The 119,251-nt window shown below is 35.7% G+C and overlaps 1 protein-coding gene across 12 annotated transcripts; it reads right to left on the reverse strand.

The window, feature by feature from the left end:
- Positions 1–23,565: 23,565 nt before the first annotated feature.
- LOC141462790 (sodium channel protein type 2 subunit alpha-like) lies at positions 23,566–82,942 on the reverse strand. Of its 12 annotated transcripts, none has more exons than XM_074144814.1 (26): positions 82,676–82,942; positions 78,456–78,574; positions 77,471–77,560; positions 75,815–75,943; positions 75,027–75,118; positions 73,816–74,088; positions 73,447–73,510; positions 72,418–72,559; positions 72,065–72,265; positions 68,932–69,231; positions 64,445–64,741; positions 62,441–62,573; positions 61,193–61,431; positions 58,083–58,256; positions 56,470–56,826; positions 53,952–54,437; positions 43,775–43,895; positions 43,058–43,212; positions 41,862–42,035; positions 35,629–35,751; positions 33,402–33,683; positions 30,180–30,233; positions 28,781–28,918; positions 27,063–27,167; positions 25,673–25,943; positions 23,566–24,758 (listed from the first exon to the last, which is right to left on the reverse strand). In XM_074144814.1, exons 1-26 carry the CDS (start codon positions 82,940–82,942, stop codon positions 23,566–23,568), a joined length of 5,979 nt encoding a protein of 1,992 aa, XP_074000915.1. The 12 variants fall into 12 exon arrangements, with proteins under 12 accessions (XP_074000915.1, XP_074000911.1, XP_074000917.1 ...); XM_074144810.1 differs by having other exon boundaries at positions 64,394–64,741; XM_074144816.1 differs by having other exon boundaries at positions 28,781–28,914; positions 30,176–30,233; positions 64,526–64,741; positions 72,059–72,265.
- Between the last annotated feature and the right edge of the window lie 36,309 nt (positions 82,943–119,251).

Consider the following 119,251-nt stretch of genomic DNA (forward strand, 5'->3'; position numbering starts at 1 on the left):
TCATTTCTCTAGGAAGAGGCTGTGGGGGACCATGCCAAAAGCCTTGGAGAAATCCAGGTAGACAACGTCCACCACACACCCCTCATCAACCGAGCAGGTTACTATGTCATAGAAAGTGATCAGTGTTGTCAAGCATGATTTACCCTTTGTGAATCCATGCTGGCTTTTCCCAGTTATATGCTTCATCTGACTTGTGATAGCCCCCAGGAGGATTCATTCCATAACTTTCCCAGGGATTGAAGTAAGACTGATGGATGTATAATTTCATGGATCGTCCTTTAAGCCCTTCTTGTAGATGGGGGTGACATTAGTCTTCTTCCAGTCTTCTGGGGTGTCCCCTGATCTTTTTTTTTGTCTAACACTAATTTCTATGTTTATAAATCTGAAGCATCCTTCCCATTTTAGGTAATTCCTGTCCTACAGACTTGGAAAAGAAATGCTTAATCACATTCCCTTTTAAATGTTCCCCATCTATATAGTGACTTCTACATTATTGTCCAGGAAACTGGGTGAAAGAGAGGCAGATTTTCAGCATCACTCTTACTATCACTGAAAACATGCTGATAAGAGTTATTTCCATTCTCTGTTATGATTATCTGAAGATATTTTTTTTCTTGCCTCTTAGACATTTCAGAAGATAATAGGTGATTTAAATCATTAATAGTGAATAGGAAAAGGGTATTTGAAATGGGTCATATTTGAATTGTTTCTTTTGCAACTACAGGTTCTTGAATTAGGAAAAAAAAGTCTGCTTAAAGTATCATTTAAAGGCACAAGAAATGTTTGATCAATGTTGATACAATAATTATTTGTATAGTCTAATTTCTTATTTATAAGCTAAAAATAAAATACTTGGAGATTTGGACTCCAGTGAAAGTATATTTTGTTTCTGCTTCTTAGGGTATTTTTCTTCTTTATCAGGATTGATTACAGGTACCACTCAAATCCAAAATACAGGCATTAGAATTAGTTTCTATGTACTTTGAAGCAATTCAGCAAAAATGTTACAGCATTAAGCACCCTGGATGCCGGGGAATGTGACCAAATAGTTATTCAGCCTCAGAGGTACTTAGTGTTTATTTCTACATGTAAATATTCCAGTTTGGCATTTTTAAAGAAGCACACCACATCAACATTAAAAAAAAAAAAAAGTGCAACATGTTTCTGCAAGAGAGGCAACAGCAAAAAAGCAGTGGGCAGAGCTCAAAGATAAAAGTATAGCTGGTGGTGGCAAAGGGCAAAGAGGGAAGAATCCAGAGCTAAATATCCTGTCAGCTTTTACCTTTCTAATGTGCCCTAATAATTTAGAAATAATAAAACTTAAGGGTTTTTTTCTTTAATATTAAAACACAATCACAATTTAGTGAGTTTTTAGTAAACAAAGACTAAACAAATGGCTTTCCATGTTTTTGTGGGCCATATTAAGAAGTCTAGTGGCATTGGAAGTTTATAGGTCCATGTTTTAGAGTGGTTAGTGATTGATTTCCCTGCTTGTTAGAGCACTAGTGGTCCATTTTTATTCTGCTAACCCTGTATCTAAGCCTGTCCTCCCTCTCCCCATATCCTGTAGGACTTGTAACCTTCCAATCTAGGAAGATTTATTAGTGTAATGCTCTATATAAGTAAGTTTTTTGTATTGTACAGTTGAGAAGCCTCAAGATTAACTTGCTTAAAATTTATGGATATGCCAAGCATCATTAAGATTTGTAATATATCCTTTCTTAGAACTTTTCGATCTGACTCTTACAGTCCTGAAGTTACTTAAGACAGTTGTTTGCTTTAAAAAAGTGCATTTCCTTTTGGAAATTCTGAATTTAAAATTCTTTAGCTTTCTTTAATTCTTTGACTGCTTGTCACTTAAATTTAAAAAGAGGTCTGATTTAATTTTTTTATGGAGCAAGATCTGTTCATAAGTGTTTTTTCAGTGCCTTGAGAAATCTTTGCAACATCTTTTGCTTTCCTTGATAAATAACATCTGTGTGTGAAGTTAATATGTATCATATGACTTGCAATACCTTTTTTTTTCTCAGGACCTTCTAATTTTTTGTAAAACTGAGTTTTGCAGTATAGGTTTTTAATACCCATGCTTAACTTCTATACTCTGAAAATGAAACTACTAGTAATGTGGTGTCTCCAGACTGTAGCAGAAAGTGAGTGTTCGCCTGCTAAAGTTCCCGGCTCTTGTAAAGAGAATAGGAAGAAAATTAAAGGATCGTGTCGACAATCTGTCAGCTAACCCAGTAAACAGAGATGGAAATGTCAGCAGCTTATCTGCCAGGAGGGATGAATCGCTTGTCTCCCTGTCTGGGGAGAATCAGGATGGAGTGAACTGGCCTGCCAGACTGCCTGCCCAGAGGTGCTGTCCTAGAAGGGAAACAGTCTGCTGGCTAATAAGTTCCAGGATGCTAACCTGTAATCTTTTCTTCGATGGTACAGAAAGCAAATTAATTTACCTAAGAGAATGAGGGAATGGTAGAAAGAAGAAATCCAAACATAAGTCACACTAAGGCAGAATTCTTAATAACAAGATATATATGATTTAAAAAAAAAAATCTTTTTAAGATATAAAACTGTACTAATGGTGAAAATGATACTGGAATTGGGCAGTTTGAATTCCAATGTGTGTAATCTCAGGTGCGTGATAATATAGCGAATACAAGGGGAAGTTTGTAGGTTTTCTTTTTTAACTTCTAATTCTTAGTTTTTCCTATTTCTTGAAGGGGGTTTGATTGTAGTATTTTATCTAATATTCTAGTACTAATTATAATAACTCCTTGTGAGAGTAAAACAAGTTATTTAAAAAATACTTAAAGGAAAGGGGTGATTTTTGCAGAGCTGTAGCTGAAACTTTTTGTATGCAAGTATTCTACAAGAATTCCAAGATTCTGTATTAGGCTTTGCATCTATTACTAGATTATGATATTGAAGAGAAGAGTGTGCAAATCATATGATCACATAACACTTTACATCTTAAAAATGTAAAAGGAATCTCTTCTGCATGTAAGAATATGTTGATGATAATCACATTGCTTCAGTATTCAGTTGGATAAAGTAATTAGTATGTGAAGTACAGTTTTCACTTGTCATGATTTAAGGTCTAAAATTGTTCCTTGACTCTTTTTTTTTTTTTCTGATAACTTTCAGTTTGTCAACTTTTTTTCTTTTCTTCTCAAGCGAGTATGCTAGAATGTGATGCAAGACCATGTTCCAGTCTACGATAAAAATGCCTGTGTTACTGTTGGTCAAAACCAGCCACATAGGAGCTATATGGGAATGCTCCTTGTATTAGTAGTATCTTATTTACATTTACCTATGGATACCTGTAACTTAAGTAGATATAATCGGTTTCAGACCCTATACAGTTTTTTTTCATAGTACTGATTTTTTTTTTTCTCAGAATGTCATATAACCCTACAAACAGGCTTCTGCAAGGCATTTGATGTCAATACAGTTACTTTGATCAAATAAGCCTGTATTCAGAAAAAAACAGTGTTTGGCAAGACTTAGTTCTCCTAAAGATGTTCTGGTGCTCATCAGTTATTGTGGCATCTCTAATTCTAAATTGATTGCAATCTTTATTTTCCATTCTATTTTACCCAGGACCAGTGTTGAAGTAACCAGCATATATTTACATGGCTTTTCTCTTTTATCCTTTGAAAATACTTTATATTAGTAAGAGAAAAAGGCCAAAGAGGTTTGTAATTAAAAATAAAGAAATCGGGACAATTCAAAGTGAATTTAAGACAAATATAAGGATCGGAATGTACATAAATGTACAATGTGGAAATACTAATATTGACATTTCTGCATTAATGGCAACCTCAGCCTCTATTCTTCTATGTTCCTTTAATGCACCTGAGATCAGATGTTTATATAGTCAGATAATTTATTTATATGTTGAATAGTATTTGAGCTTTTAAATGTAAGTTCACAAAGAATGGCAACGTATACTTAATTTTAGAGGAGAATTAATTTCCTGTGATTACTCTATTTCCCATCCTTCATCTTTAATTTATCAATTATTTCTTTTATGAATTCCATAGTCTGTGGAAGCAGAAATCTTAAGCATTCATATTATTGTGCATTTGTCTGTAGGATGCCAGATTTTGTCATCAAAATAGTTTGTATGTCTTGCCTAAAGTAGTTTCATGGGAGAAGTCTAGAACGCTTGTTTAGGTAGATGTTAAAGTGCATTTGTGTAAGTGGTGGCATTTGGACTCTTCGTGTAGAATGAAGTAAAGAAAATATGTAACAGTCTTGGCCAAAAGTTCTGCGGAGGAGCTGGTAACAGAATATAGTTCTTTTGACATCAGCATTTGTGCTTCAACTAAAAAGCCATCCTTTGGAGCAGTGACAGGGATGGAGCTGAATTTACTCAGAATAGTTTGTTAGTATAACTAACATACAATAAGTTTTGGCACCTCTGTCTTCCAGAATGTTTTTCAGGACACCAAAGAGCTATAAATGACTTTGATTCTTTAGGTTCCTTGAAAATGGGTGCTGTAATGCCCCTTGGTCCTTTGACAGGTTTTCCTTTGTTTCCCTGTGTTTATCTGGTTTAAAAGCTCTTTGGAAGAGAAATTGTTTTGATTTGTGTAATCACTTTTCAGCTTGTAATAAGTAACGTGTTTAATAGATAACAGTAAATCCATCCTGAAATGCATAGTTAAATAATAACAGCTGCAAGCGCAATGAAAAAAAATTACAAATAGAAGAAAACAGGAAAATGTTTGCCTATGTAAGTACTTACTGATGTTTAAAAGTCACCTTTCATATGAAGCATTTGTCTGTTCCAAGTTGAGTGCCTGGATTTTTAAGGAATTCCATACAAAATTTCATACAGGTCACTTTGTTCATCAGCTCAGAGCTTATTTCTTACTTGAAGAATGTTCTGAGGAATTAAACTTCCTTTATGTGGTTTATGATTTGAAAGGAATTACTCAACCAAGTCTCCTGAAATGTTTACCTCAACTGTTCTTGTGTATTTCTGCATACATTTTAGTATCTGTCTGTGATTTGTTTTATTCTCAAAGAATACGACTGTTAATTATCCTCTGTTATTTTGAATTCTGATGTGACTTACTGCATGTTAGTTAATGCATAACTGTTTTTTTCACAGAAATTCACAGAAAAGAGAGTTTGTTCTTTCACACTTGTTTAAATTTTAATTGCCTTTTCAAGTAACAAACAAGCTTCAAGCTAAGACTTGCAGATGTTGAAAACTAGGTCATCTTGTTTATGCACAAACTCTGCTTGCTGTAGTGCAGAGTGATTGCCTATAAAAATAAATTAGAAGGATTTTCCTAGGATTAGGCAAGTCAATAACAATGTTAGAGTATCCTTATTTCATCCTGTCATGAACTAACCATTATTTTTTATTAATGGTAATTCTGTTTTTTACACACTTGGATTTACTTTAACTATCAGACTCTGGATGACTAATTTTTAAGGAGATTCTTAACTGAAAATGTAACCCATGGAATCAAGGTAAAACTGTTATTTAAACAGTATTGATCCAGTGCTTTCCATAATTTGGTTGCCTTTGTAGGGTAACTTTACACAGGACTGGTCACCATGAAGAGAACAGGATCATGCCAGATTACCTAGTCATACCATCTTTTTAACCATGAAATTCATTTGAAGTGCGGTGACATAAAGCTTTTTCCTTCATCTCATGTTAGTCATATCGTATCCCCAGTAAGCCATTCAGTTCACTGAAGTGATGCATAAATCGGCTAATACTACTTGTCTTCACTGCAAAAACTTATTATTTAACCATTAGTCAGAAGTATGAGGGTAAGTGGTAAAATGCTGACATCACAACTGGTCATATGGAGACTACATGTGAGAATGATGTTTAGCGTCATGGCAGCATTTTATATTTAGCTTGTACTGTTTTTTAATTTTGAGCTGCCATTTGTTGAGAGAGAGTAAAAATTCAGGCTCACGTGGTAAACACTCCAAAGGCATGGTGAGATTTTTGGAAATTTTGCTCCACCTGATCTATGCTGCCTGTTCACAGCCAGTATTGACAGTGAATTGATTCTAGTGAGATGCAGTTATAGTGATTCTAGTGAACTTGCAGTTCAGTTTTGTTTTCTTTTTCTGAATCTCTTGTCTCTTCATGGCAGTAATTAGAAAGATATTAAAAAATTTTATCAGATATCAGTGCTTTTTATGTCAGCTTGGTAAACAGCACAAGGATGGTGATTCATTTACCCCTGCTAGTTTCCAGTCTTGTTCAGAACAAAACTGGAACTGGAAGAGAAAAAATTGTTAATACTTTATTAATAGTCCCAAGTTTTCCATATTATTTATCTCAGATTGCAAATGAGTAGAGTGCTCATGCTAAAATCCATATTAATGCCAAGCAAGACTGGCAAACTGGTAACAATGGATGAGGAGAAGGCTGAGGTACTCAACAAGCGTTCCGTTTTTTCACTGGATGACTGAGTTTTTAGCAAAACTTTTTCTTTATGGCAAATGACTAGCTCCTTTAAAATGGAATAACTAAAAATTAAAAGGGTCCTGTTTTCATCTGAAATGTTCAATGTTTCAATGTGAGTAATACTCTAGTGAGTAAACAATTATCATTTTTGATGCAACTGCTTTCAATTTTCTTTATACACTGGGTTCTTTGATTTCGCTACATAGTCTGCTATGCATACTGAATCTTACTCTCTCTTCTTTCCCTCACTTCAGCATGAGGAAAGAAATATTTCCTAGCTATTTTGTTCTTCGCTCCTTTACAGATCAAGACACATTACAAAGGAAAGCTTAAGGCTTGAGGCAAAGAGCACATTCAATAGCAGCCATGTGACTCAACTGTCCAAGGAATGTTAAATGGAGTTTAACCCTTGCTAGCATTTTATCGAAGTCTTAACCTGTAATGTCTTTTATTTTATGCACAAATCTGAGTTGCATCCCTGGAGTAACTATGCAATGATTAAAAGACCTACACAGAAGTTTTTATAATACTGGCTGCATATGTCTTACCTACCAGATGCTAGATTGGAATTGTAGGTCCAGGTGATATGTTTGCCTGGAATATTTATTACAGTTGTCAAAGTGGCATTTGATCACAGAAGCCCCATTTTGGATCTGAAATAGAAACAACAAACTTCAAAACTAAATATAATTGGTCTCAGGTTATATGAGGAAGGAGGTAGCTGGTTCCTATGGAGTGAAGCGGGGAGGGAGCATATAAGCAGGGAAGAGAGGTGCCAAGATGATCGTTTTCTGGGGCAGAGTGATAAGTAAATGATAGCCTGTGGGACAAGAACATGTTTCAATCAGAGTCAGTAGAAAAGCCAGAATTAACTTAGCTTGACCTTCAAATTCTCTTTCTGGAATTTGAACTTGGAAGGAAAGGGAAACAAACAGAACACCACAATGTAGTGAATGATTTACTTCAATTTACTCGATTTGCAATCTGAGTAAATGTAATATAGGTGAGAAGCGCTGAAGCAACAATACTATTTTAGTGCAATGTTAAAGACATTTTCTTCAGAGGAGGTTTGCAGTTCAAGTTGATCTGCAACATCTTTTCATGTATTGGGTGTTTTTTGCAAATAAAATATAAGACTTGGCTAGGTTGGAATTTTTTGGTGTGTGGGTTTTTTTTAATTTGCAGTTCTGGCAGAGATATTCTTGATGGCATTTGTCCTCTTATCATACAGCTGACTTGCTTTAGAGACTGTGTCTTGAGTGTGTATATCACACATGGACCCTCTGAAGTCCTTTGAAATCAAAGTAGTTAATAGTTAATGATAGTGTATTAATATATTGTAGTGTAGTTCTTACTTCTGGTTCTGTTTGCAGAATATCTGATTTTTGGGCTAAAACTAGCTAACTGCATGAACCATCTTAGTTTTTCCTTTCCAGTTGTAGTGGTATTATTTATTCCTTTTCTCAGATGTTCATGATGTATTGTAAAATGCATTAAATTAGAAAGTAATTGATAGCATTCTATTTTGATACTGCTGTTCACATTCTACTAGTGTTGTTACACTGGCTTGTTCATGGTTATTTGGTTTCAAATTTTTTTTTGGCATCAGTTTCATACCTTTTTCTCCTTTAAAAAAAAATAATAATTTTTTGTCTAAATAGATTGCCAATTCTGTGTGCCAGATGTTGTCAAGCATATTGTATCTAGAATATGTCTACAATGCTTAAGAAATGTGTTTGAGAAGAGGGATCTGGTGTTTTGGTAGCTCATCAGTATTAGAACTGAAACTGAAGTATCACTTGATGAAAACGCATCCATGAAGTATATGGTATGACTCGGTGATTTGTATAGCACTGGCTCTATAATATTTGCAGAAGAAAGAAACCACATAGCATACTGAAGGTAGTGCCTAACTATTTTGGTGGTTATTTCTCTTCTTTTGATTCATACAAAACTGAACTCACTACCTGTTTGCTACGGCAACTATCTCTCAATAAACCTGTTGCCTTATCTATATGAGTCACATTTGACAGGTGTGATCTGACTTGTCCTAAATGGTGTAGAAACATCCTTATGCTCTCTGATGGGTTGGCATGAAGCATGCTCACATGTAGGTGGCAAGAACAGAATCCCTATATTGAGGTTACAGATTCAGATTTAATGTCTGTTTTGACATAATCCCTAGCACCCATAAATGAGACATTGCTGTCACCTTTGTCTGTGTAACACTGTTGAATCCTTGTATAGTAAATTCTCTGAACTGCATTTTGTGTGTGTATATATAATATATGCACATAACAAGGAAAGACAAAGTTATAGATAACTGAAGAAATTGATTTCATTTGATATTCAGTGTCATTGTGTGAAGCATTTTTAGAATATATTTATATTCAGATATCACACCAAAATCAGTGTAGGATGTCATGACTGGTACAGAGATATGGTAAGAACTTTTATTCAAAATCACATCCCATATCTAGAATTTGGATTTGCAAACAATACTTAATTTTAAAGTAAACTGAACCTAAGTCTTGGCAGTAATTCCACTGAAAGGTTAGTAGCTCAAAATCCATGTCTTAGTTTTGTGGCAGACTTCCATTTCTGATGATATTTAACTGAAATTAAGCAATACCCCAACCGATACTCATAAAGTGTAGCAGAAACAAACCAGGTGGATTGTACAATAAATTTCAAAATTATACATTTTCTGCTGTATCTGTGTCATATCTGAATTTGGATCTCTTATAGTTCTTTCTTTTTAAAAGTAGAAAAAGACATTTTGTCTTTGGCCTGATGGGTATAATAATTTTTTGCATGGGTAAGGCAGAATTTTGACTCGAGAGGCTACCAAGCTAGTCTGCCATGAAAATATTTAATGTCATCATTAAATCAAGCATATTATTATATTGGTCTATCCCACGCCCTCCTCCAAATCAGCTACACTGGAGATGAGAAGTGACCTAAAAGAGGTCTTCTGCTAACCTTATTTTACCTGTGACATAGTTTTTATACCCAGATTCATTCAATGACTCAAAACCAGCAGTGTATCTGCCATGTCTTCTTGTCTATCTACTGCTAGGATTGTTATCTTTATCTAGGTAAACAGCCAAAAGCTCTGTAGGCCTTTCTTCTGAGTCTAAAAATACATCCCAAGTGTTCATTACAAAATGATTTTTTTTTTCTTTTGAATAGCATTTTTTGTTTGAAGGGATATAATTTTGTTTGGAGGGATATCAGGCAAGACGTTCTATTGCTGTTTCTGCTGCATTTTTCTTGCTTTCCTGAGTGAAGCTGACTATTTTGCTTTAGCTAGCCCATAAAGATTCCAGGTTTCTAACCCAAGAATGAAGCTAGTTCCTCAATCCTGCTTAAGAAAAAAGTTGTTCTCTTCCGCAATACTTATACAAGTGACACACGGCATGGTTCTAACAGTGATGGTTTAAAAAGCTGTTTGCCTGTACTTTGAGCCCATTTCATTCTTTCTGTTAAAGCACTCTAACTACTCTTTGCCAAGATGTAACCATAGTTTGACTTCTAAGTGTTCAAAAAGTGAACATCTCCACACACGTGACATCTCCATACTAGAACATTACTCCTATCTAGTAGAAATACTCCCATGAATGCACCACAGACTTTGCAAACAGTCATTATGATCAGAGATGAGGAAAAGTGTCTTAATTAAGGATTATATTGAAATAAATTATCTCTATGTAAAGTAGAATTGATATTTTCCTGTTAATTTTATAAAGAGTTTCCACAAGTCATGACTAGAGAGAGATTTTCATTAGACTGAGAACAAATAATAATGCATGTGAAGTGTGATAGCAGTTTGGGAGTTCCTGCCAGGGACCAAGATTTCATGACACTATTGAAATTAGCCACCAATTAAACTAATAAAACTTCATGACATTGTTTTGAACAAATGTAACTATTCCACATAGGAAGGAAAAAAGAGCTGTTTGCATTTTAGGGCAGTATTTAAGCACAATTGCGAGTTTTTTAAATTTTTTGATGGCCATGATTTGCTGACAGTTATATATATATATATGGGCAAACCTTTGGTGTTCTTACCATTGTGGATGCCATCTGGACTTTACCTTTGCATTGATGCTTGCTCTATCCCACATCCAATTTAACTGGTAGCCAAAGCAGTAATGAAGTCGTTACTCATCAACTCATGAAAGTGTACTTTACAGCTTGTGTTCAGATTGAATGCAGTAGTGCTTCCAGGTGGATTTAATTTATTAATAATTAGTTTATTAGCAAAAAATAAAACCTGAGTCATCTTGTACAGCTATATAAAATTCACTGCTAGGTTCTGATTCCATCTTACATTGAAGAGATGACAAGTTTTCTTGACTGATCTTTCTTCCTGTGTTTGGCAGAAAGAGTCTGACTCATTTTTTCTGTTTTGAATTACACTGATTTACGATGTTGTTAAATCATTGATTATAACTGTATTGTTAATTTTTGAGTGACCAAGAGTGTAGCCTAGAGTATCTGCCCAACTACAATTAGTTCTATATCTTGGGTAATACTGCTCTGTGGTTACTTCTTTAGTACGTACAATACTCATTGTGTATGTCTTACCTACCAGATAGTAATTGTATTTGTATCTCCCACTTCTCAGAAATCTTTCACTGTCTACTCTTGGGCAGCTAATATACAAATACAAGATACTAACTTGTCTGTAATAAATTTTATAGTAGATATTAAAAACCAGTGTATTGTGGTATATACCCACAAGATGGCAGATTAACTTTAGTGTGTGTGACCTTCAGCATCTGCTGAATTTTGGTTTTAGACATGAAGCCTTAATGTTTTATTGATGCCAGGAAAGCCTCTGCCTGCCTGTAAAATGGGTATATGTTGGGGAGAGAGTGACTATAGGCAGAATGCATAAGCACTTCTACTGTGTGCAGTGGCAAAAAGTCAAAATTGAATCAATAACATATCTGACAGCACTGAACCACTCTTTTCGTTCTTCATAACTTCATCAAAACTCTGTCTTCTCTGCTAGCCATTTCAAAGATAAAATGTTTACTGTTTACAAATGATGTAGTAAAGGATGGAAGAACAGCTAACCTGATCTCCTTCTATGACAAGGTGACCCGCTTAATGGATGAGGAAAAGGCTGTGGATGTTGTCTACCTAGACTTTAGTAAAGCCTTTGACATGGTTTCCCACAGCATTCTCCTGGAGAAACTGCCTGCTCATGACTTAAACAAGTGTACGCTTTGCTGGGTAAAAAAACTGGCTGGGTGGCCAGACCTAAACAGCGGTGGTAAATGGAATTCAATCCAGTTGGCAGCTGATCACAAGTGGTGTTTCTCCAGGACTCAGCCATTTCTTTTTAATACCTTTGTCAATCTGGAGTAATGTGTTCAGTTCTGGGCTCCCCAGTTCAAGAAGGACAGGAAACTGCTGGAGAGGGTACAGCAGAGAACTACAAAGATGATTAGGGGCCTGGAGCATCTCTCTTGCAAGGGAAGGCTGAGGGACTTGGGTCTTTTTAGTCTGGAGAAGAGAAGACAGGGGATCTGATCAATGCCTACAAATACTTAAAGGGTGGGTGTCAAGAGGATGGGGCCAGTCTTTTTTCACTGGAGCCCAGTGACAGGACAAGAGGAAATGGGCACGAACTTGAACATAAGTTCCATCTGAACATGAGGAAGAACTTCTTTACTTTGAGGGTGGCAGAGCACTGGAATCAGCTGCCCAGAGAGGTGGTGGAGTCTCTGTCTCTGGAGACATTCAAAACCTGCCTGGACATGTTCCTCTGCAACCTGCTCTAGGTGGACCTGCTTTGGCAGGGTGTTGGACTAGATGATCTCTAGAGGTCCCTTCCAACCCTGTATCATTCTGTGATTCTGTGATGATCTGGACGAGGGAATTGAGTGCTCCCTCAGTAAATTTGCAGATGACGCCAAGTTGGGCGGGAGTGTCAATCTGCCTGGGGGTAGGAAGGCTCTACAGAGTGATCTGGACAGGCTGGATCGATGGGCCAAGGCCAGCTGTATCAGGTTCAACAAGGCCAAGAGCTGGGTGAGGCCACACCTCAAATACTGTGTTCAGTTTTGGGGCCCTCACTACAAGAAAGACCTTGAGGTGCTGGAGCATGTCCAAAGAGGGGCAACAAAGCTGGTGAAGGGTCTAGAGCACAAGTCTTATGAGGAGGGGCTAAGGGAACTGGAATTGTTTAGTCTCAAGAAAAGGATGGCGATCATATCACTCTCTACAACTATTTGAAAGGAGGTTGTAGCAAGATGGATGTTGGTCTCTTCTCCCAAGTAACAGGCGGTAGGACAAGAGGAAACAGCCTCAGGTCGCACCAGGGGAGGTTTAGATTGGATATTAGGAAAAAATTATTTACCGAAAGTGTTGTCAAGCATTGAAACAGGCTGCCCAGGGAAGTCATTGAATCACCATTCCTGGTGGTCTTTAAAAGACGTGTAGATAGGGTGCTTAGGGACATGGTATAGTTGTGGAGTTGGCAGTGTTAGGTTAATGGTTGGACTCAATTATCTTAAAGGTGCTTTCAAACCTAAATGGTTCTATGATCGTCCTTTCCGCCTGCCACACTGAAAGAAGCTGTCCACAGTATTGGGAAAGCCAGTGCATATGAATGGATCCACAGGAACTCTAGGTGTCCAGTAGCTCTTGCCCATTTAGGGAAATAGAGGTCCAACTCAATTCAGCAGTGCAACCTCTGGATGATCTAGGTATGGTCTCTGATGGTAAATCTAATCCACAAGATGGAGAATTCTGCAGCTTGCCTTTTAGTCCTGGCCCTCCAGTCACCCATTTCAGGGAACTTGTTGAATACTGAAAATCCCTACCAGCCTGCATTTCTTTCCTGGGGAAACCCAGTGTGCTGGGAAGAGAAGAGAAAAAGAGATACTGTGTCAGTGTAAGATCAAGCTAAGGTAGGGGCATGCACCCATATCTGAGAGCTGAGGTGCTGCCTAATTCCACAATGTATGCATAACCTGAGGGATAGACTAGATACATGGGATGAGAAGGAGGAGTTCCTCTGCTTCCATTCTGTTTAGGATGTCTCCTGTCTGTGCTGGGATGCATTTCACCTGCTTACTTCATTATTTATGCTGTTTACTTCTTCCTTTCGCTGGGTACCATGATAGTAGATTAGCCAGTTTCTCTGTGACTTTTGGTCAGCTGATGTTAGAGTCTCATGAACCGGCAAAATGCTGCAAGCTGGACACTGTTAACTGCAGGCAAACATGATATAATAATCTGTGTGCATTTCCCCTGGAATAAAAGCACAGTATATAATCTGCGTGCATTCCCCGTGGAATAAAAGCACAGTATATAATCTGCGTGCATTCCCCCTGGAATAAAAGCAATGTGTTGTAACAATTGCAGCCCATTGTAAAATCAGTTTCTGTAATGCCTGCATTTTAGACTTTTGGACATAAAGCATCCCTTTTATAATTTTATGTTCAAAATTGCATTTTGAAGAGTATGAAACGTCCATTCTTGTAAATTTTCAAGCCACTGTTTTATTGATTCATTTTCATAATCCTTTATTAATAAATCTGGAGCTTCAGATTTTATACTTGAAAACTGTTTTCATTTTCTTTGGTTTCTGCTAGGATCAGGCTATTTGGAAATGTGCTGTATGCATTTAGCAGCAGCAAAACAAAGCTTTGTGTTCTGGCTCATCGCCTCCATTGCAGGGGCAGACAGGTGGTGATGTCCTGTCACCATGACTACATACAGCCCTTAGGGAGGGCTCTTGTAAGATGATAGTAATTCCTGAATGGGGGGAAGGGCATCAAGATATACTTCTTCTAGCTGTGGGTTCTTTTGTATGGGTTGCGCTTGATTACGCGCCTACCCTGTCGCATACGTGTGTGCTTGCTGAAATGCAGGAATCTGGAAGAATACATCACTGCAGACAGCACGACAACAGCTGCTCACATTTACCATTTAAAGTCTTTACATGGATTAGAAAAGCAAAAGGATGATTACAGCCAGACTGCCTGAGTTTCTGCATTATATTGACCATAGATTTTCCCAGAGTTAGGCACTTCAGAAGGAAGGGTATACCTGTGCTGAGGTGAAAGCTGGTTAATATGGCAGTGGTTTAGGGCATTAGTGGTTTAGGGCATTAGTGGTTTAGGGCATTAGTGGTTTAGGGCATTAGTGGTTTAGGGCATTAGTGGTTTAGGGCATTAGTGGTTTAGGGCATTAGTGGTTTAGGGCATTAGTGGTTTAGGTCTGAAGGGGAAGGGAGGGCTCTGTGGGTGTGACCACATCTAGTGGCAGAAAGTAGGCATGCTGTGGTGGGAAATGTTAATGAGAGTAAATGAAAAAGTCCTTCAGCTCTGTCTTCCCTCAATAAATCCCAGCAATTTAGGTAAGTAGAATTAAGAAGCTGGACTGTGCTTAACACACACAGGCCACCAGCTTTCGCTGTGAAAGAGGTCTAATAGCATTTTCAGTGATTAAATGTGGTTTGACCTTGCTGGTGCAATAGCTGAAAAATGGGATTGCATCATCTTTGGCTTCGGATTTGAGTGGCTCAAAAAGTGCCACCTAGTGAATCGCCAGTACTTTCCCTTTATACGCTTTTCTTTGGCTTGACCTGGCATGGCCTTGTTTAAACTTCTGAGGTCTGCTGAGACCGCAGCTGGAGTTGGTGTTGCTGCAGGATATTTGTCGTTTCAATTCCATTCCTCCTTTGCAGCAGCACAGGTAAACCCTTCTGCTCCTGGAGGGAGTAGTGTGTTTGAGTAAGGAGAGAAAAACTTGAGGGGTGTAAGAGGGATGTATATTTAAATAATATAAACTGAAAAAATGGTACAGGACTGTCAGACTTCGGGGGGCAGAACAGGCTAAATCAAAGCTGGCCTTGTGGTTCAGAAGGGATTTTTTTTTGTTGTTGTTTACATGACTGAAATTTTACTTTAAGGACCACGCAGCTGTCACTCTGTATGTCTACATATAATACCTGGTGATGATAAGTTGTGGGAAACAGTTTGTAATCTGTGATGTTACTAATACTATTCAGTGTTGGAATTTTCAGCCTAAAGTTCAGCCAGGAATACTGTACACACACAACAGGAAGGTCTCCCTGACTCAAACTTAATGTGAGCTGACAGAAAGGAGGAGAGGATAGTGCATGAGGAGACTAAAGATGGGAAGAAACCCTGCCTTTTTAATGGGGAATTAATTAGAGACAACTGGATAAATGGAAGAGAAGTCTCCAGCTAGTACTTCCTCAAAGTGTAAGTCCCCATGCTGAGTGAATGAGAGTTACCGCCTGGATCTTAGTTTCCCAAGGGAAGAGGTTCTGTATATTTTCAGTGCTGTGGAGGAGTGCGAGAGCAGTGGTGAGCTGCAGAGAATGATTGGTCTCCTTTGTATCTGTCTTCAGATGCAGCAGTTCCTCAGTCTGCTGTTTGCTCCTAATGATTCAGGAACAGAAAGAAGCAGTGACCTAGAAAATATAGAAATATCATTTTACTGTAAAATATTTACAATCTCTAGCTTCAGCTTGACAAATTCTGCAGAACGATGAATTGGGAGCAGCCATACTAGTAAACTGCACTGTCTTCCAAAATTGTCAGTTACGTACTTTAATCTGAAGTACAACAAGGAGCATTCTTGTATATACATACAATCTGTAAAATAGAAGTAGAATGGTTAGTACCAGAAATACAGGCTTGCAAAATCACTTTGAAAATTTACTAGCCAGCTATCGAATTGCCCTGCCTGCTTGATTGACAATTAAATAGCATAAATCACCTGGCTAAGAAAGTGTTACTTGTTCTGGGTAAGTATTCTGAGACTAATAAAACAATGGGTAGCTTTGTATTTCAGTTACCTACTAAGTTTTAGGACTTGTTCTTGCATGTCAATCATGAAGACATACAAGGTGTCAACATCAGAGTTCTGATGAACTCAGATCACAGTATTCAAAAGGCTGTAATCATGCTGGGTCTGGGAACTGAGAATTTCCCTATAGGGCTGTCCACTGGAGGCTGAGTACTCTTTAGGGCACTTTGCACTCAGTATATGTTTCTATTTATGTGGCCAGCAAGTGGGATGTTGCTTCATGTCTCCATTTGGAACTCTTGAAATTCTTCTGCTGTGTATCAGAAACCTGGAGGGCATGGGCAGAGGATGCAGGTAATTTTAATATCGCTGCTGCCTTTCTTCATTTCCTATTGCACAACTTGGATGAACCAGATAATTTGTTCTCATTTTTTGGAAGAAAAGAAAAAAAGTGTGCTAAATGGAGCAGATAGTTTTTTATATCTAAAACATATAATTGAAAATATACATGTAAATTAAGCATTTAAAAATATAGACTCTAGGTTAGAATGCTGCATTATGAAACAGAGATAACGGTAAAATAAAAATCATTGCTTGTCCTCATTTCTGCACAGACTCTGCAACACATGAATTAAGGATGTGCCTGGTGCAGATGGGAGATGTTAGTAACATCCTTTCGACACAGCGCACATTCATGGAAGTAGCATATGCTCTGCCAGTTTTGTCCCTTGTCACTTTCAGAGTTTGAAAAGAATGTGCCGTTCCCTGGTGCCTGGAGTTGCAGTAGCAAAATCCCATCCAAAGAATAAATGATACCTATGATGTGTCCCACATGTTAGGATCTGACTATGCCAATTAAAGCTACTGTCTCTTTTTTCTTCTGTATCTTTTTGTGCTTATATACTTCATTTAATGTCTCTTAGTTGAGAGAGAGAATTTATACAGCTTTCCCATTGAATACCTTCACATGCTTCTCAGATCTTTCTCTGCTTATTTACATGAAGAGGTAGGATAAGGCCTTTGGTGTTCAGCAGAGACAAAAAGCTGTTATTTTTTCTGGGTCAATCAATTTCCTTCCTTAGATCAGAGCTGGGATCTCTGAAGTGTATACCAGAACTGAGCTTCCTGTAGAGTCGTAAAATTAGACCCATCACTGTCATCCCCTGTAATAGCAACAAGAGAAAAAATGTGAAGAAGTGTAAATTTTCGTGGCTGTTGAACTCAGTCAATCAGTTCTAGTTCTCTGGGAAAGCGACTCATAATACAACTACTTACAGTGTTTGTATGACATAATTAAAAAAACTGTGTACATTATCTTTGAATATAGCTGCTATTCTATGGCATGTTGTTAAACTGCTTCTTTTGGTTTGCTGGTATCACTGCATTAGACTGAAGGGAAAAATGGCATGACCCACTTTGATTTAGGATGGCCGATTTCACTCATTAGGACTGTACTTCGCTTGTACTTTGCTGAAGGCATGTACCTGGGGCTATGCCTTCTGAAAGCAAAAGCGACATTTCTACATTAGGAGGCTGGTACAGAGCGTTCGTGATTACTTACAGGCTATAAGGGTTTTAGAATAAAGAGTAAATAACCCTCAGATACTGAAATTCTCATGAGAGGCTTATAGTTTTTAAAAAAAAACAATGCCATGTAAGGTCTGGTAAATGCTTTTTGTATTTTTTATATGTGTTTCCTATAAGAACAACGAATACCTTTTAGGGCTGATACCATTTTTTCCCTTACCCCTTAATGTAGGTTATGAGAAAAAACATTAAATGGATCTTACTATACAGGAAATCTACTTGAAGTGTAGAATGCTTGGGAACGGATGCCTGCTTTACTGCTATAAATTGTTCATGATACGTCTTTTCTTATATGCATCAAACATAGCACTTGCTGCAGAGACGCTTGTGATTTGTCTTCTCTCCTGAGAGATGGTAATTGGCTTCAGTTTACTTAGGCTACTGCAGTACAATTTATTTTCTTAGCTTAGCTGAGGCTCATGTTGCAGCATGTTTTCTTCTATGGGGGTGAAGTATTTAATTTGTAAAGTGGTGGAGAGTATGCATTGCATTACAGAGACAAAGCGTGTCCCTGCTCTGTGGTGTTTAGTGGAAACAGATCAAAGCATTCCATCATCCCCCTTTACCTTATCCTGTCTTGTTATTAAATTGTACATGAACTAATAATGATCTTTTAGAAAACATCCGTTGTAAATAACTCAGTAATTTGAACACATGACTAATGGACTGTGGTTACAATTTGCTTTGTCTATTTATAATGAATTATTTCTGTGGTTTTCACCTCAGTCACATGGTGTTATTTCTCTTTTCTGAGTCTTATCTCTGTCTGGATAATCAAACATTCTTCAAAAAGGCAACAAATAGAAAATAATGGAAACTTATTTTAGGTATTAGGTTTTTTTGTTAGTTCGGTGATCCTTTTTCCTGCTCAGATTTCTTTATTTTTTTTCAAATTTATCTATCTAGATGAGGAACTGGCGAGATGAACATGAAAATCAAAACAAATGGCACTTCAAGAGAGTTAAGCTCTTCAATGTAAAAATATTCACACAATTGTAACAATTCATGAAGCAATAATAATGATGTAACATGTAAATCATATACTGGAGATGAGCCCTCTGGGTGAGGGCTTTCTTGATTTATTAATTCCCATCAAAATTTCACCTTCCAAATGACTGATTTTTTTTTTTTCCAATAAAGTACAAAATGCAATTCATAATGGACTAAGAAGTGCTGAGTAGTCACAACTTCCTTTAATGGATTAATGAATTTCATAGTAAATACATTTGACTGCTGGGGACCCTAACTTGCCATAATGGCAGTCCCACTTACAGTCATTGTGGGCAGTCTGCTCCTTCTTGGAGGAAATGGGATCTTTTTTTGCCACCACACACTGAGCTTTCCTCTTTTGGTAATATTACTTCAGTGCTGAATTAGCTTCAGTTAATTCTGCAAGCTCATTACTCTTTTATGACTGCGCACATGTTAGTACTGCTGCATTAGCTCATGTGAGGCACTAGGACTTCTGGGAGCACTTGCTTGGGAACAGCATTAAGCTATGCTGCCCTATGAATTAATTTGCAATGTACTGAATATGTCTCCTTTCTGGGCATCCATGTGGAAATTTTTTAATCTAAAAACTCATTAAATAAAAGCAGCGAGTAATGAACTTATAGTATGAGAGTGACCTAGCTCTATAGTCAGCATTACTAATACTCTCGTTTGGGCAATATTTGACAGATAAGAGGTTTAATATGTAGTGGAAAGCATTTTATGTGTGGTTGGGCACATTGAAAATTCACCTGTTCACGGCTGTGGATCGGTATAGTCATACAACAAGGATTTTAGTAGCTAATAAGGGATCCTTTTTTGCTGACTGGAAACTGTGGAAAGGGACAACAAGCACAGTGTGGTAGGAATATAAAACCATACTTGACTGGGATAACCATCACTACTGGTTTGCCTAGTGCCATGTAGGATGTTTTTTCAAGTGGCATTTCTGTTCGAATGATCTGGAAGCACGGGAAAGAAGTGTATGATGTGAGATTTAAACTATACAAATTCTATTGATTTCTGTGGAAAAAGAAGGTAGAAGGGAAGGTGAAGTTCACAGAAGCAGCAAAGGGTAATTAGGAGGACATACGTGCCCTCAAAGCAGTGAGCCTATTTCTAGTCCAGGTTAAACTGAGACTCTCAGCCATTCCTGCTGGTCCAGGCCGAAAGCATTGTCAATGGTTTCCCACATACAGTGCTTGGTAATGAAGCTGGGTATGGTAATCTTACTTTTACACAGTATTGTAAGAGATTCCAGGTTTCTCAAAATGAACAATGAACTGTCATTCCTCATGAGAACACTTGCCAGCCTGTTCACAGAGCAGAAGTTCTGCAGATTTTAGGTGCTGTTTTGAACAGGTAATGTGAATAGGTATGAGTAAAACACAATTGTTAGATGTGAAGTCAAGGACCAAAGAAGGAGAAGAGCTCAAAAAGTCTCTGAAAGTAAATTGAATCATTTATGAGGTTAGATAAGGTACTCAGAGGAGTGGCGGAATAAATAATGTACGTAACTTTGACTTCAAGGATTTACATACTGACATTAACACAATGTGATTAGAGGATTCTCTAATTTGGGCCTGGAGGCCAGGTACTTGTAAGGATGCCCAGGCAGCTGTGGAAGGCCATGTTTTGAGCTTTAACCCTGTATTCTAAGAGGGCCAGGGACCAGCTCCAGGAATGAATAGTACGAGCAGGCTAGACAATTCTGTGTGGTCTTGGTCAGGCATTTTTTCTGATGTAGGTACAGTCATTCCTGTAAGCAAATATGATGGCTTCCCTATTGCATGGTATACCAACTCAGAGACTCTGCTGCAACGATTGCTGATGCTCATCACATTAGAGATTGTAATAGATGAAGAAAATACTGAAAGCATGCTGGTGAGCAAACTCCAGAAATATTCTTCTTACTGCTATTTTTGAAATATAAAATTTTAAATACAGTACAATTATACTGTGTTTCAATGGACTGTATCTTTCTGCCCTTGAACAGCATGAAGGCATACATTAAAAGTCAAAACCTTTATTGTGTAACATCTGGATACTATGACTATGAACACTACACAACACAGCTGAGTTTCAGTATGGTCCCTGTCTTGTGAGATCAAGTGAAATGGTGTTTATTACTTTTGAGAATTACTGGAATAAAAAGAATCACTGTACAATTAAAACAACTTCTGTTTGCGATGAGCCCTTGGGCTGGATGTTATACAGGATCAACTTTGTTGCAGAGTTTGTTTGCACATTTAAGACTCATAAAGCGTGGGCAGCTTTGGTAGCAGCAATGTGCCAAACTAAAACAATACCTTAGAATACTGAGCAGTGTCTTTATGTTTCAGAAGGACCCTTAAGTGTTCTTAAGACAGAAAGGCTGTTGGGGCAGAATGTGTAGATGTCCTGTGTTATCCCTAGACAGTATGCTGGTGACAAAGAAGTAGAAATCACTGGGGTGTGGTCAAAGTTCTCAGATTTTTTTAAAAATTGTTTTACATACAAAAAGTTCAAATGTGAAAATAAGGTATTTAGCTATCGTGATAAAGAAAACATTCTTTATTTGTACCAAAGCCAGTTTTTTTTTTCTTGCTTTAACCATCAAAAGGACAGAGACAAAGAAAAATAAATACAATAAAAAATGAAATCTTTATTTTTTGGCTCATTTGTAATATTGTTTACGTTGTTTATGATAATAACAATTTCCTGCATGCATTTCACCAACACATTACAAGTCAAAAGCATTTGTAAAAGAAAAAAATCTACATTTAATGTTAGCTTGTGTATGAAACACAAAATGTCCTCATGTTCTTGATTTTACAAATGTGCCATTTTGTTCTTGGGAAATATTGTGGATCCTATTTGTACAAGTCTAGTGCAGCGTGATCCAAAAAGAATAGGCTATGTAAACAGACACTGCAAGATAGCAAGGATTTCATGAACAATGAGACTATCTTGGAACTTCTGATGCAAACAGTGCTAGAAACTCATACATTCCCCTAATACTTTCCTTGCTATGTCCCATTACCAGATATAACTATTTGGAAACAAGCCGGGTTCCAGATTTACACAATTTACTTCACATTGAAATATATGCAAATATAATATTAAAACAAGATAGTCTACAAATACTCACTTTTTTCCTCATAGTGTGATGATGCCAGTTTGAAATTACCGTGGTTAGAAAGTAAGCCAAGTGAATGAGGAAAGAAATATAAGAAACAGTGATCTAAACTTGAAGACACTTTTCTTATATACAAAACTGTTGCCAAATGGTATTTCTTTACATAATTTATATATGCTAACCACATTTTCAACAGGTTAAACAGTTTGCAATATGGCCTGTACAGTCTGATTCTACACCATATAATAGCCACTTCAAACTTAAAATGTAAAACTAAAGAAGTTCATAAATAGCTGTGAACTATTGCTTAATGATTTGAAAGAATGAGGTCTGGTTGGACAATTTGATTCACTTCACCACTGACACTTGACTTCCTATAGTGGAGACTGTGGGCAGTGGAAGGAGCAAGATAGAGCAGCAAAAGTATTGACATGCATCAGTGATACTCGCCAAACTATCTATAATGACATAGAATATAACATGTCCTGTTGAGCTCTCGCGAATTGCCCGTACTGTGGTACATATCTGATGCAGTTCAATGTGGCAAAGCCATTTAATTCTGTACTCAAATATGCACGATGGTATATTGTTAATATTTACATGGAAAAGGGTATTTTATTGATTCATTAGATGTTGGCCACATTGAGAGAAAACAGTAACTAAAGAACAGTCTAGGAAAAAATTGAGCTGTTTAAAGAAAACCAACAAAACAAAACAAAAAAACCAACCCCCGGGTATATTTTGGTTAAGCTATTTTTTCAGTGCAGAAATTGCACAGTGTTTTTTAAGCTGTGAATATTTTAACAAAAACAAGATCTTGTTCATGTTTAATGATTTGCATAAAAATAAGTCATTGCAGATTCCTGTAAATTAGAGGAGACTTTCCAGGGACATTAATCTGGATGCAGCCATACATGTAGTTAGAACACCTCAAATTTTAGAGCAACCCCGAACATGGAAATTCTTAAAATCTTTAGCTTTGTGCAATGTCATATTTTTATTTACGCATGATGACAAGTGCAGCATGCCTATGCAAGTCACTTCTAGCTGTACATTATAGAGAATCTGAGAGTAGAACACCTGGTCCTCATACCTCTTTCCCCAACATAAAACCTATTACAAAAATAGTCACATATAAGAGTAAACAACTTGTGAATTAAAAAATGATAAATACACTAATACTAATTTTGTAAAAATATGACAAATGTAGCAGTTGCATTACAAACAGTGAAGATAATTACTGTTCTATGTGTTTTGCAGTATATGAAACACAAAAAAGTATCGCTTTGCACGCATTTCATGCTCCGTTTTCTCTGTGGAGCCACTTTTTCCCTCATTCTTAGCAGTGTCAGCTGCAGTGAAAACAGTAACCTCTTGTCAAGTTTGTTACCCTGATTCACAGAGTCACAGTTTGATGATGAAGGTTCACTGTTTTGTTATAGGCACTGACCTTAAGTATATATATAATGTATATATACGCACACACACACGCGCGCACACACACACACATATATATGTGTAAAAACTGTCAGTTTGGCATAAACCTCCTGCAGGAGTCCAGTTGATGCTTCATTCTCAAAGACTGTAAACAAGTTGTCCCACAAGCAGAATTCTTAGATCTTTATTTTTTATTTTCCCTGACATCTTTACCTTTGTAGTTCTTTTCTGCTTTATCTTTTTCATATTTTTCTTTGTCTGGCTTTGTTACACTATCATAAGAAGGTGGGGAAGTTGTAGAGGAACTCTCATCCGTTTTTTCTGGAGTGGAGTTCCCATTTAGTTTATCAATTATTATCTCTTTTATAACTGGTCCATCTTCTTCTTTGTTTTTATTTCTATTATATATACTAGACACCTTTTTAACTTTTTGCTTTAAAAGGTAACACCTGTAAGCACGCTGAATAATGACAGCAGATACTTCCTCCTGTTTTCGTTTTAATGTGGTTGTAATTGGTTCATAGGAGACTTTAGAAGGATTGGCTGCCATAAACCGATCTTCCATCTGTATTCTGAGGGCGTCCATCTCCCCGCTTTCCCCCAAAACACGCTTTGTGAAAGCAAACAAGATGTCAAGGCAGTGAATTCTGTCGCCGCTTACCATGGGCAGATCCATTGCAATAAGCTGGACTTTGTTTGGTTTTGCTATAAGAAGAGGAGGATCTAAAGATGCTGCAAAATCTGATAGTTTACTGTATTCTATGAATTGTGTTGCATCGGGATCAAACTTCTCCCAGACTTCGTAGAACATCTCAAAGTCATCCTCGCTCAAGGGTTCAGCGCTTTCTTCAGTAGCAACACTGAAGTTCTCCAAAATCACAGCAATGTACATGTTCACCACTACCAGAAATGATATGATAATGTAGCTGACAAAGAAGAATATCCCAACAGAAGGGTTGCCGCAGTCGCCTTTCACAGAGCTCCCCGGATGATCTTTATGGGGGTCACAGTCTGGCTCCCCACTGTTAAGAATCGGGGCTAGCAAACCATCCCAGCCAGCAGATGTGGTAATTTGAAAGAGGCAGATCATGCTGTTGCCAAACGTTTCAAAGTTGAACATGTCGTCAATCCCTACTTCCCTCTTAACATAGGCAAAGTTGGACATGCCAAAGATGGCGTAGATAAACATGACCAGGAACAGCAGCAGACCAATGTTGAACAAAGCAGGAAGAGACATCATCAAAGCAAAAAGCAGAGTGCGGATTCCCTTGGCGCCTTTAATGAGACGCAGGATTCGACCGATTCTGGCAAGTCGGATCACTCTGAATAGTGTGGGGGATACAAAATATTTCTCAATCATCTCCGCTAAGAACATACCTGTTGAAAAAAAAAAAGTGAATATTTAAAATATATTTTTAATTTTTTTCATTCATTACCTGTAGAAAGATTGATTTATTGCTATCGCCAAAACAATCAGTATAGGGAGTCTTCATCACAGCAAAAATTCATACAAATTACTACGTTCTATTGAAAGCTGTTATTAAGGTGAAAGCATCTTCCTTATGTTGAAATGCTATCTAGGACAAGGGAAATAAGGAAAAGAAAGAAGACTGCTTGTGGCAAGGTAGCTAGTGTCTAAGCTTTCAGTTATTCCTAAAGCAGTCTGGAAAGAGAAGTTCCTGTCTTAGATTTAATTAGTTCTTGAAGGTGAGCCTATTACCTATTACCGTCTTTTATGAAGGACTATATTGGCTTAATTTCTGCCAATTAGTTATTTTTTTTTACCTGATGATCTACACTTTATCAGCACAGCCCCTCTCAGGTGTATGACTCTTTAAGACTTAAGTTTTGTCACACAACTAATTTGCACCTTGGAGAGTCATGAGCTTTTAGTTGACAGATACCTAAATTTTCAGCAAGACCTTGGTTAGCAAAAGCAATTAAACATTTCACCCCCTTCACATACTTTTAAGTTTTAGTACTGAAAGCAAATTTATGGTTAGTTCGCATATACTACTAAACATTCTACTTTCTATTTCTACATGTTAATCTAATGTGCCAAATAGTTCATTTATGTCTTTTGATGTGGACAAAGACAGTGAATCTAATGGGAGAGATAAAAATTTTATATGCAACATTTCATACATCGTATACTATAAAGTGTGAAGATCTGAATCAACATGTAAGTCATATAGGAAATAGAAAAATTCATATTCAATATCATAACATTCTTGAAACAAATGTTCCCTTTTCCTTCCACTAGTTCTTTCTTGAAGGGGAATTGCTCTTACCTACTATGGAGAGAATCACAACCACAAAATCAAAAATATTCCAGCCTATAGTGAAATAGTAATGGCGAAGAGAAATCAATTTCAGGACACATTCTCCAGTGAAAAGGATAATGAACACAAGGTTAATCCGGGATAAAATTGTTTCCATCTCTTTACTCTGGTCATCTGTTTCTACCATCATTGTGACCATGTTAAGGCAGATGAGTATCATGATGCTGATGTCAAATGCTTGTTTGGTTACAAAATCAAAGACCATGCCTTGGAATTTGTTCTGCAAAAACAAAGATGGAATACAGTTTATACTCTGAAAATATTTGCCTTTAAAAATTCCAAATAGGAAAGCAATTCCCTGCAAGATTAGGAGTGCAGAGTAAGACCCATTCACAATACATCTGTTAGTATACACCAAACCCATGCTGGTTTGTCTCATCCTGTTAGAGCAGATCAAGAAGTCTACTGCTGTTGACTGAAGGGACGGGAAGGGAAACAGTGCAATAACAATAGTAATAACATTGTCAATTTATATTATTGGTGTTGCAGAGGTATTATAACTTGATACCCAGCAAGAGTACCAGCCAAATTGAAATTCATTTTCTGATCTTTATTCTTAGATGGTTTTAGAATACTAACTCCCAGAGATGTCTCTCTCTCCCTTAAACAAATTGTGCTTGGTGAGATCATTGGACCGTTGAAGTTGCATGTCTCAAAAACACCATGACTGCAATATCCTAGTTTTCCTTTAGTACTTAGCTAAATGTTTATTGCCATATGTCTCTCCTTAGAAAGACTATTTTTAACCCCTCAGTGCATAAGGTGCAACAAGTTTTTTTATTTTTTCCATACAGTGTAGGAGTTCAGTAAATAACAGAGTAGTTTCTTATCTTAGAGACAAATTTATCCTAGTTTGTGCTTTGCTCAGTGGAGCATTCTTTTATTCTGTAAGATTATCTACATCTGTCTTTTTTTTTCACATTAGGTGACCACTGCCCCTTCTGTCTTCAGCAGCAAGGGTCACTGCATCCCCATTTCCTACAAATTGTCTGGGAGGAGAAAAAACAGAAAATGAAGTTTATCTGTGGTTAATAAGAACCAATAAATGATCCAATCAACTTCACTTTTTCTAGGACTTAGGGAATTATGAAATTTATTACATTAACCTTATTAAATCCTATAGTTCATACTTCAGAGTGTATGTTTTTAAATGAAACATGAAGGATCTACTCTGCTGAAGTTAAAAAAAAAAAAAGGGGAGGGGGGTGGACGTGTTCTACCCTTACAAGAAAATAAATGGAAAAAATATTTTCTTTCCAGACATATAACTTTATCAGCTAAAATCATATTCCCAAATAAGTATTTAATATTAGGGGTCTTAAAATCAAATAACTCTTACCACTGGCCTTGGTATAGGTTTCTGTGGCTTTTTGGATCCCAGTTTTTTCATTGCATTGTAATATTTCTTCTGTTCTTCTGTCATAAATATATCCTGACCTCCAAAGTAAAGAAATAATATAAAAACTAATTACTATCATGTCCATACATACAACATTTAACTACAATATGTCTCTCTGTAAAATAATATTACATTCATATTTGATTTATATAACAAAAGTGATTTTTTTCAGGTATTTACAGTGTGGATGCATTCCACATTACAGTGGATGCATTCTTAACACAAAAAAAACCCTGTTATTCATGCCTTGCCAGGCTAACAGTTGAGTTTTGCCTGTGTCTTCACGCTCACTTTTGCTGACATGGCTAAAATGATTTTTACTATACTGATGCTGTTAAATAAGTTGCTGATTAGGATATGGTTAGTGCATAGGAGCCTGACCGGTGCCTTACATGTCCTAAATTCTAGATAGACTTTTAGGATTGCAGCTAGCCAGGTCTAAAAATGGGGTAACTTTGAGGCACAAGTTGTGTCAAGGGAGAGTATTTGGGTCTAAGGTTTTAATGAGGGTTTTAATGACAGCAAAAAAAAAACCAAAAAACCACCTTTGATATAAACTTAAGAAAAGTAGTCCAGATCATGCCATAGCAAATTATTAATCAAAGCACCACTGGAACCTTGACTAACTCAGATTAGCCTTTGCTTGCAGATGCAAATGCTGCCAGTCAGATGCGCAACTGACTGAATTTCAGTATAACATAAATTGTGGTTATTGATGAGTCTGAACTGTCAGATGGAAACACAATGTTAAAGTCACTGTCTGCTAAACTGGATATTGAATCTCAAGAACTATGTGTTTATGGCTCTTTTAAGAAGCTAAAGAATATTTCCACAAGGAAAAATTTCTGTAGTTCACCTTTGACTCTTACCATAGATTGTTTGCTATTGCTGCTTTTTTTTGCATATAAAACAGCATACAAAGATTTAGAATGATTCTGAGGTTCTAGTTCTTTTTGCCAGTTGAAGGCTAAGAATCATGAGGCTTCAAAATAATTTAAATGTGATTATAAGTATTTTTAGATTTTTAAAGTTATTTTAAATAAAACTATATGCATTATCAATATAATTATTTTAAACACGCTTTTATGTCAAAAAATATTGCTAATAAATTATGGATTGTATATGTGTCTAAAAAGTTCATCTGATTTCTCACAAAAGTGTTAGAAAAATAGAGCTCTTTTTGTACACATTTTTACTTGTATCTTTAAGCCTTTTCATGCAAGGTCTCTCAGACTTACTCTTAACCCACTGTTTAATCAGTTTGCAGAACTATTATCTATTTCATGAACACGGTGCCATATTGTATCTTCATTAAGCGTCAACAGTTTATAATATTAATTAAAATTAATTTATCTTAATTCTTTAAAGTTAATTAAATAAGAAACTCCTCCGTGACAGATAATATTCCACCTAATCAAGAGAATAATGCACGTTCCCTTTTTGCATCTTCTTTTTATCTCTTACACAATTTGCAAATTATTATGAACTAACTCATGATTTGTCCCTCTTTGCTTGTCAGAATCACATCCACAAATTTATCACAGATTATTTTTAAAAAAGAGACATTTTTATTCAAGGACTTGAAATAACTTTTGATTTTTATTAGCTTTACATAAATAAATTATTAATAGCACTATGGACATATTTTAAATACTTATCTTCTTTTTTTGTTGGTTGAAGTTGTCTATAATGACACCAATGAAAAGGTTCAAGGTAAAGAATGATCCAAATATGATAAAGATGACAAAATAAAGATACATATACAAGTTGTCCTCATATTTAGGTTGATCTTCTACCTACAAAATATTATAAATTTTATTACCCATGAAAATACTAGATGTAAAAAACAATATATAATTTATGAATAGGTATATGCTATCTCAGTTAGAAAAGCTATAGACTGCATTCAGTTATAAAAAAGACCCAACATGTCCATTCCAATCAATATTTGGAGAACTAGAAGCTGACAATGACTACTCATATGGAATTTTAAAGTAAATATGCACACAGATATGTTTATGTATGTACATATACATGTTCCTCATATAGAAGGAAGAAGCAATGTGGAACTGAGAGCAGTCATTAGTACTTAAAATTTTAACAGCACAAATCTAAATATTTTATACTGTATTCAGTATATTTTCATGCAACTGAATCAATCAGTTTTACTATCACCTAAATCTCCCTGGAACTCTTTTGGTCTTACATGAGTGTTCTTACATCCAGCTAAGAACAGATGCTTTCAGCAAATTTCTACTGAGTATATGTTTTGTGAAATCCATTAAATTGAGGCAAATTTCTAAGGAGGGTTTTTTAATTGTTTTGATTCTTCCAGATTCTACATCTCAATGCCTGCACCTTTACTGCACAATGTGCTAGAGTGTAGGAATGCTGAAGTTAATGAAACAGGATATGTTACTCTGGGACACAGTTGTCACTGTGTGATGATGGATATCACTAGTATGACTATAACTTAAGCTGTATAGAACTACTTCAGGCATCTGTGTTGCACTTTTTTGTACAAGGTAAACATAGGTTTAGTTTTGTAGACAAGATAAAATTCTATTCTCTAGAAAACTTAACAGATGATCTTCAACCTTAAAATCTAATTGCACTTAAATAGCTAGATAGCATAAGTGTTCAACCTAAAGAATGACATGCATAGTTACAAATTATAAACCAAGATTAATATATTCAATATATAATAATTACATTATATAATCTTAAATTAATTAATACTCATGATTACCAAAGGAAGTGGTTAAAAAAACCTCTTCTTTGTTCTTTTCATTAACATTAGGTTTTCAAAAAGAAAAGTCCAGTTAACTTAATTTAACTTATTTGGCTAAACAGAAGGAAGAGGAATTAATTCTTCCTGCTAAAAATTTTAAGATTAATGAAGTTACATAAAAATTCCTTTCTGGCCTAAATGTGCCTGGAAAAAATATATATTGGTGCTGATTATAATTTTAATGTTATCGTATGTGTAGCTGTTTAAATTCTATACTCTATATCAGAATATAACCAACAAATGATCTTTGAAAGTCTTACACTTACATCTCGTGAATCAACAGCAGCATACATAATATCCATCCATCCTTTGAAAGTAGCCTAGATATAAAATACAGTTGTTTATCTTCCCTATAAAAATCCATAATGTGGAAAATAACTAGGTCACAGCATTTGGACCTTAACTTTTAATAAAGTCACCTCTAAATTTACAAACCACATTTAATACACAGGCATAATAAAATATTTTTCATAGTAGTAGTAGGTTTTTTGAGAAATTATTTTTTAGGTATTCCAAAAATATTAAAAATCAGGCTCTGAAGATCTCCGCAAGGGCACAGTATGTTTAGAGCTGCAGATGCTTCCTTTGCAGATGAAGAACGGTAGACTCAGATAGACATTAATGCTGGAGATGTTCAGGTAGAACCTACTAGAATCACTCACGGTGACAGCCATTTTATCAAGTTTACAGCATGAATTGATGGAGTCAGCAATACAGCTTCTGGACAGATACCAACATGCATCTGAATATTCTTGCTACGGCTAAACTGCCATGGTATTTTTAGAATTGCTTTAATCCCACATAACTAAAATGAATAGACTCTGTTCATAATCAAGATATATATTGGTTCTCAAGGGATAAGATTTAGACAAGAACAAAAAGTGAACTGTGAAAGAGCTGTGATTAACTTTTATAAAACTTTGGGCTGAGTTCCTATAGAGGCTTGTCTAGGCAGAATAAAGAGTAAGAAGAGTAAAACATATCTTTCATCATTGCTCTAAGGAGGCAATTTTCATGGCCATGGAATGTCCACTTTCTGAGGAGCACCAAGGGGTTGGTGTGACATGCTAATTGAAGGTGTGAGTGCCTGCTCATTAGCCAGTGTTTCCAAGCTTATTCACAGTAAAGAAAAACAGAGAGAGAAAGTCTGTGAAATTAACAAATAAAGAGCATCTCTCCTGAGGAGATTCAGGAGAGGAACCATCCCAAGGAGTACATTTGCATCTGTGGTTGCCAGAAGTACTCTTGCACTCTGGGAGTATTCATGTCCTCCTGAATCTTGCAGTGCAATACAAATTTACTAAGAAGGTATGCTTGGAACCAGGCTTCACAGGTCTTCCTGGCTCAGTTGAAAACTGACAGGCATTTGATGCACTTTGCATAGCACCATTAGAAGACGAGCAGAGTTTGATACAAGCAACAACTATAGGAGAAGAGTGGAGGGAGAATGTTAATACAGGCAATCAGCTGAAGAGGTGACATGATACATGCTCAAGGATCCCTTAATCTCTGCAGGAAAAGTAAAGGGAGGAAGGGAATATTTGAAAAGGAAAATAATGAAAACTCAGAACAGAAAGAAATAAAGAATGAGAAGAATGGAAGGTCCACAGTAGTGATGTAGTAATTAAAGACCAACAGTGTCTGGATAGGTGACAGAGATGACATTTAGACACAGCTTCAAGAGACTAGAGTTTTCCTTATACATCTTCAGAGGCAAGTATTGGTAATAAGATGCTTCACTTTAGTCTCTAGTACAAGGGTAGCAATAAGATCTGAAGTCAGAGAATTAGAATCATCATCCAGTACTACTACTCAGCACATGAAAGTCACATTACCTTTAGAGGTAAAACGTTTTAAGCCAGGTAGTTAATTTGGGAATCAAGGTCAGCTAGGGATACTGACCTGCTCTGGGATAGAAGGGACAAGCTTATCATTGTTAGATACCTTGGTGATATCAGAGCAGTAACAATCCCATGACATTCTGACATCTTTTCATAAAGTGAAGCTGCCTGTCAACTTACAGAGAAGTGATTCTGCAGAGTTCAATCATCTAAACATAATTTATTTCCTTCTTTCTTGTGTTTTGGGTCAGATATCAGCTATCAGAAGCTCCATTCTAAGCCAAGAGGCCTGTAAAGAGCTAAGGTCTTTATTTCTCTGGCATAAATAAAAGGTATGATCAGTACCTAGAAGAAAGACGTTTCTGTACCACAGTGCATAGGAAAAGGACTTGAAGGGGAAATACAATTTACAGGCATTGTATAAATTGCAGTAATTAATGGAATGAATGTGCCATGCAATACAATAACATCTAATACTTCACAAGGATAATACTATAAGTAACAGAGTATTTAGTATGTCATAATCACTCTTTAACAAGCATTAATGGAATACGATAGTTATAAATCAAGAGGATTTTTTGTGATAGAAGCATTTTACATTTTTCTATTTTACCCACAGTTAAATGTCTTTGTAGTTTCATGTACTTCTTAATGAAATATATTTATTTTAGTAGCAAGTATTTGTCTGCAAACATCAACAGAAAGTGTTATGTGATTAATCAGACCTAATACTCAATTAGGATCTGTCTATCAGTAACTATCCATATTCTTCTCATGAGCAGCTCCTACTTCTCTCAGAGGATTTCAGACCTCTTACACAAGTATTATGATAATAGAGAAAAAATTGGCTCCATGCTACATGAAACATTGAGTGCCCCTATCTCTGATCTCGCATTATTTATGATTCCTTACTCTAAACCCACTTCTAGGTCTGGAAGATCAAGCCCCTGTTAAACAAATATCTGCACTGGAGACACCAGGTTGATATATTTTTATTTTTACCATCTAACTTACAAACTGGTTCCTTAGATGAGTATAGACCTGAAGAAAAATCCACTCTACCTTGATCAGGCTGTTGACAAAAGAAAAATTATTTCAGTGTCAAAAGTACCTAGGTTAATGGATTTTTACTGTGAAAGAAGGTTGCTGTGGATGTGTAATGATACCTAGGAATGGATTATGTGTGAGGAATTGGTGGTAGTTGCTAACTTCAGACCAGACGGTCAGTTAGGATATCTGCCCTCTTTTAAGTTGCTATCTGTCCTCATGTCTTAAAAGATAACTGAGCTCATAAAGGAGTGGAGGGACCTTTTCAATAATTAAAGGGACCTCTGATCCTTGTCCACCATGGCAAGACTCGTGAAATGCATTCCTGAAGTTTATATTGTGCACCACTAAAAAGATTCTTGTACCTTTTTCACTTATTATTTTCACATTATTATCATAATGATGAGACTGTATTACCTAGCCTTGGAATGGAAAGTTATTCTATCATTAATAAAAAAATTACAGGTAACAATGCATTAGAGTTGTGTAAGCTGTACATCATGGCTATGAAGAAATTATTTGACTAGTTAACAGTCTTAACGACCATTTTTCCTAGATTTCTTTAAAAAAGAGCAAAAATAAAACATAAAATTTACTTACTACTTGAAGCAGAGCAAGATATCCAGCTCCTACGTTATCAAAGTTTACTTTCACATTTTTCCATCGGGCACTTTGATTGTTTTTGATGAGTTCCTCACACTGAGTATAATTGTTGACATCACTGACATCAAACATCTCACCAGTCGTGGTGTTGACACAGTGATAGAATTTGCCAGCAAACAAATTTACTCCCATGATGCTGAAGATGAGCCAGAATATAAGACAAACCAGCAATACATTCATGATAGATGGAATTGCTCCTACAAGGGCATTTACAACCACCTAGTGTACAAATTAGACAAAACAGCCACTTAGTTTGTGAACAGAAAAATAAAAATACTTTTTAAATGTTAAAGTGGCATTAATAGGGAATGAACAGTTAAAATATTACATTAAATTTATAAGGGAAACGTTATTTAAGGTTCAATAAAAACACAAATGAGATTGCAAAAAGCAAGAAATAAAAAAAATATGGAAACCAAGACAATGCAAAAGTCTGAACAAAACTCAAAAAGCAAAAGAAAACCTGTTAGTAGCAAGATGGATTCTTAGAATTTGTGTGCTCTAGAGAAAAAGAGAGAAATAAATGTTAAATTCCAACCATACAAATCAAAATCTATAAATAGAAAATAAACAAGGAAAAGATCAAAGAATGATGATATGGAAGACTGAATAAAAATGTCTGCACATAAAGCTATCATTACTAATGATTTTATTTTCAGAAACTTAATGTATATATTTGCATCAGTTTATTTTAGCATCTACATGCAATGTAACATAATTAAGCATATCTTATTTAGTTTTTATTAACAGCATCTGCTATAACTCTTGGTTTAAAATACCCGTCTCACTGTAGTTGCTCTTACACGTATCTGTTGAGGTTTTTTAACTTGGCTGCATTTACAGTTAAGCTACTCTATGTGGGCAAGTGGCAGTAAAAGATCAGATAAACCCCTTGACAAAATTTTTCTCTTATTGTGATTGAATTAAAAGAAAGCTGCAGATATTCAGACAATAATTTTCTACCAAATCAGTAGAGACTGCAGTAGTTTTTAGTTTACAGTTTTGAAAATAGTAGTATTTTTCAATTCACTAATTTTTCTGAAAGTAGTCTAAGATCAATAGAGGTTTTGCCCATTTATTAGATAGGGACTTACGTGTTGTTTGCAATGCAAATCATGTCAAACATAGCAGTGATGGCCACCAGACACACTCCCTTACACTGGCTAGCGTGGCCACCTCCAGAATATCAGCAGCCTCAACCCAGGCAGGAACCACACTATTTATTTGGGAACTTAAGACCTATGACCAAACTATAAACATGTATTGCAGTATCTGGGTATTTTGAGGTGAAAGATTCAAAGGAGATTTCTTAATAACATTACTTTGTTATTTTTTTTATGCATCAGTTTTTCCAGGAAATAGCATAGTCTGCATTTTCAGCAGACAGCTTGTAAGAGTTTGGTGGGGGTTTTTTGTCAGATTGGCAGAATATGAAAATAATAATTTCCTCAACAGCAGTGATTTAGACGTGTAGGAGGAGAGGTAAGATGGCAGCAGATGCATTCATATGAAGCAAAGGACACTAGCTGAGAAAACGATTTTGCATGTCTCCCCTTCTATACTTCCAACCCCATCCTTATTTCAGGTATTTGTTCAGAGAACCTTTCCCTAATACTACAGCATTTAGTGTGGGATTTTTTTTCCCCAGGCAGGTAGACTGAGCCACAGGGAGGGTTTAGTTTCTGGTGTGTCACTGTTGTCAGCTTCTTCACCTTGTTTTGTTTTGTTTTCTGGCTAACCCTGTTTCATCCCTAACCACAGTCAAACTAACAGAGAACAGAAGTTAGCTACAGAAATTTATAAAATGAAATCCCCAGCAAAACTGGAGAAAAAAACCCCAACCCTCTGTTCTAAAATTTCTCATGTCCTTTTACTTTTCTATTTAGGTCCACAAATCAACAGAAATTTTAACAGTCAGGGGGCTGCAATAACAACTATGCAGCAGTGAGCAGGCAAATTTAATGAGCTCAAGGTCTAATCTCGAAATGTAAGCTGTACACATCTTGCGTATAAGGAAATTTCGGAATGCCTTTTTTCCACACATTTTTGCATGCATTCCCATTCTAGAGTTCTTTGCAGAAGGCATGAGCATCACATTTCTACATTAATTTTTGTATTCAATACAATTCAATACATTCATTCAGATTCATTCATTTTATCTCACCCTCATTCCTTCAAATCGTGACAAGGCTCTTAAAGGTCTTAAAGCTCTTAATGTCCGAAGTGATTTAATGGCACCAAGTTCAGAATAGCCCAAAGCATTGGCTATTAAACTAACCAATGAGACCTACAAGAATACAGAAATAAATAAATTATTATTACTAAAATTGTTATACACTGTTTATTTAAAAAGAATACAGATTCAATCAATGGGAAGATTAACAGTGACAAATGGAAGAACACCATTCTTGCTTATAGTGACAATTGAGGCCCAATCCCACAATTTTCATACTTGCTGGAAAGGCAAGAGGTCATATGAAGGCATGTTTGAAGAACTATATGCTATTAAATGACTGTTATAGCTGGATATGGTTTAACAGTCAGATGGAAGCACACTGTTAGTGAAGGATAAAATTTTCAGAAATATTTAAAGACAAAATAGTCATACTTTCAATAACTTCATTAAGGTTCAACCTTCAGCAATTTAAAATTCTGAATACATTAGGATAGTTTATTAACTACTGACAATATTATTAATATCTATAATATAGTGGTTATTTAGCTTTTGTTATAAATACTAGGTCAAACAGTTCACAGCAACAATTGCCGGGTATCTATGAAATATGTATTGACAGAGGTGGTACTTTCTCACTTGCCTGACAGCTCTTTCAATAATTCTTTTTTCTCTTCTAAGTATAGGAAAATATTATGGGATAGATATTAACAGATGTTAGCATTATAACAGTAAGTGCTTTATTATCTACAACAGTAGTGAGCTCCTGATTCACGTTACAAGGATTTTATTAGAAGCCAATCCACTTCAGGAAGGAGCAATTAATTTGCTTCTCAAATGGAACTGAATTTTAAACAGTGTTAATGTGAAATAATATAATTTATTTTGAGCCGTTTTGGAGACAGGAGTGGGGAAATATCATACCTTACTCATATTTTATTCAATTCTACCACCAAAAGCATGGAAGACATGTAAATGAACATATTTCATAAGCATATTTCAGTCCTTGAAAAAATCCCTTAAATGCTCATTTCTGTACTTCAGTCTAGAGACTTCAAATAACTGGCTATACAGAAATAGGCATTCACTGATAGTGGTGGTAATATTTTGCCCATTATATGTGTTTTCCTATGTTATTTGTATGCATAAAGAACAATTAGATGAATCACAAACTCAAGAGTTACAAGATCATGTCTCAAAAGGACAATCTGACAGCACATAGAAATCAGTTATTCATTATTATGTTGCTATTTAAATTAGTCTAACTGAAAATAGTATTTTAGTGAATTCATATCACTGTACCTTTCTACTACCTTTTACTACCTATTACATGTCAGAGTATAATTCTTTTTGTCAAAGGAAAGGCTTTTTTATGTAATGGATAAATTTGTGAAGGAACTCATTGTGATTTATAAGCATATTTAGAATAAAATCTTACTGATTTTCTGTAGTCTGTAACTGAGGTCTGTTCACTTGCAAGAGATAACATTATTATTTCTGCCTTTACATTAATTATTGTCATTGTCATTAATAATTGTCATTAATACAATTTATTTGTCCTGTGATTCTACAGTAAAAGAGTTCTTTCTTATCCTTAGCCACTCTTAATACATTCCAGAGGTGACAAGACATGGAATTCTCTGAATTTTTCAAAGAATGTTCCTTGATTCACTCACATCAATGAGATACCCAGACATGACAATAAACTCTAGTGTAAAGACAGCACATTTTACAGATTTGAAAACACCTATGAAACATTTATTAAAAAATATGTCTCTCACTGGAGTGCAAGACATCTCTTTCAAAATTGAACTCACATTAATGGCTCCTTCATTTTATACTTTTCTTCCCAAAGTAGCACTGCGCCTTAGCTATCTCTCGGAAACAATACTCCATACAAGCTAGTTACATTGCTGTAGCTCCTGTAACTTCAGCCACAGTGTGTATATTGGCAGTTTTTACGTTCTGTTTGTAAGTCATTCTCCAGCCTAGTTTGTGCTCATTTCAACCTATTCGCATCTTTCTTACCATGGTGCTAGTGCTCTTACATCATAAACCTGAAGTTGTTTCACAGATAAATGCTTCATGTATTGTAAACAACACATTTTCCTCTGAAGGACAGTTCAACTGAAAGGCAAAGATTTTCTTGGAATTCTTTGATATTAATTCTATTGTATATATAGCATAAGTATATACAGCTGTTCTGTACTGCTCTGGTTTTTCTCAGTCTTCTTAGCTTGGTCTTCTGTCATCTGTTCCACCTGTTTTGTTGCTAGTAGGTGAGAAAATAAATGTCTCTGTACACTGATAAATAGATTAATTTTTTTCTTTTCAGACAGGAATGCATGCAGATGTGGTAATCTTAAGAAATGAAAATGAACTGAAAATGGTGGAAAGAATTTTTACATTCATCTAAAACTGCAGGGTTGTATGTCCACATTTTTGTGTATGGATCTTCTAATGTAGACATCTGTTGCTAAAAATGTTTTGAAACTTAGCAGTCACAATTAGCCCTATTGAAAATCTTCACTCAGGGTTGTCATCCAAGCCAGATCATTGCTCATACAGCTCCACATTGACTTTATTTCTATTTAGGCCTAAAATTTTAATCCATATGAATTCTGTGCTACTTGGTGAGGTGGTAAATTTATGTGATTTGACTCCAGGTCCTCAGGGGCATATGGCCCTCCTCACTTCCAACAATGCTTATCCTATCTTTTATGTAGTTTTAAGTGTTCAGATATGACACTTAACTATGAATAAAGATAAATTGCAAGATTTGGAAAAAAAAATCCAAATATTTTTCTTTTTATTGAGAAGTTAATGATTTTTCTTATTTTTTGAGAGATAGATACTATATTACCAATTTTCCAGGTAGGCATTTTTGACATTTGGAGACAGGACACTGGACCCGATGTAGCCTTTCTTATGCATTATGCACCCCTTCTTATGTTATGGTCTTATGCTAAGATAATACCATTTTTTCTATATGTACTTGGTGAATAATTCTTAATTTATGGTATTTTACTGGCAAGTATTCAAAATTCATTTTGTTTAGATGCATAATTGCCAGCTATGATTCTGTTCCCTAACTCACTGAACAAGAGCCTTAGGTTTCATGCATATGTCATCTGAATATCCCTTTGACTTAATTAATTAATTTCATTACTTTTTAGATTATCCAATGTTATCATAGTGTACCATGTTAGGATACACATAAAGACATATGAGGCTGTCTGGGAAGACAAAGTGACATCTCTTTCTGTATCTGTTGCCCAAAACATCAATATGGTCGTCATCTTATTTCTATTATGAAGTTGTCAGGGCAGCAGTTGCCTCTTACTCTGCTTATACAGCATTTAGTATATTGGTATAATGTGACTCTGATGTTTTCCGGAATGTTGCTGCTGAGTTAATTATTCTGAAAAGCTAATAAAAAGGTTAAGAGCGCAGTTTAATTGAATTACTTTAACTGTTTTACCAAAAAGCATGAAACATTTCTAGCTATATGAAGAAATATTATATAAGCCATCAATATGACTAACTTTTAATGTAGTATACAGCAAAGCCAATTGGAGGGTTGTTTTGCTATATTTATTTCATTGTTCAAGAACTGTACCCACTGAAATTTTATCAGGCATGAGCAATTTCAGGAAGGTCAAAGATTTTATTCCACTTACAGATTCATTACTGCCCCACATTATTTGGCAAATACATTATTTGTTTTAAATGTTACCTATTTCCATTTCATTCAGGTACAATTTATTAATATAATAATTTAGAAATAAAGCGTCTATACCAAATTATAGGAGTTCCTTATAAAGTTTAAAAACATACAGCATAAACCAGTATCGATTTAAGATTCTATCATAGTAGCAAACTACACAAACAAATATAGTAACTGACAAACTCATTGGGTATTCTCAGATTCACTGTCTCCTTCCTTGATGTCCTATCTCCTAGTTTTGTTTGTGGCAAAGAGAACTTAGAGTCATTACAGCTGTACATCAAAACTACACATAATACTCATGACTGACAGCTTCTGGAAAAAGGGGTAAGAGCAGAAACTAAGGTACAGGATGACATGGCCTGTAGCATCTAGTTGTCCTGGGGTAGGATATTGCTGTCTCAAGCCTTTATTGGATATTTCTGCCAGAATTTGTCCCCTAAAAAAACCCTAATGTGTCCCTGCATCCAAAATACAGTCCCTTATCTTAAACCATTGACAAATGTGAACAAATTGAACTAATTTACCAGATTGTAATTTTGAGTAGACAAGGCACTCCACCCAAGTATCAGCTCCTTGCTACAGATATTGTTGCATATAGCAGAAGAGGGGGGCAGAGAGATAGCATGATAAGGTCTTAACTGAGGTAGCCAGATATACCAAGAGCCATCTGTCATGGCTGTAAACTGACAGAGCTGAAAATTGCAATTTCTGTGTGTAATTATTAAAACCTAATTTGATCACAATCACTGAGAGCAACTATTGCTGTATCTCACAGTGAGAGACTCAGGTATGTAAGACATTAAAGGTCAAAGCCCTAAAGGGCTATCAGTGTTTACTCTTGAATAATTTTAGAGGATGGAATTAAACAATTTGATTAACTTTAGTCACTTCTAATGAAGAAGGGCTCACTGGTGTTCTCACTGGGTGAATGCCACTGAATCACAGCTGTTTAAACTGCCTGTTAAAGCGGTGTACATTCTCTGCTTTTCTATAGGAAGATAACATGAGTTCATATATTTCTTTCAAGTGCTGTCTGGTGGTGCTAAAGGAATTGCTGAATTAGCCTTAGGCATAGTAAGACATTTTTTACCACTTTATGGAACATTGAATATAATTCTTCAAAAGTAGAAGGTTCCAATCTTATTTATTCATACTTTTGTTTATAAAATTAAAAATAATGGGTAAAAAGCTGGCAAAATAAGCTGATTTACTTATGATGCTGTTCTTCATAATTCTGAGAGCCTGCTCAGATAACAGCATCTCTGAGGCTAAACTATTATTAAGAAACCATGGAGTATGGCTTAGAATAATCTGTTTAGGTTTATGTTACAAAAAGAATAATTAAAACATGAGTTGTAGTTTATCTAAAAAAAATTAAAATCCATTCTTAACATAATCCTGCAAGGGAGCATCTGTCTTCTGCATTAAAATCGTCTTAAGAAAACCATTCACACTGTTCCATTCTAGTGTAGATTTTCAGGACAGAGCTAGAGATTAACAGTATAACAAAAATTAACTTGAGTAGGTTAAAAAAAGAGAGAAGGTCATCTTTTTTGAGTTATGGGCCAATCTAACTAGTTTTTTTTTTTCCTCTGGTAGTCACAAATTTGATACATTTCTATTATATACTAATAAAGAATAAGTATTAATGGGACCAGGATTTATGTAAAACTTTTAAAGAAATATGGTAGCTTGGGCAGAAATTACTATAAATGCACATTTTCCCTGAGATGCCATCTCTCAGTTCCACACTGAGGACATGTATAGCTAATGAACTGGGTCAGATAATGTGTGAAGGCTAGAGACCAAAATATTCTGGGAGTAAAACCAGCTTTGATCCCTTCTGACAACATAAGCAAGGCCTTTGCACAGAAGTATATCACAGCTGGGAAGGCAGCCAAGAAATTTTGTATTCTCTTCTATCATAAACCCTGCCAAGTCATAGCTGATTTAACTATTGCAGATTTTCAGCCCATTAAAACTAATAATCTTTAGACCAAATAGCCACTGTCTTTCTGTTTTACTAAAAATCACAACAGTATAGTTTTGGGGGATGAAGTTCTGAGAAATCAGACGAAATCTGGACCAAATGTATTGTTTCACTTGCAAAGCTGCAATGTTTGTAGAGGAAACTTGCACAATGTAGTGTCTTTGTTGCTAAGGAATAAGGTACATGATCAGAGTCCATTAAAAATAGCATGTTTCAAAAGCAGGTTTTTTCGTCGTAAAATCTCAAGTTTGATACAACCTGGGTATGAAATTATAAACCATGAAGAATGAACAAACTGATGGCCAGCCATCCTTTTCCTTCTGGCATATAAATATACTTTAAATAACACATCCAGATCACTGCAGGCTGTTACTAATACAGTGTAACTATACAATGTGAATTATTTTTGCATGTTTATAAGAAGATTACTTAGTGGTAATGAGTTTTACAACATAAAGGACTTTAGTATAGTGAATTTTATAATATTAAAGACTGTGTACTTACATCAACAATCAGGAAGTCCAGCCAGCACCAGGCATTAGTAAAATATATTTGAAAACCATATGCTACCCATTTTAAAAGCATTTCCAAAATGAAAATATATGTAAAAACTTTGTCAGCATATTCCAGCATGGTCTTGATAGTTTTGCGCTGTTCAATATATATATCTTCAAAAGCCTATGAAAAAATATATAATGTTCAGGTATTACTAACGTTTCACAGAATATATATGGTAGAAATAAGGGGTAAATCAATAAAAAGTAAGTAGGTCAGAGTTTTCCCCTTGTTCTTCTGTATCCTCTTATTTTACATATTTCCCACCTTAAACCATACTTCAAATTGGAGCAACTTTATGTATTCTGCACTGTCTGGAATTAAGTAAATATATCCTATTTTACTAATGAATGAAGAAATAAGCTTAAAGCATGAATTTTCATCCAGTGTGATATTAAGAAACTTTCACATAGATACACAAAAAACTCCTATCTTATACAAAATCTGTTTCATATAAGTATATTCCATTCTATAAAGCAGTTAGGGAGATTACATTTCTATTGTCCATCAATCAAACTTGTGTCTGAAAGTCAAATTAAAAAACAATGTATTTCCTAGAATCTATACTATGCACATTGATACTGTAGCAAATATTCAACTTGAGTAAAGCTGGAAAGGTGGGTAATGTAAGTCCTGTTGGAAAGTGGGTTTGAGTTTTAATTTGCTACCACACACTTCCCTATCTCCTGCCTCCAAAAAAGTAAAAACATGAATTAACTACTCATTTTTTTTTGTATGGTCTTTCATAAGCAGAGTCCAAGAAGTGGCTGAGCCTAGAAGGAATTAAGGGCTTAAAATCACACATATAGCTATATATTCACAGTTAACAATGGCCCTTTATACTCAAATCTCTTGATGAACATGCTGAAAATTGGCAGCATGTTTAAATCTTGAGTATCTATGCTGGCTTAAATAAATTTGCACCAGGTTTACAGTGGTATACCAAAAGTATCTAAAAAAGAGCATGTGAAATTTAACAAGCTTTTTCAAGTTTGGGCCAAGTTTCATTACATCCTGAAATGATGGAATGCAGGTAGTTTTATACGTGTCCAAGCAAAATAGGTCTTTTTGAACCAAATTAGAATTTTGCTGTTGCTTCTCAGGAGATATCTAAATATTTCAGCATAGAAATTTTTTCTACTTACTAGTGCTCCACTGCTGAGGAGAATCATGAAGACAATGAAAGTCTCAAACCAGTTGTGCTCAACTATGCTGTAGCAGGTTTTTCTAAGATTCCACCATATTTTTCCTTTGCCATCCTCTATACTTACTTGACAACATGGAAATTTCTGCACACAACCTGCATTAGATTAAGAGATATTAGGATCCAAAAGCAAATTATTTCAAAGTCAATATTTACTGTGGTATCAACAACATTGTTAGAAGCTTTAACAAATTTTATGATAATTTTTTAAATTAAACACTGGAACCCTCTTTTATAGGATCCTGAATATCTGAATTTAGATAAGTAATTTGGAGAGGAACCAGACAATACTACACATAATTATGAGTAATCTCAATCCAAAAAACATTGATATTTTTCAATGTTGGCGTGTAAATGTTCCATTTGTTGATGGAGTCTCACAAAAATTAATTTGTTCCAAATTTCAAGGGCCCTTTCAAATAATTGAAAAGCATTTTAAGAATAGAAAAGCTAATGACGTTTCTTAGTTACAAGATGTATGCAGATAAAGTTACTCAAAGCCTAGGGAAAACTTGTTTTGGCATTTGATTTCCAGCATTCTAGGCTAAGAGTATTTTCTTTCAATTGTTGACATCACAAAGGTCCACCAGATTTAAATATGCTTAGTAATAATGCCATTTTACTAATACATCTCTTAAGTCAACAGTTATTCTACAACCTTCTGTAAAACAGGCTTCTGGTTCAAGAGCTTCTTCGCTTTCAATTTCTGCTTGCTCGCCCTCTCCAGGAGGGGCAATATCAACTGTGCTGCCTTCTGATGAACTGGATGCATTTAGTTTCTGCAAGTAAAGTTCCACGAACAAATTTTTTGCATTAGATACACATTCTTTAAAAAATGATACTGAATCAAATCATGCCAGTCTCTGACTTTTGAAGAATGCTAAATTTATACTGATAAATACGCATCACCATAAGTAAAAACATAGTAATGAATTATACATCGTATAGTTCAGTTTCCCAGTTTATCTTCTTATAGGGAGCAATTAAATATAATTGGGCTACTAAAATGATCCACATATAAGACTTCTGAAGTATTCTCAGTAGTATTAAAACAGGAGAGCTTGCATGTATCTTTCCCAGTGAAATGAAATAACAGAAAGCTCCACATATATCTTCATGTCCACTATAGATTGTGTTTTCACAAACATACACTGTATCTTGATTAAAGTGTTGTAAATTCAATGGCATTTAATGGCAAATTTCCGCACAATTTAATTTTTGCAGAAAGCACAAATTACCAGATCTGAAATCTCTTCTTTGCATTCCAGTCTCCTGTGTATATTGAGAGACCTCCTGAGGTCCTTTCCATCCCAAATTTTTCTATCATTCTACTACTTTTGTGTACAGTGAAATACTATAGTCCTTACTGTGGTAAAAGCACCTCTAGATCTGAAAACTGCAAGTGGAGAGTGATATGAAGCAATTGAAATTAAGTAACCTTTTACCAAGTACATTGAAATTTGGATCAGGTCAAGCTGTTTTTCCGTCATGCAAGACTGCCCATAATTTTGTCCTTTTAAGAGAACATATTTTGAAAGGACAAACCTCCTAAAGATGCACACAATTCAGTAATTAGACATAGAGTTTGTAACTTGTTTTCAGTTGTCAATACTGTTTGCGTCTTTAATTGTTTTCATCCAAGATACATTCTCTTTTGCTGTGAAATAAGGCTTGTAATCAGAAAGCAACATTAAAAAAAGCACAGAAGTGAAATACGTCTGGTTTATTCCGTGTACCCGTAATACATAGGAATTTCGAGAGGAAACTGTAATGCACCTCTAACTTAAATACTTTAAATTAGAAAGGGCATTTGGTCACAGACTAGGTTTGTAGTTTCAGCTCAGTAGATCTGGTCATGCCCTTTGACCTATATGAAGACCTTTCTATACAAATTTTTTGCTTAATACCAAGTACTTTTCACATTTAGCTTTCAAGGCAGTGACATTTTTAGAATATATAAAAAAATACTACTCAGATTATTTGAATGCTTTTGCAATGCATAATAAACAATAACTTATTAAAGTTAGATTATTTCCATGTATTCTTGCTTTCAGAGACACTGCTGCAAATTAAAACTAGGTATTTATTTCTTCAGTTAAAACCCAGTCCCTTCATGAAAATGCATTGGGACCTAAGGGCTTTTTTCTGCCAGAAGCAAAGTAAATGGCACATATAACTTTATGTAGTTTGGTAAGCAATTTTTTCCTCATATTCAACTCTTACATGAGATGAATGATGTTTTTAAAAAAATTCATGTTGGGTCATGGATAATTTCAGGGTTAAGTTTCAAGAAGTTGCCCTTCACACACACCTGCAAACGTAGTCAACATAGGGCAACTCAGACTCAGATGCATGGTGAATTTTTGCTTAGTAAACATGTTACAATATCAAGTTTCCTTTTCCATACTGCACTTCCTCTATGATTTCCAGAGTTTATATACGTAAAATAGTTACAGCTCTATTGTCTCTAGGTGGAATAATTTTATTACTGGTCATGTAGATCAGTAGGTCTGAAATAAAATATTGTGTACCTCATATAGTGAGAATATTTAAAACTTTGCTTTCTGTATTACATTTATAGACCAAAATGCACATTACTGGATACTATATTAAGCATTATTATCACACCACCTTATTATCCACACATAAGGCTCTCTTTTAAAAAGGAAAAAGGATTTGTGAATTAATTCTCTTATATATCAATGTAATACAAAGAAATAAGAAGTCTGAAACCTGTCACTGAAATTATAGGCAGTTTCTTCATTAAATAAAAACCAAATATTGTGAAAATAATAATATGTCACATTAAAGTTAGGAAAATTAAAACTAATTCATGGCCTGATCCATCATCATTAAATCAATTACTTAATAGTACCAAGATATAGGTTCACAGTAAGTGTCAATCTCTATGAGTGCCAATCAAAAGGCAGTCAATTTTTTAACTGCTTCTTCCCATGTAAACTCTTTTGCAGATAGCCCTGTTCAGCATAGTTGCTAAAAACCAAGTGACAGTAGTGCAATTCATAATCAGTGCAAACAAAACCTACTATAATTTTCTTCATTATTTTTCACGTCATTCTCTTCATTATTTTTCAAATAATCTCAAACAATTGCATTAAAAAAAAAACCAAACACAACTCATTAAGTTTATAAAAGTCCTCTTCTTTGCTTCATGACCCTAAAATAGGAAAGAACCATTGCATTTTAAATAAGGCAACTTTAATGATATTTTTTTCCAGCAATAAAACTAATAGGAAACTTAGGATACACGATGGATTAACACAATCTTCTTTTCACTTCATAAATGTGATTATCAGCCTCTAGAACACGTCATGCCCTGTAAATACTTATTTGCATCTTCAGTGATATCACATTTTCCTTTACGAGGATACATTTGAAAGCAATTGCTTATGATGCAGCATTCTCAAGGCCTGTATCAGCAAAACAACATGCTTGACTAGAGCAGAAGCCTGAGCAATACTGTGGAAATCACACACAAAAATAAAATAAAAAAATAAGACTACCTCAATGGGATTGTATTTTTCTGAAAATAGCATTATAAATATTATTGTATAGAATATAACATAAAAAATTGCTTCATCACCAACCCAAATATTTGGTTAATATATGTGTAATCAGCCTCCATACTGTCCTTTCAGAGCAGTGCATCTCTTTTCAACAGCTTAGATCATTAAAACAAGCTTTGACCAACAGCATGTTAATGTGCCCATTTACAAGAAAATGCATTCACTTAAGACCCGGTCTTGCTCTCATTTTATTTTATTCTAGATTTCAATAAGAGCAAGAGCAGGCTAATAAAATTTTAAGCTTTACAAACAGCTTCATGATTCAAGTGACAATAAAATAAAGGGATTCAGCCATTACAAATTGCCTTTTCAGCCGTGTGGTTTTATCCTCTGAATCTTGAAAGCTGCACTGTAATCGAGTGACAAAATATATAATAATGGGGATCGATGATTCCAAAGTGATTCTAAACTGACTTTAAATCTCAGGTCTTATGATATTCGGCTTTTATATAATATTAAGAAAACCACTTTAAAAATCTCTTTCCTTAGAGTTTTATTTAATACTTGAAGCATATCTTGGTTTGAAATTTAATCACTAAATTCTGACAATTTTCAGAATACACACCAATATGATTTTTTTTTGGCATCTATGGACAATTTATAGTAGATATAATATAGATAGATCATTCTATACTATAATAAATGGTACATTTGGTTGTCCTTTTTGAAGCCAGTGAGACTCTGCCTGAAGGCAACAACTTTGAATCCTGCTATAGGGCTGAAATCTCAATCCCAACAAATTTTTGACGCCAAGTTCTACTAGGATAATTTGACTTCAGTTTCATGTAACTTTGGCTCCTGTTCAATATTTCCTGTCCCTATTCCTGAAGGCTCTGCCAATTATGCATAAATGGAGATTATCCTTGCCTATAATGAAAAAAACTGTAGGGAAAATACACAGCAAATTTAATAAAAATGATGCCAACTACTCCATAGTCTTTCTAATTTACACCAAGTAAAGTCCCCCAGCTCAGTCACAGACTGCTATCATGAAACACATTCAAAAATACCACTATTTATGAAGGAGTTTAAAGTTTAAGAAAAGAGTCTTTGTAAAACGTTTTGCTTTGAGAGTTTTTAAGGGGGGTGTTATTTGCTAAGTATGATTTTACCAATTATGAAACTATTTTCTCAGTTTACAGTTTATAAAACTCAAGATATGCACTGCCCAAATGAATACAGATTGTTGTTTGTAGGATCTTGAAGATTTGCATTACAGTGCATTGTAGATTTAAAAGTGTAACAGTGTAATTTTTATGCAAGAAGCTACTGCAATAGTTTAAATGTTATTCATTAAGGAGCTGAAGTTGTGGCAGTAATCATTACATAAATCACTTAACAGATTTCATTAAATATTTACATTTATAAGGGCTGAATCAAAAAGGGTTGTTTTTATTGTTTAAAAACTGTGCATGCTCCCTTTTTTGTTGGCCTCTTTAATGTATAACATTCCAGTACTTTTATGATCCATACTCCAAAACCTGTAGAGCATGCAGTTATTGCTAAATACTATATTAAAATATCCAGAAAAATCATTAGCAGAGTTAAAAAATGTATGTCGGGGTTGCCAATCCCACCTGACCATGCTGTGATGTGAGTCCCACGACTCAGCAGAGAGCAGCTGTGCATGTTTCTACTGTCTTGCAATGGATAGGGAAGGTACATAGCTGAATAGCATGCAGGCCAATCAAAATCCATTAAAAAGTGATTATATATATATATACATATATATGTATAACTTGCTTAGGTAACCTGTGTGAAAGTGGTGACACGTTGCTCTACCTGGTTAAAAAGCACCAGAGCTGCATTCTTGATTGCTCCAGCTTGGTTTTACCCCTGTGAGAAGTAAGAATGGTAGGTAGTGAAGTTCAAGACACAGGATCTCTGGTTTTTCTCTTTTTGGAATCTCTAAGTCAAACATGGCTTTAACACAATTAAAACATAGTTATTAAATATTTTATGATCAGTTGGCAAAAAGGGAAATACATACCACCTGAAATGTTCAACAAACTTTTCTACAGAACTTGTTAGTTTATTTTAGAGAAATAGGAAATGCAGAAGCTACACCTAATAATACGCACTCTGAAATTGTGATTCTTAAATAAAAATACAATGAATTAAATTAATAAAGACATGGTTAGCAGATTCAGAAAGTATTACAGTATTTATATAGTGCTTAATGTATATTAATGAAAAATTTTAGGGTTTTTTTGATTTAGTGTTCTACTCCATTTAACTATGTGATTATCTCTTTTTTTTCTGCAAAAAATGTACATACAGTAAGCAAAATACTTTGAAGATGTATGTCTTCCCATTCCTGCTTCATTCTCTAATGATGGTGGTAGAACTTATAGATCTCAATGAAAACAAACCTCCTTAATTTCTGTTGAAATAAAGTGTGAAATATCATATTGTTTAAGTTTCTAGTTCTAGATTTAGTATGCTATATACTTCTGAGTCTATAATCTCTCTGTAATTGTTCGGGAAGAGGATTGGATTTGTGTCTGGACAGTGGCCCATCAATGTGTCCAGAGATATGGTTACATTCATTAGTTATCCACAAGAATTGGTCAGTTTTAGAAAAGGGGAATTTAGATTGTTGGATATTTTAAAAGAAATGTGATTAAAAATCATCCAACAAATTGATCAAATCTCTACTGGGTGTTTTGGCTAATAACTGTGTTCCTTTCTCTTTACTTCACCTAGTCACAAAGCTGATCAAAAAACCAGAATTTATTTCTTATTTTGAAAATTCAGTGGATTAGATGATGAAGAATATTTTTAATTTTATTAAAACCATCTGTTGTGATTTCAGAGATTAATTGAGCAGCCTTACTTCTCCAATCTGGATTTGTACTTATTATAAATATACTGTAGATATAAAGGCTTTTGGAATTCTGAATGATAGGGGCCTGTAGGTATACGGATTTCTTTAGTTGGGAAATAAGCTTTCCATAACTGATGAATATCTTCGAAATTACTTTCCCATGTTGAAATGCAAAACTTTATTCATAAAGTTGTGATTCAGATATAATGAACAATTGTTAAGTGGTACAGAAATACAATAGTTAGGAGTCTTATATTTGGTAAGGTTAAGGTAGTGCATTCATTTCACTGATTAGCAGGCATATTTTATAATAGAAAGAGCATCCACAATGCTATCTTTAAAAACCACAAAATTATCCCCTTTAGTTACTTCTAATTTTCTTATTATTGCCTACAGGAGAGATGGGGAGGGACTTTTTACAAGGGCACGTAGTGATAGGACAAGGTGTAATGGCTTCAAACTGAAAGAGGGTAGATTTAGATTAGACATTAGAAAGAAATTTTTCACTGTAAGAGTGGTGAGACACTGGAACATGTTGCCGAGAGAGGTGGTAGATGCCCCATCCCTGGAAGTGTTCAAGGCCAGGCTGGATGGGGCTTTGAGCAACCTGGTGTAGTAGGAGGTGTCCCTGCCCATGGCAGGGGGGTTGGAACTAGATGATCTTTAAGGTCCCTTCCAACTCTAACCATTCTATGATTCTATGATTATCTTTCATTATCTCAAGCATCTTAATTTCAGAGCAGAACTGTTATTTCTGATGAATAATTTCTGATTTCTTATTTCATTCGTTATTGCACCTCTATTTTCTAATAGTAGATATTGACAAAATCCTCCTTCGAAGTATCAATGGAATGTTCACTTCTTTCAGGTACTTTCAGCCAACTATTAGTCTAGAGTAATGGGTAACTTTTAAATATAATAAATGTTATTGTTATGTTTCATCCAAACAGAGAGTTCCCAAAATTTCTAGTGATACGTGTTAGAAAGATCTGTTAAGGTGTTGGACTTGCAACCAGGTTCCAGAATAGATTCTGACAGATTTGGCAAGTTACTAACTAGCAAATCAAGTAGAAAGTGTTTTTCTGGAAGGAAAAAAAAAAGAAAAAAAAAAGAAAGAAGGAACCAGCCTTCCAAAAGAAACTTGGTGGCTAGGGTTATTTTGTACGCTAGTAAATTTTATAATAAAAATAGGAAAATTTATAATTTGTTCCTCATTCACACACAGTTACAATTTCTAAGTAATTACCTACTCTTGGCATATTCCTCAGGAGCACACAGACCCTGCCCCGCTTCTAGGATGACCTGTTATTGCTGATAGACTTTAAATAATTATTCTGCTCTTAACATCAGTGGCAGTCAGTAAGACACCAGGAAAAAGTGATTCATTTTACAATTCCTGTGCAGATCTAGCTTCTCACAGCTCTGTTGTTAAATAAAAAGTTATTAAAGGGGATACCTTCTGAGGGTATTTTAAGTGCTAAGTACTGCCACAGTTAAGGCAGGGAAAGTTTTGCCCCATCTCTTACCCCTCCTTTTGCAGACCAGGCCTTCTCCTAGGAGGAATGTTGTCTCAGTGGTATCCCTTGAGAGGCAAAATAAAGCAAATTATGGTGTACTGTTCTAGAGAGGTAACACAAGATTGGGAATCTTCACAAATTCCTGTCACATGTCAGAACATCTGTTCATATATTAACAAAGCAGGTGGAACTTTATATACACGATAAAAAAAGGCACTATATCCTTTCCCTAAAAATTATCCAGAAGGAATGGAAAAAGGCATCCAGATCAGAAAATACAATTAATATAGAATTCACAATTTTCAGGACACTGGTAAGAAATTCCTAGTCTTAATAGATACCATTCACAATATGCATACTTGCACTGTACGAATACATGTCAGACAGTTGAATGCTATACTATTGTGTGTGAGCAGAACTTGAAGGAAGCATTATTGATCCAGTTTTGCAATAGTAGTGATTATTACATTCTATGGAAATCTTGAGGCTCCACAGAAGTCCTAAACTTATCCTATCCCCATTGAAATTTCTCCACAAGTTCTTACTATATACACAAACCATCATTTACTGGTGGATTTCCCACGGTCACCTGAAAATTTCACTGTCAAATTGCTTGTGCGCTTTTGGATTTGATTTCTGTTCCTGAAGATACATGGATACATCTAAAGTCCATTCAAAAAGGCAAAATCCCTTTTGATTTATTACAGTCCTGAAACTTCAGGATAGCCTTAGAAGAAAAAAGCATGATACCTGAACCAGGCAAAGATGGGAGTGAACAGAGCAATTGACTTGTGAAAGTCACCTTGAAGTTGGTATCATTCAGAATTTCTCAGCACGACAAAGGCTCTTACTCCATTTTCTTGGATTGTACTTACATCATATATTCACTCAGAAAGCAGAGGAGTTTCTGCCTTTGCATTGCATTTTGTTTTGTCCTCAGCTGTTCTGATAGCATATATGGCAGTACACTATAAACTGAACCATTCGATCTATCTTAAAGAAGAAATAAACAAATAATACCTATGGGGTGGTGTTATTTAACTTAGATCGCTCCAGTGACATGCCTTACAGGACAAGCCCACAAGCGCTCTAGCAGAGAAAGGGGTAAAGATTGCCAGGGGATCAGGAGCCAGGTGTGGATGGGAACTTCCCAAGCCAGCTCTGAGGCTAACGCGTCACGTAACCACACATTTAACATCCACACAGCTTATAAGCCTCCCAACTTCCTAATGCATATCACAAACTTTTTAAAAAGTAACATATTCAGGAAATTTTTAGGCTTGTAACTTAGTAAGATGAAGTTACTAGGAAGGCACTTATCGCTGTATTTATTGAAACTAACCACAAGGAAAGCAGAAAATTTATAGTAAAATGTCATTTTAAAGAGCATCAGAATATATGAAAAGACGTAAATGACTTTGCTGAAGGTTCATTGGAAAAGACAATAAATTTTTATTAGATCAGCTTACATGAAAAATACTTAGCTCTCAGACCCAGAGTCACTTAGAAAGTTTGTTTTTTGATACTAGTTGATCTCATAAATTATATCACTTTACACTTCCTGAATCTTAAATTCTTAAATTGCACGAATAAGCACTTCCATGCTATCTATACATCTGCATTGAAAACGTTTGTCACAACTGAGCAACTCAGATGATTGCGAGAATATCTTGCTCTTAATCTTACAGTTATGCAGAGTAACCTTCTTTGCAGTTGCAAATAAACACACACTCTTTATGTTCCTTTATGTTCTTTAGCAAAAAACCCATACTATAATGAACTGGTCCATGGCAATCCATTAGTGTTATGTGGTATAGAGTGGTATTGCTGGGGAATACAGCATTATTTGCAAATATGGCAGCTATACAGCGATGATACAGGCATGAATGCAGGGTTTCTTCATAGAAGAACTTCCTTTATGGTAAACAAACCTTTTTGCATTAATGAGTTATCACACAACATCATAGCTTCTAATCTAATTGAAAACATCTTTATCCATGGTTCCTGATCCCTTAAGCCTCGGAGTTCCTGCATTTCTAGTGGCGTTGGACAGCATTATATTCTGCCGATGCATTTATTAGCTTGTCATTGATCATTACTCCAACATACAAAGTTTTCCTTGAATACCATTATCACCTGTTCATGATCACTTTGAGCCACTTATATGTTGAGGTATATGGCTTCTGGTTTTCAGACCAACTTTTGTCTCTTTGCACAGTAACAATAGCATAAGGCTTTGAAGTAAACTGCTTCCACATGCATCTATTGTACAAGATTATTCTACTCTCCAGGATAACTTGAGATACTGCTTTACCATGACATTGATTGGTATCTGGATTACTTCAATTCAGCCAGCCATAGTCTCTGAACCTAAAATCTGTATGGATATTACTCACTGAACTTTTTAGATAATCCTGAATACATCACTAATTTATGATGTCTCAGGGCTTATTTTTACACCTACCCTAAATATAGAAAAAAAATTTTTTTTCTCCACTTATACGTGATTGGGTATGCAAAGCTGTATACTTTTGATTGTTCCTTAGCCATCTGCAATACTCTTATTCCATAAATCCTCATCGCATTATAGGTACTAGAGAAAGAATGCTTTATGAAATGTGTCCTAGTCTAAAACCTCATAAAATTGTGAAAGAGATAATCATATCTGAAATTATACATCTTCCAAATGCTAATAAAGAGTATTAAAAATGTAAACTCTAAGGACCCCTTAGTATACCATTACATAGTATATTTTTTTTCTTTAATTATAAATACATAAAATAATAACATATAAAATATATTTACATGGGACAAGACAGTTTTTTAAACAATTCTAAATATGTAATTAAGAAATATGTAAATGCGTGCCTACAATTTAATCGTTAAGATATAAAAAAATCCTACCTGTTTGCTTTCTTCCATATCAGATTCGCTGCTAAATTCTTCTGTATTTAAATTTTCAAAATCTGATTCTCCAACTGCAATTGGCACCGTCACAGTGAGGCCTGGGTTGTTTATGAATGACATGTAATCGTTTTCATCGATTACATATTTTTCCACACTGCTGCCTGTGCCTACACCACTGGTAGTTCCATTCCCGTCTTTAAGATAATTCAGATCTTTGCTTATTTCAACAGCGGTATGATTGGAAATGCAGCTGTCTTTCTTGTTGTTTAGCTCCTCAAGTGCTTTGATTTCCTCTAAAGCTTTCTGCTTTCTAACAAAGGCTTTTTGGATGAACTCCTGTATCTTTTTTTTAATGTAATCTATTCCCTTCTGAATCCTTGCCACAGCAACCTGGAGATTGTTCATTTCATTATCATCATCTGTAGCAGCAAGGTTGTCTGAACTAAATGAGCTCAGCAGCAAGGCCAGAAACAGGTTCAATACCTAAAAGATGAGAGAGTACAATAAATACATACATATAAGAAGGGAGTATTTTTTACAGGATACTGTCAAATACCACACATTGTTTTGAAAAACAACATTCACTGGTTTTAGACAACCATTTAGCACCTTAAATTAGAAAAGATCTCCTTAGTTGTTTTGATCAATATTCACTCAGAAGATGAAAACAAAGCTAATACCTAATTATTTTATACTTTTTGATCTTTGTTTGAAGCAGCATGGTTGCTTAGACTATAAAAAAAAAAAGTTACAAAACTTTTAGCCATACACATTCATCAGAGGTTTGAAAGGCTTCTGTCTAAATCACTTAAAGTCACTGGAATTTAAGTAGAATTAAATAAACATGAGTTGTCAGGTGGGTTTTTATGATACAAGTATTTTAGAAACTTCTATCAGTTAAGGCTATAATAACCTATGTAAACTTTCGAACTACTATTTGGAAGATTATACCATGAGACTGCGATGTTTTGTTAATTCTGGGCTTGTCCCTTAAATTATATAAAGCTTGTCATAAAAGGATAAAAGGAATATTTAAAAATGAATTTTACACTTTAATCTTTATTATTTATAATAATCCTGTGTTGTTTGTAATTGGATGTTTTTCCTTTTTCACTTGGCAAAAAATGAAAATTTTGTTTGCTCTTAATTTAAAAATAAAATGGATTTCTTTCATCAGCAGGTAACAATCTTAGTACCAGTGTTGCCTGAGAACTGTTTTTATTGCCTCAGAATTCAAACATCATTAATCTTGTTTTAACATAACTTCCTATAAACTGCACTACATCACTAAAGCTTACAAGCAATTAATCATTTCATACTTTCAGTCTGATATACCACTAAACATCAAAAGTCATCATGATATGGCAAAATGGCATAAACAAACTTCCTCATAGTTAACTGTTAGGTCTCTAATTTGTACTCTCTATGAGATTTAATTCTGCAGACTTTCAGAATTCCAAAAAGAACCCTGAATGTAAAAAGGCTCTTGGAACAAAGAAGACAATATGAATCTGAAACAGTATTTCTATGCTGAAGCTAGTACTACTGAAAAATAGTAGAGCAGGTTATTGATCATCAATAACTTTCTGGGGCTCTGCACTCTTCTGCTGATACAATGACAAGATCGCAAGGTCATGTAAACAACTAGGATACGAACACTTTGAATTCTATTTTATAAAAATTTAAGTCATGTTAGAATATGTCACTAAAGGAAGAGAATTTTGACAATAATGAAATACAGTTTTTAGACTTATCAATCAGAATGAACGGCAAAGATTAACAGTAAAAGTAACTTACAAATAAAGTAAAAGTGTAAATGCTGCATTCCAATTATAATCCTGATTTCTAAGAAGTTCTCGCCAGTTCAATACTTACATATTGAACCTTTAGCATTTTAACTTATCAGCTTGAATTAAAATTTCTCTATAAAGGCTTCTTCTATAATTTTGAGTTAGAAACTTCCAAACATATTTTTAGAATGTCCAATCACCCTGTATTTTGTTTTTGTTTTTTACACCTAGACATGCCAAAAATTTCAGTAGTTAAATTCAAGAGATTCTATATAAGAAAATCTACATTATACTTTATTAAGTCAGAAGTATTAGTGCTGGAATTAGCTGTAATGGGTGTAAGAAAGTCTGTTAGATTTTTTTCCTCCAAAGAAGCAGCGGCCCAGGAGCTGGTGCAGCATAAGCTTTGTTATTTCAAGAGGAGTTAGGAAGACATTTGGATTTAAACAGCACCTCTAAATTAGCTGCAGCACTCCCATGATAAGGTATTTGATTTGACATTTTGGTGTATTCCTAAATTCTTGGACCCATAGTGAGAATACTTCAGGGTATGGAAATGAGTGAAAAGGGGGAGAAGGGAATCATCATATGTTTTTATCAAAAATCTAGCATATTCATATTTATTTTTCAATTCTAAATGGAAGTATGACAAACATTCTTACCGCCTGCTGTAAGTTATGTACATTTTGCATCAGAATTAATGTTTGAAAATGTTCATCACGTACCACTAGGTTTCCAATCACCATGACCAGCATGAAAACAATAAGGCACATGGTTTGGCCAGCAACCTCCATGCAGTCCCACATCGTTTCTATCCATTCTCCACACAGCACTCGAAACACAATCAGGAAAGAGTGGAAAAAGTCATGCATGTGCCAGCGTGGAAGCACACAGTCACTGGAAATCTTGCAGACACATTCCTTGTAGCTTTTCCCAAACAGCTGCATCCCAACCACAGCAAAAATGAAGACAATGATGGCCAGCACCAGGGTCAGGTTCCCCAAAGCCCCCACTGAGTTGCCGATAATCTTAATGAGCATATTTAGAGTTGGCCACGATTTTGCTAACTTAAAAACTCGAAGCTGAAAAACAAAAATGCAGAGGAATCATTAGTTTTAGTTATGAAATAGACACTAGGTTCAAGTGGTTTAGTGGAGCATATCAGTTTCTGTAGATTAATTTTTTCTTCAGTAGGAACTTATTTTAATGGAAAGAGGAGAGTATGGAGTTTGGTGGGTGCCTAAACCTTAGCGTTCAGCATTTCATTTTAGTGACGCATGTAGAAAAAAACCCATAATTTCTGTTTGTACCGTGTTTGATTTTTATATTTTTAAACATCCACTTGCAGATGATTACTGAACAATTCTTCAAGACATTTTAGAAGTTTGTACTCTTTTCATTGCCTTTGCTACACCGTCTTTTCTGGCTTTCCACATTTCCCTCGGCACCACATTAGGTCTTCCAGGCTTAGTTAGAGGACAATTTTTGAAGCAACAATTTGATGCCGATATTGTGATGTCTGTTCAAATCATAAACACTAACTTAAAAATAATATTCAGTAATCAAATTACGGTATGTGAAGCTGGGTACCATTGCAACTGGTGCTAATTAAGCCATGACTTCCTGCTCTATGTATCAGGAAATAACCTGGGTTTTTAAGTAATGTGATGACTATTAGTAATACAGACTTTTAAATCATGAATAGTGCCTCCAGTAAACATACCTATAAATTAGTTTATGTACAATACCCTTTTCTATAAACAAGACATTTCTAGTATAAGCTCAATAATATTGCAATATAAGTGTTATCCTAAAGTCAGATTGTTATGACTCTTTGTTATATGTAATGGAGTTACTAAATTTATATTCTCAGTGCCATTAAAATAAAAGTTGTGAGGAGAGGATCTACTTAGGGGCTTTATGAGTAACACAAAGTAAAGTTGGCAATATAAAGACTAACCATGTTATGATTCTTTATGCTGGTGGCAACATGTATATTTTTACAGATATTCAGCTTTGATGAATCTTAATGAAATCAGTATAATGAAGATTTACAAAATTTGCAAAAGGCAGCAATTAGTCTTCTGCTGGCAAAGGATATCAGTAGGATATATATGAATAGGATAATTTGATACGAAAACATATCAAAGGATATCAACTGACAAACACCTTAAACTTGTACTTATCAAATATGGTTTGCGAATTAGACATATATGAAAAATCGTGATTCATTTGAGTATATAATATATCTTTACAATACTGATAATTATTAGAAACATCAGCACATTTTTTTGAGTGAAACAATTGCATTCAAGTATTTAATTATCAAGGTATTTACCAATCTGAATGACCGAAGAACAGATAATCCTTCAACATTTGCAAGACCAAGCTCCATTAAACTAAGGCTAACGATAATACCATCAAAAATATTCCAGCCTTCTTGGAAATAATAATAAGGGTCCATGGCAATTATCTTTAGTACCATTTCTGCTGTGAATATCCCAGTGAATACCTAAAACAAAATGTAATTAATTAGTTGAATTGTTATAAGAAATTTATATACCTGAGTAAATTTTTCTAATCCAGCTTGAGTTCTCATACCTGTTACTTGTATCTGTTATTATAAAAAACGGCTGATTGCTACCTCCAAATGGCATCTAAGTGTTTCTGAACACTGAAAACTGATAACCAACAACAAATTACTAATTCAGGACAGATATAGGAGGGCAGAGGTTTGATACACCTATAAAAAAGCTATTTACTAACCAGTCAGCAGCTCAGCTTGAGTTTGTATTTGACATGTGCTGGGCTATTCACCCAGCAGATGACGTGATATGATCCAGTGTTTTCAGTCCTGTTTCTAGAGGATAGTCCCAGTAAAGCAAAAGAAAACTTGACAGCATTTTTTTCCCTTGCTCACAGTCTAAACAGAAGTGTTAGAAGAAACTCTCGTAGGTCAGACTCTACAAAGACAGACTTTCTAAGGTCTGTCTTTTAAGTTAGAGTTGAAAAGTGTGGGTGGAATAGGCAGGGGAAGTTGGAGTTTCTTGTACTGAGCTTTTTAAAAAGATTTAGAGGTTTCATGCACGGCTACTATTTCATGGGATAGCTATTTCCTTTTGGCAGAAAGAACTTCATGGTGATAATGTTCTTTGAAATATTTGGAAATGGCAAATGTGAAATTATCAATGCTGCTTAGTGTTTTATAGTCCAGAATTTAATTCAGCACTTTCTTGTGATGAGTAGTGATCAGTGGTTTGTGCAGCATAATAAAAAGTTTTGGAGCATAATACAAAACCACTAAAAATATATGAAAATTCTGCACAACACTCAAAGGATATCCTAGGTGATTCCAAAAGTCTACTAAAGTACACCAAAGTACTCTGCCATTGCCTTGTGATAGTTCTTTACCCAGCTTGTTCTCAGTCCTCCTACAGCAAGTTTTATGGAAGCAAAGCTGACATTTTACAATACTATATAACTACACTCATGATTGCCTTCCAGTTCAAGAAGATTAGGAGGTGGATATAATGCTGGGGAAACATTCACCATTGTTAAAGTGTAAATATTAACATTTTTCAAAGTGTATACTTTGGAGAAACTAGAAATATAGCAAGAAACACTATCCTATTAATTTGATATATGAGATGTTATATAACCAAAGAATTTAAGAGGTATTGCTATGTATGGTAAAGAGAACACAACAAAGAAGATTATTCTTGACAAAACTGTCATATTTGTCAAAATAACTGAAAAAAACAATGAAAAATATTTAATTGTAAAATATTTCCTTCACAAAATATCCCATTCCATCCACAAACTACTTTTTCTTGAGCATAACTGCATCCTCAAATGCACCAAAAAAACATTTTAACAGAAGTAAACTCAGGTTTTCTTATATTTTCTTAGGACTTTTGAATACTGAATGAATTTTAGTATTATGCAAATGAATCGTTGCATTTTAGAACTATTTCTTCCTTCTCATTAAAATGCTACAGAAAAGGCAGAGTCATATTTGTCATATTTAATTTATCCTCAAACAGACCGTGATGTCACAAGCAAAGAGTAAATTAACATATTTTGAATGGAAATCACAAAATTAAGGTTAATAGATTAACACAGTGAGGAACAGAAAATTTAATTGAAACCAGCAGGAATAGTATTCACTGCATATATATAATCCTAATCAAGGATACTGGATTGTTATAAAGGTAGTTAGAAATATGACTGTTGCTAATATGATGTTAGAGTAAAAAAAAATAAAAATACGATATGGGAAAAGGCAGAAGACCTCGTAAATATAAAAGGTTGGAAATAAATAATTCTAATAATATGACAGACCAGCATTTTAAAATATAATATTCTGTAATCTGTGATGAATATAAGAATATACCAGCAATGAAATCTTTGTCCATGAGAAAGGAAACTGTAATGCACACAAAAACACGTAAGTATTAAGTTCAATTTCACTTCTATTAAAAAAAAAAATCATAGAACGATGTAATACCAGTACTGATAAGGAAAATGTTCAGACTTTAAAACATATTATGACTGAGAAATCTATTACTGCTCCATTTAAATATTAGCAGACTTTTGAAAACCAATATTTTTGAATGATTAATTCAGAACACTTGGTTGGTTTTGATTTTCAGGACTGCATGCTGCGTGAGTCAATCCAGATCTCTCTTGTGTAAACTGTTGGTAGTTATGTGAGCTAGCAAAAAATTAAAAATGTATGAATCTTCTTTTGAAACACTTGCAAGGTTCAGTCCTCTGCTACCTGAGCATTGAAAGCACATGGAGAGAAACAGACAAGAACATTTAAGTTATGTTATGCCACTTTTAGAATTACATGTACCCCTAAATCTCTGGATCAGGTTAAAATCGGGAAAGGCATCACTAATGAGCTTGCGGGTATGAGGTGCTTTTTGTTAGAGAATAAATACAAATCTAGTTTATTATGTATTTTTAATTACCCAAAGTGGCAAGGACTTACTGCTAACAAGAAGTATGCCTTTCTTGGAAATGTATTTTCACTGTAGTGTAACTGAAAAAAATTCAAGGAGAAATTCTGACATCTGAATATTTCATCAGTTTCTTACAGAAGAAAAATATTTTCTATGATGGAAGATCAGTACCATGGTAAAAATTAGATAACATATACCTTAACATTTTAAAGAAAAAACTCAAGGTAGATCTCAAGAAATCTGAGAATCCAGTAAAGACTGCACTTCCACACATATTCAGTTACTTAATTATAGTAGTTAAAAAATAGATTAATGAAAGTTAAAGGGTCTAGCAAAAATCACTTTATCTATGAAAATTATATATACAGTTTCTAAACTTACTATAAAAACCAACCTGGAATAAATTTAAAATCAACACAATGCATTTCTTTGTTTAGAAAAGGGTATTTTTACACCAAGTAGTGCATGACAAACCACTTACCAGGTTCCCCACAGAAAGGACGCTGCTAAACTGTTCTGTCATTGGGTAATGTTCCATGGCCATAAACAAGGTGTTTAAAACAATACAAATAGTTATAGCAAGATCAACAAATGGATCCATCACAACTAAATTGATGATGTGTTTTACTTTTAACCATGGGCTCCAGCAATCCCATATCAAGAAAGTATTTGCAAATCTGTACCAGCATGGTGGGCATTTCTGTCTGGATTCTTCAAGCTCTGAAAAAAAAAAAAAAAAAAAAAAAAAAGGAAAAACAATTAACAAATAATGAATATTCCAACTATACCCTCTGGAAGTTCTTGTTTAAAATATGTAATATGATTAAATCATTAAATAAATGGCTTATTTAAACCATTTAAACCATTTATATAGAGCTCACACTAACATGGGATTTCTCTCACCTATGTTTAGCCATCTTAAGGTTAAGCATCTAACTTATTTGAGCTCCTCTACAACCAGTGGACAGTTCCGTTATCTCTGAAGAGTGAATCATCTCAGACATCTATCTATGGTAGGACATCTGCAGGGTTTGTCTGACTATAACAGCTATCACGCTTTGCCCGTATCCATAAAATAGATCCTTTAAGCTTATAAAAATATTTTAATGGCATATGTATGAACAGAGTGTATTCAGTTTCCATTACATAAGCAAAACTATTCCAACGGTGTATGCTTTTCCATATAGCAAATATAATTTTTTTTAATCTTTGATATACTTAGAAACCTAGGAAAGTTTAAGAAATGCTTAAGGAAGGCAGTTCATGTGCATTGGCATGGGTTGATTACAGTTTTCTTTAAAACTATCTTTTTCATTTCCTATTGTCTTTCCTTGGATTTTAAGTCTAAGGGAAATGACTGTTCCAGAACATCACTTCCTTTATCATAGCAATTCCTGTGTATCTTAATTGATTTTTCCCATTGATGTCTTACAGGAAGAATATCCCTGTATTCTCTGTTTGGGGCTCTGGCAATCCCCTAGCTATGATTATTTTGTCTGTTAGTCCACTCAATAGAGTAATATTTTGGAAAGTGTCATGAAAAATAAATGACTAAGCATTTAGAATTTGTAAATAATCTTATAAATGCTCAAAAGCCTTTTGTATCTGATGTTCAGAGATTTCACATGTCCAGTGTTACACTTAAAAAGGAAATTATGTAAATAATTGCTCTGTACATGTAGTTAGCAGAGATTCAGTGAACTGCCTGTCAGATAAAATGTATCAATACCTTCCATTGTATTTGTAAGTATGCTGGCTATACTCATTGCTCTTTGTCTTGCAGCAGAATCTTCCAGCATTTCCATGGAAATCTGATAAGAACTCAGTCTTCTTTTTCTTATTTCTGTTTCTGTAGTGGTGCCCTGTAAATGAAATACTGAGGAATTAAACCATCCTTTTCAACAGCCAACTAACAATATTTACTGTATAAATATCGTAGTGATAATCTAGTATGCTTTGTGCAGCCTACTAGACTTTTCTTACACACTGAAGGTTTCTGTGCAATGTTGTGTAGGAATTTCTTTGCTTTTTATTGAGGAACTCAGTGGGAATTTTGTACAGTGCTAGGAATAATCAACTGGGGGACACAATACCAAGGCAATGTGGGACCAAAGATGGTTCTCATTTAAATGACTGAGTGAACAAAATTTTTGTTAGGTATCTTTTTTCTAGTGATTATTATTATTCTTTCAAGAAAAAATGATCAAAGTTGAAACCTGTCACCCTAATTTCCAGTAGCTAGTCATGTTAAATAACTAAAGTGCGAGTACAGAGAGAAGTGAACTATTATTTAAGAAAGTAACCTTGATACGAGAAACATGAGTCTAATTCTAGGAATTAATTATCTCTCTAATACTTTGTACTGCATTCCTAACTTGATAAGTGTAGTTGGAAAATTTTATATGACAAAAAAACCCCCACGTCTTATTTAGTATTTCTTCTACCTAATTCTTACCCACTGCAATGCTCATACAGAATTTGTGATATATTCTTGCAATGAATATGCAAATCCTCTCTGTTTTGTATGGCTTCTAATTATCTTTTCAAAGCAATAATACCTGGCTGTAACGAGTCACTACTCAGTAGCATGCAGATATCCTTACAGTTGCTTTGCTTTTCTTCTAGAGTGTGGCCTAGGGATCTAAACACAGGATTGGGATTAAAAAGTTCCTAAATCGTGGTTCCTGCTTTACCATTGATGCTGTGATTCATGGTAACCACTCACTCTTTTTCTCATTATTCTGTCCCCATCCAGAAAAGGAATAAAAAGGCCTGCAGAACTCATAAAGGATTTCAAGGTTATCTTAGTGTGAAGATGAAAAAAACATTTTTGAGCATTCACTAGTACTATTTCTTTATAGGAAACTCTTGAGTTAAATGGCTAAACTTTTTTTCAGGTGAATGTATTTCTGAAATAGAGCTATATATGCATAACCTGTGAGGTAATCTGATTAAATTTCTGGCATGAAGATCTGTATCAAGATAGGAGAGAAACAAAAATAAAAAGAAATGTGTAAGAGTAATGAAATCTCAATACTTATTATAATGAAAATAGTTTTCAGGTTAAATACAGTTCTATTATAGCCACAAAGATACCATACTGAATCCATATTAAAATATTATGTGCAAAAAGCTTGCTTTTTTAAAGTTTGAAAGAACATCTTAGCTTACAGAAGTCTGAAACTGAGAGTGAAATGTAATGTAATTGCAAAGGTACATAGGAACTGTACATCTTTTTCTCATTAAAGTTATGAGAAAAATTTCTTCAAGAGAAATTCAGTAAGGCGTATTTCTATTAACTATCATGGGATTAGTAACTGCATTCTGCTCAATTTTGTAGGTGTTTTCCTATACATATTTCCCAGTTATATCCTTAGTTATACATCAACTATCTACCTTTGTTGATAAGGTGAAACTATATACAAATTGTCAAATTCAATTTATGGGTTTTTTTTCTTTCTATGTACAGATCTCTTACTGAAAGCAAGGATAATATAATACTTTACTGAGGCTCAGACATAAGAGGTTGAGGACTTTCTTTCCTTTATGTTCTGTTATTTAGAAACTATTGCAAATTATTTCTCACAGCTCTAAGAAATTACAAGGCATGCAGAGGTAAGCAGTAAGAAAAAAATCCGTCCTTGAACCAAGTTGTAATAATTAATGGTTCACTTATAATTACCTCTGGTATAAGCTGACCAGTAGGTGAAGTTAGAGTTGAAGGTCCGCCAACCAAGGAGACGACTCCATTGCAATCCACAGTGCTGTGCATCTTCCCATTTACTGGAAGGGCTGGTACCATTCTAGATGATACACTCGCCTGACTAATATTACTGTTACGCCGTTCTCCATGTCGATTTGGAACAAAGAGGGAATCTCTTCTGCTTTCATTGTCTTCAAGAGTGCTGTGCTCATCATCAGCAAAGTCATTTTCAGATCCTATATCCTTTGCACGACCTCTGAAACTGAAAATGCTTGTTTTGCTGTTGCGCCTTGGTGAGAACAGGGAACCACGAATGCTTAGCAAAGACTGTAAAAGATTTAAAACAAACCAAACAAAAACAGCATCAGAACTGAAGTTCTAAGTTCTTGGCTTTTCAAAGAATAGTTACAGTGCTGGAGGAAGGATAGTCACTATTTTCTTCAATACTATCAGTGTGTCCAGTAGGGGAATGTGCTAATCAGGGGACCTGAAGTCAAGGGGAAAAATTCTTGGTAAAGTAATGTAGCCAGTCTGAAGAAAAGTTGGGCAGAAGACATAAGTAAGGTTGGACAGTTTTGAGCAGAGAAGGTAGGCTGAATTGATATGGACCCAGGACTGTGCTAAAGACAGTTTTCAACATCCCTATCAAGGTTTTGCAGGTATTTGCCTTTTCTTCCTTGTTGTATTAGAGGACAAAGCTAAAAATCCTTTACTTTTCTTCCCTTCATCGCCTGGATTCCTAGGGATAACAACTCACCATAACAAATGCTCACCAACCATTGTTTTCTATTCTATTTGCTAGAGGCAGAAGTGGTCTTAAGTTTGGCATTAAATTCAGTCTAAGTTGATGTAAAGAACTTGTCTGCCCTCTTCACACTAGGCTTCATAGTGTGGGAGCAACATACGCAGTACTCTACAACTAGAAGAGGCAACAGGTTGGGAAAGCTCTGGTGATACAGTGAGAACATGACAAGTAGCACTCTTGGGCACAGCTCTCTGGGAGCTATAGCAGGCTGCACACCTACCAGAAGGTACCATTTGGCCATCAGGCAGCTCAAAGCAAGCATTCATCAGGGACGCAGTTACCTAAAGATATCCTCTTACAAATAAGAAAAATAAATCAGTGGTTGTTGGTAATTCATCTTTTAATTACAGTAGAAGCTGGTTAATGGAATGTTCTTCTCCCTTGCTACATATTTTATTAACAGCATTCATGAATAAATAAAATGAGTACTAATTGTGGAAAAAAGAAGCCTTGCATTAAGCTTTCCTCAGTTTTGCATTTCTACAAATCTTCGCATCTTGGTACATCAAAAACCTGATTTGAGATGATTCTTAATTTTTCACTAGTTTTGCAGGTAGAAAGTACTTATATGTAATACCAGTGGTTTTTATCCCAGGATAATTAAAGTGAAAGTGACAAGTGCAGCATAATATATAAGCCTATATTAATACTGTGAAAACCAAACACTGAGTATATACATATATATACACATAATGTGTGTGCTGAACTGGTTACAAAGGCTGGCAGGTGTTTTACATTATAAGATGTATTTTTACTGCTCTTACAGCTATACCAAATTTTAATAATTTGGGCTGAAATTTTCTATGCTGACTGTCAGCCTCAAGCTGAGTTACTTGAAGAATATCAGCCAAATGGGTTTTCTAACTTATTTATGTAAACTTGGCTGGAGAAAAACTGCTGTTTTGCTTATGTTGGAAGATAACTTTATCTAAAAAAAAGGTCTAGCTGCTATAGAGCATGACACTGAATTCTGATAGAGTGGTAAACTAATTACTGCACCCTTTGTACATTTCTTTGTAAATGTATTTGGCCAACCTATAGTCCTTCAAAAAATCACATTCACTAGGTTTCATCTGACTACCACCGCTACCCTTGTTTTTTTAGAGAATGTTCCCATGGCTGCTGTTTTGTTTGTTGTCCAATCTTTCCAATATGTGTTATCATGCTCTGAGCACAGCTAAATGCATCAGGCCCCTCAGGGATTTAGGAGGAGTAGCCCCTGCTCTGAAAGTCTCTGGTGGATTGAGACAAAAAATATGAACCAAGATGACGGCAATTCTAACGCGTGTAGAGGCAGAAATATATGTGCCTACATGCTCCTGGAAAGTAAGGTCTGAAAGGAAAGTTTGGCTTTTCTTGCAGGCTGCATCATTCATTTGCACATGAAATAATGTATCAAAGGACAAAGCCTCTACAGGAGCTGACTGGGCAGATTGTCTCCCTTTACCATTCCACGGCATTCTTTCCCGCTCTGCCACCTCGTTTCACCAGGAAGCAAACTGCATGTCTAAGAAGGGGAACCAGCTCTTCCGTTACCAGGTTCTGTGCCTGTAATCCTTCCACTCTTATGGCAGCTCAGCTTTATTTCAGTGATATGCAGACAATGTATGCCCCAAAGCATTATTACAACTGCAAAACCAAATACCGAGACAGTCTTTCATTAATAAATTATCCTCATTTATATTAGTTACTTGATACAGGTCTCTTTGTGTTTTAAAATTTTAAATTAATTTAAAAAAAATATTTCAAATGGTTACTTATTTCCTCCCTGCTGTGTAGTTCATGATGTCTCAAGATGAGCTGTTTCCTGTCTATTGCACCATTTCCTTCTTTTATTTCAAATCTAAGACATATGCACTTTTTTTTTCACTTGATTTTAATGGATTTTAATTATTTACTCTGCAACATGAATTCACATTTAATTTTAATGCTGTCATTTGAAATGCCTTGCTTTCCTAAGCTGTTTAAGTTTCTGTGGAAGTTTCACAGTTCTTCATGACAATTGCCAGAATGAAATCTTTCTGAGAGTTTCAGAGTATGAAAAAATACGTGCAATGATGCTTTACTGTATGCTAATAAAGCTACAGAAAGCTTATTATCTATGGAATCTCTGTCTCAAATGCTCCTCCCCTTAGCATACATGCTTCTATATTGAGTATTTTTTCTGTGCACCAAAAATGTATTTAATATAAACATAATATATTCCTTAATCAGTCTCTTCACCACAAGTATATAAAAGAGCATCAGGGAATTTAGACTAGACAATGGACAGGCCTATTATCAAGTTATTAAAGCACAGGTTTAGTAGTCAGAAATTCCTTTCTGCTCAGACTTTGTCAGTGACTCTTCTTTAGTGCGCTCAAGTCACTCGCCATCCTCATCTATGAGGTACGGACACTTATATATATATCTGAGACAGAACTGCGCAGTCTAAGATTAGATCTTTGGCTGTAGCTCCTTTGCATCAGCCTGACTTAAAGCCCATTCCAATTAATGAAAGATTTTTTGGAGCAGCTTTGGCCCAAAACTAATGGTGCATTTTATTAGACTGGAAATAAACTTTTACAGTACTACTCGAAGGAGTTGAGATAGATTTAATAATTTGTTTTTCTTACATTTTTTTTTTTATTTCTTATCCAGAGAACAACCTGGTCATTCTTCTTAATTATAATAAATATGACTTCACTTCCTTAGAAATGTAAATGTGTCTTTACCAGACCAGGCATTGTCCCTTACACTTGACTAATTACTGAGGCTTTGTCTCAAATTAAGCTTTCCTCCCCTCAGAGCATATATTTCAATGTTAAGTATTTCTGCCACTGAATCTCATATTTCATATCAGTCTGTAGACTAACACGTTTGATACAAAAGTTAAATAGGATAAGTGTTGGTAGTTAAATATGGGTAGTATTGGTAGCTAAATGTCATCTGTCGGCTTAGACCAGACATGATCGTTTTGAAGAGATGCATTTTGAGTGATTTTTCTACAAATACTGTAACTGTGTGTAGACTTGAAATAAGCAAAGGTATCCTTAAGCAACAGAAGAGATCCTTTGATTTAAGGGAGTGAAGCTTTGACAGTTTAATAGTTCAGGCCCTTCCTAAACTATTGTTTTCTATGATTACAATGATTGTCCATCTTGTATAATGAATTTCTAATGAAAAAGAACAGTATGACTAAATTCTTATAAATACAAGCCCAAAGGATCCCTACATATTTTGTCTTTATTGTTGAGTACTAAAGCTACTTTTCTTATTATCTACCATTTAAAGAAGCTAATTAAGGAAAGCAATAGAAACTAATGGTAGCGTGGCATTTCCTATTCAGGGCATTTTGATGCTGGGGTCTGCTAAAAAAACCTATTTGCATAGTTTTAGAATGGATGCAGAATAGAGGACCTATGGTTGATTAATGTAAATTTATGAATAGTAATCAAAGAATCTTTGATTCTTTCTCCAATCTACCAGATACATCTTCGGAAATACATTTTCAGAAATGTTTTAAGTTTACAATTATTCTTGGTATGTTCTTTTTATCCCTTTGTTAACAGAATGGGTCAAACTATATCAAAGTAACACTGTTAATGTTATTACCACTGTTTCTTTCCTTCACTCATCTTTTACATAATTTCCAATACATAAAGCTGCTGTAATTTCAGCCAAAACCAATTAGAGTAGATGAACATGCTTTAATGAAAAAAGAGTGCTGTACCTGGTGGGGAGATGTGAATCTTTTTTCATATGTCAGTTGACTTCCTTCTGCAGAGAAGCGGAAACTTTTCCTTCTGATACTATCTTCTGACTCCGACTTGGGGAACTTATCCATATCTCCTTTGGTCTCTGCTTCAGACATTTCTTTCTGTCTTCTTTTCTTCCTTCTGTTTCTTCTTTCTTTAGCACTCTTTGAGCTCAACTTTGATGCTTCTGAGGAACTTTCCAAGAGTTCTCCTAATCCCCCTATACCACTGAAATCTCTTGATGCAACTGATGCTGCTGCTACTGCTGCTGTTGCCTGTCAGGTTACAAAGCAAGGTATTAGTAGGCCAAAAATGGACAATTTTATAGGCTTTGATCAACTGCTTTGTTTATCACTGTGGTAATACTGCTGGTTGTACTCAAGGGTTTGAGTATGCAAATATACACAAACATATTGTACTGAAGATAAACTATTGAGTTGTATAGCTCCTCATTGTTTAGTAGCATGAGCTACTTGACGCGTCAACTTCCACAGAAAAATAGCATCACCATTGCTTAAAGACTTGCTGCACAAGACACTGGTCTGAAATTATGGTAGTCAGAAAAGTATAAACACTGGGCTTTCTCATGTATTTCAGACATTCTTCCCCATTTTCTCTTGAGAAAAGCCCCACATTGTGCTCTAATTTGGCTGATTCCTTCTGAATCCTTACAGAGAGAATTAATTCCTAACATCCACCATAAGAGTTAATGTATCATAATGCAACTAGCAGTCTGGAAGTAGTTGAATCCAGCCTTTCCTCACTGTTTTCACAGCAAGGACACTCCCCTCAGTTTCCTCCTTCCTTCAGTGGCAACAGGCACACCTTCTAGACAAGTCTTCAAGCTCTCCTTCCCTCCCTCTTCATGTTTCCCCTCCCACATTTCCCCCTGTAACAGCACTCTAGGTCTTTGTTATAGATACACAAAGGTACATTTATTGCCTGTTGCTGCTGCGACCAGAGAGAAGAAAAGATTTAGGTTTCTTCTCTGATGGAAACGGATGAGACTACTTAGCGGAGCAAAGAGCCATCCCAAGACTCAGGACCAGTATCTTCAACTACAGCAGTCAGCCTACCTGATTTAGTTCATCAGGGAAACCAGTTTATTTAGTCATCAAATAAAGGAAGAATTGAAAGTGTGTCCAGTACTCTTCCTAGAAAGAACTGTCTGGGAGATTGCTATGAGGTTCTGCAGTGGAAAATATGTTTGGGAGGCTGATAGTCTGCTGTGAGCTTACAAAAAAGGGTGGCGTGAGAAATGGCAAGAGACTAGGGTTATAAAGATGACTGGCAATTATCTGGCAAAACATATTATATTCAATGCCCAGTATTTCAGGAATGATGAGACACCTCTCTACACCAGGAAAAGAGAGTTTGAAAGCTCATAGTATGAATTAATGGCTTTCTTCACCACAACAAAAAAACCATGCTATGCAAGTTGACTTGATACAGACCTTTTCTGCTAAATTAGGCTATTAAAAGGATTCTGAAGTGTTACTAGTTTCAGAATGTCGTCCAGCAAATGCTCTAACAGAGACAAAGGCAGCAGATGCTAAGTCACCACCCATCTACTTCATACTACTAACACCAAAGGTCAAACAAGTGAAGCAATCCAAAGACCACTGGGATGACTTAGGTTTGTAGATGAGTAGGTTCAGTGTTGAGAGAGAGAAGATGGGTCCCACACTCATTTCCATCTCAGCGATCAATTCAGCAGCTCAGTGATCCACCTTGTAATGCATACTTTCTGCAAATACTTTCGCATACAAAAGGGATCTTGACTATAATACTGCTTTTATTATAATGAATTTGGTGGTCATTCATTTAAAAAAGTAATGACTTTCCAGGGCCTTTACCCAACCTTCCCCATAGTCTCTGTTTCATATAGTTCTCTTCTTCCTAATTCTGCATCAGCTTCATCTCTGTCCTCATTCTCAAACACACAAACATCTAGATGAGCCTCCTGATATCTTTTGATATAATGTGATTTAGTCCCTTTCATGGATGAAAGTATCAGATTTTTTTTAAAAAAGTATAATCTCTGCTGATATTTAACTTTTTAAAAATTTTAATTTTGCAGCATTCTGCTTTTTCTTAAGTGATTTGTAAGTGATAAGGTTTAATGACTAAAATAGAGATATGCTAATTAGATTTTACGGGTCATGCATAAAACTTTCTATTCAAGAAAAAGATGGAGTGTTTTACTTTCCATTAGCAATTTATAGAATCATTCTTAGTGAAAGTAGCCGTAAAATACTACCAAAACTATAGTTTCATAGAAGATTCTAATTGGCTAGCATTTAATAAATATGGTCCTGTTGAAAATTACTATATGCCAGGTGAAAAGCAATAGAAAATCAGTCCAGAAATTAGAGAGACTTCTGATTCTTGGAGCTGAATTCCTGAATATATTTTACTTTCAGATAAGAAAAGCTCATACAAAATTATCTATTAAAATGTCCTTTTTCATAAAACTTTCAATAACTTCCTTCTCTTTTCAAAGAAAACAAAGATTATTTAAAAAGAATTCTGAAATAATACCTTTGTTATAAATATTGCCAGTCTGTTCTAAGGATATATAAATTTCCGATTGACTTCAGTGTGCTTGAATCAGGGATATACTTAAATATCTTTCTGGATAGAAACCTAAAAGAACACTGATTACAATCCTTCTCTCTATTTTCTGAATATTGGGGAAGAATTAATAAGTACAGGAAGACTGGCAATTCTCACTTAGACCATAAAGCAGAAGTAACGTCACTAGACTTTTTTCATGCTGTTCATAAGATCTGTAACATAAAAGCATCATGCACTATGACCACTTAAAGTCAGATTTCTAGGACACTTTTATCACAAATATTCTACTTTTACAGTCTTTTGCTGAATTTAGTAGCATTCTTTTCTGTACCATTAGTTTGCCTTTTTGTAATTGCTTAGTTCCTAATTTCCATTGGCTATTTCCACTTTTATAACTTGTGTGGTAAATAAGACTTTTTTCTTTTTATAATTCATTGCACAATTTATACATGTTCTAATTCATAAAAGATTATTATCCTTGCCTTAAGAGTAACTCTGTTCAGAAAGTACGATTTCCATCATTACCTGAGCTTCTTCCTGTTGCTTCTTCAGTTGTTCCAGCATCTGTTGAAATTCTGCCTCTTTCTGTTCTGCTTCTTCCATGGTTGCTTGATTCTGTTCTTCATAGGCCATGGCGACCACAGCCAAGATCAAGTTGATCAGATAGAAAGAGCCCAGAAAAATTACCAGAACGAAAAATATCATGTATGTCTTCCCAGCAGCACGTAGTGTCTAGGGAGTAGAAAGCGTATCTATATATTATTCCATGACTTATCTTTGATACAGCAAAAGCATTATGCTTTCAGCTCATGTACAAATAAGCCTATTTATATGATTTTGTGTGTCACCTACAGTTTACTTTTTATGTCATAAAAATTTCTTACCAGCTGATACAGGTTCTCCCAGAAGTCCTGAGTCATTAGCCGAAAAAGTGACAAAAAAGCCCAACTGAAGGTGTCAAAACTTGTGTAACCATAGTTGGGGTTTCTACCAGCTTTCACACATATATATCCCTCTGGACATTGCCTATGTGAAACCCAAAGAGGAGGTACTTAGTTATAACTTTTATTTCCTTCTAGAATATATTTGTTATCTTTTGGAACAATATGCATTATTTTTCCACAAGAAATCCATGAATTACAATTTAATTCATTCAGAAAAAAAGAAGTCCTAAGAAGCAAACTAATAAGAGAGTAAATGAAAGATACCCTTTCCATCCGCTCACTGGTTGAAATAACCTAAATATTTAAATTCTCCTCAGCCACATTTTGCAAATAGAATCTTTATTCCAAATGAATAATTTCCTGGCAGAAATAATTGCTAAAATGTTGTTAAGGTTACAGACAGATTAAACAGTATTATTAGCTAAATCCAATTGTACTGTTAGGGATCTCCCACATAATGCTGAGATATTTTTATTTTAATAAGCTTCTTCACTGTTGCCAGTTAGGTATTGGAGCTAACAATTCTAGGCTCAGAACTGGGCACGTGTGTATGGCAGAATTTGCCAGTAATGAAAAAGAGTTAGGCTTGAAAAAAAAGATTCAGTCCTGAACTATGAAGTCACTACTGTGCTTTCTTAATATTTTATGTATTCTCTTTCTCAGTTTTAACCTTTGCTTTCATCTCACTTTCTTCGATCAGTACATCTCCAAAACAGACTTTGCAAGAGTTCAGATTTTATCATTAACACCAACATAATTTTTCAATCAAGCAGGAAGAAAGGCTGTTAATGAGTATTTTATTGAGCCAGAGAGTACAATATTATGACTTAAGTAAGAAATCATTGTTTAGCAGCAAAACTCTTTGAGTTCTGTAACACTGCTAAATATAGAGTTGCGAATATTATGGATAGGTCTCATGTTATTGCTTTTTCTACAGAACACCATAGAGGATTTTTGAAAGGGTCTTACCCTGCATCAGAGCTATTACCACAAAGTAGGGCATCTCTTTGTCCTTCCAAAATGTAAAAATGAGCTGTGTAGAAAGCATTAGAAATATATGTGAATAAATCAAATGAACCTGAAAGTACAACAAAGTAAACTAAAAATAAATTGTAATAAAATCAAAGTGACTAGCTGCTGATCACTTTGTAATTTGTTTAGGAACTCTTCTGCTAGATGTACTTGTTTATTGTATGTATTTGATATTGGTCAGTCAATGACTGTAAGCAGTTCTACATAAGGCAGAGATATAAACTGTTCAATATTTTTTGTTTGATCACAATAGTTACACACTATAGCCACAAATATATTAAAAATAGGTATATCAGTCATTCTTACTTTCATCCTCAATGTAATCCTTCCAGTTAAATGTGCTCACTGTCATATTAACAAGTGTACCATTTTCATCCATTGTGCTATTAAAGTAGGATATAACGTTTATTTCAAAAGTAGAATTGTCTGGAGGCCACTGCAGGCATTTATTCCTCAAGTTGCCCATGAACAGCTGCAGCCCTATTAGTGCAAATACACTCAGACAAAACACGGTCAGGATCATAACATCTGAGAGCTTCTTCACAGACTGAATTAGGGCTCCTACAATAGTCTTTAGGCCTGCAAAGAGAAAAGATGCAGAGATTTATCAAAGAGCATCTTTGCCCTTCCCATAAAATTAAGATGTCATGCAGACACTTAAATTATTTTTTATTTCTCAAACAGTAAAGCTTCATGAGCAGCCTTAGAGATTGTGAAGATGAGTGAAAGAAAAAGATTCTTTTGTATGAATATGCAATGAACATATATTCCAATAAACTGAATATATAATGTTATTCTCAAGCAGGAAATTTTATCAATCATGCTTTCCTGATATAGATTTGATTTTATTTCTTAATTTTTCTCTGCGTTTAATAGTGTGCCAATAATTCAGTTTCCAGTTAATATTAAATATGACTTCACAACAATATGAAGACAGAATGAGAAAGAATGACAAGTCATTTTGAGAATGAAAAATCAATATTAAATATGACTTCACAACGGTATGAAGATAGTATAAGTTATAATTGCAAGAAGTTTTGAGGAAAAAAATTCATTTGCATTTGATAAATTTTCCTGAGTAATATTTATCTCCTTTTTGGTAGCTTTTTGTTGTTACTTGTTTGTCTTTAAGACTAATGTCAATTTTAGGTGGTAAAATAAAGGAAAAAATTCAAAATTAAGAAAGCCATAGTGCTAAAGCTTTGATGTAAAAGAGACAACTTGTTATAAAAAGCAGAAAAACAAAGCAAAATAACCCATAGGCCTCATATTTTATGTTTCATGCAAGAATGTGTTAAACTCAAAGGCTGATTTTGCCAAATAAAAGAAGCTAATGCTGGAAAGGCAAAGAATCATAATCAGGGTTATGATCCATGCCTTTTTTTCTTTTCTTTTTTTTTTCTTATTTTTTTTTTTTCTGGCAACATGAGCAGCGAACAGCAAGACTTATGCTCAAAAGAAGTGAATTCAACTTCAATGGAATGAAAGTCAGCCTCGGTGTTTAACCTAGCTCTCACCTGGAATGACTGATATTGTTTTCAAAGCTCGGAGAACTCTGAATGTTCTCAACGCTGAGACATTGCCCAGGTCCACAAACTCTGTCACATATCTGTAATAGGGGAGTTCACACACAAACACAATGACAGCACACAAATAACAGTTGGAGATACGAGGGGCCTAACACCTTACACCAACTACTTCTTACCTGGGATTACAGAAATAGTTTTCAAAGCTCTCAATACTCTGAAAGTTCGAAGAGCTGAAACATTGCCTAGGTTTACAAATTCTGTTACATACCTGTAGGATTAAATCACAGTTATTCAGAATTGAGGCAGAGCTTATACTAATTATGTGGGTCTTCAAAACCTCTGTGGCAATATTAGCAATGATACTTCAAAATTTACCTGTCTCTTCAGTACAACTCACTTTTCTATTTCTTTATTTTCATCAGTTTTGCTTAAATATCATTGACTTGAAACTCACTGATTTGTATTTGAACAGCTAATTAAACTAGTTAGCTTGTAATAGGACGGTGACATGAAATCAAAGGGATGCCTTCCATTCTGGTGAGCAGAAAAACGTAGGACATGAAATTAGTGTGCCTCAGCAGTAATGACACTAGTGGCTGAGACTCCGTGCTGGCCCCTGCCATATTTTACTTTGATTTAGGTACTAAAACGTGTGATACATTGTCTAAACTTCACAGGCTGCAGAATTAACTACTTTTAAATCAATATATTTATTATAATATAATTTGCCACTAATTTCATGCCCTAAAAGTTAAAAAAGTCCTTGAACCACTTACGCCATTAAAATGACACTGAAGTCAAGCCAGTTCCATGGGTCGCGCAGAAAAGTAAAACCTTCTAAACAGAATCCCCTTGCAAGAATTTTGATAAGTGATTCAAAGGTATAAATTCCAGTGAAAGTGTACCTGAAAGGCATCAAAGCAGGAATAATGGATTTTTGCATACTTGTGCTTATAGACAGTGAAATTCTGTATCAAAGATAACTTACAAAAAAAAAAAGAAAAGAAAAACTATTTAGAAGTGAGAGGAGGAAATCATTAATTTAACTTGCCCCAAACACTTAAGAATGTAATTTTTGTTCAGTAGATGAAATTTGAACCCAACACATATATACTATTCATTTTATAAAAGGTTGATATAATCTCAGGTTTTGTGCCTGCAAATAATTTCAGACTCTCGTATATTGATACATTTCAGACTTTGATATTTATATGTACATTCTCTGGCTCTCACAGGGCTGCCTCTTTGCTTGCATTCTCAAATCAGGTACATGTCTAAATGTTCCAAAAAATTGAGACTTTTTTTTTAATGTCAAAATCAGACACTTTTGTGAAAATCAGTTCTGGATAATAACTATACTCATGCCTATAATACAGGTTTATTTCATAAATAATCATTAAATATAAGAAAGCATACCCAGACTGTTATTCTTGAAGATGTGGAGCATGATTACAAATTTACCTGGAGTGGGAACATCCATTCATTAAAAAACATACAGGAGTCAGTTATAACCAGTGTAACGCAGGAACTTCCTGAGACCCATGTGGGTCTATGTGGACCTCCAGAATAAAGGAAATCTACCTACAGACCCTACTGCTCTCCTTTCAGACTCTCAGCAACCCTAAAAAGCCGTAGTCACTGTTGAGCATACTGGGAACGGGTGAACACTAGTGCAGTTTCTAAATATTGCATTCAGAGTAAGATTTTTAATGCAGTGAAATAAATAAACAGAAATCAATAATGGCTATTGCAGAACAGGAGGGAATGAAAGAAACCACAAGCAGTTAGAACCTGGTTTTTCATTAGTAGTATTATTTCAAAGAGAAACATAGTATTTAAAAGCAAAACATGTACCTATACTTTGTTAGAGAACAAAAATGCATGTTCCATGAACAAGAAAGAGAAACAGAGAAACTTTGTGGTTTCCGTACTTCTGCCAGCTCTTTGTTACTCCTTCACAGGCAAGGCCCTTTCCTCAGTGGTCTGAATGTCTTGTGGTTTGGGTGTTGTGTGTGCTTGCTGTGGCTGGCACTCGTGTCTTCACATCAGTGAGCCACAACAAATGTCCCACTGTGCTAAGATCACAGGTACTCAAGCAATATATGGCTGGCCTCTCAAATGACATGCAACAATTTTACAAGCACGTTTGAAGTTCTGGAGCTCCTTTTCCAATTTACAGCTCAGAACACCCAAGGACAAGAGCTCATGTTTGTACTTCACAGTAGAAGTTCAGATGTTCCTCAGACATAATTTTAAAAAACAAGGCATTAGGAAATTAGGAAACCAGAAAGATATTGATGAACTCATGGAATCTGTTTCTTCTTTACTCTGGAAAAGCCCGTTCTGGCATGCAGTTTTCCATAAATGCTTCTTGTTTGGAGTCACACAAAAACAGAGACGTAAAAATAAAGAAGTAAAAATATTTAACTTACTCTACATTCTTTGTCCAGTCTGGAGGGTTACTCATGGTCATAAATACACAGTTGGTCAAAATAGTGCACATGATAAGCATGCTGAATAATGTAGATTATAGTCAAGGCACGTAAGTCAAAAAAGCACGACAGCTGTACAACACTGAAATCCTTAAAAATATTAAGTGTATAAAAATACCTACAAATAACGTGACATTCTAAATAAAATCCGAAAATAAAGCTTTGCACATAACTATCTATTTTAAATGGTATACCATCTGGCATGTTATGGTGCACTTACTGTAAAACAATGCATTACTTTTATAACTGTGGAAGCTTTAGGATTTAAATGAAATTTAAACACATCCTTAAGTTCACAAAAATATGAAATGAGTACCCAAACATCATTACTTATTGAAGCCAGAGGTATCACTCTAAAAGATCTTTAGGCAGGGGTTGGTTCTTTACACCCAAGTTGTTCTTTGGACATGATTGAAATACATTTGGAAATATTCTCCTTTATTCTGACCTGGATATTTATAGGACACCTAACCCAATACTGAAAATACAATGCTGAAGAAATATGCCTGAAAAAGCAGCTCTTTCCTCATGCTCTTTTGTCCTTGCTAAGTGAGTCTAGTCCATGAATAGTACTACCGGTCTTGGTAAAAGTGTGACCTTATATATGTTCAAGTGCAATGGTTTGTTACTAATTTGGCCTTAGCTTCTGGGCTTAATATGGGATCAGGTCTCCTTTTGTATATAAAGCCTGATATTTAAACTCAGACAGCTTTAGGTGGTTCAGTAGAGAATTTTCTCAGTAGGAATGAAGATCATACTGCAATTCACATGTAACATTGCTGCTTTTTAAATGTGATCAGCATATGTTTAGTTAGGATCGTACACCCACATGGACATATTTTGTATATCCGTATAAAAGTATTATATCAGTAATTAAATAGTTTTAAATGGCAACCCTTAAATCAGCATTAAGAAAAAAGGATATGAATGTACCAAAATCTTGATAGCAATTTTTCTGATGGGATTAAAAGGAGTTAAAATGTACAAGGCAGATGTGGCACTGAATCGGAAAATTGCCTTTCCTTTATTCAATACTATGAAAGTCTGCAAAAAAGAAATACAAAATTAAAATACAGTGTTGACTACATAAATATCTTTATCTCATTCTAAAGGATTCCATTCTCTGACTGGACATTCAAGCTCCATTCTACTGTCTACCTGTGGTAGGAAAGTAACTGATACAGTGGATTAAAACTTCCTCAGCCAATTCTCCAATTTGCTAAATTTCCCAGCATGTAGACTGAATTCTGATATTATTAAAATTGGTGGGAATTATCATCACCAATTCCAGTTTATCAATTATGGTAATGTGGCATTTCATCACTAAAATATTTTCAATTTTATTTCTAACAAAGTCTTTGATTAAAGTCGGAGTTTCAAATTTAACCAAATACATTCTACCTTGTGAGCAAACACTAACAAAACCAAAACAGCAAAAGGGCAATTCTAAATGCCAGTTTGTATTTGGAACAAATACTTGACAGAATTCTATACACATATATATGGTGCAAGGACAAACACCTGTCACTAAACTGTTAACCATAATTTAAAAATAATTTTGCTTTTATTTTAGATTTTTAATTATAACCAATAAAAATTATATGTATCTTCTAAAAATTTATCTGTGAAAAAATGAAAGGGATTAATAAATTGCCAGCTGACATCATCTGAACAGTCTGAGACAAATGTATACCAGAATTTGGCATCTTGTAACAACAAACCTTTTCTTCAAAAAAAATGCTGGTTTCATTTTTAACAATATGTTCTTATTTTCCCTATATGTAAGCCCCAAATTTAGGTCTTTATTATCTTTCAAAATTTGACCTACGGTTCATGTTCACTTTCATTCTGTTCCTGTTGGCAGTCATTGCCTAAGTGTTTTCATTTTTATTCCAAGTATATTTGTGTGTGAGGTTTACTTGCATCTTTGGTGCTGCTTGAAATTTCTTCAGGACATGCCTGTTCTTCATTCCTTTTGCTCTTTGTCAATGGTAATGGCTCTGCTTTGTGTCACCATAATAGAGTCTTTGTTACGCTCTCAGCAGAGCTATATAGTATCACTGTTCTCCATGTTGATTTCCATTCTCCGTAAAAACTGGGCTGTGATCAGAAAAATGCTGCCCTCTCTGTGGCCTTTACTGCCTTTATGGCCTGGTCTGCTGTCTCGGGGAGAGAAAGCACACCTCTCTATCGGGGAAAAGACGACAAGTAAAGGAGCATTGCTGGTGCCTGTTCACAGAATAACACCAAGCCTAGCACTGAGGATGTCGGAGAATGGACTTGGGCTCATTGGCATTTCTCTCTGCCCTACAGTCCTTCACCCAGCTAGAAATGGTAGAAGGATGTTGCCTGTCCCAAGGTCACTCTGCAGCTGAGCCTGAAGACAGGCTCCAATTCACATATGATTTTCTCTGCATTGACAAGTCGATGATTAAGAGTAGTTTCTGCTATAAACTGGAGGAGGGATGATTAATTCTAGGTCATCATTTAAGATGTCCATTTGTTTTCTGTTCAGCATATTAGGCTGGTATGTAACATATATACAGATGTTACCTGTGACAAAAGATTCTGCCGTTTACAAATTACTCTGAGACCAACCAGTCCATCAGTAGCCTGAGTTTTTACACTTTTGTTTCAAAAAATCTGACTCATTTTTCTGATTATTGGAGGTTAGAAAGTACACTTCAGTACTTCTCAGGTTTCCTGATACTTAATTTGTAGAAGACTTATTTGGAAAATTTTAGTCCTGAACTTATTTATGCAACTTTATTCCTGAATTGTTTTGCAGCTATTCAAGAAAAGGGCTTAGTGCACACAGTTATATTGTAAGTGAAAATCTTCATGGAACTGCTGATATAACCAAAACCATATTAAGGAAAGTAACCCTTGGCAACACTCCCTCTCTGAGCTTCCATTTCTTTACATTTCCTTAATAATATTAATATTTGTATTATCTACAGCACTGTTTGTTTAACTTTGGCAACTGTTAGCTTATGCAATTACATATGGATTCTGCTTTATTTTCCGTTCCTATTACTGAAGCCATAATTTTTAAAACAGCTTTGCAAACCAAAGGCACCACAAATTTAGCCACTATTTGATAATTTGAGCCAACGATTGAGAGTTCTATTGGCATGATTTTTTCCTAGCAAACAAAATCACTTTCTTTACTGCTGGATGGCAGCCTGCAATGCCTCAAGCCATCATCAGGGCAACTGCGTCCGTTTCCTTCTCCATATCAGAGAGACAAGGAAAGATAATCCAAGCACTTGTCCAGAAAACACCTTCTGCATTTTTGAATTTACAGTTATTATCCACAGCTTCATCTTCCTTCACTCTCCTTACGCACAACATTTTGAAGGTCTATCAGGAACTGGGAGAATATCTTGATGCTGCTAAAGGAGCATGCAGAAATTAGCAGAGAGTACAGAGCAGAACCTGCTCTTACTGTCACCTGTCCCTTTTACTAATCTGTGCAGAACATAAGGAATTTTTAACTATTCCCAGGCTGGACTATTGCAGATCCTGGAGGAATTTAACACATTCTACAGCTAATTCCAGCTACAGAGATATACTTATTTATTCCTTGTCTTTTCCTGAAGTCATATAATGGTAGTCTGTTTTCAGATTATATGTATAATAGCTACAAGACCAAAAAACATATACTCTACTGCAGGTCTGGACTTTTAAAAAGGTCAAGGGGCAAACTTTTTACTCAAATGGATCTGTTTGAACTAGCCTTTCTAACTGCAAGTCCCTGGCTTGCGGATCATGTGAAAATGAGGACTTTGTATGACTCTGCAAATCATAAGGAGAAGTACACCTCTTTCAGGAGTTTAAATTCTTCGTGAAGCACAACTATCCTATTAATGGTCCATTTGTATTATAGACTTGGACATGTAACGAGCATATTACTTTTCTCTCACAACACATAACCTTTCACTCTGCTCTTTCTCCATGAAAACTCTCAATTAGTCTTCAGAACAACAAAACTGTCTTTTCTCTATTCTTTCCTCAAAACCTAGCTTTTCTGTGGTGTCTGCCACAGACTTCTACCTGACACCTGTGCAGCAGAGAACTATCATAGAATCATAGAATCATCCAGGTTGGAAGAGACCCTTGGGATCATCGAGTCCAACCATCTACCCTACACTACAAAGTTCTCCCCTATATCATATCCCCCAACACCACATCTAAATGGCTCTTAAACACATCCAGGGATGGTGACTCAACCACCTCCCTGGGCAGCCTATTCCAATGCCCGACCACTCTTTCTGTGAAAAATTCTTTCCTAATGTTCAGTCTAAACCTACCCTGTTGGAGCTTGAAGCCGTTCCCTCTTGTTCTGTCATTAATTACCTGTGCGAAGAGACCCACACCAACCTCTCTACAGTGTCCTTTCAAGTAGTTGTAGAGCGTGATGAGGTCTCCCCTCAGCCTCCTCTTCCTCATACTAAACAGTCCCAGCTCCTTCAACCGCTCTTCATATGATTTGTTTTCCAGGCCCTTCACCAGCTTCGTTGCCCTCCTCTGCACTCGCTCCAGCACCTCGATATCTCTCTTGTATTGAGGTGCCCAAAACTATCGTAGCAATCCCAAGCACCTCAAGCAACAGTTTTCATTGTGGTAGTTTTATATGAGCCAAGACTGACACAGAGTCTTCATATGCTAAATATATATATATATAGATAGATAGATAAATATTTTATATATACACATATAGACAGATGTTTACATATGTTATATAGCTGTAACAGCAGCAAAGAATATGGTTATAGTCCTTTATTTCACTGACTTGGATGGATGCTACCTGGTTATCTACAACCATCTCAACTGCAAAATCATGCTTGGAAAACCTTGTTTGTCATATCCAGTCCTATCACTACATTGAAATAAGGAAAATTCAGTCATGTTCTCAAGTTCAGGCAAGTTCAAGGAAGCTATATCTTCCTTACAGTGTGGTAAATAAGAACTCAACTGAAGTTGAAGGAGTCACAGTACAGAAAAGCATAAATCAGTTCTGTTAGATGAAAGGATATTTCGGTATACTTAGTGACGTGATGGTTCTAACCATCATATTTTGTGATTAAATTTTTCTAGTGTAGAAAATTATATTCTATTTTGTGCAAAAGATTATTCACTCACTTTTTTATTGATATAATATGGGTCCAAGTCTTCCAAAGGTTCAGATACCATTCCTGGAGGTATGTCACCGTAAATAAATGGCAGTGTCTTTCCTGCCTCCAAGTCACTGTTCGGTTTTGGACCATTTTCATCATCATCATCTGTATGTTCTTGCTTGGGCTTTTTAGCTTTTTCTTCTGCAGAACGTTTTTCAATAGCTGCGAGAGAATCTCTAGTAAAATAGCGGAAGCTTTCAGGTCCTGGTGGTACCAGCAGTGCCTGTGCCATGTTTTCATCCTGCAAATTTAATTACTTTTAGCCTCTTGCATAAGAATGACCTATAAAAGAAAATTAGATAATTTAGGAAAAATAGATTTCACCAACAGAAAACCCCCCAACACTTGCTCCAAAACACTTTCCAGGCTTGAAATAGAAGCAGCATATTTCAAAGCTGAATAAAAGTTAAAAGCAACTTTGCAGAAGGTTGTGGCATAGTGTAGTAATAATAATATTTTTAATTATGAAAACCAATTTTTAAGAGTGAGTTTCAGTGCCTGAAATGAGTTCTGATTGTGTTTTCAGTACATGAAGCCATGTAGCTTTCCTTACGTTACATCACGAATATGCAACACCTGTATTCTGGAGTTGCCACATCTAGATTTGAGACAAAATATTGTATTCATTTGTGTCCTTCAATAATCTCCTAAAATTTCTTGCCTGTCTGGAGTAGTTTGTAGAAATCACACACACACAGACGAAGTGCCACAGTAATGATTTTATGAAATAATGGATGCCTTTTCAAATGACGCCCCCAAAAATCAAAATCTGTATGACGGTAGAGGGGGATGTTAAAAAGTGCTTGAACAATCTACAATAGAAAACTGGAGGAAAGAAATGAGACTGCATATTCCTAAATCTGAATTACCAATCCAATTACATGGTGGGTAAACCTGTTCCTGTGCCACCTCAAGTCTTTATCTCTGGAATGGATTCACAGCACAGCATCAGTGTGTACACTCAGCACTGAGATCATTGAAATAATTTAGTTGGTAGATTATAGCATTGAGCATCTAAGTAACAAAAGAGCAGAACAGAGGTACCTGACCATAAATTCATCAATAAAATATACTGCAATGTAGACGTGGAGAAATCTTTTCTCAAGTAAGAGCCTGGAGAATGATAAGTTAATGTAACATGTAGAATCACAGAGCCCCTGGAGGGGATGGAGGTACTGATGCAGTATAAATTGAAAAATAAATTGTTAAGTCAGCCAGCATCTCCAGCAGGCAACCTTATCACATATTGCTATACTGAAACTTCTGCTACTAATTTTTAGTTTGTACAAGACGGAAGCCTTTGCCAATACTTGTTTTTTATTAATGTAACTCCCATCTGTAAGGATCCTAACGTCAAAATTGTCCATTATTTGACAATTAAAAACACACATTTTCTGGATACAGTCCACACTCATTTGATTATTGCTTTTGCTCATCCAGGATTAATAAACTCAGAAGGTGTTAGATGTTTCCCTTTGGTCTTTCTGAATAATCGATTCCTTTATTACACATTTTACAAGTCTGTGATTCAAGTTGTTGACCTAGGTGTCACTTCTATGAAACTAGTCTTAAAAGGCGCACTCTCCTAGAGTCATCAGGACTACGTCTTCTCTTTGTAGTTCAGTGCATTTGGTTAGGCTCTTTTTTATCCGTTAACAGTTACAGCTAGGAATGCTATAACAAAACACATTGTCCTCACTAGAAATATATGTATTTATATTGCTAGAAGACCACAAAGGGGCCGATGAATGACTGGTAAAAGTAATGTTAGCAGACTTGGGGTTTCACTGTATTTCTCAGACATGCTTTAAAAAAGCTTTCTTGACAAGTTGGAAACTTCACTTGAGTCCTGCCTCCACTGCTGTCTAGCGCGGTTAAATCTTTCCTGGCTGCTGCTATTACACAAGAAGTTTTTTTCCTATACTAAATGTATCCCAAGTGTTTTCATTCAGCTTACAGAGCCTAATAGAACAATACGCAAATATGTGTTTGATTACCAACGCTATACAGGCAGCAGTTTAATAGAACAACGAAACAAAAGTAATTCTGTTCCCTGCACTGAGCCCTGAACAAGCTCTAGGCAACCCTTGAATTGTGAACCACTTCGTTTTTAGCAATAGCTTCCTTCTTCTTCCTTCATTGGATTTAAAATTGCTTGTTATGCCGTAAATAAACTGCCAGAATATGAATGATACTGGGCAGAATTCAGGAAAGCAAAGAATTCTGTCTATCTAATCATTTCAGAATAGCTTTCATTAAAAAACTATCTTTAAAGGAATACTCTCAAAAATACATGTAAGATCTGAGTGGTCCAGGCCCCTCAGTACCTGAAACTGCTTAGCAAAAAGAAATTCAAGTATTTGAAATATAATTTGGGCCTAGATACCATATGTATAATGGCCTATAATTCAATAGATTCCATTAGAAAAAATAAGCACCAATTTATTGAAGACATGCTTTTGCTAAGTAAATCCCTTTACTTGTATCTCAGCATTGCATTCCATAAACCCTCATACAGTTTTCCTTCAGTCCCTTCCTTTAAATACTGAGATTGAACAATAAACACTATCCATATGTTCTTAATTTTGTGCATATTTCAGTTAATTATATTATGTCTATGGATAACTTGTTAAATTTTATTTTTGAATGTAATTATCTTCTCACCATTTACACAGAAGATGACTCAGAAAGTAAGTGAAGTATCTGTGCTAATGATGTCAAATTAATTTTTGTGTGTCTGATAAAGTCAGAAGAAGTCGCCTGAAGTATCTATTTTTGTGATACCTTAATTCAGGCAAATGGCAAAAGTGAAAGTATCAGTGTAAGAACCAGGTGGATACTATAATTATTTATTAAAATAATCAAGTTATCTAACAGGTTATATGCATTCTGGATGAAACAATGCCCATATACCCTTCAAAGTTTTCAAGGTGGAGAAATAACAACCCTTACGGTGTTTCTTCTTATGGGTTGGATTTTGCTTTTACAACACTGGCATCAGAATTATTTTCCTGCTAAAACCTTGAAAAAGTTGACTACTGAGATTTTAATTCCATCAAAACTGAAACACTGGCACACAAAAATGTATTTGATTAGAGTTGGAATAAGCGGGAGGATAGAAAATAGAATCTGTAAAATGACCGAATATCATAATTTTCTTATGCTGACCTTTTATTTGAAAGACTGTAATTTGGGAATAGTATCTTTCTCTGTGCCAAGCACAGCAATAGCCTCTCAGATGCTAAAATCTGGATTAAAAACCTCTACTCTAAATCACTAGTGTTAATAAGACTAGCTGTCTCACATTAGGCCAGTAAAGATATTTGTCCAAATCAAAAAGCTGGGGCTCCCATAGTAGGAGAAATAGAAACAAAGGGCTAATGGCACCACTTCAGCATCAGCTAGAGATTATTTTCTGCAGCTTTAGAAGTAAAAAGCATAGCTGTTCTGTGCTGATGTCATCAGAGAATTACCTCAACTCAAGCTACCACTGTCCTGAGAAGGAAAGGAACACAGAAGGAGTGTATGCAGGAAGAGTGTAAAGAAACGAGTTATCTTAACTCCCTTGCTTAGTATTTGGGAAGTTTTTTTGCAAAATTCAGGTATTATTTTTCTGGAAGTGAAGATCATGTTTAAGTTACTATGCTCTGATCAAATTCCAAATTGGGTAATGTTGTATTCAATTTATCCTAAAAATAAAAGGATGGATAAATATTAGTTTGTTACGAAGATGATCTAAAATAAAGTATTTTTACTGAAATTTCTCATAGCATTTGTACACAGAGGCTAATTTCACAAAGAAAAGCCTATTCTCTTATCTGCTGAAATGCTTTGAAGTATTTTTTTAAAGTTATAGACTATTATCTATACGGGCACAAGCTGGAACATAGGAAGTTCCATTCAAATATGAGGAAAAACTTCTTTCTGGTGAGGGTGACAGAGCACTGGAACAGGCTGCCCAGGGAGGTTGTGGAGTCCCCTTCTCTGGAGATCTTCAAGACCCACCTGGATGCAGTCCTGAGTAATGTGCTCTGGGCAATCCTGCTTTAGCAGGGGAGTTGGACTAGATGATCTCTAGAGGTCCCTTCCAACTCTGACAATTCTGTGATTCTGTGATCTTTCATAACTGACACTTACTTTGTTTTTCCTGGCATCTTTACACTATTTTTTACTGCTTTAAAAATATTTGAATAAGAAATGGAACTCAAAAAAAAAAAAAAAAAAAGCCCCTAAGTGTCACTGCTGTAATTCAAAGTGGTAAATGCAATGTAATGCAGAGTTAATTGAGATATCTGAAGAGATATCCAGTCAAAACTATACATGCGTCCTAAGCCAAGGAATCCATGAATGCTGGTTCCACAAAGGTAGGTATTTTCAAGGAAAGGAGAGACCTCCTCAAAGCTGAAAACAGCCTCTAGCATTTAGCACCTGCTCAGAACCTGCCTCTTATTTAAACTGTAATCTACTAATTTCAGCTATGTTACAGGTCCTAATTGACTAACATGTAGGATTTGTTTTGGTTTTTTTCCATTCCTTCCAACATTTATCATTCATCTATTGTGTCATTTTCCTTAGACTATAATTTATCTGTAGTGATTACTATAACTTTTGTCTGTAGCCTGTAGGCATTAGTGTTACATAACTACCCAAAATAAAAATAATGAAATCACCACCAGGTATTTATTAATAAAATTAGTAAATCACAGAAGACAAACATACTTACTTGTTATGAGACTATGAAATCAACTGATAAGGGTATGTAACGGAAATAATATTTCCTTAATAAAACCTTACTTTAAAAGGATTTAGAATGGGGTAAAGACAAGTGTCTGAATATGAATCGGTAGTTCACATTGGCTGAAACCTGACTGAAGAACAGCAGCTACGGGAAATACTAATGAATTAATACTAATGTGGTGCTTCAGGGATGCTACATGCAATTTTATTTAATGTCCTCAATAATGACTTGCAACAACGTGTGAAAGCATGCTAACTAAATCTTAAGAACCCCAATCTCAGCAAAAGAAAGTACTGCAAGAGTCTGGAAATCCCGGCAGAACACAATGCATGACTCTTTCTCGTCAAGGCATTGCTATGGACAGTCCTTCCCCGCTCTTATTTGCCTGTTTGTTCCCACTGCCGTTCCACACTCATCTCTTTTCTTTCCTATATACCTCACTGCAACATTTGCTTTTGAATTAATTTTGTCCTATTTCTTCCCTCCTCCTACCTTGGAGTGGAAATAGTGGCTTATGATTCTAACATCGAGGCTAATGTATGCTGTACCTAGTAAACTGGAGTAATCAAAAGTAGGTAGGTTATGTAAAGAAATGGACCCAGATCCTCAGATATGTGCCTGCAAGTTGTAGAACCCCCAAAATAAATTGATGTATTTATTTTTAAAAATTGACCAAGACCTCTAGAAATTCTTTAAATGTGGGCCTGCACTATATTTTCTTTAAAACAATAACTTGCCTCTGAGAAGATGTGAAAAGAATACTTGAAATAATGGAGAAACCTGAAGAAGGCCAAAAGAAAACCACATGCAGTTTAGGAGGAAGGGTCACTTTCCTAGCCCATCAGCCTAGATGGAATACAGTAATATTTTGCAAATAACTTCCAATATTAAAGATCCTTACATTCTAATGGAAAATATCTACAATACATGTAACACAAAATTTCTACAGCTAGACATCATTAAAGATGTTAGTTTCATTTTCCCACTGATATTTTAGTGAAGACATATAGCACTATATCAAGTGGCCACCTCATGAAGTGAAACATTATTTCTGACTGGGAAGAAAAGATGGTCTTACCTTGTTTTTGCAGTATTGAAAATAAGTTGAAGTACAATGTAAGCAATGCTATTTACTACAAAATCAACAGCAGAAGTTGTTACAACTTTGTATTTGAATCTTCTTTTCATTTTCAGTGTCTGAACTATTTTCTTTGGCTGCTTCTGGGTACAAAGCTCAGGAAGAAAACAAAGGTCTTACCTTTATTTTTCTAAGAAATGCCAAATCTCATATTTTAGCCGCTGGACCTTTTGCTATCATGAAAACAAAAAGGTTGCATTTCTAGCAGAAAACGGAATTGATGAGAAAAGTTTCTCCTTGGGAGCAGAAGCTTCTTCAAGACTGAAATTTCTTCAAGACTCCGTAAGTTTTTGTTCCTGTGTCCAAGGCTTCTCAAAATTAGTTGCGGTAGACAGAGATAAGTACATATTCACATAGACACATTTTTCCAACCTAATAGCAAAAAAGCAGGATGGAACATGGGTTAGTCCACAAAACCCAACATAGACCAAAAGTACATTTAAGAATATCCTTCAAGTGATATGAGTTTCAAAATTTCCATTTATTCTTTTACCTCCATGCTTTAACTAAAAGGGAAAAATGGGTCTTGTTGAGATTATGCATGACTAGTGCAGTCTTTAGTAGATACAGGATAACTGTGCCCAGGCTAACAGGAGTGTTCTCATCTCTCACTTAGGGAACTGTAGAGTGTATCATTACTCCCTACTGGATTTACTGTCTTTAACCAGGAATAGAAGTTAATTCTGTCTGTATTTGCATGAAAAAACAGATACTTTTGTGTGTTATTTATTATAGAAAATGTTGGTATAGGTTTTTATTTGTGTGGCAAAATTTTTCTTCCACCTCAAGCAAAGTAAGAGCAGAAAATGATAATTTCTTCTCCAGATTCTTCAGTTTAAAGATTGTGTAACTACTGGAGCTGACCAAAGGTTGCTATGGCTTCCTCGGTCTTTAAAGATATAACAATACAAGTATCTAGTTCATTAAATTTAAACAGACTACTTGCATCTTGCAAACTTTAGTCTCAGCCATTGAGATTGAGATGAGATGTCTTGGAGACATTTTTTCTCATTTGAACTAGATATGGCCCTTTTTGTACTTTTTATGTTGTTGTTATATGGTTTTATTCCTAGAGAAGAAAAAGAAGACATCCCTCTCTTTTAAGGTCTCTGCTCCTGTCAAAGGAGCCCTTAAAAATACTTTTCGCCAAATGTAGTGAGAATGAGCAGCTGCTGTAGAAACTCTAGATAACATACAGAAAAAACGTGTAGACACAGACCAGGTCAAAGTGAACACAGAAGGTGGAAAAACAGAAAGTGAAAGCTTTCTACTAGACTACTGCTTCACCTGTTTATAAAGATAGATCTCCAAGTACTCCTGCAGAAAATATATGTAAAAGACTAACCTAGAATTTACCTAGTACTAGTCACTATTAATCTAGAATTACATTTTCACAAAGATACAGTAAGCGATACCACAATTAGAGCTTCTATTTGTTTAATAATGTAACATAAAGTGATTCCGACAATTGCTAATAGCAAACTCAATGTCTTGGTCAGTTTGAGTGAGGAACTGATTCAGCACATCTTAACTGTGGTGAGTCACTACTAGAGAGGCTCCACTGAAGACATCTGAAGGCTGTGTCTCCAGTACTACCCTCAGGGGATCATGACTCTTATACAGCCAACAGTGATACTTATCCACCAATGCATATTTTCCACTGAATGCAGCGTTCCTTGGGGGTACATAGGGGATTTCCCCATCCCTTTGCCTATTGGGTGCATCTGGATTCTGCCTCTGAAATAGCACTGTGGCTGAAATCTGGTGTCATGGTCAGATACAGAGCAAACAAGCAAAACGTGTAAGCGGTGTTGCTTGCAGGCTTTAAAATAGTATGAAAGGATACTATAGCTTCCTAATAAAAGACTAATCGCTAATACTAAGCATTCATATGACATTTATTTTCAAAAGAGGGGGTGTAACTTCTATTCAGTTGTTAAAATATTTGCCAGTTTGCAAAATGTTGAGAAAGTCATCTTTAATGCGTGTTGAGGAAATAATCTTAAATGAGAAAATTGTTAATAACACTAGCAGTGCAGATTAATTTCAATAAATCTGTATGTTGAATTAGAGCACAAGGCAGTCACAGAGAACCTTTTCTCACATGTAACCCTATCACCTAGTCTCCATCTTCCTATTTATTATGTCCTGTGTATATTTGTAGTGGCTCTATCTCCAATGGATAAGGGATGCAGCTTTGTTATCTACTAATGCTATACATCTTGGTAGTATAGTAGTACCAATGGTAGTCACAGCAAAAATTGAACATAAGAGGTTGGCAGAATTGTGAGCCCTCTGTCTTGAATTTATAATAGGCCTAAGCCACATCACAGTAATTTCATTACAGAATTTCAATTATTAACTCATCTCCTATAGTTTCAAGCATCTTTTTTCTGTATCATGCAGATATTTGCAATACACTGAAAAAAATATTTTGCTTTTTTTAAAATCTAGTTTCTTTGGTTCTCACCCCAAGACCAGAAATTTTCATTAGCAGGTCCAGATTATGCAGTTTTATTGTAGCTGAAGGCGATGTTAGAGAATTATTTTTGCTGATATCATGTTGACCAAAATAATTTTTCTTTGGGGTAGATTATCCTGATTCAGCTTCCAAGAGTGAATCATAGATAAAATCTCAGGCCTAGTCAGCAGTGATTCCTGGTGGACTATATATATTCTTTCCTGTGGGACTCTTTCCTGAACTCTTCTGCCTATATGGCATCAGCATTTATTTTAAGAGTGGTTGGAATATCCTTCAAATTCTGAGACATGATACTGCTTCACAAAAAGTTTCAAACTATATCCTCGTGCACTTGAACTCCCTTTCAATGTAATGGTGAGCTGGAAAAGATAAAAGATAGTTGCATATTATTGTCACATGGTTCCATGGCAAAATATGTTGATTCCATCTGAAACGTGATTTAGAAAAGAAACGGGGCTATTCAAAATTAGACACTCTTATAAAGATCATTATAGCGTGATACACCAGTGATGGCTTCAACTAAGTGAAATCTCATGTTAGAGACAAACGCCAGACAATGAATGGAAATCTTGGGCAACTATAGGGATATTTGAAGTGTTAAGTGATTATAAAAATCTTAACCTGATTTGAGATGAACAAGAAACAACATTATCCACAAAACTACTTGTCCAGATTCAGAATTATTTGTTGCATGTTCCCCATACTCTAGATTCAACTAATTCCTAATCCTTTTTGTACTCGAATTTAAGTGTGCTGACAAGTGAAGCACTGGAACGTATACCAGTATCCACTCTGGAGGTGTTAAAGGAGTGACAATAAAACATCAACTAGTAATTTCTAAGTATATCACGGTATCGATTTTGCTTTGAAAAAAATAGCAAGCTCTGTTTGTAAAGTAATACTCTTTTCTAATTTTTCTATGGAAACTTACGAAAATGCATTTGCAACACAAAATATTGCTTATGAACCTAAAAAGAAATAACAAACTGAACTAAGAAAATTAACTGAATCATTAAGAACCATGCAACTGGAACACTTACTTTCCTAGTCTTACTAAGCCCCAGAAACTAATCAATACAAAATATGAAAGAGTAAATTTTGCATAGCACAAGATTAATGGATTGTATTTAGATTTTGACAGTTGTGTAGGAAACTGAAAGTGAAAAAAATGGAACTTCTGGCTGAGAGGCTTACACCCAATTCTTGGCTAAATGTGATCGTTACTACACAAGGAGGAAAGTGCACAGAAAGTCAACATGAAAATAGAGTGCTTTTTACCTGTGGCTTAACACAGCCCATGAAAAATATACATGGATTTTTTTCAAGCCATTCATTCAGGCATCATGCAAGTGCCTAATAAAACTTAACCAAGCCCTAAGTTTGGAATGTTTTCCAAATGGATTATGGAAGTATGATTTTGATCTAGTCAGTACAAGTGTGTAATTAACCCAAAGGAGCACAGACTATGAGGTACAAGTTCTACCACCGCCTTAAATGGCGTCTCTTGCAATGTTGAAATTCAAGTATATTAAATATAGAAGCCAATTAGAGTCCTTTAGCTTTAAGTAATATACACTACAGAATGATAGCTAGTGTTATAGCAGCTACTAGAATTCTGTTATTCTTCCTATTGTAACACAAACTAAAGCAACTTGATATCTAGGAAATACATGGCAAGTAACTTAAACTGTTGTCAGTAAAAACCTTTCAGGAAGACTGCTTTAATACTCACAGCTTCACTCAGGAAAAAGAAATTCCTTCCTAACACAGGTTGAATTTTTTCTATATTGCTTTTGGTCTGAACTTCTGTCTCAGATCAGACTTTTTCATATCAACATTTTGGCCTTAAATATCAGTGACAGGCTTTTCTTCAGACATTAAAACTGAATGAAAGTAAACATTAGGATTGCCCTCTCTATTCTTTCAGTTCAACCTGACCTTGGACTCTTGGGCCCTTTTAAGATTAACTACTTATTTCTGTCATCAAGTTTATTTCACTTAGGCCTAAAATAACATTATAAATAGATTGTCTGTCTTACTGCCAAACCTAGCACTATTGCTTTCATCTGTCACACACAAGTTTTACAGATGATTGGGCTTTAAGGTAAAATAAAGTGAAATAATTTTTAAAGAAGATTCAGAGCTGTTTGTGATGAGTTGAATTTGCTTTCCTTCTTGATAGGTTACAAGAGTGCAAGTTAGGCGTATGCCTTCATTCATCATTTAAAAGTGCGCTCTCTCTCTGTGTAACATAGAAGTTATCATAGAAAACTTGAACTTTTGGACACAGGTTAAAAATATCTCTCTCTGACTGTGAAGTTAGGTTAACTTTTATAGAATGCATGGGGCATCTTCGTTCCTATGACTTAATGTCCTAATTTTGTAGTCTACCAGTTTGATCTTTATGACTTAACCACTGCATAATCACACATCCATTGAACAGCAAATGCTCTTAACACTAGTAACTGTAGAGTAACCTCGGAGCTCAAGGAAATCAAGCTGGTATCATGTTAACTGCATCTGAGAAAAAAAGAATGCTGTGGCTTTAGGTGGGACAGGGTGAATTCATCTTCAGGTTTCCAAGATTGCCACATATATATTTCAAATATTAATAAAAAGGGAGAAAAATATTCTTGTATCAAAGTCTTGGTACAGTTACACAGTTGCATTTTGTGACTGGCTTTTGAGAAGACAGTGAATGGTTGTTTGCTAAGAAAGTGCATTCGTTTTAACATCTGAAAACTTCTTATTTGGGCATATATAAAATTAAATCGAGAACTTTAGTTTTCTGAGAGTATATTTTTAACCAACATAAATTTGGAATTCCTGAGTGTGTCCAAATATTATAAGATAGTACAATAGCACATAACAAAGGGCAGACTTCTCAGGATACTTGAACCAATGTAGGGAAGAATTTGGGCCTAGGCCCAAATTCAGGCTACATGGGCTCAGGAAATCTCTACTCCTATCCCAGGACTACCAGATAGTCAAAGGTCATGATTTATGAGAAAAGATGGCAGGTTTTTTCTCAATGAATACTGTAGCCAGGCCACAGAGTGCTATATTGCCCTATATAAATGGAACTACTTTTCCTGTGAACAACTAATTTCCTTTTATTCCTTGCTCATTTTAATTCTTCATCTGCATTTTTCTAGTGATTTGGAATACAAATTCGTAACTTCTTAGAAACCTATATACAATCATACATAGTAATATTTTACAGGTAAGCAGAGCATGCAACAGTTTGTGCTAACCCCAAATTTCACACACACAAAAAAGGAAGTTTCTCACTTCACATTGTTCTCAAAATAAACTATGCTAAATGACCAGAAACATTACTCACCTCTCATATGAAAAAGGAGGGCCTAATATTAATTAAGCAATGTCTAATTTAAGCACAAATCATCTACAAATGGAAATTGCCTGGTATGTCTCTCTATGCAAAGATCTTCCTGTTAAGTGGTTATACTGTGATATAGTCAAAGGGATCACAGAGCCAATAGTACTGATACTCTTCCAAGCCATTTTCTACATTGGCATCTGTGATATCCTTTCAGATTTACTACTCTCCCTCATCCTTTCATTCAGGAAATCCTGCAAAGAAATATGAGGATGTGCCTGATGCAGTGCAGGTGTAGGGAGTCAGCTGTTCAGCTGATCTATACTTAAGTAGTAACTTCAACACATGTGAAACACATCAGCTTTGCTGAGCAGGTAGCTTAGCATGTACGCAATCGATATATCTGCAGTGCCAGACTCACTGCATGTGGACTACACAGTCATATTCAAAATGTGATCATTTGATACAGATATATGACAACCAGCAAGTTGATGGATCAAGTCAGGAATCCAGAGAAAAATGGGAAAAATAATTTCAGGTTGAAAAAGGGACCTGTGCACAAAGTAGCTCTATGATTACACTTGCCTAAGTAAAACTACTCAGTAAGAAGAGATCAATAACAATAAAGAATTAATGACTAGACAAATAATTAATCTGAGCATAAATAACCTTTTCCTTAAGTTTTTTACACGTGAAAGAGACTCATAAAAGCTTAAGTTCTTTAATTAAATTTTAACTTTTTAGTTGCATTTTTTACTGTAAAACACATTCCATGATCTTAGTTGGTAGAGTAAGTGAATAGTAATTTTTTCATAGGAAGACCTTACCAAGACTGGGGACCACTCTAAAGTTTAGCAACAATTTGAAATGACAGATTTGGGGTGGGTTGGCTGGTGTTTTTAGTTTATTTTCTTTTTTTTTTTTTTGTAAAAGAAAGAAATCGTTTTGGGATGGATAATGAACAAATGAGAGAACAGATATTTTGGGGACCTAGAATTTAACTTGCTTACTCCTGTTTAAGATTGAAGTGATAGTACACACACATTATGGTTACTCAAGAGCATATGGTGCTTCTACTCTATATTTATAATTTGAAGTAATACAGTCCCTGCCTGAGCTGCTCTTATCCCTAGTCCCTCTGCTTTACCTCATCATAAGACAAGGAAAATCAAGCAGTAACACTAACACAGCAATATACTAGGCATTCCAGTTGTCCACAAAGAGTATTTTGATGAAGGCAGATGAACTGGTTGTAAGACACCAGCTCAAGGTCCTATGGGAGGGCAGTCAATATCACACTTAGAATCCATTGACAGTGTGCTTCAGAGCTTTTAATCAGGAGTGGTACCTGTAATGAGCAACGGCAACTTTCCACTGAAGAGGATGCAGTTTCCTATAGATAGATTTTACGGTGGTTTACACTTGATTTAATAGGCTCACTGAAGCCGCAGATCAGAGTGTGTACGTTTGTTCTGTAAGCAGTCTGAACTAGTAGGCATCAATTTTGTTATGATATTTTAGACTATTTATTCAAGTGGGGATGAAAAAAACAATATTCCCTGCAAATGGCAACAGTACATATTACTGATTAGCAGCTATAAGGTAAAAAAATATAGAACAGTTGCACTGAATGCAGATTAGCTAATTAGACTTTTGAAAGTTAAGTTTCTAACTTCTAACTAGAATTTTCTGGTAAAGAACAGAGTAACTGTAACTTCCTGAAACTTACTTTCAACAGTCATTTTCGGAGATCAACAAATAGTTCATCTTAACAAATAAAGTACCAAATATCAGAAACTTGCATTTATTTTCCCTTAGGTTTAAAGAAATTTTTTCATTTGTCACCTTATGGGAAGAACAGCATATGGGTAAAATGAGCCAAGATTTGCACTGTAGAGAACAAGGTCACAACTTGTTTGCCGTGTACAAAGAACTCTCTCAGTATCTGCTGTTCTCTGATCCATCAAAAGTTGTGGGACTCCAGCAATGTAACTAATACATAGCATACACATAGCAAATTATACAGGGCTGAGAACATCACCAACAGAAGAAAATGGATACCATCAGTCAGGAAGTTCCATCTTACATCCCATCATCCTTTTGCTTCTAAAATCCTTAGTCTTCTGAGAGCAAATAAATTTATTTCCACGCCTAGTCTTTGTAAGGTACAAGTTAACTCATCTAACGCTATCTGATGAAGAAAAAGAGGTGAAAACCCAAAATATGTCATCAGCGCATTAATTAAAGACCCCATACTTACTATACTGTTTCCTTTCTCTTGATCCCTCCACACTCCAAGTTACCTGGTAATAAAGGGAAATGACCGAATTCCCACTCTGACAGTGTCTGAGAGGGCACAGGGGAATTGCTTCATGGTCCCCAGTGAAAATGTGAAAGTCTCTACCCCTGCTAGCAACCAGTATTATCTAAACAGACCTTTACAATACCAAGCGCTTAATTGGCACAGCTAAGAAAATCAGTATGAGCTCTTAACTTGTGCTTGTTAGAGGGAAAAATCATGAGACAACAACGCAAGTATAGTTTCTATAAATATCAAGGCCTAATAAACAACCTATCTGTTTAACAGGTGCTATGAAGCTTCAAATTACTGCAGCAGCTCACATTCTAGTCTTTTACAATATTTCCTCCCAAAATGGAGATCTGCCAGAGAACAAAAATTAAATATTAAAACTGTCAGAGTTAAAAATTCTTCTTCTGAAACTGTTTTCTTGACAAATCAGTTATGAAAGCAAAAACCTGTTTCTAAACCAAACATCATCAATATTATGATTATTTATTTTGAAGTTACACAAGGACGTCAGAGGCATATTGATTTGGCACCCTAAAAAATACAAATTAAAAACTTCATTCTTTCTTATCACTACTTCAGGTACAGGCCTCACTTGCTACTCTGAATACCACCTGAGACCCAATCCTACTTTCTTTTTCCTTTATGGATTGAGATGGTGATTTGTAAACAGTGAGCTCCTTATTATGTTATACAGGGCTTTTTTGGCATTTTTTTCATTTCTACTGTTTTCTCTTGGAAATATTTTCCAAATTAATACTATTATATCATATATAGTTTTAATGCAAACATGTGTCTTAGAACAACTACTGAAAAAAAGAATTCTCATATCAAAGTAATCTTCAATAGATATTTTCCTTTACCTTTGTTAACTGACTGCTTTATTACTGATAACAATGAATGAAACAATAGATAAATGTAGAATAACATGAAATATAATAATTCTTGTGCTGATTCCTTCAAACAGTTCTATTAAGAAGGCTATGTTAAGCTAGACTGTAATCTTACAGACAGAACATAAACCATATCGTCTGTGTGGACCTCTTAATAACAGTTGGTGAGCCCATCCTCTCATACACACAGACACACAACCATGCAAAACATGGCACAGAAAGAAAATATTTCCTTACATATCTTTTACAAAATCTAGCTAATAAGGGAATTTCTTCAAATACCATATATACATATTTAATAGTGTGTATATATATACACACAAATATATATAAAATAGAAGTAACAAACCACATAGATTTTATTCCTGGATCATCAGAGCCTGAGATGCTCAGAATCTTAAGAGACCTGGTGTTCCTGAGCCTGAATATCACCAGATTTTTCTTCTTAGGAAACAAGGTCACTTTATAAAATGCTAGGAATTAATTTAGTATACCTTGATTATAAAATCTGATTTTGCAAGTAAGACTGCTGCATTGCAACATCACATTAAGAGGAAGAGGCCAGATATCAGATTTAATGAGGTTAAAATGAAAAAAAATCACACCATCATCACAATCAGTCAGTACAAAATGGCTTTGAATTCCCCATTCCATCTTTGACTCTACCTTAACAACAAACCAGAGCGTACAATCTGATTCTGAAATGTGGAAAAGATCATATTGCTAAGATTTATTATGGGTACAATTAAATGTTTTGCCAGCTTACCTGATTGAAAGAGAATGAAGAATCACTGCAAAGCCCAGCATCCAAAAATAATATGATAATATATGTCTGCTCCTGAAATAGTCCAGATTTCCATCCACAAAGCTGTGCTAATTAATTATAATTTCTGTATTCTCAGTGGAAAAGAAAACACAGAGACCTTTCCAGAATCCTCTCTGATTCTGCCTCCGCTTCCTGTTCTCAGTCTCACTCTATGGTACCCAACATATATCAGAAAACAGCTTATTAGGAGAAGGGGGGGTGAAGGGTGGAGGAATGGAGGGGGAGAAGTGAAAAAAATGCAGCACCTAACGTGGCAGCTCCACCTACTGGTAAAGATAATGAATACGTACAAAGCACCAGTTTACGAGGCATCTTTATCCTAGTTTATTCTGACTTACACTTCAAACAGCTCCTGTGTAGTAAATTCCTCCAGGCAAGAAGCAGAACACACCAAAAAAACCCTGCACTGATTATTGAATAACCCTTTCAAAGATTTTTTCTTAAAATAATTAAATTTAAAAACTGTTGCCTGTATACATTCAGCAGAGTATTTAGTTTTAAATGTGCTGTTTCCTTTAAAAATCTATGGGAAGGGAAGAATGTGTAAATAAGAGAGAATAGACACTGACCGCACCCCTAAATGGTGTGTGCTGAACTTACTCCTTGTCTTGATACCATCTTATTCACTAGATATTACCATGCTTTTTTGGCATCACATTAATTTATTTTATGTGTGTAAAATGTACTATGCTTATGTAAAAAGCATAGTTCAAAGTCTTCCCCTTAGACAGGATTCCTGGGCATGTGCAAATTTCCATCTGCTTACCTAGGATTCTTCTGGCCACCCTGGGAAGAAGAATTAGAGCAGCGGCTCCAACATTGCCTGGTCCACAGGCAACAGTATTGAGTGAATAATGTGCTTCAGGCAACATATTATTTTGTCCTGCATGTCAGTTTGAGGAGTATTGTGTCTGTGGAAAGCAAGACGTGGAAATGTCAGCAAGTGTGTGCAATATATTGACTCATAGCCTTGGGTTAGAGTCCACTACAGTTCCCACCTAATTTAAAATCAAGCTACCAGCTTTGCTCAGTCATCTGGGATTTAACAAACAAACGTTATTCCACGAAACAAGAAAAAAGAGTATAAGAGACAATGAATATTTTGCTATCTGGTAACTCCTGTGTTTTCTTTAAGTACTGTTCAGTAGTGGCTAAAGATAGGCCCATTCTCTGTCCCACTGGTCATATACTTTGTTTCGGAAGCAAGGACTTCAGGGCAGAAAGCACATACTCATCCCGACAGCCGCTACCAAATCACAACCACACAAAGCAGCAGTAGTGGTTACAACTCCCTACAACTGATGTCCCTTATCTGTAATATCATACCAATATCCTTATTTAAAATAGGATACTTAAACCACAATCCTTAAGAATTTGTGTCAATTTGTAAGTAGTCCTTTTGATTTCAGTTAAGCTTGCTCAGTGCTTGACAGATATAAATACCAAATTCCTGAATTTGGCTAATAACAGGAAGCAGAAATACATTATCAGAATATGTGTATATTCCGTATGTACAGAATGATGTCTGTATATTAAGTGAGATGTTTCCCCAGCTTGCAAGTGCAGCTGAATTACTTTCCTTGTTTGTTTTTGTAAAACTAGAACATTCCTGATCACACTGTTCAAGCAAATCCCCCCTTTCATTTCAAACAGACTTTGAGGGCATGAACATATTCCACAGTTTTAAAAGAAAAAAAAAAAAATAAAAAAGATTTGTTGGTGGCCAGTCACAAGTGGTGTTCCCCAGGGCTCGGTATTGGGGTGGGCTATGTTTAATATCTTTGTCCATGACCAGGATGAGGGGATCGAATTCACCCTCAGTAAGTTTGCAGACAACACCAAGTTGGGAGGGAGTGCTGATTGCCTGAGGGCAGAAAGGCTTTGCAGAGGGATCTGGACAGGCTGGATCAATGGGCCGAGGCCAATGGTATAAGGTTCAACAAGGGGAATTTGGGTTGTTTAGCCTGGAGAAAAGGAGGCTGAGGGGAGACTTACTGCTCTCTACAACTCTCTTGTAGTAAGGTGGGGGTCGGTCTCTTCTCCCAAGTAACAGGACATAGGACAAGAGGAAATGGCCTCAAGTTGTGCCAGGGGAGGTTTAGATCAGATACTAGGAAAAATTTCTTCACCGGAAGGGTTATCAAGCATTGGAATGGGCTGCCCAGGGAAGTGGTGGAATCGCCATCCCTGGAGGCATTTAAAAGATGGGTAGACATCTGAGGGACATGGTTTAGTGATGGTTTGGGCTGTGCTAGGTTTAACAGTTGCACTCAAAGATCTTAAAGGTCTTTTCCAACCTAGATGATTCTATGATTCTCCCTTTGAATTTAATATTTACATTTTCAAACTTTCCGAAGTTTTTTTTTTTAATTTTTAATAAAAATGCTCATTGTCTCTAAAGCATTCTTTTTGCTTTCATGGGATTATGTTAATTCTGCAAACCTATGAATGAAGAGAAGCTGGTATCTTGATTTTAAACTGCTTATGAACATTGTTTTGCAACCGTATTGTGTTTTGAAAATCAAACCAGCTCTTGGATAGGACTTTAATTTGCTTACATGCTGCATTTCTTTTATTTATTATTTTTAATCTTAATTCTTTTCTTAGTGGTCTTTGGAAGTTTTCTGTAGAAAGTATGTCATAGTCCAAATTCAATCATCATCTAATAACATCCTAGTTAAGGGTGGGTTATACATGTTGAATATGTTTCTCCTGGAAAAATAAAGAAATTCTGATCTACATAACAAACTACTTCAACTTCATTAAAAAAATAGGAAACATAGTCCTTAACACCAGCAGTGTAATTCCTGTAGAAAGGGGTGTATAGAAAGCCGTTTTGAACCTGAGCTGGTTCAGAGATTTGATTCTCTAATAAGTTTTATAACAGCATATTCTTCAAATAATTATTTTTTGTGTGCTGATGTTCCAAAAGACGGTTAGATTAATGTCATATTACAAGAGAACCCCCTGACCTACTGTTTTGTGGTAGTGTCCTTATATTGATTGCAATCTTCTGTGATATACCAGTTGGCACAATGACTATGCATAATGTATTCATATATACCAAGATAGCCTTCTCATAGGTGTAGGTCTGATATTACAGAAATGTTGTGTCAGTGATTTAAATAGTTCAGTCATCAATCCTCACACTGAAAAAGATCCAGAAAATGAAAGTTTTGTTTGTAGAAGTGATCATGGCACACAACATCATGGTAAATATTCATTTATGAATATGGCTCACATATGGCTCATGTTCTTCTTTAACCAATGTATAGGATTGCCTGTATAGTGATTCAAATTAATTGAAACCAGTCAGAACCTTGATTTACTGAAATAGAGTTTGAATCATGTTCTTAAGAATTCATTAGCACTTTTTAAATGTATCAGTGGAACAACAGGGCAGAAATCAATAACTATGCAATAAGCATAAATATACATTTATGCCATAAATACACATTTATGCCATAAATATATCAAACCATCTATATGGAACAACCCAATCACCACTATCCTGAACTTTTAAACATGAAAATTTCATTTAAAATATGATCTTTCACCAATACTTGATATAAAGTATAGATATTTGCAATACATACTATGTATATCAAATGTATACATACTATGTATACAAAATCTCTCTTCATCCTTTCCTCTGCTTCACTAGATCCCACTGAACAGTCAACTGCCAGAACTGAAAATCAGAAGTGGTCATTTAAAAGACAACAACAAATAGACTGCTTTGACAAACATGATTTATAATGATGCCAGCCTGGCACTTATTTCAATTTAAATTATTCGTACAACTTTTAATGAATCATCACTGTAAGTTCATTTCAGAAATTGCATTTAAAAATGTAACTTGAAAAGCCCTGACATTTCTAAATAATCTGTTTGTCTGGGAATCCTGCCCCAGGTGCAGTTATGCTCTCAGTAGTGATTGAATAAATGCAAAGCTATTCAGTCACTTTTAACTGAACAGCTGAAACAGAAATGTTGAAGTATCTTAGTTGCAAAGAGAAAAATAATTTTGAAGTGTTAAACATGAACAAATACAGCCCCTGTATGAGGTCTCATATAAGGGCAAGCCTGTACATAGGTCACATGTAATGTCTCAGCGATGTAGTCATCAGCTTGTTCTAACAGAGAATTGTAGAAGTTGGAAGGGACCCATAAGGATCATTGAGTCCAACTTCCTGGTCCTTGTAGACCTACCTAAAGCTAAGCCATATGACTAAAAGCATGAAATATTTTCTTTGATTAATACCATTATTTCTGGACAATAATTCTCTTTAATAATTCTCAGGCACTTTTGTGAACACTATACATTACACTACTCATAATTTGTCAAATTAACACATACTTAAAGGCACCAACATGTAAGACATACTTTCATATCTATTCCTTCAACTATTTCCCTGTATTAGCCTTTGAAAGTGACCTAAATTGCAGTATTTAGCTAAGTGTGATGGATCTGAATTTAATTCAAGTTCAAGACTGGCTGATATAAGTGTATAAATGTATTTTTCCACTTTTGGTTCCTTTCTTTTTTTCTCCTTTTTGTCTCTAGAGTGCAGAATAAAAAAAAAAAAACAAAACAAAACACCCTGGTTTAAATAAATTTTTTAGCAGAGTTACTAATGCATATTTACAAGCCATGGACCTGACATAGGGGCTTTCCAGCTCTGCCCTTTCACTTGAGAATCTATTTTTATTTGATTGTCACTTAAGGTAAGCAGAATTTAGGGAAGGCAATACACTCAACTGCAGTGAAAGAATCTGGTCTAACATTTAAGAAAGATCAGTGGTAGGCAAAGGAGTTTCTACAGTTTCTTTTTATTCAAGAACTTGTAGGTTGAACATGTGGAATTTCAAAACTGGGAAAGAAAATACAAAATGTGGCAAGCAGTCAAATGCTACAGAACAGAACTGCAGAACTTCCTGGGGTAAAGAGGAGCCTGAGGATATGCCTCAAAACCACATCCTTGCTGTATCATCAGTAATAACATCATATTCTGTTTGTATAGGATCACTTAAAAGTACAAGGACTTCATAGTAATTTAAGCCTTTGACCACTAAAATATTTTAACAGGCCATAGAGCATACAACAGGCTGCCTGATCAAGGGAAGCCTATTGACGAAGCCTTCTTATTCCAGCTACAGGAGGCATTGCGCTCACAGGCTCTTGTCCTGCTGGAGGACTTTAACCACCCCGACACCTGCTGGAAAAGTAGCATGGCGAGCTCTAGGCAATCAAGGAGGTTCCTGGAGTGCATGGAGGATAACTTCTTAAGCCAGGTAGTAGACAGCCCTACCAGAGGGGATGCGATGCTGGACCTGTTGGTCACCAACACAAGTGAGCTAATCAGTGATGACAAGATTGGAGGCAGCTTGGGCTGCAGTGATCATGCACTGATGGAGTTCTCAGTCCTCAGAGTTATGGGTCAGGCAAAGAGTAAAGTCAGGACCCTGACTTTTTGGAAACCAAAATTCCAGCTCTTTAAGCAATTAGTTAATAGGACGCCCTGGGAAACTGCCCTCAGGGGTAAGGGAGCAGAGAGAGACCTGGCAGATCTTTAAGGATGCTTTCCATAGACCACAAGAGCTCTCAATCCCCAGGTGTAAGATATCAGCAAAGGAGGGCAAAAGATTGGCATGGCTGAGTTAAGACCTCCTGGTGAAACTAAAGGACAAGAAGGAAATGCATGGGCAGTGGAAGCAGGGACAGGTATCTTGGGCAGAGTATAGAGACGCTGCCCAGTTGTGTAGGGATGGGGTCAGGAAGGCCAAAGCGCAGCTGGAGCTGAACTTGGCAAGGGACGCAAAGAATAATAAGAAGAGCTTCTACAGGTACGTCAGCCAGAAAAGGGAGGTCAAAGAAAGCGTACCCTCTGTGAGCAAGACTGGCAACAGCCAGACTGTTACCACGACTGGTAACAACAGACGAGGAGAAGGCTGAGGTACTCAACAACTTTTTTGCCTCAGTCTCCATGGGCAACCTCTCTTCTGAGCTCTCAAGTGGATGGACCGCAAGATGGGGACTAGAGGAGCAAAGTCCCTTCGACTGTAAGAGAAGATCAGGACCACCTGAGATCATGTGACCATCTAAGGAACCTGAACATACAGAAGTCTATGAAACCTGACAAGATGTATCCCAGTCCTGAGGGAATTGACTGATGTAGTGAGAAGTGTTCCTGTGTGAACCTCATGAGGTTCCAGGCTAAACGCAGGGTCCTATACCTGGGTCGGGGTAACCCCCAGTATCAATACAGGCTGGTGAATGAAGGGATTGAGAGCAGCCCTGCTGAGGACTTTGGGGTGTTGGTGGATGAAAAGCTGGACATGAGCCAACAATGTGCACTCGCAGCTCAGGAAGCCAATTGTATCCTGGGCTGCATCAAAAGAAGTGTGGCCAGCAGACTGAGGCAGGTGATTCTGCCCATCTACTCCGCTCTGATGAGACACCACCCAGAGTACTGTGTCCAGCTCTGGAGCCCTCAGCACAGGAAAGACATAGACCTGTTGGGGTGGGTCTGGAAGAGGGCCACAAAAATGATCAGAGGGCTGGAGCACCTCTCCTATGAGGACAGGCTGAGAGAGTTGGGGTTGTTCACAGAATCACAGAATATTTTTGGTTGGATGGGACCTTTGAGATCATCGAGTCCAACCAACAAAAAAAAAACAAAAAACAAATAAACCAAACCAAAACAAAAAAGAACCACCCAAAAAATCCCAGAACACCAACACCAAAACCAAACCAAAACAAACGCCCACAACCCCACCCCGCCCACAAACAGACACGAGGAACCTGTTCAACCTGGAAAAGAGAAGGCTCCAGGGAGACCTTATTGCAGCCTTTCAGTTCTTAAAGGGGGCTTATAAGAAAGATGGGGACAAACTTTTTAGCAGGGCCTGTTGTCATAGGACAATGGGTAATGGCTTTAAACTAAAAGAGAGTGGATTTAGACTAGCTATAAGGAAGACACTTTTTACAATGAGGGTGGTGAAACACTGGAACAGGTTGCCCAGAGAGGTGGTCAATGCCCCATCCCTGGAAACATTCAAGGCCATGTTGGAGAGGGCTCTGAGCAGCCAGATCTAGTTGAAGATGTCACTGCTCATTGCAGGGGCATTGGAGTAGATGACCTTTGAAGGTCCTGTTCAACCCAAACTACAATATAATTCTATGATTGTATGATACTATCTGAAAAATTACCAGCTTTAAGGTATTCATAATAATGTTGTAATAAAGAGATGTGATCGCAATCTGTATTTTAATGGTTGTAGCTTTCAATAATAATACAAAATTATTTTAACATTAAGGTTACTAAATAATCATTAGACCCCTCCTATTCTGGTAGAAAAATAATACAAAGGTGATACCCAAATGGCCTCAGTCAAGGCGTTCCCAATAATTCCATCATTTTAGTAAAAATGCATTAAAAATAAGTCTCAAAGCATAAACCACCCTGAGAACTTTCCATATGGGCCTAATTGCTCCCAAAATACCAGCCTCCAGTTGCAACTTTCCTGTCATTCAGATGAACTACAATCACAATTATAAAATTATTGTGAGCTGAACAAAATGTACAGAACCATCACAGCTTAGAGATATCTTAAAATATTCACAGTATATATACAGTATAAATACACATACACTTTTGTGTATATATATATAGAGAGAGAAAGAGCAGGGATCTTGTGTACTTACATTTTGAACAAATAAGATCATTATGTGAAACTGATATCCATTTAGTCCAGTGGTCTGCCAGTGCCCAGTACCACACACTTCTAAGTTCAAGATAATTATCAGCAGACAATAGTAAAATCACTGGTCAATAAAAATATTTTTTCTTATGCCAATGATCCTCAACCTAGAGATGGGTCTAGCTGGCACACCACTTGGTTGCAAGAGCTTCACAGCCAACTTCCCTTGGCATTGTTAGTTACTTAATGAGTGAGTTGATAAAAAGTTCCATAGGTTAACTAGAAAGATGTCATTTTCCCACCATATATGTGCTAGATGTTTCTGTTCTCTACCATGCAGCAGACATTGCATCCACTTCCACTACAGTAGTAGTTTAGGAACTTCTGGGTGCTAGGAGCAATATTCCTTCTAGTCTTAATCTTGCATGACAAGACATTTTATTTTATATCAATTTGGCATAACACAGGAGAGTCATAGAAGGCAACTAATTCATAAGGGAATACTTTTTTTGCATGACATATTATACCTTAAGAACTTACAGGTATACAGGCCAACAGCTTAGGAGGATTCTGAAAAACACTAGCTCTTTATGTGAGTAATAAGAGTTAGAAGAGGGAGCAGGTGCTGACTCAGATAATAAGGATTTGGTACCTAAGGCTTGCATGCTTCTTGTGTAACTTCCAGAACATAATGTATGTTTGTATCTCCATTCCTCATCTATGGAATGGGAATAATAATTCCTGACTTTAGAAAGGGCTATAGGATAAATTAATTTTGTTAGCCAACGGTGCTATAGAGAACAAGACTGAAGTATTTTAATATTCCTTGTAATGTCTGAAGAGGCCAGCCAGGCCTAGGAAGCTATTATTTTAGGCACTATATATTAACAGTACACAGACCATGTTCAAAAGAATCTACTGTATATATGACAAGACAAATAAACAAAGATGAAATGCAAGCAAGCAATTTCAGAGTGAACAAATACAATTTCAGATAGACAGATTTTAAGAGGTGGACAAATGAATTAAATGGTACCTCAGCAACAAGTGCAGTAGTGCTCTCAGAGCTAGTAACAAAATCTAATAATGTTCTCCCAGGACACCTATAAACAGAGAGATTGCATTCATATGTTTTCATTCCACTTATTGCTACTGAGTCATGTGGTTTAATTGGTCAGATGAAAGGTAATCATCACTTGGAGAGAGGGGAGGTTTTGTTAAGCAAACCTCAAGTTATGATTTATTTATTTGCTAGTCTTTAAAAGCTGGAATGCCTAGAAGAATTGCTCTGTTTAATAACATATGCTTGCCAAGCTGATTTTGCATTATGAAGTTTCTCTGCATCCCACAGTATGCCTAGCAGTTATCCACACTGAAAATAGTACCTTTAGAATTAAACCACGAAAATATACTACACTGAGAGAGATGATACAAAATTACAAACAATTGACTCTAATGATGTTAAAAAAACCCACTTTATCTTGATCTGCTTTTGGCCAAGGATGATATAGATACAGAACATATAAACTGTTTGATCCACTGGATCATGAAGTAAGCACAAGTTAACACCTTAATGGTTCTGACTATAGGCATACTAATGTCTCAGGGAGCAAAGATGGAAGTGATATGTACTTTCAAAAACTGTTGTACACATTCCTTTTCAAATATGTCTTCACTGTTGGTCATTAAAAGTGACTTCACTGTTAGCCCCAGGCAGGCAAGAAATGATTTGCTTTACATTTTGAAAATATTATGAATGTGATTTAAAATATTCTCTTCTTCAAAAGTAATTATCAAGACCAAATAGTTTTCATTACATCGAAAAATGTTCAGAGATCTTTTAAAATCCAAAGGCATCTTTCTTCTTAGGTGGAGGTAAAAACCTGTCAGCTTGCACTAATACATCTTGGATGCAAAGATTTTAGATGTGAAAGAAATGTAACAAAATTAAAAGATTGCTGATGTTTAGTCACCAGAGTAATTTCTGTTAAAGTAACTCTGGAACAGGGGAAAAAATATGCTTCATATTTAGAAACATCTTAAAGTTCAGTTTCACTTCAATGAGTAATTTGCAAAGGTGACTCTCAGACTTTAAAGGCAAGAATGATAGACTTATGATTTCATCAGAACTAAATAACAAAGGCTGATAACTTTTGATTGAGATTGATATATGTGTTTTAATAAGATGACACATCAAGGAACCATGAACCTGTTCGCTTTGTAGGCCTGTCTTTTGCCTTAGCAATTTACAGATTCAGGTCTAGAGTTTTAGAGTTTGAGAGTTTTATGGATAAAAGTGACAAAAAGGAAAAAAAAATGGTTCTGAATATATGAAATAGCTATTTCTTTGAGGCATGTAAAGGACAGGCGTAGATAAGTGTCTGTTAGCCAGAATAGCTACTGCCATTGCTCCTTAGGCTTAATACCCTACATGCTGTGGAAACTGGAGTTTGACCTTTTGCTCCATCTCTTCTGGGTAAATGTTTTTGCATGATTTAATAGAACTGTTATTTTTTATGCAGATGACTGTTAGCCATGCTCTGAGAGGCAAAGAGAAATTTCTGGTTAGAAACGAGCTCTTTCAGCATGGTTGAATAAGCAGAAAAATTCTTCTAGCTATTCTAGTTTTAAGACATTTAAATGAAAAAAAATCAAAAATGAGATTTATTCTATGGATTTTTAATTCCTACATAATTACTATTAATATTATTAATTAAAACATTAATAAACCATGTTTTTAGGTGTTGTTGGTGAGCTTTAGTAGATTTAGAATGAGCTCTGAGAGACTCACTGGAATTCATTGGCTCTTACAGTGCTCTTCTGAATTTTTCATAGAAAAACTCCTGATTTTCTCACATGCTTGTAACTGGGCAAGTTTGTGCCACTGACAAATGCGGTTTTTATAAGAAAATGTAAACTTAGAAAATTCATGTGAATTTCAGAATTTAATTTTTTATTGTCTTTGACTTATTGTGGTATCTTATTGTGGTATTTTATTGTGGTATATGTTAGACATCATATCTCATTTTCATTTTACCCTTCACAGAGGATACATCAAAGCAAAGCTAGCTTTGCCAATGAGCTTTAGCATTAAGATATAATTGTGATATATCTACAGGTTAAAGAAGTGAGAGACTGATAGACCGTAGAAGAATGAAGATTACAGAAAAAAAAAACAATGTAAATGTTTCTCTGAGTTTGGGAAAGAGAAAAGAATGCTTAAAATGGAGCTGAAATGCATCCTTCTTCCCAATGCTCCTTTAAATAAATGGTTACTCTACAGCTAAGAATTATAGATTAGTATTATTATAAATGATGAAGATTCATACAGTCTCCAAATCTCTTGTAATACTTTTATCTCATTGTTTTTATAGTTCAGATTTTATTAATTCAAATGATCTTTGTATTTTAGATAGCATAGAAATTCTTTTTTAATTTATGAATTAGGAAAAATTAATACTTTAAATTTTAATGTTACATATTCCAATTACATATTTTTATTTATTTATTTATTTTTTGTGAAAAGTGCATTCAATAAGTGACTTAATTAAAGAAGGCTTTAGAATATCAGCTTCACCGATTTAGGCCTATATTCATTCATGGTGCACTTCCATATATACAAAGAGTTGTCAAAGTATATTAAAAAGTATTTGTTGTTACATGCAGTTTGGACTCCGGGCATTTTGAAGCGCAAGGTCTCCGTGGGATCTCAGATGCGCTTCAGCACCACGGACAGCGTACCCCCCTCCCCACCGCATTTGAGCGCAGCTGTTAAAAGTCAGTAAAAATTGTCTGTACTTTTCAGTGAAATCCTTTTACAAGATACAAATAATATTTTTTATATAAAATAGTATTTTAGAGCAAAATTTCCTTAAAACAAGGTCAAAGGAGAGTGTACTTTCTTGTGACAATAGGATTTTTAAAACAGCCCATGCTCACACAATAGGTATTTTAATCTATTATTATTATTACTTGAACTTTTTTAGTACTTTGGAGTTCTGTCATGGCCCAGGATCCCACAGTAGGAATTTAATAAGAATAGAATTTATTTTTTTTTCCTGAAGAAGTGACACTCCAAGGGTTTGTGATAACCATGGTGAATGGTTTAAACTGATATAAATAAGTGTTGCTACTGAAAGGCAAAATCTCTCCAGGAACTTCCCTGCGTTGACGTTAGTGATTTTTGTGATGAGTTAGATCATGGATCCTAATTAAAAAATCTGTGGTTTTCATATAGATCCGTTTCTAGTTAACTCTTGCATTTTTTCCTCCCGCAGACCCCATGTTTTGGTGCGATGAAATTTTCGTCCTCAGAATTGTTGAGCCAGCCCTGCATGCAGGCGGTGGTAGCTGTTTGATGTGATAGAGCAGGGGTAACTGACAGAAAACTTTTAAGGAAATCGAGATGAAAGTAGACACACTCAGCTATACAGCATTCCAGTATAAGGCTTTCTTTAGTAACAGTAAATCCAACATTGCCATCCTGGTGATTGTGGCTAGAGGTAACTGGGGTGGGGCAGTCAACTTGCAAATTAGTCTTTTATAGCTAATAGTATCCAGAGTACCAAAGAGCAGTTTCAAGATGCTATAAAATACAGAAGAGAAACTTGGATGAAAATAAGTACAACAGATCACCACAAAAACCTCTTTATTGAGCAATAATGTAATAATTCCGGCTAAATACGAGCATCCATTCCTTTCGTCTTACATAACAGTTTTGTTTTCTCTGGCTTTCAATAAAGATATAAATATATTTTATATTTTGCAGAATCAATAATCAAAGGGGAAAAGGCAGGCACTCTGATTTTCTACTATTTTGTAGTGGTGGGCTCTGAATAAAGAACAACTTTTTTATTTTTAAACATAACGTGATTAGTACATAGTCAAATAAAGATATCTGGCAGAACCTTGAGTTTTCTGCAATTATTTGTATACAGATGTATCCAAACACTTCATTAAAAAAAAAAAAAATTTAAAATGTGAAATTTAAATCTCAAACCAATTTTTAAAAACATGTAAGCATTTGTTAGTCTTAACCTACTTACTTTATTTTAAAGCTGTATAATGAAGGGCTAATATGCGACTTAAAACTAAAGTACAGTTGTTTTGATAGGGTGTTAAGAACGCAGCTGAGCTCATTTCCTTGCCAGTAGGTGGAGCTAGCACGTAATATGCTGCCTCCTTGTTTCCCCCCCCTCCTCTCTTCCCTAGCCCCCCCCTCCCCCATTTTTTTTTTCCCCACAACCAATTTTCTGATCGATGCTGGGATTCAAAGAGTGAATCCCAGAACAGGAAGCAGGCGAAGAGACTACAGAATACTGCAGAGGTTCCTTTGTTGCTCTGATGGGGAGGTTCTTTCTTTATTTCTTTCCTTTTTCATTTCAGTGAAATTAAAGAGTTTACAAGCTGCTTTGCCCAGGAACCTGAACCTGCAGCAGAAGGAGCCTCGTCATCTACAAGTATATGGATATTTCTTATGCCATGATTTGTAATTCTCTTTTAATCAGGTAAGACAACAATATATTTAATTAAAATGCTTTGGCAACAAATTCCAGTTGTTTTGCGCCAAGATTCTTCTCTTATGGTGCCACACCTAGTTTTCAATTAATATTAATAGAGCAAGAGGAGAAGAAATAATAGCCATCTTTGCCACTGTGGGGATTTTTCATAGCATTTAATTAGGTCTTAGCATAATAATAGAAAATGTTGTTCTTTTGAGTTCTCCGGTCCTATGTTTTTTTTTAAGATTGTATGCCTCTAATTAGATTTACTTTTTGAGTTTGTATTTTTCATCCCAATTGTGGTAATTTGTTGCTGTGGCTTTGAAGTGGTCATCCACAAGTGTTTTCTTTTTCTGCTGGAGGTTATATTGGTGCTGTAGCCAGAATACAAATTGGAGTGTATTTTAAAGCGTATGAATACATCCCTGGGATTGCTCAGTTTGAATGCAGAAATGTGCTGTTGCTTCCTTACACCATCTTCAGTCAGAAGCTTTCTTTACTTCTAAATCCATTAATTTTTTTTTCTGTGAGGTATAGGAGATTTTCAGGATTTTCCCCTCCCTCATCTCCCAAAACAGCCTCTCCCTGATGGAAGACAGAATGGAGGACTTGTCTGTGACTAAACATGGTTTTGCACTGCTGAAAATATCATGTGAAACACATCTGTTTTGTGAATCGTTTTATATGTATTGTGTATGTATGAATTTTTATTGCAAAAACTTCATTACATATTGCATGAGAAAAAAAATAGAAAAAATATTATTTTTTCTAAGATGCATGACACACTGGCAGAGACAGCAGAATGACTCAGGAGGTGGGAAGCTCATGCAGCACCCCCTGACTCTTCTTTCAAATCCTCTGGTTTTTTTCTTACCTTCCCTTAATTACAGCAGTAATTTATTTAGTCGGGAAAAAGACTAAATGGACACCATAGAAATGCATTGACTTAGTTATACGTTCACAGATCAGGGAAAGGGCTCAGTAGCCAGTATATGAGAATAAAGAATGTGTGATTAATTTAAATGCATGTTGCTTTCTATTACAAGGTAGTAAGTAGGAAAGCACTGAATCAAAATTTTCACAGACCTGTGTAAAGGTAAACTTTTTTAGCAGTGATTAGTGAAGCAACAGAAAATCTCCTGTTGGGATTTGAATGCTAGGTGCTGCCTTGGCTTTAGATAATTCCTTAGATATATGTGAAACATCAAGAAGGTTCACACGCATTCTTGCCATCTATGCATGTTGCCTGCTTAGTTGTATTTTTCTGATGAATGTTTACAATATGTATATACGGGTATGGCTCAGCTGTTGTAGTGTCTGAAGATATCTTCACTAGATGGTAAAGGATTATCCGTTCTTGAACAGATTTGGAGAAAAGATGAATAATCACATCCAAATGATGATCTGCAGTTTCCTCCAGTGACAAATGCATTAAATAAATTATGCTCTCCTAGGTCTATAGGCCCCAATTCAACAACAAACAGGCATGCCAATGGGATGACTCACATTCTTAATATTTGGCAAGTAGATAAGTACCTGGCTCTGTTCTCTTGATTTTTAAACTGCACAAATGTTCGGGGAGAGAATAACTTCCTTTTAATCACAGGGATTTTGCAGTGTTCATAAAATGCAGTCAGTAGGCCAAACTAGCAAATAGCTTCAAAGACAAGCTATAGATTTACCCTTAAAAAATAAAAAGAAAATCCACTGGGTCTTTACAAGTCTTGAAGGAAAATATTGGAGCTGAATTCTTACAGATTTTGAGTACATTAATTGTGAACATTAGTCTTTGGGAAATACAAACACATAAATGGCCATATCATATCAAAGCATGATACAGTTACCTTTCAGTAGCAATGGCTAAAGTCGGATGTTTCTGGAGGAGTTCAAGAGAAAGTTGACCCTCCGAGAAAGCTGTCCCTCCCTACCTTTTGTGAAACTTAATTTTAGGGGTTATTTTTGCTCATCTGAATTACTCTAATTGAAGTGTACTCTGTACACGTAGAAGCATCAGATCTCCGCAGCAGAGACCAGCAGACGCACTCTGCAGCCAAAGCGAGAGCCTGGCAGCAGTTACGCTGCCAGCGCTGCTTGCTCGATTTCTTCCATCACAGACCCTGATGAACGGATTTGCTGGGTCACTACCTGCAGGGCTGCTCTACCCCCGAGTAGCCCCCCTCAACTCTCCCTGCAAGGGAACAGAGAGGACACTGAAATCTAATATATCCTGTCTGCTTGAATTGTACTGGGCACCAATGAATGCAACTGTAATCCCTCCTTATGCATGCAACTCTCAGCTGGAGCACGAAAATCGCAAACAAGCTTTTAATGTGTTGCTTCCATTGTTGTAAGGCACACACACTCTCCCACCAACTTCTCCAGAGGACAATGTGGATCCTTCGCGCCGGCAGACCCTGGTCCTGTACTCCCCCACAGTGAGGGCAGCTTCTTGTCCATCAGAGCCCCCTGTTCCTCTGTTTGTCCTCAGCCCCAGCTTGCTGAGCTGGCGTCAGGGAGCCTGGAGGCCTCCTTTCTAGAGGCTTCCTGAAGCCACTCGAAAGAATCCATTTCTTGTCCCTCCTCTCCACTCACTGACACCTACCAGTCAGAAATGCTGCGTTAAAAAACGTTTCTGCCAATGGTGACCTGAATCTCCTGTTCTTCTCTTACTGTCTTTGAAAGGCAAATAATGTACCTGATTTCAAAGAGGTGTTAACGAGGGGAGGTAAACGATGTTGTGAATCACAAAATACCATAAAGATAATAACTATAAAAAAAAAAGCTAAGGAGAAAATTAATAATTCTGTAATCACTGCATGTTTGGGAAGATATGAAGTAAGGAAGGTTTGGGACCAAAATACTGAAAGAGGACGACTTAAAGAAACACTGAATAACTATATTCATGATATTCAGTTCAAGTTCCTATTGTTTCTCACCTTGCAACTTTACCTCTCTTATTTCTGCTCCTGAACCTATTATTCCTTTTTCTACCCCTACCACCAATTTAAGTTAGGCTGCTTCCTCTTTCTGCCTTTTACTGGTTTGGGACGAGCAGAAGGGCTTTGCTTCAGCTCGTAGTTTCAGCATTTGATGCCTCAGCAGCTATCATTACCAATTGCACTGAAGGGGCTGCTAATGCTAGGCAGAAACACAGTCAACACGTGGCAGCTCTGTAAGTATTTATTGCAAGCTGCTAAGCAGCTTTTTCTGAGCATATTTAGAAATTATTTTAGAGAAGTGCTGAATAGCCAGATTTCAATAAATTTAAACAGGAGCAACAAAATACAAACTCTCATATTGCCTGAGCAGCCTACTTGACGAAATTCAGAGTAAAGAAATTGTAGCAAAAGTTCTCAAAAAAAAAAAAAAAAAAAAGGCAGCTGGAAATAAATTTTAATGCTGCAGTATTACCAACATGCTCATTAAATAATCACACAAATAGTTTTTAATCTTCCTATTAAACAACCCAACAATATGGATTCATTGTTCTCCCCTTTTGGTGGAGATTAGTGAAATAATACTTTCAATACTTTTAATAGAGTATATTACTGAAATAATACTTTCAAACTTTTCCCAATTCCCAGACTACAAATGTACTTTTTTCTATTAAATAGGGAAGTTTTTGTTTTTATGAGCATTCAAGCTGAAAGAAATAAGTATCATGAGTAAACATGGATCTGCATTGTTAAGTTCTTTTCTTTTTAACTTCATTGAAAGAAGTATCTCGCCATTTATAGTGTCATTAAAGAAAGAAATCAGGACCAGGCCAACAGCATAAACAAATTCAATCTCAACAATTAAGGTTTGGCAAAGCTGAAGGCATTGGAAAGAGATTCTTATGATGGAAACTATTAAGTAAACAAAACTCTGTCAGCTCTGTTCTATACCATATAGAAAAAAGTTCAAAAAATACTGAAGAATCAGCAATAACTTATTTTTTAGGTCTCTCTATCTGAAGTTCAGTGATTGTTTCTATATGAAGTTTTCTTAGGTTTTGTGCAACTGTGATCGCAGTTGCTTCTTGATGCTTAGCTCAGCTTCCCTTTAACCTGGGCAGAAGCTGGTTTTGGCCAGATGAATTCTTTTGCCCTGCTAACGCTAGCCAGTTCTCACTCATCTTCTTTTCAAGAGGTACCTCCTATTATGTGATGAAAATGTAGACTTCCCCCATCAAGAAAGACAATCATATTCAATAAGATAATGATTGCTCCATGCAGTGTATTGTTACCTTACTTAGACAAACTGATAACATATAACATTAGCAGACATGCCTTTTAGGATGATGGATGTTCAGGTTTTGAACACAGAGCAAGTGCACTTCTAGTGGTCTAACATGGACCTGTTGTATGTCAGGAGATGCCTGACTTTTATGCCATATGGTGCTGCTTCACTGGTCTTAACTAGAGTTGCAACATACAGCTTTTGAGTACATTTAGAAGATGTCAAATGAACCACTCCAGACAAAAATATTGGGTACCATCCAACCCTGCAGTAAAAAAGCATGGCTGCAGTAGGTTTAGCCAGTGCTCAGCTTAGTACTTTGATTTCAAAGGCAGTGTATGTGATTTATAAAACTGTACAAACCCACCTGATTATTTCGGCTACTCACTTGACCTGCTAGCCTATCACTCCATAGCTTTCTGGTCACTGGTACTGAGCTAACCAAAGTAAAGCTACAATATTTCCACATCTACTGCTGTCATTCCTCTGACAGCAGTGCGGATTTTGCTTCAGTTGAATTATTACCAGCAGGCTTTCAGATTGGGGCAGAAACAGTCTTCCTGCTTGAATGGGTGTTATTTCTATGTTATTTTTTTCTATATCATCTTCACCATGTCTCACCCTCCTCAGTGTAACTGCAAAATCCTCAGCAGACTTTGACCCCAATGTAGTTTTGTTTGATGATAAATGTAAATGACTCACTCTGAAATTAGGAGTCTGACTCAAGTTCTCTGAAGCAATACACTGTGTTCTAGGCTCACCCATTTGTCTTGGTAGGATCACAGATATATCAGGCGCCAGATTCCACATATGTATATAAAATGGAGTCAGATGCAGGCAGAAAACCTGGACAGTGTGATCTCGAGAAGAACAGCAGCCAAGGTTTAATGCATCATAAACTGCATACAGATAGAGCAAGGTCAGAAAGAAGTGTCCCCTCCCTAGACACTGTTGTCTGAATTTGCTCTTTAAAAATGACTTCCATAAACAGGTGCCAACAAAAAGAATGTTGAAATAGCACCTGAGTATCTAAACAGACCGTGTGCTTATAGGGCAAATTTCTATACAACCACAACTACTATGAAACAAGAACTCTGCACAGGTTTTGACAGCCTGTCTCTCAGTATACGCATTGTATTTTGCTTATTAGTAAATATTTGTACCAAATGCAAACTAGTGGAAAATCCTACCTCTTGGGCCACAAGGCAAGCTTTGTTAGATCAGCTTTTCCCAGTAAGTCTCCGGAGAGGTTATTCTAACTGGGACTGTGGCACACAAGGTCATATCACAAGAGCGTAACAGGTGTATTTGTAGAGTGTGTGAGCTTCATATGTTTTCTCTTTACTGAGAGTCAATAATGAAACCATGGAAACTAAAAGATAAGTATAGATACCAGGCAGAATGAAAAAAAAATCTTCTATCTGTAGTTGCGTTAACCTGAAAGAAGACATGGGGCAAACGCTGCATGATTATTTCCAGATCGAGACTTCATTGATGGCTGCAGACATCCTGATGGCAAATGCGCTTGTGCAGGTTAGCTTTTGCAGTGCAGGGGCAGGTTTCCATTTTGTAGAATGGGAAGTACCACAAAAGTGCTGACGGCAGGCAGTCTCCTAGGTACCACAATAATTCTCCTAGAGAAGCAGTGAGAATATAGTTTGAAAATACTGGGATGCCGGATGAGCTAACATTTTATTTTAATTTGGCTTCTGGAAAATACTAATAGACAAAATGGAAGGCACCCAATTTTACTGTCAGTAGCAATGGTAAGATGCAAATCTTAAAGTTATTAAGGAAATCAATTTGATTAGGAAGTAATAGACTATAAGTGTTACTGGCTAATATTTATGAGAGTCACTTTTCAATAGAATAACACTTTACATCTTGCAAACAGTTTGCTTTTGTAGTTTTGTTGGCCAAACATATGCAACAGTCACAGAACATTCTCAAGAGTTATTGTTTCAAATGATTTTTTTTTTTTACAATATTTTCAGTTAGAGTTAACATTTAAAGTGCTCCACAGCTTTTTACAAGATTTGTGACTGTAAAAAAGATATTTGTGCTTTTTCCAGCTGTAGTTCTTATGAATTACATGATCTTTGAAGCAAAGCTTTGGCCCTCTAAGCCATGCTGAAGGCAGGTTAGCCTTTGCACAGAGAAAAATCTGTTACTCTACCCCACCAGTATCCTTCAGAAAAAAAAAAATTATTAAATTTGAATGTAAGCCTCAGGGTATGAAGATGATGACCTTTTAATATTATATAGGGCACTTGGGTGCTATTACTCATGCTGATATCTTGCCCTCTGAAGCGGCAGAAGCTGGGAACCCAGAAGCATTCTCCATTGCTGGGATAGGGATTATATTGCTTTTCTCAGTATTGACCTCACTCCCAAATTAGTTTAAGAATTCACACATTCTCAAAATAATCTGTCCTTGGTGAGAAAAAATGATGGATATGATGCAGAAATTGAGTGAGCTGGTATAAATATTGTGAAGATGGGCGAACAGCTCCGAAACTGTGATAAGGAAAGGAAATATTCCCTAGGAATCTAGAGAAGAGAGACTGATGGGGGGAAAGCAATCAAATTCAGGGTGGAAAAGAGAAATTTTAGGAGGGTACACAAATTCAGTTCCTACAAGAAAAAAAGCAGAATCCATTGTAAAGCAAATATTGAAATGTGTATCCGTGTTCCTGTATGGAGCTGAGCAGTGTGGCATGCATGGGAAGATCTCCTCGCAGTGGTACAGCTCCAGGTTGCAGGTGATACTGTGCGCAAGTAACGCTTGTGAGAACTCTTTGGGGAGCTCTTGTATTCCTTCTAATCAGAACCTGTTTTGCTGGCTCAAACACAGTGGGAAAGGAAAAACTCCTGAGGAGGTTTTCAACATCTGCTCCCTTGCTTTATTCACATGTACCAACAAATGCAAATGGAATATACTCAAAGAAAATTTATAGTTACGAAATGATTCCAAACTGGAGTAAGTTGTCAAATTCCAGTGAACAAATTGCAGTTCCAAATCACCCAGCTATAATGGGCTGCAGTTGTATTTTAGCCTAGACTCCTGTAGATTATCCTGAGCAATCCTTCTTTTCCCCATATTTATAAAATGATATTACAATGAACAAGCCTCCTCTCCCCCGTCTCCCCTTTTTTTTTAAAGTTACCTTGAAACTAAATCTGCTTTTTCAAAACCTGACTGATCTTTACAGCTGTTGGTGCTCTGTGGTTTGTTTCATGAGGTTTTGTCCTCTTATGAAAAAATTCAGGAGCCAAAATAGATTAGTTTTGGGCAGATATATGGTGTAACTGTTCAGCTTTCCATTTCTGGCACATGCCCATACTTAAAAGAAGTGGCACTGAAGTTTTCTTAACTTCTTAACTACCCAG

Source organism: Numenius arquata, chromosome 3, assembly GCF_964106895.1.
Source record: "Numenius arquata chromosome 3, bNumArq3.hap1.1, whole genome shotgun sequence".
Taxonomy (NCBI): Eukaryota; Metazoa; Chordata; class Aves; order Charadriiformes; family Scolopacidae; genus Numenius; species Numenius arquata.

What these genes read in the sequence shown, in the direction of transcription:
- LOC141462790 (XM_074144805.1), bottom strand. Translation starts at nt 82,942, where the DNA reads ATGGCACAGGCACTGCTGGTACCACCAGGACCTGAAAGCTTCCGCTAT. An exon ending in GGTAATAGCTCTGATGCAGG is followed by an intron (nt 72,560 to 73,446) that starts GTAAGACCCTTT and finishes GGTTTCACATAG; the next exon opens with GCAATGTCCAGAGGGATATA. An exon ending in TGTGATTCTCTCCATAGTAG is followed by an intron (nt 24,759 to 25,672) that starts GTAAGAGCAATT and finishes TTTTTTCAACAG; the next exon opens with GTATGTTCTTAGCGGAGATG.